This window comes from Ovis canadensis, chromosome 2, assembly GCF_042477335.2.
Source record: "Ovis canadensis isolate MfBH-ARS-UI-01 breed Bighorn chromosome 2, ARS-UI_OviCan_v2, whole genome shotgun sequence".
NCBI lineage: Eukaryota > Metazoa > Chordata > Mammalia > Artiodactyla > Bovidae > Ovis > Ovis canadensis.
The window spans coordinates 46,062,847-46,207,025 of record NC_091246.1 but is presented as its reverse complement, the minus strand read 5'-3'; the positions used below and the strand labels follow the sequence as shown (position 1 = coordinate 46,207,025).

Below are 144,179 nucleotides of genomic sequence, written 5' to 3'. Positions count from 1 at the left end.
GTCTAAGATCCCACACGCCTCGGGGCAACTAAGCCCACCAGTCACAACTACTGAGCATGCTCTAGCACTCGCCACAACTAGAGAAAGCCCTTGTGCCCCAACAAAAAGCCCACAATGAAGACCCAGTGCAGCCAAAATAAAAACAAAGAAAAGAAAGTCCTGTGGGCAGGAGTCAGGAGACCCGTGTTTCTGTTCCGACTCTGCCACCCACTAGTTAAATGACATGAGCATTACACTGAACCTCACAATGTCTCCACCTACAAAGTGGAGTGAATAATACCCATCTTGTTCATAGAGGATCAAATGAGAGTTCTATATGCTGCAAGGTGCCGCATAAATTTAAGATGATACTATTATTATTAGTGACCACTAGAAGTTTTCCCTTACATACCCTACACTAAATTTTCATCTCTCCCAAGACCAGAGGAGAACTTTGTGTGGTATAATGTTGTCTCAGACCCACAAGGAGGTAAGTGGTTGCCAGAATGCACCCTTTCTCCCTCCCCAAGACTGAACGCACTGTGTGGATCAAGATGCTTCAGCACAGATGGCCAGAAACGGGACCCTCTGGTTGTCTGGACACAACTTGACACATATTATAATGTTATTGGTCTGACAGACCCAGTTTCCAGCCAGGAGGCTTGCCAGCCGATTTCTGGTCCTGTGGCCCTCCGGAGCAAGGCCAATTCAACCACAGACCTCACTCTCCAGGAACCGCTGGACCTTGAGGCAGGAATGGCAGCATCTGGACCATACCTAAGCTCTGAAGTAACAGCCTTGTTGGATCAATCAAAGAAGATACTGCTTGCTGTTGGCTTGGACTTTTTCTAGATTCGGGCTTACAGAACAGTGTACAGAGTCTGGCTGATACAATTTTTATCATGTCCTTTTTCACCTAAAAGGATTTGTCTGTAGCTTCATGAAATTCCTTTACCAAGGCTCTCAGGGGAGGAATGGTCATATACTCGAGGAGCATTTGGCCCAGCTATATGAATTGTGAAATGATTTTCAGAGAACTATCCAGTAATATCTGGTCTGGGTAGAAAGTGAATATCTGTTGTTATTGCTGGGTTTTTTCCATTGTTTCTTTATAGTGGAAAAGGGAGTCTTACAAAACCAGACCTATTCCCTATTCTCTCTCCAGTTCACTTGCAATGTGGATACAGGAGAAGGCATAGGAATACCATTGTGTCTTTGTGCTTCCTAATAGACAGGAGAAAATAGATTTTTACCAGTGAGTGCTTTGATTTTGTGACCCCATGGTAATCCCTCTTATTCAGTATAACTCATCAGGATGGCATGTCTCCAACACCTTGAGATGTTCACTCGTGGTGCCTCTGGGCTGGAGGATTCTTCCTGGCACTGCTCCTGAGGCTCTAGTATTTCCTTAGTCCAAATAAGACAAAGATTTTTAAACAGTCCCTTGAGCATCTGCACACTTCACTAGATTGTGCAAGCTTCTAACTCTGAGCCAGGAATCGCCAGTGGCAACCTGACAAGAGAAACGCCTGGTTCAGGCTCCAGATCTCTCCAGTTCAGGGCAGTCCTGCAGCCTCCTCACCTCCCTGCCTCCCACCTGCTGCCCCTGCCATCAGTCCTACAGAGCTGGGACAAAGTATTCTTCCTGGATCTGCATTTGCATTGGGCCTCTTTCCCTACTACCAGGAAGTATGAAAGGCAGCTCCCCCGACACAGTCTTTGAGATTTCTCATAACACAGGCCAAGTGGGTCTCTCTTTCTTAGCTCCCACTTCTGCTCAGCATGAAATGAACTTCCAGTCCCCCTGTCACGTGTTACTTTGCTCAAGGTGCTGGTTTATGAGCTTCTCTGCACAGATGGACATTAGTTCTTTCTTGGGAGTGCCAAAGGGATCTCTCCAGTCTTTGAACTGCTTTAGGAATTTCTGTATTTTTCATTTTAATCAATTAATCTCCCACAATTGCGACTTTCAATAATGTTATGGACTGAATGTTTTGTGTCCCTCCAAAATTCAGATGTTGGAGATTTAACTCTGTGTGATGGTATGTGCAGATGGAACCTTGGGGAAATAATTAAGGTTTGATGGGTTCATGAAGGCAGGTGCCCTGGTCTGATAAGATATAAGAGAAGATACCAGAGCATTCTCTCTTTCTCTCTCTCTCCCTGCAAACAGACAGGCACCAAGGAAAGGCCATGTGAGAACAAGGAGATATAGCAAGAGATAGCAAGCCAACCATCAAAACCCAACCATGCTGGCACCCTGATCTCAGACTTCCAGCCTCTAGAACCATGAGAAAATAAACACCTGCTATTTAAGCCACCTGGTTTATAGTATTTTGTTATGGCAACTTGAGTTGACTAAGACAGATCATATTTCAAGTCTTTTGCTGGATAATTTTTTTCTCTTATGTTACTTTCTACCTTCCCAACAGGATAGCTCACTGTCCTGGAGATTAAGATCTTAAACAACTCAGCCTCCCCAAGGGATTTGACATTCAAAATATGAATGAGTCTCATTTAAAATCAACTTCACTTTTCAGGCCACTTGAAGAAAGATTTATCTACATTTACAGAAGTATACCTTTTGAAAATATTTGAAAAGGTCCCATTTTTAATAATTTTATTTATGTATTTTTGGCTGTGTTGGGTCTTCACTGCTGCATGGGCTTTCCTACAGTTTTGGGGAGCGGGGTCTAGTCTCTAGTTGTGGTACCAGGACTTCTCACTGTGGTGGCTTCTCTTGTTGCAGAGCACAGGCTCATGGGTGATGGGATTACAAACCTAGAAAGCATATTAAAAAGTGGAGACATCACTTTGCCAATAAGGGTCCATCTAGCATCCCACTCCAGTACTCTTGCCTGGAAAATCCCATGGACGGAGGAGCCTGGTAGGCTGCAGTCCATGGGGTCGTGAAGAGTCAGACACGACTGAGCGACTTCACTTTCACTTTTCACTTTCCTGCATTGGAGAAGGAAATGGCAACCCACTCCAGCGTTCTTGTCTGGAGAATCCCAGGGACGGCAGAGCCTGGTGGGCTGCCATCTATGGGGTCGCACAGAGTCGGACAAAACTGAAGCGACTTAGCAGCAGCAGCAGCAGTCAAATCTATGGTTTTTCCAGTAGTCATGTATGAATGTGAGAGTTGGACCATAAAGAAGGCTGAGCGCCAAAGAATTCATGTTTTCAAACTGTGGTGCTAGAGAAGACTCTTGAGAGTCCCTTGGACTTCAAAGAGGTCAAACCAATCAATCCTAAAGGAAATCAACCCTGAATATTTATTGGAAGGACTGATGCTGAAGTTGAAACTCCAATACTTTGGCCACCTGATGCAAAGAACCAACTCACTGGAAAAGACCCTGATGCTAGGAAAGAATGAGGGCAGGAGGAGAAGGGGACGACAGAGGATGAGATGGTTGGATGACATCACTGACTCAATGGACATGAGTTTGAGCAAACTCTGGGTGATAGTGAAAGACAGGGAAGTCTGACATGCTGCCACCCATGGGATCGCAAATAGTCAGACTCGACTGAGCTAGAGAACAATAGCAACAACAAAATATGCATTTCATAAAATACAAAATATGCATTTTATAAAATAAGGTCTCTCCCCCAATCAGTCCACATTTTGCGAAGGCTTTATCTTTCCTTAGTACACTCACTATTATATGGGAAAGGAGAAAAAGCCAGAAAATGTTTCTGAGAACTGATTTCTCAGTCCTCCCATACATCTGAGATGGGCTTCTGGTCTTTCTCTGAAATATGTCCTGATTAGTTCTAAGAAGAACAAGAAGGAGGGACAAGCTTCGGGGACCTCACTCCACCTCCGCCTAGAAATTCAGCAGCTGATGAAGGGAAGTGTGTGAACGTGTTAGATAAGTGATGTGTTCAGTGAGGCTGCTGTATCCTCATTGGGAAACAGGATCACAGTTCATTTCCTGCCCTCAGGTGGACGTTAGTTTGTTTGATATTATTCACAGAAAGTGTATTATTAACATGCAGTTTATTACCCCGGAGGACCTTAGCTGTGTTGGAGTGCTCGTTTATTCTTCCAGGTCCCTTGCAGTGGCTGCCCTCTGGTGATTCTGTCTCTTGTTTCATTCTCTCCGACTAGTGCTCTCTCCTTCCCCTCAAGTAACTGGCCCCAAAGACTGAGCTCAGAAGCATTTGATGGTCCCTTATGTGCCGACAATAGATACGATTGTATTTCAGGGCAGTACAGAAAGCCCTCCACAATCTCTCCACTTTCTAAACTTTTCAGCTCTTTCTCTCTCTCCTATTACCATTTCTCATACATGATATTTATAATTTCTCCCCCTACTCCCACCACCCACCCCACCTGCCGTGGGTCTGAACATGCTTTGGTGCCTCCTATCTTTGCTCATATATGCAGATGACACTACCCTTATGGCAGAACATGAAGAAGAACTAAAGAGCCTCTTGATGAAAGTGAAAGATGAGAGTTTAAAAGTTGGCATCCCATCACTTCATGGCAAATAGATGGGGAAATAGTGGAAACAGTGGCTGACTTTATTTTGGGGGGGGACTCCAAAATCACTGCAGATGATGACTGCAGCCATGAAATTAAAAGACACTTACTCCTTGGAAGAAAAGTTATGACCAACCTAGAGAGCATATTTAAAAGCAGAGATATTACTTTGCCAACAAATGTCCATCTAGTCAAAGCTATGGTTTTTCTAGTAGTCACGTATGGATGTGAGAGTTGGTCTATAAAGAAAGCTGAGCACTGAAGAATTGATGCTTTTGAAGTGTGGTGTTGGAGAAGACTCTTGAGAGTCCCTTGGACTACAAGGAGATCCAACCAGTTCATCCTAAAGGAAATCAGTCCTGAATATTCATTGGAAGGACTGATGTTGAAGCTGAAACTCCAATACTATGTCCTCCTGATGTGAAGTGCTGATTCATTTGAAAAGACCCTGATGCTGGGAAAGATTGAGGGCAGGAGAAGAAGGAGATGACAGAGGAAGAGATGGTTGGATGGCATCACCAACTCAATAGACATAAGTCTGGGTAACCTCCGGGAGTTAGTGATGGACAGGGAGGCCTGGCATGCTGCAGTTCATGGGGTCGCAAAGAGTCAGACACAACTGAGCAACTGAGCTGAACTGAACCTTTGCTCAAGCTGCTCCTTGTCCATAAGTCCTCCCTTCCTTCCCAACCTGGCCAGGGCTGTGCTATGGCAAGCATATTGGAACTGAGGCAAAAGGAAAACTACCTGCCCCCATGTATACTTATCAAAATATGCTCTCGTATTTGGAATCACATGTAAAGTTAACAAAAAGTCTCCCAGTATTAAAAAAAAAAAAGTGACTATCTATAAATGTTGATAGGGACTTCCCTGGTGGTCTAGAGGTTAACACTCCATGCTTTCAATTCAGGAGACAGGCTTGATCCCTAGTTGAGGAACTAAGATTCCGCATGCCTCACAGCCCTGCCAAAAGATTAAAAAATCATAATAATAATTCTTTTTAAACTGTGTGCTGCTCCATCTATTCTCAGCTTGCTGTCAACCCTCAGAAGCTCTCCTGATAGGAGACTAGGAATGGAGAGGTGATTAAAAACAACTGTTCAGGGCTTCCCTGGTGGTTCAGTGGTAAAGAGCACTCCTGCCAATTCAGGAGACAAGGTTGGATCCTTGATCTAGGAAGATCCCACATACTGCAGAGCAGCTAAGCCCCTGCACTACAACTGCTGATCCCGTGGTCTAGATCTCAGGAGCCACGACTACTGAGTCCACGTGCTGCAACTGCTGAAGCCTGGGTGCCCTGGAGCCCGTGCTCAACGAGAGAAGCCTTGGCAATGAGAAGCCTGCCTACCTCAAGTAGAGTGTAGCCCCCACTCGCTGTGACTAGAGAGAAGGCTACACAGCAACAAAGACCCAGCACAGCCAAAAATAAATAAACAAGCTTAAAAACAAAAGAAAACTGTTCCCATTCTACAAGAATGCAGGGTCACAAACATCGTGTCTTTATTAAAATTCTATGTTCTGTTCATCGTATGTTTTTGTAAGTTAATTTTTAAAGCTATTTTGTTAAAATATTAATATTTATATCAATATGATTGATATTAGTGTATGAACATAAATGTATCCATATTAATCATATTCATATAAACATCATTTATTGTATTAATATTAATGTCTTGATTATGGGGTGTTTTTTTAGCACTTCTTTACATTTTGCACCTTAGTCAAAAGCCTCACTTTCCTCACCCTCACCTCCACCTTAAATCTGGCAAAACAGGGAGTTGAGGATCCTGTTGAGATGCTATTTCCTCTAAGCCTCAGGGTTTCCCTGGTAGCTCAGTCTGCAAAGAATCTGCCTGCAATGCAGGAGACCTGGGTTTAATCCCTATGTTGGGAAGATCCCCTAAGGAAGAAAATAGCAACCCACTCCAGTATTCTTGCCTGGAGAATCCCATGGACGGAGAAGCCTGGTGGGCTACAGTGCATGGGGTCACAAGAGTTGGACACAACTTAGCGCCTAAACCACCCAACCACCACTAAGCCTAAGTAGGTATATCCCTCCATGTCTCCACCATCCACGGCATGCTGTTTGGTCCCAGATCTTGGTCTCAGCTACTCTGTTCTTTACCGGGTTAGTGATGAGTGGGTCTTCCTCTCTTACCAGTGAAGGGCTCTTGGGGAACAAGGAAGGTTCACACCTCTTTTCTCTCCATGCTCCTTACTTGCTCAGCGCAGTGCTCTGCATCCACGAGTGTGCCATAAGGTATCGATTCAGTAGGTCTTGGCTTGACTGGATAACAATTCCAAGCCCCTGCCTTTGAATCTCAGTTGTTATTTGTTGTAAAATAGAAGTCCTTCTATTGCAGCTCAGGAAGATTTGGTTCCTGAAGACCTGAGGATACTAGATATAAAGTAACCCCACTATATGGAGGCTGGAGTGGAGATGGATAGCACTGAAATGCCTCACGGTGGCCTCCTGATCTTCTTCTTCAGTGTCTCTTTCAAATGAACCTCTTTGTATCTCCCTGTTAAATCAGCAAGGACTTCCCCTACAATGTGGGCTGCCAAAATTCCTTACTCTGGGGACTTCCCTGGTGGTTCAGTGGCTAAGACTCTATGCTCCCAATGCAGGGGGGCCCAGATTTGATTCCTGCTCAGTTCAGGTCAGTTCAGTCACTCAGTCGTGTCTGACTCTTTGCGACTCCATGAATTGCAGCACACCAGGCCTCCCTGTCCATCACCATCTCCCGGAAATCACTCAAACTCCTGTTCATAGACTCAGTGATGCCATCTAGCCATCTCATCCTCCGTCATCCCCTTCACCTCCTGTCCCCAATCCCTCCCAGTATCAGAGTCTTTTCCAATGAGTCAACTCTTCGCATGAGGTGGCCAAAGTATTGGAGCTTCAGCTTTAGCATCAGTCTTTCCAAAGAATACCTAGGACTGATCGCCTTTAGAATGGACTGGTTGGATCTCCTTGCAGTCCAAGAGACTCTCAAGAGTCTTCTCCAACACCACAGTTCAAAAGCATCAGTTCTTCGGTGCTCAGCTTTCTTCACAGTCCAACTTTCACATCCATACATGACTATTGGAAAAACCATAGCCTTGACTAGATGGACCTTTGTTGGCAATGTCTCTGCTTTTGAATATGCCATCTAGGTTGGTCATAACTTTCCTTCCAAGGAGTAAGCGTCTTTCAATTTCATGGCTGCAGTCACCATCTGCTGTGATTTTGGAGCCCAAAAAAATGAAGTCTGACACTGTTTCCACTGTTTCCCCATCTATTTCCCATGAAGTGATGGGACCAGGTGCCATGATCTTCGTTTTCTGAATGTTGAGCTTTAAGCCAACTTTTTCACTCTCCTCTTTCACTTTCCTCAAGAGGCTTTTAGTTCCTCTTCACTTTCTGCCTTAAGGGTGGTGTCATCTGCATATCTGAGGTTATTGATATTTCTCCTGGCAATCTTGATTCCAGCTTGTGCTTCTTCTAGCCCAGCATTTCTCATGATGTACTCTGAGTATAAGTTAAATAAGCAGGGTGACAATATACAGCCTTGACATACTCCTTTTCCTATTTGGAACCAGTCTGTTGTTCCATGTCCAGTTCTAACTGTTGCTTCCTGACCTGCATACAGGTTTCTCAAAAGGCAGGTCAGGTGGTCTGGTATTCCCATCTCTTGAAGAATTTTCCACAATTTATTGTGATCCATAGTCAAAGGCTTTGGCATAGTCAATGAAGCAGAAATAGATGTTTTTCTGGAACTCTCTTACTTTTTAGATGGCCCAGTGATTCCTGGTCAAGGAGAAGGAAATGGCAACTCACTTCAGTATTCTTGCCTGGAGAATTCCATGGACAGAGGAACCTGGCAGACTACAGTCCATGGGGTCGCAAGAGTCAGACACAACTTAGTGACTAAACCACCACCACCGCCACCAAGGAATTAGATCCCACATGCTACAACTGGGAGTTCACATGCTGCAAGTAAGACCCAGAACTAATACAGCAATATAAAGCAATTATACTCCAATCATAATAATAATAAAAAAGACCCAGGGGGCTATGCTGGTGACTCAGTGGTAGAGCATCCCCCTGCCAGTGCAGGAGACATCAATTTGATCCCTCACCCAGGAAGATCCCATGTTGCAGAGCAGCTAAGCTCGTGAGCCACAGCTACTGGGCCCACATGTCCTAGAGCCCGTGCTCTGCAGGGAAAGAAACCACTGCAATGACAATCCTGCACCCTGCAACTACTACTCTCTAAGTAGCCCATGCACAGTAACAAAGACACAGCATTAACAAAAAAATCCTTACTCTCCTTGATATAGGACCAGGCATGGGGTTCAATGCTTCAGATATTTCTCATACTGACACTTATGCCTGACTCTTCTCTTTCTGGGCACTACCTCTCATGTGGGTTGGCCCACTGTCTTCACAAACCACTGGGGGAATAAAGAAGTTTTCATCTTTCTTGCTGAGGCTTATTGAGCTTCTGCTTGGAATTCACTCTGCTACAGAACAGGCTCTGGAATGGAGAACATAGGGATCCCAAGACTCAACTATTCCTTGGGCCTACTGGCATTTTTCCTTTGGTAATTTGAAGACATATCTCCATGCATTTAATGGCATACTTTTACATGCTCAAATGAAGTTGCTATGTATAAGAATTAAAGCAACTCATAACAGTGAAAGCGTATTTCTAAACTAAGAAAATGAATTAGCAGCTGAGATAGTCAAAGCTAAGAAACCTCAGTGATTTCTTTACCTCCTTGAAGGTAAAATATCCTGGACTCTTGGAGGGGAAAGAAAGTGAACGTGGGCCCAGTTCTTCCCAGGGTATGAGGTTTTGTAGGCTACTTCTGAAAAATCTCAATTGGTCAAAGCTACAGAAGAATAAAATTGAGGATGAATTCCCCAAAATCAGTAACACTGGCCTGATTCTCCTGGGAGCCCAAGAAGCCCGCTAGCTGTTTGAGGCTCCTTCTAAACTCTGTGACCTGTTTGGGCCAGACACCCACTACCAACTCTCTGGGCTGTGTGACACAGCTTCCTGGTGGCCTCCAGCCACCAGACACACAGCCCAGTCCACTGAGCAGAGCCTGGAAATGTCTCAAGGGAAACAAACCACAGCCCCATAAACAGATTATAGTAGCTTTTAACTTGAGTTAGCACCATGTTTGTTCTATTCAAACTTCGCAACAGTCAATTCTGCAGACTCCCAGAGAATGTCGCATGGATGCTCTCATTCTCATTCTGGGTTTAAGTGTCTCAGTTGAGCAAGCCCCAGGGGTGGTTTTGCTAGAATAATTCCCTACTGGCCTCTCCAAGCCAGAGACAGGCCCTGCAAAAGTTCTCTCTAGGAAATGATTTTCCCAACATTCTAGAATCCACTTTTCCTGCATTGTGTTAATGGGTGTGGAATGAAAGCGACACAAGGGGACTTCCCTGGTGATCCATTAGTTATGAACCCGCCTCTCAACACAGGGGACACAGGTTCAGTTCCTGGTCTGGGAAGACACCACATGCCACAGAGCAACAAAGCCCGAGGGTCTCAGCTGCTGAAGCCCATACGCCCAGAGCCTGTGCTCCAAAACTAGAGAAGCCACCACAGTGAGAACCCTGCACCCTGCAACAGAGAGTGGCCTCTGCTCGCTGCAGCTAAAAAGCAAGCCCGAGCAAAATGATGAAGACCCCGTACAGCCAGTAATAAACACACAAGAAAGTGAAGTGAAGTCACTCAGTCATGTCTGATTCTTTGCGACCCCATGGACTGTAGCCTATCACGCTCCTCCTTCCATGGGATTTTCCAGGCAAGAGGAGTACTGGAGTGGGCTGCCATTTCCTTCTCCAGAGGATCTTCCTAACCCAGGATTGAACCCGGGTCTCCCGCACTGTAGGCAGATGCTTTACCATCTGAGCCACCAGGGAAATACATAAATAAATACAATTTAAAAAAAGAATGCCCACTCTAGGTTAGGCACCACTAGGGAGTCCATGTGGCACAATGGAAGATCTGATGTGTCCCAGGCAAGACCCAGTGCAGCCAAATAAATAAATACATAAAAATAAGTAAATAATGGACATGAGCTTGAGTAAGTTCTGGGAGTTGGTGATGGACAGGGAAGCCTGGTGTGCTGTAGTCCATGGGGTTGCAAAGAGTCAGACAAGACTGAGCAACTGAACTGAGCTGAACAACAAAAAAATATGCAACAGAGACCTTATTTTATTTTGTTTATTTTTTTAATTTAAATTTATTTATTTTAATTGGAGGCTACTTACTTTACAATATTGTATTGGTTTTGCCATACATCAACATGAATCTGCCACGGGTGTACACGTGTTCCCCATCCTGAACCCCGCTCCCACCTCCCTTCTCGTACCATCCCTCTGGGTCATCCCAGTGCACCAGCCCCAAGCATCCTGTATCCTGCATCAAACCTGGACTGGTAATTAGTTTCTTATATTATAGAGACCTTATTTTTAAAACAGAAAAAGAAAGAAAGTGACACAGGCATTTGGAATGCTATGAAGTTGTGGCTGCCAGCTTCCAAGGCTGGAAGGTGCTTTAAGGACACGCTGAAACATACAAGCTGATCCACGTGCTCGCCCTGCCCCCCAACACTGTGTGACCTACCGGTTTACCTCTTCCCAAGACCATTTCCGGTGCGACCCCATGTTCATTTCAGCCTCTTAGTAAATGAGCCAAATCCACTCATTCATACTCTCCTTTGTGTCATTTGCTCATCAGATGCTTTTTGAGCACCTTCTATGTCCAAAGCACCGGCCAGGTGCAGTGAGGAACTCGGGGGTGGTCCCCCAAGCACCAGAGAGTCCTGCCAGCTTCACCATCTCCTCCCTATTAGGCTGCAACACAGCCAGCACCATACCCCCTGCTACTGTCCACAATTCCCTGTCTGAATTAAGTTTATCTTTGATAGGAGTTTTAGAGACTTTATCCTTACTAGAAGGGTAAAAGGAGCATTCCTAAAATCAGCAGAGTGCTGTTCTAGGAAAATAAAAGTCCAGGTTAGATAAATGCTGCTGGGTGTCAGGAGCTGTGTGCAGGTAGAGAAATTACCCGGAGGGAAATGTGCTCCTCAGCTGTTCACAGGAGGTCAATACAGGCCCATGTGCTGACTTACCAAGGCGGGCTTTCCTTTTTTTAATGTTTATTTATTTGGCTGTGCCAGGTCTTAGGCATCCCAGGTTGCACTAGTGATAAAGAACTCACCTACCAATGCAGGAGATGTAAGAGACTCAGGTTCGATCTCTGGGTCAGAAGATCCCCTGGAGAAGGGCATGGAAACCCACTCCAGTATTCTTGCCTGAAGAATCCCACAGACAGAGAAGCATGGCAGGCTACAGTCCATGGGGTCACAAAGAGTCGGACACGATTGAAGTGTCTTAGCACGCACGCATGCCAGGTTGCAGCATGTGGGATCTAGTTCCCTGACTGGGGATTGAACTCAGGGCCTCTACACTGGGAGCACAGAGTTCTAGTCACTGGACCACCAGGGACCTCCCAAGAGTGGGCTTCCTAAGAAAGATGGTGGGGCCAGGAATTTTCAAATCAGACACATGCTGTTTGTTCCAAACCTGACTTCCCCAGCTCCTTCTCCTGAGCCTACTGGATGACAGAGTTATTTGACTGTTTTGATTTTTTTTTCTTTTAATTGGAGGATATTTGCTTTATAAAATTGTGTTGGTTTCTGCCACACATCAACATGAATCAGCCAGAAGCATACATATGTCCCCCTTCTCTTGAACCTCCCTGCCACCTCCCACCCCATCCCACCCCTAAAGGTGATCACAGAGCACCAGTGTGAGCTCCCTGCATCATATGGCAAAGCTCTACTGGCTATCTAATTTTACACATGGTAATGTGTATGTTTCAGCGCCGCTCTCTCAATTCATCCCAGTCTCTCCTTCCCCTACTGTGTCCATATGTCTGTGTCTCCACTGCCGCCCTGCAAACAGGTTCATCAGTATCGTCTCTCTAGAGCCCATATATATGCATTAAGATATGATACTTGTCTTTCTCTTTCTTACTTCACTCTTCATAATAGGCTCTAGGTTCATCCACCTCATTAGAACTGAGTCAAATACTCCCTTTTATATTCCTTTTTATGGCTGAGCAATATTCCATTGTGCATACATACTGCAACTTGTTTATCCAGTTATCTGTCAATGGACACAGAGGCTGCTTCCAAGTCTTAGCTATTGTAAATAGTGCTTCAGTGAACATTGGGCTACATGTGTCTTTTTCAAATATGGTTTTCTCAGAGTTTATGCCCAGTAGCGGGATTGCTGGGTCATATGGTGGTCTTATTCTTAGCTTTTCAAGGAATCTCCATACTGTTCTCCATAGTGACTGTACTGATTTGCATTCCCATCAACAGTGCAAGAGAGTTCCCTTTTCTCCACACCCTCTTTATTGGCTGGATTTTTGAGTGCTCAGGCTATCTACCTCTAAACTAGATACCAAGAAAATTTCAGCAGTTAGAAGTCCCACTTCCAGGCTGGGAAGAGCCCAGACAGTGAGGTGTACAGAGAAGATCCACAGGTACATATAAACTTGCAATCAAACACGGGGGCTGCCGGCAACCCCAAGAAGAAGGAAATCTCATTGTCAGGAACACTTTGTTAGGAATAACTGCAAGTGAAAATCTTAGAATTCAGTTGGGACTGCTGAGGCAACACCATGGGTGTTTTTGCATGTATGATACCATTAAACCCCAGCACATGGCCTGAAGGAAGATGTTACCCCTTTTCCTCAGGAGAAAACTGAGGTGCAGGGGACTTCCCTGGTGGTCCAGTGGTTAAGAATCCACCATGCAATGCAGGGGATGTGGGTTCGATCCCTGGTCGGGAAGCTAGGATCCCACATGCCGCAGGGCAGCTAGTCACACACACGGCAACTGCAGAGCCTGTGTGCTGAAAATAAGGTTCGACACAGTCAAATAATTAGAAACAGGAAAACCTACAAACTGAAGAGCAGTTTTAAAAAAAAAAGTTTGCACATTTCTGTCTCCCTACTTATAGCCTTCTCTTCAACACTCCAGCCCTTAAAGAGAGGCATCAAGGTGCTGGTGAGTTTCTTCATCATCCTGTAGCCTGTCCCCATGTCCACTAAATCAAGCCTTCATACGGTCCTGGTGACCCCAACATGTCCCTGTAATGATATCCTCTGGCTCTTCTTCCTGCCTGGCCTTTCCACGGCATCCGATGTACTGACTACCACTTCCTTGAACTGTCTTCTTTCTCAGCTTCAGGCAAACTCCATGTTTTCGGGGCTCACTTATGCTGTTCTATTTCCCCCTCTTTGCCTGTACGACTGACTGGCCTCTAAGGTAAAATCCGCACCGCCCCCTCATCCTGCTCCTCCTTTATTTTCACTCTTGGTCAAAGGCTTCACCATAGAAACCATCTCCCAAATTGAAAACACACGGCCACATTTTTGGACACCTCCTTCTATTCCTCACTAATGGTGTTCATCTTAACAAAGTCCCATAATTCTCCTTTCACTCATCCCATCTCCTCTGTCATCTTTGCTTCTGCCCCCTTTCAGGTCCTTCCCCTTTCTCACGTGTAATGAAGACATTCCGAGCAGGTATTCCTGCTCAGAGGGTCTCCCCACCTCATAGAACCTCCACATGTTTGTCAGAGAGATCTTTTAAAAATGTAAACATGGCCATGTCAGGATATGAATAAAACCCCTTAATAATCCCAGCTGACCATGGATTAATGTCCAAACTCCCTGGTCTGGCCTTTCAGGCTCTTGACAAAGGAACCCCCCTGTGCTTTGCTGGTTGCCTCTAGCCTCTCCCACCGCTCACCTGGCCTTCCAGACCATCAGAAGGACCCGACCCTCCTCAAAAGCCATGTCCCCTTTCTCTGCTGCTCACCTTCCCTTTATGAGAAACACACTCCTCACCCTCTCCCAGGGCCAACTCAAATATCACCTCCCCTGGCCAAGTCTCCCTCTCCAAGGATGGTTGAACTTGGGTGCCTTTCCTGGCCCCATAGCACTTTCATCCTTCCGCTAATAGAGCCCCACTCCAAACTCCACTTTAATATTGAGTTAGTGGGGGGACTTCCCTAACGGTCCAGAGGCTCAGACTCCAAGCTGCCAATGCAGCGGGCCTGGGTTCAATCCCTGGTCAGGGAACTAAATCCCACATGCCGCAAAGAAGAGTGATGATCCCTTGTGCCGCAATAAAGACCCATCAGAGCCAAATAAATAATTTAAAATAATAATAATATTGAGTCAATGGACAGGTAACAGCAAGTTGTACCTAACATTGTTTTTCTAGAACAGTAACCAATTCCTCTTAGGAACTTGAAAGTGAAAGTGTCAGTCACCGACTCAGTCAGGTCCAACTCTGCAACCCCATAGCCCATCAGGCTCCTCCGTCCAGGGAATTCTCCAGACAAGAATACTGGAGTGGGTTTCCATTCCCTTCTCCAGATGATCCTCCCAGCCCAGGGATCAGACCTGGGTCTCCTGCATTACAGGAGGATTCTTTATCTCTGAGCCACCAAGGAAGACTGTTCTTGTTTTTCTAGAACAGTAACCAATACCCCATAGGAGCTTAATAAATAATAATGATGACCAGGAAAATATATCCAGGGGATATTCCCAACCCAGGGATCAAACCAACATCTCCTGTGCCACCTGGGAAGTCATAAATTAGCTTGTTAGCTTATGAATATGGTTGTATAAGTACAGCTGGATCTCCAGTTATATTTATTTTTTATTGAACTATAATTGACTTACAATGATGTGTTAGTTTCAGATGTGTAGCAAAGTGATTCAGTTATACATGTGTTTATCTATCCTTTTTCAGATTCTTTTCCCTTATAGGTCATTACAGAGTATTGAGTAGAGTCCCCTGTGCTATACAGTAAGATCTTGTGGTTTATCTATTTTATGCATAATAGTGTGTATATCTGGAGAGGGAAATGGCAACCCACTCCAGTATTCTTGCCTAGAGAATCCTGTGGACAGAGGAGCCTGGTCAGCTGCTGTCCATAGGGTCGCGCAGAGTCCGACACAACTGAAACGACTTAGCATGCATGCATGCATTGGAGAAGGAAATGGCAACCCACTCCAGTATTCTTGCCTGGAGAATCCCAGGGACAGAGGAGCCTGGTGAGCTGCGGTCTATGGGGTGGCACAGAGTCGGACATGACTGAAGAGACAGCAGCAGCAGCAGCAACAGCAGCAGCAGCAGTGTGTATATGTTAATCCCAAACTCTTAATTTATCCTCCCCCACCTTTTCTCTTTGGTAACCATAAATTTGCTTTCTGTGTCTGTGGGTCTATTTCTCTTTTGTGCATAATTTCATTTGTACGCTAGTCTTATTTAGATGGAAGGGCTAGGTAGGTTTTATTTAGTGGATTGCTGGCTGGCTGTGCAGCCGCTTTGGGCGCTGTCTTTGGATCCCTAGGTCAGGTAAGAAGCAGCAGTGAGCAGACCCCACCCTGGACGTGGGGAGGGGCTATTTCTGGCCTCCAGAAGGCCTCTGCATTCTGACCTGAAAGGGATAAAAGAATGATCAAAATTTCGACTTCACAATTTTCCCTTGAACCTTTTTGTGGAGTAACAGCTTTTTGTGCCTGAAGAAAACTCCCTGCGATGGAAAAAAACGAGGCGCTTCCGAAGAGAGGAGCTGTTTCAATAGTGTAGTTAGAGCGCCACCTAGTGGAACTATATACAAACTGAACAGTCAGTTCAGTCGCTCAGTCGTGTAGCACTCTGGGACCCCACGGACTGCAGCACACCAGGCTTTCCTGTCCATCACCAATTCCCCTAGCCTGCTCAAACTCATGTCCATCGAATCGGTGATACCATCAACCATCTCATCCTCATCCATCTCATCCTTTGTCTTCCTGCCTTCAATCTTTCCCAGCATCAGGGTCTTTTCCAATGAGTCAGTGTTTCATTATCGGGTGGCCAAAGTATTGGAGTTTCAGCTTCAGCATCAGTCCTTCCAATCAACATTCAGGACTGATTTCCTTTAGGATGGACCGGTTGGATTTCCTTGCAGTCCAAGGGACTCTCAAGAGTCTTCTCCAATACCACAGTTCAGAAGCATCAATTCTTTGGCTCTCAGCTTTCTTTATAGTCCAACTCTCACATCCACACATGACTACTGGAAAAACCATAGTTTTGACTAGACAGACCTTTGTTGGCAAAGTAATGTCTCTGCTTTTAAATATGCTATCTAGGTTGGTCATAACTTTTCTTCCAAAGAGCAGGCGTCTTTTAATTTATGGCTGCCGTCACCATCTGCAGTGATTTTGGAACCCAAGAAAATAAAGTCTCCCACTATTTCCATTGTTTCCCCCATCTGTTTGCCATGAAATGGTGGGACCAGATGCCATGATCTTAGTTTTCTGAATGTTGAGTTTTAAGCCAACTTTTTCACTCTCTTCTTTCACTTTCATCAAAAAGCTCTTCAGTTCTTCTTCACTTTCTGCCGTAAGGGTGGTGTCATCTGCATATCTGAGGTTATTGATATTTCTCCTGGCAATCTTGATTCCAGCTTGTGCTTCTTCTAGCCTGGCATATCACATGATGTACTCTGCATAGAAGTTAAATAAGCAGGGTGACAATATACAGCCTTGATCTATTCCTTTCCCGATTTGGAACCAGTCTGCTGTTCCATGTCCAGTTCTAACTGATACTTCTTGACTTGCATACAGATTTCTCAGGAGGCAGGTAAGGTCATTCCCATCTCTTGAAGAATTTTCCACAGTTTGTTGTGATCCATACAATTAAAGGCTTTGACATAGTCAATAAAGCAGAAATAGGTGTTTTTCTGGAACTCTCTTGCTTTCTCGATGATCCAACAATGTTGGCAATTTGATCTCTGGTACCTCTGCCTTTTCTAAATTCAGCCTGAACATCTGGGATTTCATGGTTTTCATACTGTTGAAGCCTGGCTTGGAGAACTTGGAGGATTACTTTGCTAGCATGTGAGATGAGTGCAGTTGTGTGGTAGTTTGAACATTCTTTGGCATTGCCTTTCTTTGGGATGGGAATGAAAACTGACCTTTTCCAGTCCTGTGACCACTGCTGAGTTTTCCAAATTTGCTGGCATATTGAGTGCGGCACTTTCACAGCATCATCTTTTAGGAGTTGAAATAGCTCAACTGGAATTCCATCACCTCCATTAGCTTTGTTCGTAGTGATACTTCCTAAGGCCCACTTGACTTCACATTCCAGGATGTCTGGCTCTAGATGAGTGATCCCACCATCGTGATTATCTGGGTCATGAAGATTTTTTTTGTATAGTTCTTCTGTGTATTCTTGGCACCTCTTAATATCTTCTGAACAAAGAAGCTTAATTCTCTCATTCATTTATTCAACTTTCTCTTCATCAGTTTTTGTATCTGTATTTTTTTCTATTGATGAGTTACAAGGTATGACAAACTTAATGACTTAAAACAGCATAAACATTATGTTATGGTTCTATAGGTTAGAAAGTCAAAATGAGGCTCATTAGGCTAATATCAAGGAGATGAAAGGGCTTCCTTTCTTCTGGAGGCTGGGAAATTTTTCTCAGTTGAAATGGATTGTGGGTAGCATTTCCTTAACTCTTTATCCAGGACTAGAGCCTGCCCTATCACTCTTTATAGACCGTTTTGCCATCTCCTTTCCAGAGAAGAAGGAATGCTGTTTAAAAAGCAGGGGATGCTTAAATGTTCACAGAAAACTGTCATTCCTAGAAGGTATGGGAGCCATTGGAAAAGTAGGTTTTAATTTTTTTAAGTGATGTTTACCCTCAAAATTTTTACCTGGATATTCAATAAGCAAAACAAATGAAAACAGAGCCTCCTTAAATAATGGTACCACTATACTGGTGGCTCAGGCAGTAAAGAATCTGTCGGCAATACGGGAGACCCAGGTTCAATTCCTGGGTTGGGAAGATCCCCTGGAGGAGGAAATGGCAGCCCTCTCCAGTATTCTTGCCTGGAGAATCCCATGGACAGAGGAGCCTAGCAGGCTACGGCCCATGGCATCAATAAAAGAGTCAGACACGACTTAGTGACTAAACAACAACAAAATAATGATCACCCTTGGACTCAACTGACTGAGTGGGGCAAGAGGGAGCCTTCTGGGGTGCCACAATTCCTTTATATCTTGATCTAGGGGTGGCTCCCCATGTGCTAGTGAAAGTCGCTCAGTTGTGTCCAACTCTTTGCGAGCCTATGGACTATACAGTTCATGGAATTCTCCAGACCAGCCCACTGGAGTGGGTAGCCTTTCCCTTCTCCAGGGGATCTTCCCAACCCAGGGACTGAACCCAGGTCTCCCACATTGGAGGTGGATTCTTCACCAGCTGAGCCACAAGGGAAGCCCAAGTATGCTGGAATGGATCTTCCCAACCTAGGAATCGAACTGGGGTCTCCTGCATTCCAGGTGGATTCTTTACCAACTGAGCTATCAGGGGTACCTGCATATGTAAAATGGTTACATAAAAACCCTACTCTGTGGCCCCGGGGCAATACTGCAGAAGTCTTTGTCTTGGAACGTGGTTTGAAGTCCACCAGCTTGTTCTGAAATTAAACTTTGGAGAAGGCATCCTATGCAAGGTACAGAGTGGGTCCACAGTAAGGGCAGATCCAAGCTCTTTGATGTGATTAAGTCTAGAAGGGAGAACACAGCCCAACCCTTCATTCCCTCTTGAGTAAACATCCAAATAAAATATCATATACACACAGAATCATGAATAAAACCTAAATGAATGCACCCATGAATCCGCTATCAAAATCAAGAAATAGAGCATCACACACACACACACACACACACACACACGCACACACGCACACACACACCATGCCCCACCCACTGTTCAGCCACGCCTTCCTTCTAGAATAACCACCGACTTCTAACCCCATAAATCAGCTTTATATAAGTAGACTCTTGCAGAATATATTCGTTTCCATCTGGTTTTTCTTTTCTCTTAATATCATGCTTTGGGATTGATCTATATTGTTGAAGATAACAGTAGTTCATTTATTCCTAATGCTGCATAGTATTTCTTGTGTAAGAATGGTGCTGTTTATTTATCTATTTTTGCTAATGATTTATATCTGGATTGTTTTCAACTTTTCTATTGCCCCTGAAACCTAGAGAAAGTGATGCTTTTGAGAGCATCAGGTAGAAGCATATATATATATAACTGAATCTCTGTGCCGTACACCTGAACCTAACGCAATGCTGTAAATCAACTACACTTCAATTTTAAATGGAGCAGGTAGGACTGGAAGCTGAGTCCAGCATCAGGCTTCCACAGCACCCTCAGGCCAGATGATAGCCACAGCATCAGATGCAACTTACTGACTTAATGTATCCACCTGCGCGTGTATGTACCCAGACCTCCCAGCCAGGCTAAGAGCCCCTGGAGGACCAGATCAATTTCTCTCTGTCACACCAGCTCCCAGCACAGTGCTGAGCACCTGTAGACGCTCACAGGTGTCTCTGTAATGAAGGCCTGTTCCCCACTACTTCCCACAGCAGGCTTAGGACTGAACCCTTTTGCCTTCCAACTTTCTCCTGCCAATTTGCAAAAAAAAAAAAAAAAAAATCAAAAAAAGATAAATTTCTGTTATTATAACGGAAGAGCCTTGGAAGAAGGAGGCCCTGAAGCTGTCTGCAATCCCTTGCATCTCAATGTGACGGTTGATTTACAATGTTGTGTTAATTTCTGCTATATGCAAAGTGAGTTCATTCATACATACACATTTCTTTTTCATATTCTTTTCCCTTATTATCTATCATAGGATACAATGGGATTTTGTTGTTTACCCAAGTGCAAGTGAAGTTGCTCAGTCGTGTCTGACTCTTTGCAACCCCATGGACTAACCTACCAGGCTCCTCCGTCCACGGAATTTTCCAGGCAAAAATACTGGAGTGGGTTGCCATTTCCTTCTCCAGGGGATCTTCCCAACCCAGGGATCAAACCTGGGTCTCCCACATTGCAGGCAGACGCTTTACCATCTGAGCCACAGGGAAGCTGTTTACCTATCCTGTATATAATAGTTTGCCTCTGCTAAAATCCCAAACGCCTGTGGATGGACATTTAGACTGTTTACATTTCTTGGCTATGATAAATAGACTCAGCGTGAGTATTTATCAGAGAGCCCTGCTCCCTACAGACAGCTCGCTGAGACCCTTCCGAGAGGCTCTTGGCTACAGCCTTCGTTCTAATCCAGACCTCATTCTGCTGCATGGCAGCCACTCTGCTGTAGGACATCCCCTCACTGTAAAAATGAGCCATGTCTCTGCCTGGACAGGCAACCTGATCTGGGCAATGTCCATCTCTATCACTTCTGCAACCATCCCCAAAGGGAGTGTTTAAGAGGCTCACATGGAGCCCAGACACCATGTAGGAGAGTGAGTCCCAACCTTGTGTCTTTGGTATTTAAGCAACACAATCTTTTCTTGAAACAAGATTTTAGGTGAACATTTTGGGGAAACACTGACTGTACCTACCCATCTTTATAGATTGCCCTAGAGCTCTGGGAGAGCAGGTAAAAATCTCTACTTTCTTTGACCAAACAAAGAAGTTAACCAAAGTCCAGAGAGTGACCAGTGGACTTTGCTGGTGGCTCAGATGGTAAAGAATCTGCCTGCAATGCAGAAGACCCAGGTTTGATCCCTGGGTCAGAAACATCCTCTGGAGAAGGGAATGGATATCCACTCTAGTATTCTTGCCTGGAGAATTCCATGAACAGAAGATCCTGTTGGGCTACAGTCCATTAGTTTGCAAAGAGGTGGACCCAACTGAGCGACTAACACACACATACATACGTCCATAGAGAACGGCTGCTACTCCTGTGGATGGGACCATAATTCTTCCTCGTGTTGAAGCTTGGGGCACATTCGAGGGCTGGACCAGAGCAATGTGTTATGCCTTGTGTAACAATCCTGAAACGAAAAGATGCACAGAACCTAATTCCAGAGGACGCTGTTAACAGGCTGGCCCATCAGATTCCCTCCAGTGAAGATTAGTGAAATTCTTCTGATTGGAGCTACAGAGAAGTTCAAGACCTTCCACTCACAAGAAGATTGCTCCTCTCTGATTCTGAGGGAGCCAAGAGTTTCCTTGGACGCAGAGCCTCTCCTGAGCTGCGGGCAAGTCGGGGTGCCACCTGCTGGCCAGACTACCGCAGAGCACTCTGGGTTTCCTCCAAACAGCAAAGGAACGGAGGGGATGAGCTCTTTATAGCCCTAAAGATTCAAGCTAAGTCTGGAAATTAATTTCTAACAAATTAGCAGGAAGTTTTTTTCACTCTTGGTTTATTGAAAAGTGCATGGATTACAAAAATATGTCTTGCAGAGTGGGCCACACACAGCCATGGGACGAAAGAGGGGCCATGGGTGGAGTGTTTCCCACGCAGGCCTTCTCTGATGCCCCCTCATGAATCAACCTCAGAAGACACTTCTGGGTACAATATGGTTTGGTGCACCCATTGACGTACTCATAATGTAAAGTCACTGAAGAGCTATAAAATGAAAAGATTTCTTGTTTGTTTTCATGGCCACAACTATTGAGGCCATGACCTGGAGCCCAGGTGGTGCAACTGCAGAAGCTCGTGAGCCCTAGAGCCCGTGCTTTGCAACAAGAGAAGTGAGAAGCCAGGGCGCTGCAACCAGAAAATAGCCCCAGCTTGCCACAGCTAGAGAAAGCCTGCACATAGCAAGGAAGACCCAGAACAGCCAATACTGAGTAAATAAATACATTTTTTAAACAGTGAATTTGTTTTGAAAAAATAAAAATAAAAACACGTGGGTAAAGTGTTTACCTTTTGATCCTATCACTCGGAATTATTCTGCACTGCAGTTCAAGGAAATCTATGTCCAATGCTTTGATCTAATGACTGGAGATGCTACATGGAAAGCAAATGAGGCATCTGGCAATGAAATTATGGATAGAAATGTAGAAACACTATGCCAAGTTTGAGTAGAAATGCAGCATACATCACACCAGCAGTCAAATACTTCCTGTCTCTGACTTTTAAAAGGCATCAATCTTGTTGGGAGATGTACATTCAAGCCTTTCAGAAGCTATACCGATACGCACCTACTAGGAATACGTCTCCTGGGACTTTCCATATCGGTCCAGTGGCTGAGCCCACACTTTCAGCGCTTCCACTGCAGGGGGTGCAGGTTTGATCCCTGGTCGGGGAACCGAGATCCCACATGCTGTGCAGCACAGTCAAAAATAAAATGAAGAAATGGATAGCACCATTAAGAAATAGATGCCTAGAGTCAAACCTTAAAAAAAGGAAACAGATAAATGGTACATTTAAAAAATAAATAAAAGGATACCTTTCCTGAAATCCTCCCAGGAAGGCAACTTCCACGAAACTAGTTCTAACAGGAAGGGTGCGCAAAGGAGAATTTCATTGCAGGGTAAAATTTTTTTCTTTACAGATCAGAAAAACACAACCTAAAGAGAGCAATCGGAGAAGGAAATGGCAACCCACTCCAGTGTTCTTGCCTGGAGAATCCCAGGGACGGCAGAGCCTGGTGGGCTGCCATCTCTGGGGTCGCACAGGGTCGGACACGGCTGAAGCGACTTAGAAGCAGCAGCAGCAAAGAGAGCAATGGATTCTCATTTTCTGTCCCCTATAAAGAACACAAATATCAGTTCTTCCGGACTCTAACATGCTGGCTTCATTTTTCACATGACCACTTTATTTTCCCTGTGAGGCAGCCATGCATTACCCACTTTAAGTAGGGAACAGTCACATGACTTCTTCGATTAGCCCTGGAGCCCACAGGCCGAGTGGTCCTGAGGCGTCAAAGAGAAAAGTTTTCTCCACAGCTACACGTTCCTTTAATGTTTGGGCTACTGAACACACACTCACTGGATAATTTGTCTTCAACGTATCCATGTCTGTTTCTAAAGCTGTTAATTGTGCTTTCTTCTTTTTCTCTTTTTAAATTTTATTTATTTTTTAAACACCAAAAACATTTTGTACTGGGGTATAGCCGATTAACAACGTTGTGCTAGTTTCAGATGATCAGTGAAGGGACTCAGCCGTACATACACATGTATCCATTTGCCCCCAAGCCTCCTCCATGTAGCATCCCCCTGTTGTGTTTCCTTCTTGATGAACATGCTGTCTCCGGCATTGGAGGTGGATTCTTTACCACTAGCACCACCTGGGAAGCTCTACTGTGGGAGTTGGAAAAACAGGCCCAGAGAGGTCGTGTGATTTGTCCCAGGTCACGCAGGTCTGGTCTCCTCAACTGAACTTCACGATATCCGGGGCTGGCTCTTCTCTTTGAACTCTCCTTGACATATTTGTTTGCTGGTTTCTTAATTTGGCTGCAACATGCAGCATGCCAGATTTTAGCTCCCCAAACAGGGATGGAACCCTCACTCCCTACAGTGGAAGCGTCAAGTCTTAACTACTGGACTTCCAGGAAATTCCCTCCTTGCCATCTTTGGTAAAGACACTAACGCTGAACACTAACCATATGACGCATGTGTGTGACTCACAGGCTATCCTTCAGCCCTGCCAGTCTAGACCCTACTCCAACACAAGCATGAAGTGTTTGTGTGGACACAGATCAGGGCACCGTGAGCTGGGTCCTGACTTCAAAACTGCAGACAGAAGGTCCCTGCTGGAAATAGGTCACGTGTGTATGTTCACTGTGCTCCTGGCTTTGTCCAAACACATGCTGATCAGATGGTTCAGGCTGAGCCGGCTTCCTCTCTTCCCAGCTGGACTTATGACTAGCCAAGGAGTTTACAGGGATAGGTTCAGCATTTGAATATGCCAGCTTTCCTCCTTCCTGGTTCTTGCCTCCTAAAACAAGACTCAGATGCTCAGACCCTGGCACTTCTGTTAACCCCAGTCGGTGTTGAAAACTGAAGCGCTGGGCCTTCTCCTCCTCGTTCCCACAGTCATCCCTTCTGTGGGTTAAAATCCAGCCTTGGGCTTCCCTGGTGGCTCTGTGGTAAAGAATCTGCTTGCCAATGCCAGAGACACAAGTTGATCCCTGGTCCGCGAAGATCCTGGTCTCCATGCTGTGGAGCAGCTAAGCCCGTGTGTCACATCTCCTAAGCCTGAGCTCTAGAGCCTGGGGGCCACAGCTATTGAGACCGTGTGCTGCAACTACTGAAGCCCGAGCACCCTAGAGCCTGTGCTCCGCAAGAAGAGAAGCCACTGCAATGAGAAGCCTGCACACCACACTAGAGAGTAGCCCCCAGTCGCCACAACTAGAGAAAAGCCTGGGCAGTAACAAGGGACCAGCGCAGTCATAAATGAATTCATTTAAAAACCCAGCCTCCACAAGCCCCAGCTGAACTCAAGATGTTCTAGAAAGGGGGGAAGTTTTCCAGTCCTTGAGTCCTGAGACATGTCCGTCACCATTTGGGCAGCACTTTGGGGCCCTCAAGGTCTTCCCATGTGTGACCCTACTTGGCCCTGAGGTTCTGGTGCAAGTATTAGTTACACCCCCAGCATCCAGACCAAAAACCCAGACCCTGAAACTTGAAGCCTTTTCTACATTGTCTAGATGGAGCAAGGCTTGGCTGTCCCTTGGCAAAGGGGTGAGCAAGACACTGAGGGCTGAAATCTAGAGACATGAGTGGTGGTGTGATGAGGGAGTTCCAGGGCAAGCAGGTCCTGCTCAGATGCACTGGGCAGATGACAGCAGATCGTGGGGACCAAAACTAAACTTTAGAGCTCATGATGGCCACACCTGGGTGCTGAATCTGAGATGGTAGCTTGTCGGAATTAAAAGTGTTGAGGACACAGCTCAGTGTGGATCCTGTCTTGTCTCATGGGCCTGACCAATAGGTCTAAGGGGTCCTGACCTGATGTCACTACTCTTGCCCTGATGCCTGCAGAGCCGAGCCACGGACATGGGGCCACCCCAGGCAAGGCTGTCAGGGGACAGAGACCACAGGGCAGCCGTATGGGCACGAGTGCCCTCTGGTGAGAGCACTAGGAGACCAGAATCAAAAACGGAGCAGAGCTGGTAAAAGTCACCCAAACAGACAGCATCTCGCGCTGGACTAAAAGTGCAGCATTAAATGCTCTGTGAGGGGAGGAAATGCGGCCAGATGACAGTGAGAGTCCAGCTCCATCTTCTAGACCCCTTCATCCCGTGTGACACAGCCAAGCCCCTCTTTCCCACAGGCTTTGACCTTGGATTTCTTTCTTTGATTTCTGCCTGCAGAAGACAGGTGATAGACCCTGGTTTGTGGCTACCATCTCCTGTCACGACCTCACCACCTTTCCATCCTGGTTGTCCCCTCTTCCCTAAACTGAAGGCCCCTTGCACGCCCTGCAAGGTGACCTGCTCACTCACTTGCCCAAGCCAGCCTGACATGTAAGACATGAGTCTCACACTCAAGGGAGCGGAATTCAACAAGGTGAAGCCATCACCTCCCTTGGGTTCCCAGGGGATTCTGAACAGGCCTTCATTTTGAAGCCCAGGCCTGTTCCCACGTTTGACAATTATTTTAGAAAATGAACACACCAAAACTAATGTTTTGAGGTTTTTAATACCCACGAAGTGTGTCCATCACTCTTAATAAATAATCCCTGACCTTCACATTTTAAAAAAAAACCCTTTGTTTATACTTTAATTCTTTTTTCTTTACTTTTTGTTTTGTATTGGAGTGTAGCCAATTAACAATGTTGTAATAGTTTCAGGTGGACTGAGCTCTACATGTACATGTATCCATTCTCCCCCAAACTCCCCTTCCATCCAGGCTGCCAGGTAACATTGAGCAGAGTTCCCTATGCTACAAAGTAGGTCCTTGCTGGTTATCCGTTTTAAATATTACAGTGTGTACCTGTCCATCTCAGACTTCTAACTATCCCTTCCCTCATCCTCCCCCCGCCCGCCCCCACCAACAACCATAAGTTCCTGTTCTAAGTCTGTGAGTCTGTTTCTGTTTTGTAAATAAGTTCATTTGTATCATTTATTTTTAGATTCCACATATAAGGGATGTCATGTGATGTTTCTGCTTCTCTGTCAGACTTATCTTATTCAGGATGACATTCTCTATGACCCTCCCATTTTTCATGATCTCCTTTGTCCTTGGCATTGAATACCATTTCAAGTCTGATCAACAATGAATTAAATCTTTTAATGGAACACAAATGATGTGAAGCAATGTCATCAACTGTAAGATAACATTACATACCAGATTCAGATGACATCATTGTGTTTCATAAACAAATCTACTTTTTGTTGTTATTTTTGTTCAGTCACTGAGTCGTGTCCGATTCTGTGACCCCATGGACTGCAGCACCTGAGGCTCCTCTGTCCTCCACTGTCTCCTGGAGTTTGCTCAAATTCATGTCCATTGAATCAGTTATGCTATCTAACCAGCTCATCCTCTGCTTCCCTCTTTTCTTTCTGCCTTCAATCTTTCCCAGCATCAGGGTCTTTTCCAATGAGTCGGCTCTTTACATCAGGTGGCCAAAGTATCTACTCAGCGAGCCATTTATTTGAATGCAGATTTTTCTTCAATTTAGTCTTATGCCAAGGAAAGCTCTGCTGGTGACCGGCTCTCCTGGCCCTTTGGGGGAGCTTTGTTCTCCGTTTCTCTGCAGCTTTTTAGTGATCTAAATGTAATGCTTCTATTGTTTCTGAAGAGCAAAGCTGACGCCAAAGCAAATGCAGAACTCGCATCTAATGTGGTGAAACTTCCCAGGGACGTATTCAACCAAACCGCCTTGTCACCCTTTGACTTCTGAGAACTGACCTGATATTGACATGCGCCCCCCACCCCCGCAGCGCCCCCCCACCTGCCCCCACCCCCGTGTCACCAGCTTCCCCCACCAAGTAACTAGCTGATTTCAGCCACTCAACATTTCTTTATGCAGACCTTAAAAAAGACAAAAGTGAAGTCACTCAGTCGTGTCCGACTCTTTGCGACCCCATGGGCAGTAGGCTCCTCCATCCATGGGATTTTCTAGGCAAGAGTACTGGAGTGGGTTGCCATTTCCTTCTCCAGGAAATCTTCCTGACCCAGGGATCGAACCCACGTCTCCTGCATTGTAGACAGACGCTTTACCATCTGAGCCAGCAGGGAAGTCCAAAAAAAGACAAAGGATACACAGAATTCCAGAATGGCAGGATTGGTAAGGATCAATCTTTCTGTTTAACACATGAGGACACCATTCCCACACTGGGGAAATGAGAGCTAGTAAGTAAGCTAGTGGAGGTGATGGAATTCCAGTTGAGCTATTTCAAATCCTGAAAGATGATGCTGTGAAAGTGTTGCACTCAATATGCCAGCAAATTTGGAAAACTCAGCAGTGGTCACAGGACTGGAAAAGGTCTGTTTTCATTCCAATCCCAAAGAAAGGCAATGCCAAAGAATGTTCAAACTACCGCACAGTTGCACTCATTTCACACTCTAGTAAAGTAATGCTCAAAATTCTCCAAGCCAGGCTTCAGCAGTATGTGAAAGGTGAACTTCCAGATGTTCAACCTGGTTTTAGAAAAGGCGGAGGAACCAGAGATCAAATTGCCAACATCCACTGGATCATCGAAAAAGCCAGAGAGTTCCAGAAAAACATCTATTTCTGCTTTATTGACTATGCCAAAGCCTTTGACTGTGTGGATCACAACAAACTGTGGAAAATTCTGAAAGAGATGGGAATACCAGACCACCTGACCTGCCTCTTGAGAAACCTATATGCATGTCAGGAACCAACAGTTAGAACTGGACATGGAACAACAGACTGGTTCCAAATAGGAAAAGGAGTACATCAAGGCTGTATATTGTCACCCTGCTTATTTAACTTCTATGCAGAGTACATCATGAGAAACGCTGGGCTGGAAGAAGCACAAGCTGGAATCAAGATTGGCGGGAGAAATGTCAATAACCTCAGATATGCAGATGACACCACCCTTATGGCAGAAAGTGAAGAGAAACTAAAAAACCTCTTGAGGAAAGTGAAAGAGGAGAGCGAAAAAGTTAGCTTAAAGCTCAACATTCAGAAAACGAAGATCATGGCATCTGGTCCCATCACTTCATGGCAAATAGATGAGGAAACTGTGGAAAGTGTCAGACTTTATTTTGGGGGGCTCCAAAATCACTGCAGATGGTGACTGCAGCCATGAAATTAAAAGACTCTTGCTCCTTGGAAGAAAAGTTGAGACCAACCTAGATAGTATATTCAAAAGCAGAGACATTACTTTGCCAACAAAAGTCCATCTAGTCAAGGCTATGGTTTTTCCTGTGGTCATGTATGGATGTGAGAGTTGGACTGTGAAGAAGGCTGAGCGCCGAAGAATTGATGCTTTTGAACTGTGATGTTGGAGAAGACTCTTGAGAGTCCCTTGGACTGCAAGGAGATCCAACCAGCCCATTCTAAAGGAGATCAGTCCTGGGTGTTCTTTGGAAGGAATGATGCTAAAGCTGAAACTCCAATACTTTGGCCACCTCATGCAAAGAGTTGACTCATTGGAAAAGACTGTGATGCTGGGAGGGATTGGGGACAGGAGGAGAAGGAGATGACAGAAGATGAGATGGCTGGATGGCATCACCGACTCAATGGACATGAGTTTAGGTGAAGTCTGGGAGTTGGTGATGGACAGGGAGGCCTGGCGTCCTGCAATTCATGGGTCGTAAAGAGTTGTACATGACTGAGAGACTGAAATGAACTGAACTGAAGTGCTAGTGTCAGTGAAAGATTGATCTGGCAATCTATGAAAGAAGTGGAACATTTTACTCAAGTCAAATTTCAGTGTTATAACCTGGGAAGAGCATCTCAGAAAACTCTGAGAACTGTTTCAAGTCAAGACACAGTTTATGTTTATATAAGATTTTTTTTAAGACAGAAGGCTGTTAAAGGTACATTAAACAATGTATTCAATATTATTGACAGTTTACATAATCCAGATCTAATCACCATTGTGGTTCATCATGTGACTCTTACAAGATCAAGAAGGAATGTCATCTTTTAAGGAGTTGTCTTAGTGCTGGGCAAAGTTGCTGTTTACGGTTAAGCAGGTATTCATTTCTGTCTGTGGGGGAGGTCTGGTGATACATAATGCAGATACCAAATGCACAGTGTGGGGAGAGGAAGCCAAACAGCAGAGAAGATTTTCTGTTTAAATTTTGCTCATCTTGCCATAAAAAAAGAACTTTTATTTCACATGAGCAACAGGACTCTCCACCCTAAGTTTCAATAAGACTTTCTAAGCTAATGTACTTGGAAAGTTACAAGAGGGTCAAAAATTGTGCAGCATGGAAGGATCCTTGAGGAACCCATAATGTGGCTCAGGGAGGTACCATTCATATAACCAGAATGTGTGCATATGTGCTAAGTCACTTCAATCGTGTCTGACTCTACAACCCTATGGACTACAGCCTGCCAGGCTCCTCTGTCCATAGGATTCTCCAGATAAGAATACTGGAGTGGGTTGCCATGCCCTCCTCCAGGAGATTTTCCCAACCCAGGGATCGAACCAGGGTCTCTTGTGTCTCCTACATTGGCAGGCGGGTCCTTTATCACTAGTGCCACTGGGAAGCCCATAGTCAGAATAGTAAAGATGAACACAAGGCAATGTAGGCAACAATCCAGGTAAGGGATACAGCCATGAGGTCTACGTGACATCGAAGGGAGAAGGAGTCAATTGCATTCGCTGAGGGCTGAGTAGGGGAGCAGAGGCTTTTCTCCACCAACCCCAGATGAATGGCAAGTGTGGCATTAATGTAAGCTCTTTGCTGCTCTTTAGTCACTCAGTCATGTCAGACTCTTTGTGACCCCATGGACTATAGCCCGCCAGGCTCCTCTGTCCATGGGATTCTGCAGGCAAGAATATTGGAGTCAGGTGCATTTTCTTCTCCAGAAAGTAAGCTCTTAAGTTACAGGAATTAGACTGTCAGTGGTCCTCCAAGGGGTCTAACTCCTGCAGTCTCTTGAATCTGGACTCACCCACATGTACACGGCTACATAGGGGCCTTCAAAGACTCGTGTGGGCACCTGGGCTTAAAAAGTGCCAGGCACTTAGTAAAGGCACAGTAAGTGTCAGGTATTTTTGTTTCTGGGCTTCCCTGATGGCTCAGTGGTAAAGCATCACCCTGCCAATGCAGAAGACTTGGGTTTGATCCCTGGGTCGGGAAGAGCCCCTTGGAGAAAGAAATGGCAACCCACTCCAGTGTTCTTGGCTGGAAAAATCCCAAGGACAGAGAAGCCTGGCGGGCGGTAGTCCATGGGGTCGCAAAACAGTCAGACACGACTTAGCAACTAAGCAACAATAGAACTGTTACTTGTAGCTTCCAGTTTTTTTTTTTTTTTAACTCTCTTATAGATTTGGCCAATACTAACCAGATGTTAGGCCATGCTTGTTAGCTGGAGTCAGCCATTAGCAGTCACTTTGAGGTCAGCCATAAACACAAGCCACCAAACATCTTTCTAGGACTGACTCTGGAAGAAAACAGAGCCCAAAGCAAGCAGAATCCTCTCTCACTCACTTTTGCAGCTGGGAGGAGGTCAGGAGCAAGGAAAGTGAAAGGCTTCAGTAAGAAAAAAGAAAAAAAGAAGAAGGTGCAATCTGTTTGTAGAACATGAATTAACCTTAAAATGCATTCTAATATACATTAGGTGCAAATAAATACTGTTTGATTCCACTTATGCAAGGTTACCCGCATATATGCTATGTCGATTCAGTCCTGTCTGACTCTGTGACCCCATGGACCGGAGCTTGCCTGCCAGTCTCTGTCCATGGGATTCTCCAGGCAAGAATACTGGAGTGGTTTGCCATGCCCTTCTCCAGGCAAGGTGCCTAGAATAGTCAAATTCACAGAGTCAGAAAATACATTGGTAGGTGCCAGGGGCTGGAGTGGGGTGGCAATGGAAGTAGGGGAATGGAGTGCAAGTTAGTGTTTAATGGGGACGGAGTTTCAGTTTAGGAAGGTGAAAAATTCGAGAGATAGATGATGATGAGGGTTGCCCAACAGTGTGAATGTACTTAGTGCCGCTGAACTGTTCAGGTGAATATGGTTAAAATAGTATGCTTTGTAGTATGTGACTTTAGTTTCCCAGATGGTTCAGATGGTAAAGAATCTGTAAAGGAAGTTTTAAAAGGAGACCTGGGTTCGATCCCTGGGTCGGGAAGATCCCCTGGAGGAGGAAATGGCAACTCAATCCAGTATTCTTGCCTGGAGAATAGACAGAGGAGCCTGGTGAGCTACAGTCCATGGGGTCCCCTAGAGACAGACTGAGCAACAAACACTTTCACTTTTCACCGCAATTTTAAAAAGAGAGAATGTAAGGTTGTCGATGCTGCTGCTGCTGCTGCTAAGTCACTTCAGTCATGCCCTACTCTATGCAACCCCATAGACGGCAGCCCACCAGGTTCTAACCAATTCAGTGTGGGCGCTGCTGCCCTCTTCTGGAAAGAATAGAGAATTGACCATTACTCTTGATGGGATACGGAGAAGGCAATGGCAACTCACTCCAGTACTCTTGCCTGGAAAATCCCACGGACGGAGGAGTCTGGTGGGCTGCAGTCCATGGGGTTGCTAAGAGTCCGACACGACTGAGCGACTTCACTTTCACTTTTTCACTTTCATGCATTGGAGAAGGAAATGGCAACCCACTCCAGTGTTCTTGCCTGGAGAATCCCAGGGACGGGGGAGCCTGGTGGGCTGCCGTCTATGGGGTCGCACAGAGTCGGACACGACTGAAGCGACTTAGCAGCAGCAGCAGCAGCAGCAGCTTGATGGTATAAGTTGGCCAAAAAGACTAGAAACCTGAAACCTGTTGTTGCACCGTGGAAATCGAGACAGAATTTGGTAGGTGTTTCGAGAGGAAGGAGAAGCAGGGTGGGAGCAAAAATGGTAATGTAGCATATTTCTCAAAATATACAGAAAAGATTCTACAGTCCCTCCAAACTTTAGTAATAATTCACTGTTGTGAAAAAGGGCCCTGTGCTAAATTTTGTTCATGAGTAGAAGATGTTTGTTGAGATGCTAGTTTGTAGAGGAAAGAGCTCAAACTTTGGAGGCAGGCTAACGTGAATTTAAATCTGGACTCTGCTGCTTGTTCTGTGAGAAGGTGAGCTCAAGCTGATTATTTAACCTCTCAACCTCAGTCTTTCCTCTATAAAATGGGGACAGTAACACCTAACCCAGGAAGATAAAGTGAGATGCCATCTTTAAAATGTCCAAAATGTCATAGATTTTCCTTTAAGAAATGTAAGGGACAAGATGGTGGTGTAAAGGATTAGAAGATACAAACTACTATGTATAAAATAGATAATCAATAAGGATATATTGTACAGCACAGGCTTTCTTCGTGGGTCAGATGGTAAAGAATCTGCCTGTAATGCTGGAGATCCAGGTTCAATCCCTGGGTCAGGAAGATCCCCTGGAGAAGGGAATGGCTGCCTACTTCAGTATTCTTGCCTGGAGAATCCCATGGACAGAGAAGCCTGGTGGCTACAGTCCATGGAGTCACAAAGAGTCAGACACAACTGAGCGAATATCACCTTCATGGGGAAATATAGTTATTATTTTGTAATAACCTTAAATGGAGTATAATCTATAAAAATATTGAATCATCATGTTGCATATCTAAAGCTAATTTAACATTGTAAATCAATTATACATGCATCAAGAAGAGGAACAAAAGGAAATTTACTTGAGGAAAACTATAAAATCATCTTGAGAAAAATAAAGAGGACATGGAGAAATATATATGAAGTTCAAAAACAGACAAAAACAACTGAAGGGGATAGAAGTCAGAATAGTATTTATACTTGGGTGCGAGGGGGGAATTGCTTGAAGAAGGAAAGCCTTCTGGGGTGATGGACGTGTTCTATATTTTTATCTGAGTATTAGTTACACAGTCATACATACATTTATCCAGCATAGCAGAGGGTGTAGACAAAAAGGAACCCTCCTACACTATTGGTGGAAATGTAAATTGGTACAGCCACTATGGAGAATAGCATGGAAGTTCCTCAAAAAACTGAAAACAGTAACAATATAACCCTGCAATCACAATCCTGGGCATATATCTGGACTATAATTCAAAAAGATACATGCACTCCAATGTTAATAGCAGCACTGTTTACAATAGGCAAGACATGGAAGCAGCCTCAACAGATGAAAGAATAAAGAAGATGGATTACTTAGCTATAAGAAAAAAAATGAAACAATAAAATTTGCAGCAACATGGGCGAACCTAGAGATTATCACACTAAGTCAGTCAGAAAAAGACAAATATTATATGGTATCACTTACATGTGAAATCTAAAATGTGATACAAATGGACTTATATACAAAACAGAAACAGATTCTATTCAGACACAGAACAGATTTGTGGTTGCCAGGAGGGAGGAGGGGTGAGGAAGGGATGGATTGTGAATTTAGGAGTAGCAGATACAAACTATTATGTATAGAATGAATGGACAACAATGTAGTATTGTATAGTACAGGGAACTATACTCATTACCCTGTAATGAACCATAATGGAAAAGAATATATGCATGTGTGTGTATAAGTTAATCAATTCACTGTACACCGGAAACTAATACATTTAAATCAACTATTATACTTCAAGAACAAATAAATTTTAAAAACAAAGGAAAGGAAAAGTGCTCAGGGCTTCCTTAGTGGTCCAATGGTTAAGAACTCACTTTGCAATGCAGGGGACACCAGTTCAACCCCTGGTCTGGGAAGATCCCACATTCCATGGGGCAATGAAGCCTGTGGATCATGACTACCAAATGAAGCCTGAATGCCCTAGAGCCCACGCTCCACAGCAAGAGAGGCCACTGCGATGACAAGCCTGTGCACTGCAACTAGAGAGCAGCCCCCTGCTCGCCACAACTAGAGAACGCCCATGCACAGCAACAAAGACCCAGAATGACCAAGAATAAACAAATACTTTTAAAAAATATATACTTCTTCCAGGGCTTCCCAGGTGGCTCAGTGGTAGAGAACCTGCATGCCATTGCAGGAGATGCAGTGTCAACCCTTGAGTTGGGAAGATATTCTGGAAAAAGAAATGGCACCCACCCCAGTATTCTTGCCTGGGAAATCCCATGGACAGAGGAGTCTGGAAGGCTACAGTCCATGGGGCTGCAAAAGAGTCAGACATGACTTAACAACTAAACAACAACAAATATTTCTTCCAAGCCCCCAAATACTGATATAAGAAAAAGGAAAAGCTCTCAGAAATAAATAAATAAATGTATCCAGTATACCCTTATTAGTACCTGTAGGGTCAGGCCACTCAAGACAGCTGTTCCCTTGGTGTCTGTGCATTTCCTTCTGGGACCTGTGCTTGCTCCACCTTTATCCAACTCCTGTGACTGAACTTCTACATGGTTATTCCAGACCCCAGCTAGTGATTATTCTAATCAAAGGGGCACTGAAGGGGCCTGCCGCTCTGCTGGGTTCCCTGGTAACAGTGAGCCAACCCAACATCAATTCCCTCTATAACTGATAGTCACCCTCTCCCCCGGTAACAAAGACTGCCACCATGCTCTGCCCACTGCCCACTGCACATGGTAAGCTGTCACTCCAGGATCTTGCCATGGATGTGTAAGATTCCACATCCATTAAAGCCCTGACATCTCTGCTGCTGATTCAGGGCTCTTTCTCTGGTCTAAAAGCTGGGCAAGTGCAACCCAACAGTGCACCTTACTATATATATAGTGAAAAGTTGTTGCTGAACCATGAAAAGATGCCGGAATTCTTGGCCTCCGGAGGAGAAGAATTCAATCCAGGGCCAGAGACGAGACTTGATCGCTCAGAGCCTTTGTGTAATAAAGTGTCATTAAAGTATAAAGGAGGTAGAGAAAGCTTCTGACATAGGTATCAGAAGCGGGTAGAAAGAGTACCCCCTTGCTAGAGTAAGCAGTGGAGCTATATACTCTCCAATTAGTCATTACAATGAATCAAAACAATGTCTGGAGGTTGTAAAGACATCACTAGATCTACTCCCATAATTTACATTTTAAGATAATAGGATTAGCCAGAAGTTTTAATCCAGAGGCTGTCCTCAACAGGATACATTCAGTTCAGTTCAGTTCAGTCGCTCAGTCGTGTCCGACTCTTTGCGACCCCATGAATCGCAGCACTCCAGGCCTCCCTATCCATCACCATCTCCCAGAGTTCACTCAGACTCACGTCTATCGAGTCTGTGATGCCATCCAGCCATCTCATCCTCGGTCGTCCCCTTCTCCTCCTGCCCCCAATCCCTCCCAGCATCAGAGTCTTTTCCAATGAGTCAGCTCTTCACATGAGGTGGCCAAAGTACTGGAGCTTCAGCTTTAGCATCATTCCTTCCAAAGAACACCCAGGGTTGATCTCCTTCAGAATGGACTGGTTGGATCTCCTTGCAGTCCAAGGGACTCTCAAGAGTCTTCTCCAACATCACAGTTCAAAAGCATCAATTCTTCGGCGCTCAGCTTTCTTCACAGTCCAACTCTCACATCCATACGTGACCACTGGAAAAACCATAGCCTTGACTAGACAGACCTTTGTTGGCAAAGTAATGTCTCTGCTTTTCAATATGCTATGTAGGTTGGTCATAACTTTCCTTCCAAGGAGTAAGCGTCTTTTAATTTCATGGCTGCTGTCACCATCTGCAGTGATTTTGGAGCCAAAAAAAAAAAAAGTCTCACACTGTTTCCACTGCTTCCCCATCTATTTCCCATGAAGTGATGGGACCAGATGCCATGATCTTCGTTTTCTGAATGTTGAACTTTAAGCCAACTTTTTCACTCTCCTCTTTCACTTTCCTCAAGAGGCATTTTAGTTCCTCTTCACTTTCTGCCGTAAGCGTGGTGTCATCTGCATATCTGAGGTTATTGATATTTCTCCTGGCAATCTTGATTCCAGCTTGTGCTTCTTCCAGCCCAGCGTTTCTCATGATGTACTCTGCATAGAAGTTAAATAAGCAGGATGACAATATACAGCCTTGACGGACTCCTTTTCCTATTTGGAATCAGTCTGTTGTTCCATGTCCAGTTCTAACTGTTGCTTCCTGACCTGCATACAGATTTCTCAAGAGGCAGGTCAGGTGGTCTGGTATTCCCATCTCTTTCAGAATTTTCCACAGTTTGTTGTGATCCACACAGTCAAAGTCTTTGGCATAGTCAATAAAGCAGAAATAGATGTTTTTCTGGACCTCTCTTGCTTTCTCCATGATCCAGTGGATGTTCGGACACAACTGAGTGACTTCCCTTTCACTTTTCACTTTCATACATTGAAGAAGGAAATGGCAACTCACTCCAGTGTTCTTGTCTGGAGAATCCCAGGGACAGGGGAGCCTGGTGGGCTGCCATCTATGGGGTCGCACAGAGTCAGACATGACTGAAGTGACTTAGCAGCAGCAGCAGCAGCAATTTGTCTCCGATTCCTCTGCCTTTTCTAAAACCAGCTTGAACATCTCGAAGTTCACAGTTCACGTATTGCTGAAGCCTGGCTTGGAGAATTTTGAGCATTGCTTTACTAGCGTGTGAGATGAATGCAATTGTGTGGTAGTTTGAGCATTCTTTGGCATTGCCTTTCTTTGGGATTGGAATGAAAACTGAAAACTGACCTTTTCCAGTCCTGTGGCCACTGCTGAGTTTTCCAAATTTGCTGGCATATTGAGTGCAGCACTTTCACAGCATCATCTTTCAGGATTTGAAACAGCTCAACTGGAATTCCATCACCTCCACTAGCTTTGTTCAGAGTGATGCTTTCTAAGGCCCACTTGACTTCACATTCCAGGATGTCTGCTCTAGGTGAGTGATCACACAATCGTGATTATCTTGGTTGTGAAGCTCTTTTTTGTACAGTTCTTCTGTGTATTCTTGCCACCTCTTCTTAATATATTCTGCTCTGAAAGGTCCATACCATTTCCGTCCTTTATCGAGCCCATCTTGGCATGAAATGTTCCCTTGGTATCTCTAATTTTTTTGAAGAGATCTCTAGTCTTTCCCATTCTGTTCTTTTCCTCTATTTCTTTGCATTGATCGCTGAAGAAGGCTTTCTTATCTCTTCTTGTGGTTCTCTGGAACTCTGCATTCAGATGCTTATATCTTTCCTTTTCTCCTTTGCTGTTCACTTCTCTTCTTTTCACAGCTATTTGTAAGGCCTCCCCAGACAGCCATTTTGCTTTTTTGCATTTCTTTTCCATGGGAATGGTCTTGATCCCTGTCTCCTGCACAATGTCACAAACCTCCGTTCATAGTTCATCAGGCACTCTATCTATCAGATCTAGGCCCTTAAATCTATTTCTCACTTTCACTGTATAATCATAAGGGATTTTATTTAAGTCATACCTGAATGGTCTAGTGGTTTTCCTTACTTTCTTCAATTTAAGTCTGAATTTGGCAATAAGGAGTTCATGATCTGAGCCATAGTCAGCTCCCGGTCTTGTTTTTGATGACTGTATAGAGCGTCTCCATCTTTGGCTGCAAAGAATATAATCAATCTGATTTCGGTGTTGACCATCTGGTGATGTCCATGTGTAGAGTCTTCTCTTCTGTTGTTGGAAGAGGGTGTTTGCTATGACCAGTGCGTTCTCTTGGCAAAACTCTATTAGCCTTTGCCCTGCTTCATTCCGTATTCCAAGGCCAAATTTGCCTGTTACTCCGGGTGTTTATTGACTTCCTACTTTTGCATTCCAGTCCCCTATAATGAAAAGGACATCTTTTTTGGGTGTTAGTTCTAAAAGGTCTTGTAGGTCTTCATAGAGCTGTTCAACTTCAGCTTCTTCAGTGTTACTGGATGGAGCATAGACTTGGATAACTGTGATATTGAATGGTTTGCCTTGGAAATGAACAGAGATCATTCTGTCATTTTTGAGATTGCATCCAAGTACTGCATTTTGGACTCTTTTGTTGACCATGATGGCTACTCCATTTTTTCCAAGGGATTCCTGCCCTCAGTAGTAGATGTAATGGTCATCTGAGTTAAATTCACCCATTTCAGTCCATTTTAGTTCACTGATTCCTAGAGTGTCAACGTTCACTCTTGCCATGAAGATATACCCCACGTCCAAGGTAAGAGATAGTGATCTAAGTGCTTTTAACTCTACCCCACCCCACCCCTCATCCATGGCCCTCCAGACATGACTGGGCAACTGAAAAACAACAACATCCCAGTCTTCCTAAGGGCTCATTAAATGGCCTGTGTCAGTACTGGAACCAATGGGAAGAGACGATGAGGAATTTCTGCTGATACGGTGTAAGGAGACAGAGCAACAGCAGACTGGCCTATGAATCACCCAGGTGAAGGGAAAGCCTGTGAAGCATGCAGGAAAGTGATTTCTGTAAGAAACTCCTTGGCTCATGATGGCCAGGATTGGAGGCCAAGATAGACCAAGAGGCCAGAGTAGAGCTGGGTATGTGAAATTGGCTGCTACCACAAGTTCTGGGGGCTTCCCAGGCACTAGTGGTAAAGAACCCACTGGCCAATGCAAGAGACATGAGATGCAGGTTCTATCCTTGGGTCAGGAGAGTCCCCTGGAGAAAGGCATGGCAACCTACTCCAGTATTCTTGCCTGGAGATTTCCATGGAGAAGGGCATGGCAACCCACTCTAGTATTCTTGCCTGGTCAGGAGGATCCCATGGAGAAGGGCATGGCAACCCACTCCAGTATTCTTGCCTGGAGATTCCCATGGACAGAGGAGCCTGGCAGGCTACAGTCCAGGGGGTCACGAAGAGTCAGAGACCACTGAAGCGACTAAGCACACAAGCACAACTTCTGGAAAGTGCTCAGGATCAGGGGTCAACAGAGTCATTCACCCACAGCCTTCTGTCAACTATAGATTGGCACTTAGCCAGAGCATTGCCAACGACTGAACAACAAAGGCATCTGCCATCTGCCTCTATGGAGACTGAACCCCATGCTGCTACAGCTGTTGACCTTCAACAACCCCTGAGGGAGTTCAGGGTGGAGTGAGGCACCCTGTGCTCCAAGGAATCTGGTGGGACAGGTCTTTAGATAGTTGGATATTTTTAGGAACAGATTTTGTGATCTCCATCCTTACATCTCCTCATATCTACAAAAGCACTAAATCCCTTCATGGTGATATCAGATCCTCATGACTAACAAAAAAACAAAAAACAAAACCTTTTGTAAAATGAGTACTTCATGGTATCGAACTCCCCCTTCACCAAAACCTTATATATTGGCCTTCCCCAACTGCCGCTTTGGAGCAGTCTCTCAGAGCTATCTGAGATGCTGCCTCCCGGGCTGCAGTCCTCATTTTGCCCCAAATAAAACTTCACTCAAAACTCTCAAGTTGTACATCTTTTTTTAGTCAACACTCGCATGCCAAAAACAAGTTCTACTGTGGTCCTGCCCCAGCTAATTGCTAACAAGAACAATCAGGCCAATTACAAAAAAAGGCTTAACTTCAGACTACTCCAGCAAATGTGAAAAATAAGTGCACGCACAGACCAAACTCTCTTCCAAACTTGTCTCAACTCTGGCTCTTTTCAATGTGTTTATAAGCAAACTGAAACTATGAGCAATTTTTTCCTCTTTCTTTAAATGAGCTAGAAAAATTTTAATTTTCATAAGCTTCTATAACTACCCTATGAAAGGATTCAAAAGAAAGATTTGGGGAAAGTAGATGAAACTACATGAAATAGTAGGAAATTTTTGGAAATCATTGGGATGAAAATGTTGGATAAATAAATATAGGTGGCAAACAGGCACATGAAAAGATACTCAGCATCACTGATCATCAGAGAAATGCAAATCAAAATCATAATAAGATATCATCTCACACCTGTCATAATGGCTAATACTAAAAACACCACAATGTTGGCGAAGATGTGGAGAAAAGGGATTCCTTTTACACTGTTGGTGAGTATGTAAATTGATGCAGCCACCATGGAAAACAGTATAGAAGTTCCTCAAAAAACCTAAAAATAAAGCTACTATTGATATAGTAATTTCACTCCTGGTTATATATCTAAAGAAAATGAAAACCCTAATTGGAAAAGATAAATGCACCTCAATGTTCATAGCAGCATTATTTACCATAGTGAAGATATGAAAGTAATTTAAGTGTCCATCAATAGATGAATGCACAAAGAAGACATAGCATAAATACATGGTGGAATACTATTCAGCCATAAAAAATGAAATTGTACCATTTGTAATGACATGGATAGACCTGGAAGGTATTACACTTAATGAAATTAGTTATACAGGATAGATAAATACTGTGTGGTATCACTTAATACAGGAAATCTAAAAAATAAAACACAGTAATAAATATAACAAAAAAGAGACAGATTCACAGATACAGAGAACGAACTGGTGGTAACCAGTGGGGAGAGGGAAGAAGGGAGGGGCAATATAGGCGTAAGTGATTAAGCAGTACCAACTACTATGTATAAAATAAACAGGCAACAAGAATATATCATATAGCACAGGGAATTTAGCCAATATTTTATAATAACTGTAACTGGAGTATAATCTATAAAAATATTGAATCAGTATGATGTACATTTAAAGCTAATATAATATTGTATATCTACTATACCTCAGGTTTTAAAATCTCAATTAATGTTGACAGAGACCACCTTACCCAAGTGATCATGGTTAAAATTGCCAATAATATGAGATATTATGTATTCCTTGATGTGATGCATTGGGAAGAGTTGATCATCTCTGTAGTGCATGTCTCAAAAATGCAAAACCTCAATCTAATCATGAGAAGACATCAGAAAAACACAGATTAAAGGATATGATGCTAGTGACAAAGGACCCACCTGTCAATGCGGGAGACATCATAAGAGACATAGGTTCAGTCTCTGGGTTGGGAAGATCCCTCAGAGGAGGGCATGGTAACCCACTCCAGTATTCCTGCCTAGAGAATCCCATGGACAGAGGAGCCTGGCAGGCTACAGTTCAAGGACTTCATGATTGATAAAGTGTATTCCTATTTCATGTATTATTATCTCATTTAATCTTCATCACACACAATAATTGTATTGCTATTATTTTCACTTTACAAATAAGGACTTTTCTCTTGTCACATTGCTTCTATGCAGTGGAGCTCTGCCACCAGCTTTGCTGCCCTGTCTCCAGATCCCCGACACTCCACTCTTCCATGGTTGATCTCGGGTGAGCACCAGACCACCTGCACACTGTCACGTCACTCTATTATACTGCACCTGGACACACAGAGCTTCTTGCTTTCCTGCGAGGATTTGCTCAGCAATCAGTTGTGGCATCCGCCCTGTCTGGCTGGCCCTTCAACACCCAGGACCATGCAGTTCTCCCTTTAAGAATAACTGTCAGGGGACTTCCTGGAGGTCTGGTGGTTAAGACTCCAATTCCGGTGCAGGCGGCACAGATTTAATCCCTGGTTGAGGAGCTAAAGATCCAGTATTTCACTTGGCACAGCCCAAAATAAATAAAATAAAACTTAATAATTAAAAAAAAGAATAGTTGTCAGTCACTGACCTGGACCAAGAGTCTGAGTAGCCAAAACAAGCAAGATTCTACCCAACAACCTCAATCTTCTCCCTTGTGACTTCGGGAGACTGTGTATTGACTCAGTTTGAAGGATAAATGCAAACAGACCTTGATCAGGCCACTTGCCTCTGCTTACCCTATGCTCTTCACCCTTCAAAGAAGAACAAAGAAGAAAGGGGGAAAGGGGAGGAAGAACAGGTGGGTGAGGAGGATGGGGAGGAAAAAAAGAGGAGGAGGAGGAGGAGGGAACAAATTCTATTTCCCATAATCTCCTGAATACAGGAACTGAAGCCTCAAGTCACATTTGTATTTCTGAGTTGCTGCTGGAGCGATGGATGGACTGAGTCTCTGACTCAGGCCCTTCACACGGGCCCCACTTTTGGCACTCACTGCAGATGGCCCCCAAAATAAGCCCGTAGTGAGATGGAACCACAGAAAGCCAGATTTGCAGGGTGAGGGCATGCTAGAGCCCAGAGGTGTGAAATGACCCATCCCAGGACACATAGCTGGCTAGTGGCCAAGCAGGACTAGGATCAGGTCTGTTTACTCTTGATCTGATCTTCCTTCTATCACCTTATGACCTCAGCATTCCTCTCTCAAGACCCTCACAGCAAGGGAGGAGGCTGCTGTGTGCCAAAGCCACTTGTTTCAATGCTCCCTTTTTCCAGAGAAAGTTGTGCTCCTCTCAACAACATTGCACAAGTGAACTCAGCTTGACTAATTGGTGTGACACAGCGACCCTGGTGCATCACCCATAAAGCTCAGGCTACAGGTGAAGGACAAACAGGTATTGGAGATGACAGAGACAGATTCCGGCCACCAGGAATGCTGTATGTTGAAAGGACTATGTTGCCCTTTCTTCAGGTCAGCCTCAGAGAACTGACTTACACGAGTATTATAGGGTTGCCTCCAGAAACACTTAAATTTTCCTAGAAAATGTATTGTTTTCAGTTTGGGCTATATCTTGGAGTTATGATTCTCCATAAAGTAAAACAACCCAGTGGGGATAACATTCTCCAGTATTAACTCTTGCCTTAAGCTCTGTAGTGTTTTTTGTGTGTGTGTTAATAATTTTTATTTATTTTATTTATGTAGTTATTTTTGGCTGCTCTGGGTCTTTGTGGCTGTGAAGGGGCTGCTCTCCAGTTGTGGTGCGTGGGCTTTTCGTTGCAGTGTTTTCTCTTGTTTCCGAGCACGGGCTCTAGGCTCGGGGGCTCAGTCACTTTGGCACTTGGGCCTAGTTGCTTCTCAGTATGTGGGATCTTCCTGGACCGGGAACTGAACGGGTGTCCTCTGCATTGCAAGCCAAACTCTTAACCACTGGACCGCCCGAGAAGCCCTCCATAGTGTATTTGAAATGGCCCCTTGTAGAAGTGTTCTGAGACGCAATGGCCACCCAGACGGGGTCTCTCTTAAAATTTTTAGCTATTTTACTGACTACCCTTTGGGTTTGGTCCCTCCCTACAAGAATTTTCCTGTCTGTCTTCACACCACTCTCCCTGCCACTCATTTATCCTCGCATGTGCCTCTTCTGTATTTTCTCCCACTTCACAGTTACTGCCTTAATTTGTGGAGCTCTGGCTTCCACTCAGTTTTTGTACTTTGGAAATAAAATATCGCCTGACTTGTTTCCAACACTCTGAGAAACCCAGTATTTTTCTGGCCTGTTGGTGATTGGATAGCATCACTGATTCAATGGACATGAATGTAAGCAAACTCTGGGAGATAGTGAAGGACAGGGAAGCCTGGCTTGCTACAGTCCATGGGATTGCAAAGAGTCAGACATGACTTAGTGACTAGACAACAAATTGAGCACAATAGTTTGAGTTCCACTGTCTCCTTTGTTGCATCTAATTGGTAGTTTGAGCTTCTCACCCTATAAATATGTTTATAGTCTCTGCCTCTTCAGCTCCTCCTTTTCATAAGACTCTTCAACCTGGCCATGGTAGAGGCCATCTAAACTTTATGCTACTTTTACACACATACACACACACACACACACACACACACACACAGACACACACACAAACACCCAAAACTAAAAACCAAACAAAAAGAAGCTTCTTATTGCTTATTTTTGCTAGGTTGGTATTTTCATTTTTAAAAGAATTTAATGTCACCTGTGAATGTGAAAGTTTACCATGAATTCTTTTCCTAATATCATTTGTAAAAGCATGAATAAAGACTAATTAATTTTCTATTTTTATAAGATTCTCTTTCTTTAAATAATCTACCATATATAGGCTATATTTTTACCTATTTCTGATCTATAATTGTTTTAAAAAATGTGTCCTGACTTATTTTGTAGTGTTTGGCGTTGACTGTTTTCAACATTATTTGAAAGCCTGACTAAATTGCATCCATTGTTTTTCCTTAAATGTGTTTTAAATTGCTAAATGTTAACTGGCAAGTTAAAGATGGATTACTCCTTTAAAAACTCTTCTTATTTCTTTTTTTTTTCTTCTTATTTATTTATTTTTCTTCCTTTTTCTTTAATGCGTGAACAATTTCTGTAACAAGCCTGTCCTTTATTATAAATTGTCCTCCTTGTGGATGTGAGAATCAGCAGCGTATTATTGTCATGCTTCCCTGGTGGCTCAGATGATAAAGAATCTGCTTGCAAAGCAGGAGACCTGAGTTTGACCCCTGGGTCTGGAACATCCCCTGGAGGAGGGCATGGCAACCCACTTCAGTATTCTTGGCTGGAGAATCCCACGGACGGAGGAGCCTGGTGGGCTACAGTCCATGAGGTCACAGAGTCGGACGCGACTGAAGCGACTTAGCACACATGCCCGCGCACACCGCCATCAGTGCCCCTGATGCCTCCACACCCTACCCTGTTCCACTCTCACCTTGTATAAGAGTCACAGTAGCCACACACTCAGTCTAAATTTGCAGTCTCCGATTGCATATTTTGACAAATTATTTCCTAATCTTATCTTTGAGCTCCTTCAAAATCTGAGATAATATTATCCTGACTAAATGGTGATATAAGTATGATGATATAAGTAGTGTTTTGCAAATCAAGTAAGTCTAGTTAATGCCAAGTCCCTAAAAACACATCCATAAATCACATACCCATTATCCAAGTGGTATGAATTCATTGAGGTTCAGCTAGAGTGTGTTCTGATGATTCAGGGCTTGCACTAAACCCACCAAACTCTTGCAGAGGAGTTCCATCATCAGAGCCAGGCGTCATTCCAGAGTAACGTCTGACCACCCCCAATCTAACATCCAGGAACCCCAAGTCTGTGCCTGTGGGTCTTTCCATTCCTGCCTCTGCCTTCATCTCCACCATTATTCCCCACCCAGAACATGAGCATCCCTGCCTCTTTATTCTGGAATATAGAGTATATACAAACTTGCAGCACTGATATTTTTATTTGGTGTATACCCACTCTGTAGCTTCCCAAGTGGCACTAGTGGCAAAGAGTCTGCCTGCCAATGCAGGAGACAGACACAAGAGATGTGGGTTTGATCCCTGGGTGAGGAGGATCCTGTGGTGGAGAAAAGGCAACCCGCTCTAGTATTCTTGCTTAGGCAATCCCAAGGATCGAGGAGCCTTGCGGGCTTCAGTCCATGGGGTTGCAAAGAGTTGAGCACAATTGAGCAACTGAGCATGCACGCATATATCCAGTTTGCCTGAAGGGATAGGAAGCTACTTGAAGGTAACTGCTGTGTCTCCCATCTCTTTGAAATCTTGTTTTAGCAACTATTTCAAAAAATTTTTTGCTATATGTCAAAATATTTATAGGACCTACTATATTTCCATCCACACTCTCCTATGCTATAAAAGTTTGCCATGTCTGCATTAGGGAATAATTTAGTCATTAGCAAATGTGAACAATGCCTCATTATAACCCTTGTGTTAGGAAACCCACAACTGGAAGGGATTTCAGCACAGCTGCTTTACTTCTTCCCATGAAATTGCATTTTCTCTCCTATTTATTTCTCAGAATCTAAGAAATTTAAGGTAAGGAAGAAAAAGCCCACAGGGGACATCATGAGAATGTCAGTAACTCATGCATAAGAGAAGCAGATTTTTTCCAGTTCCCCTTGGTAATGAGGAATATAGGAGCCCTCCTGTCACTGAAGACAGACTCATTTCAGCAGCTGTAGGTCTGGCCACAGAGAAAACACTCAGCTTAGAAAACAAACACCCAAAGGATGTCCCAAGCTGGCCATGTAGCAGCAGTACAGGGTTGAGGACACTTTAACTCATCTAGGGAAACTCAGGGAAGACCACGTCGAGGAACAGAGAACAGAACTCTATTATAGACTGTTGGGAAGTTGCCAGAGAAAATCAGATAACAGATGAAATGAGGTTTGTCAGCCACCCCGCTGGTTTCAGGGAACACAGTGCTCACTGCCGCCTCCATGAAATGAGTCACTCCTTGCAGAACCCATCACAGCCTTACAGAAGCCGAGGAAGAAACAGCACTCTGTCCTCCCACCACAGGTGGACCAGCTGAGGCATCAAAGCTTAGAGAGAGAGCTGTGAGTGACACAGGAGAGGAGAGAACCTGGGGGCAGCACCCATGGGAGGGGAGGAAAGGAGACACCAGGGGAGATAGAAGTGAAGCTTATTGAACAGTCCGTCATGATCTAGGTCCAGGAACAAAGTGGTCACTGAAGTCTGAGCTTCACATGACGAGGTCCAGGGGCTGGTTTCTGCAGCTACTCCTCACAGCCAGGCTCCTCATCGCTGTCCTCTCCCAGAGGAAACTGCCTTGTGTGCTTCTTGGCTGCATACATCCGGGTCTCCATGGGGCAGTCCTGGCTCAGAACTGCCTGCAGCAAGAAGCAGGAAGAGAAATCACTGCCCGTCTCTCACCAGCTTCCCCTTCCCCCTCCCAAACTAGCTCGTCCAAGTCTAGGGCTGCTCAGAAAAGACTCAAGGAACCAGAAAAGGACCCTCGTTCTGCTTCATATACGTGCACAGTCCACCCAAAGCACCAGGTGGAGTCATGCTGGTTAGGACAATCATGTGATAAGCTTTTCATTGAATCCTAATAGCAGTAGCACAGGCTATAGCTGGGAGCCAGCTGAAATGGGCATCGCCCCTCATCGGACTTTCCTGTCTTTTTCTGTTCCTTTAAGCAGCCTCCACATCCACACCCTTGGGCTTACCAGGTGGCATTAGTGATAAAGAACCCGCCTGCCAATGCAGGAGATGTAAGAGACACGGGTTCAATCCTTGGGTCAGGAAGATCCCCTGGAGGAGGGGATGGCAACACACTCCAGTATTCTTGCCTGGAGAATCCCATGGACAGAGGAGCCTGGCAGGCTACAGACCATGGGTTGCAAAGATTCAGACATGACTGAAGTGACTTAGCATGCAGCACACACATCTGCCCCCAACCCACCCAGACCCTCAAGGTGCTCCTGTTGCAGTAAGAAGAAAGCGTCTATTAACTAAAATAATCTGTTGTGGTTCTCTCCCCTGGGCTATTGGTACTTTAGGAAAAGACCTGGTAGGGATAATGATGGATGTGAGTGAATGAATGAATGCATGAATGTGCCCAGTGGGATTCTGTCCATGCTGCGGGCGTGATTTGGCAATTCACACTTTGCTATAAGCACCGCAAGTACATGATGCCTTTGATGGTCCTTGACCCCAACGCATTACAAGCCTCCATTTTCCTTCTGTACTTAGGACCCTTTCTAACTGACCAGTGTAAGAGAGAGAGTGGTTGTGTAGAGAAGGAAGAAGGAAGGAAGGGGACAAAGGAAAGAGAGAGATGAAAGGGGAATCAGAAAACATGACGGAGCCGAGAGCCTACCAAAGAGGGAGGAAATAGGAGCACGAGATAGGGATTTCCCAGGTGGCCCAGTGTTAAGACTCAGTGCTTCCAAAGCTGGGGGCCTGGGTTTAATCCCTGGTCATGGAACTGGATTCCACATGCCACAACTAAGGTCCCGCATGCCACAACTAAGACCTAGCACAGTAAATAAATAAATAAAAACAGATATATAAAAAAAGAAGCACAGAATTCAAAGGAACGAGAGAGACATGAAAGAAACAAAGTATTTCTTCAGCAGTAGTTAGAGCCCCTTACGAGCTTCTCCTCCTTGGCAGGGGGGCTCCTCAAGTAGTAGCAGAGGGGAGCGTAGAGGATGTTCGTGACCCCAATGATGACCATGAGCCAGGGGAAGCCAATGGCCCGCACGATGGCACCCCCGGTGGACGGACCTGTAAGGAATAAAGCAAATCTGCAAGCATCTATTGATTCTTAACCGCTTGAAGGACACCATGCTAGGGGCCAAAGGTGACCCAGAGGATGCCCCAGGGCCAAATATCTCAGAACCCTAGGAAGACCAGCCTCCTGGCTCCACTTCCAGCAGGTAAACAGTCCATAAAGGGAGATTTGGGTTACCAGGTCCTGGTGTTCCCCTGTCTCTCTGCCAACATACCTATTGCAAAGCCCATGCAAAAAGCCACATCAGCGATGGCATAGACACTGCCATAGACCGGGGCATGGCGCAGGTCCACCAAGTGTCCCATGATGGGCATCATAGAGGAATCCACCATGCCTGTGGTCACAGCAAGCAGGGCACGGCCGTCAGTCCTACACACAGCCCCCTCCCTGTCTGTAACATCCCCTTCCTCCCCTCCCGCTTTACTCCACTGTCTCTGCCTGCTGTCTCTCCTCCCTCTTCACTGACACCCATTCCCACCAGGAGTCATGAACCTGTCTCTCGACACCCCTGCCGGCTGCTCTCCTATCCCCCCTGCCTTTCCATGTACCCCCTCTGATCTGACCCTAAGCCAACATTCAGGGGCTTCCGGTCTCCTTTAAGAGTACTTCTTACCTATGGAAATGCCAAGCCCTGCATTGGGACCAACGAGACCAAAAATATCATGAGCCAGAGGAACCTGCAGGAGGAAAGGAGGAAGAATTATCAGGAATCCGGTGGGGGCAGGGGCTGGCGTGTCAGGTAGGACAGCACAAAAACAAAGGGTTTCCCTATGAAACGCATTTATCAACCAGGTACTATGTGTCGCATGTGTTATATCTTGATTCTTACACCTCTGATGAAAAAGAATCTTTATCTCCATTTACAGCGATGAAATCTAAACTGGTGTCATTTGGGTTCCCACCGAGTTTCAGAACATAAGCAGTGAGATCAAGTGTGAACCTCAGGTTTGACTCTCAAGTCACTGCAGTGAATGGCCCATGGACTCTCCCTCCCTTTCCTCTACCCCCTCCACCCAGACACACACTTCTGTCCTCATTATACCTAGAGTGGAGTTTCCTCTCTTTTCAATCCACAGGTGGTGGTGGTATTCTTTTATATCTTTTTTTAAACTGGTGTATACTTGCTTTAAAATGTTATGTTCGATTCTGCCGTACAATGAACTGAATCAGCCAAAAGCATGCATACATCCTCTCTCTCTTGCACCTCCCCACCATCCCACCCCTCTAGATCATCACAGAGCACAGAGCTGAGTTCCCTGTGCTATGCAGGAGCTTCTCACTAGCGAGCTGTCTTACACACAGTAGTGTGTATATGTCAATGCCAATCTCCTAATTCATCCCACCTTCCCCTCCCCCCATCCCCAGCCCTGTCTGCGTCTGCGTCTCTGGACCTAGAGTCTGTCATACAGAGTGAAGTAAGCCAGAAAGAGAAAAACAAATACTATATATTAATGCATATATGTGGAATCTAGAAAAATGGTACAGATGAATCTATTTGCAAGGCAGGAGTAGAGACGCATACAGAGATTTTAGTAAAACCCTGACTTGAAGCCAGTGGAGCAAGAAGACAAACAAAGAGTCGTCAACAACCAATTACCCACAAGCTAGAGGGGCAGGTGGCGTGGTTTGTGTTGCTGCTTCAGCGGCTTGTGACATTCACTCTCTTACCCTTCCGATCCCCAACGGAAGCCTTGTTTTCCTCTATTGCTGGGTCCTACCTCCCTCCCTGGGCATTTGTCTCCCACACCTGCTACACTAGCATACTCACCCCTGAGAGGTTTTACATACCATTTAGATGTCACTAGCTAAAAACAGGGTCTTGGGAATAAATTAAAATTTTTTTAATGATTTCTTTTAAAATTTTATTTATCGATTGATGTGCTGGGTCTCTGCTGCCACGTGCGCTTTTTTTTTTCTCTAATTACAGTGAGCGGTGGCTATTCTTCATTGCAGTGTGTGGGCTTCTCACTGTGGAGGTTTCTCTCGTTGTGGAGCACAGGCTCTAAGCGTGCAGGCATCAATAGCTGCGGCACATGGGCTTAGCTGCTCCACAGCATATGGGATCTTCCCAGACCAGGGATCGAACCCACGTCTCCTGCATTGGCAGGAGGATTCTTTATCACTGAGCCACGAGCGAAGCCCATGGGGATATTTCTACTTTAGTACTAGTACTGGTTAAGATTCACAGTGGGCTCCCTGTGAGCCAGACACCACTGCAGTTTTGGTCTGGGTAATCCTTCGAGATGGCAGCAGAATCCCCTCTACACAGATGTGGATGCTGAGCCAAGGGAGGTGATGTAGTGGACTCAGAGTCACACAAGCAACAAATGGCCGAGCTGGGACTGGACCCTGCCCCCCGATCAGGACTCTCTGCCTTTCTTGAGCACTGTACTCAGGGCTTTGCAGCCATCTCATTCCCCCTCAAGCCTAGGAGGCAAGGGTGCTTCTGATCTCCATGCTGGAGAGGAGAAAATGTAGGTTTAGAGGGCTTGGAGGGGACTCCTGAAAATAGAAAAGCCCTTCTTTTTTTCTTCCTCTACCAAACACTCTGGTGTTAGAAATGGAAGCACAGATAATGCAGGTTCCTCTAGTGGCTTCTGGGATCCTGTCACTGTGAGGTATGTAAGCAAAGGCATAAAATGCACCCTTCTACAGACCCCAAAAATAGATGCCAACGTGTATTCCTTCATGTGCACGCACCCTAAGTCACTTCAGTCATGTCCGACTCTGCGTGACCCTGTGGACTGTAGCCCACCAGGCTCCTCCATCCATGAGATCCTACAGGCAAGAATACTGGAATGGGTTTCCACTTCCTCCTCCAGAAGATCTTCCTGACCCAGGGATCAAACTCCCATCTCTCTCATCTCCTGCATTGGTAGGCAGGTTCTTTACCACTAGCGCCCCCTGAGAAGCCCATTGCTTCATGTGGCCATCCATAAAGGCTCAGATTTCTGTCTTCAGCTGCCCCCACTGCCCTCTCCCTCTCCTTACCCACCTCCTTTCAGTGGGATGGCGTAGCATCTCCCCTAGGGGTAAATTCCTACCTAAATTCCACAGAAACAGTCTTTCTGACAGTCCTTGCCAAGTTAATCCTCTGCTCATTTCAAAGGAAAGTTGTCTTTAAGTGTCTGACACTCTCCCCACCCTTTGACTCTCCCCCAAAGACCTTATTATACTTACACAAAGTAAGCTGGTACCTACTACCAACATCCCAATCAGGGAGCATAGCCACCTAAAAAAAAAGAAAAAAAAACAGCATTTTTCAGACAGTGCTAAGGGTTGAGATTCCTTCCAGTTGCTACCCATCACCAACTCACTGGCCAGTCCTACTGTCCCTAATTGCAGGAACCCTTTGGGATGCGAGAAGATAAACACATCTCTACAGGACCAGTTTATACTCAGGTCAGCCCTTCCCCAGCCCCTTATTCACCCCTCTTCCCTTCCCTGGCTCCACACCTCTTCCCAGAGTAGAAGCAGACAAGGAGCAATGGGGCATGGTCCTCCTTCCCTTAGAAGAGGAATCAGTTGACTCAGAAGGTCCTTTCCCCTTGGGAATAATGCTCTAACTTAATGTTGCTGTTGCTTAACTCAGCCTATACCTCTCATCAATACATATTCTATCTGGTCTTCAGGGTCCATCTCAAAAACCACAAAACATACCAAACTTCCTTCCTTCTCTGATTTCCTATGGAAATGGCTTTTTAAATTACTTTTCAAATCTTTACATCACACTCCAAAGGTAAAATTAAACCTGTTCTCACTGTAGTTGGAGGAAAGAAATTCAGACTTATACCTCTTAGCCCCCAACCCTTTTTACACTTGGTGGCCTCTGGAGAGTTCCCTGGGGCTCCATGGATAACAGTTTGACAACAACGGCCTCTGGGTACTGTTTTCTCCATACCTGTTCTCTGTGAAGTTTATTTTACCTCTTCAACTGGACAATAACATCTGGAAAGTAAAGGTTGCCCCTCATATATTCACCGCATCTTCCATAACAACAAGCTCAGAACCAATCCTTTCTCTATACTGCCCTCACCAGCTATCCATTCCCACCCTTAGAACAAGCATCTGCCAGTACTTGTTCTAAATTTTCAACCTCAGACAAGCTATCATCCATCATCCCAGGTGCAGGGAACACCTCAGAAGACTCTCCCATCTGAATTTTCCCAGATCCCCAGGCTACATACCGACCCATCTTGTTGGCCAGCACGCCAAAGAGGCTGGTGCCAATGAGGTAGGACACACTGGCAGGCAAGAAGGCTAGACCTGCAGAAAGACACAGGTCCTCACCTTAGGCTACTCTGAAACACCCTGGGTCTTACAAGACAGTGTAGTTTCCCCATTACCTTCAAGGATCCCAAACCACTGTTTTGTGGGTTAGAGATCCTTGTGCAAACCCAGAGCAGATGACATAGGGCTCCCACGCCTCTGCTGTCCTCAAGGGCAGGGCTTTGTTTAGATTTTCTTGGGCTCCAAAATCACTGCAGACAGTGACTTCATCCAGGAAATTAAAAGACACTTGCTCCTTGGAAGAAACACTATGACAAACTTCGGGTATTCAAAAGCACAGACATCACTTTGCTGACGAAGGTCCATATAGTCAAAGCTAAGGTTTTTTCAGTAGTCATGTACAGATGTGAGAGCTGGACCATAAGGAAGGCTGAGCATTGAAGAATTGATGCTATCAAATTGTGGTACTGGAGAAGACTCTTGAGAGTCCCTTGGACTGTAGGGAGATCAAACCAATCAATCCTAAAGGGAATCAAACCCCTGAATATTCATTGGAAGTACTGATGCTGAATTTCCAATGCTTTGGCCACCTAATGTGAAGAACTGACTCATTGGAAAAAGCCCTGATACTGGGAAAGAATGAGGGCAGGAGGAGAAGGGGATGACAGAGGATGAGACAGTTGGATGGCACCACCAACTCAATGGAGATGAGTTTGAGTAAACTCTGGGAAACAGTGAAGGACAGGGAAGACTGGCATGCTGCAGTCCATAGGGTCGCAGAGTCAAACCAACCTAGTGACTAAACAAACACATTTAACGTCACGTCCCCCTCCAGCTCCCCTCTTAGACTTCCTGATGAAAGACTTTGCTGAGCCATTCTCATGTATAAAATACCCGTGATTATCAGCATAAGAGCATGAGCTTTAGAGAAAGACATACAGTACATACTTCCTGGGAAGTAAAATTTCTACCTTATTATTTACCTGCTCTTCTATTGCTCTGACAGTGCCTTTTATTTTTGGCCGCACCACACAGCTTGCAGAAACTTAGTTCCCCAACCAGGGACTGAACCCATGCCCTCTGCAGTGGAAGCATGGAGTTCTGGTCCAGCACTGGACTGCCAGGGAATTCCCTCTGATGGTGACTTTGAATAAGTTACTAAACCTTTCTGATCTTTGGTTTCTACATCTAGTAAACACAAAGCTGTGATTCTATCACACCAGATTACATGAAGAAGCAAATTAAATATTAATAAATGTATGTAAAAGAATATTGTAAACTGAAGCCCTTGTCCCATAGTTTTTTGTGAAAACAGAGTCAAGCACACTGGATCATGGGCTTTGCTGCTGGGAAGACTGTAGCTTAACCACTCTGTGACCATGGGAAATTTACCCTCTCTGAGTCTTATTTTTTCTTTCATTTTTTCAGTATTTTTAATGAGATTTTACTATGTAACAGGTATTCCAGGAACCAGGATTAGAAGAGTGAATAAAATAGACAAAATCCTAGCCTCCATGGAGCTTACATTCCAAGGGAGGGAGATAGACAATAAACAAGTAAATAAATAAATGAAAAAAGATGACTTCGACAGTGAAGAAAGTTTAAAGTGGTGATAAGGAAGAGTGACCAGGAATAAGGGATAACTTAGATTCAGGGGGTTAGGGAAGACTCCTTTGAGGAGGTAGTATTTAAACTGAGAACTGAATAACCGAAACAGGTTTTTTTAGCAAGAAAATACCTAATGCAAATCAGAAGGCTTATTGAATGGACAAGTCTAGAGTTCTGAAGAGAGATCCTAAAGAAAAACAAAAGGGTTCAACTAATTGGCTTATGAATTTGTTTTCTTTTTAATTTTTTAATACCTATTTATTTCTCTGTGCTGGGTCTTAGTTTCGTCATGGGAAATCTCCGCTGCAGTGTGCACTGCCTTTAGCTGCAGCTTGTGGGATCTAGTTCCCTGTGTCTGTGTATGTGTACTCAGTTGTGTTGGACTCTTTGCAACCCCATGGACCATAGCCCTTCAGGGTCCTCTATCCGTGGAATTTTCCAGGCAAGAATACTAGTGAAAGTGAAGTCGCTCAGTCGTGTCCGACTATTTGCAACCCCATGGACTGTAGCCTACCAGGCTCCTCCATCCATGAGATTTTCCAGGCAAGAGTACTGGAGTGGGTTGCCATTTCTTTCTCCAGGGGATCTTCCCAACCCAGAGATCGAACCCTGGTCTCCCACATTGCAGGCAGACGCTTTAACCTCTGAGCTACCAGGGAAGCCCTAAGAATCCTAGAGTGGGTTGCTATTTCCTTCTACAGGGGATCTACCCAACCCAGGAATCTAACCCGAGTCTCTTATATCTCCTGCACTGGCAGGCAAATTCTTTACCACTAGCGCCACCTGGGAAGCCACCTGACCAGGGATCAAACCTGGGCCGCCTGCATTGGCGGGGTGGAGCCTCAGCCACTGGACCACCAAGGAAGTCCCTACCAATTCAACTCTTAAAGCCAGGGGAATGGCTGGGGTGACCCATGAAAGATCAGAGAGAGAACACGCATCTATGGTCTGAGCGTTCAGGGACTCCTTCCTTTAAAGGTTAACAAAAGATGAGGTGATTGCAAAGGTGATAGTAGCCAGTTAAATAGATGAGAGAAGATGGGATCCAGACGGGAAAGGAAAAGAAAAGGAAAGAAAATAAAAAAGAAGTTTGGCCCCTGAAGGAGTTGGAACATTTCAACCATACAGAGAAGGCCCTAGATGTGCACACAGGTCCAAGTACATCTAGTGACGAGAACATGCAAGGTCCCTTTTTGTTGCTTCTATTTCCTCAGTGAATGACTAGGAGTTGAAAATGATGAGGCGAAGGGATGAGAATGTGGAGGAGGTTTGAATGGGATAGTGTAAGCCAGTCCTTTCAGAAAGTAGGAAGAATGAAGCTAGGGACTTAAAAGAAAGATTATTTTAAATGTGATAGTGTGAGAGTCCACTTTAGATTCATGGCCTTTTTTTTTTTTTTTTTTGCTTGTCCTTTTTAAAATTTTTTTCATTTCTTTTTTTTTTTTAATTTTAGATTTATGGCCATCAATACAAGGTGAGACCAATAGCCAAGTATGTGTTTTCTATAGCCCCATTTCACTGCTCAGGTGCAGGCAAGGAGTGGGCAACCAGATAGACTTAACGAGACTTAAGGCTTCTCATGTGACAATCTCAGAGGAAGAGCAGATGGGGCAAAGGCATTAACAATGCTTTCAAAGGAGTGACATTAATGATGGATGCAGATTCATCATATGAACTCCAAACTGAGTAAAGAAAGAAGGGCAGGGACTTCTCTGGTGATCTGGAGATTAAGACTCTATGTTTCTGATGCCGAGGATATGAGTTCAATCCCTAGCTGGAGAACTAAGATCCCACATGCCTCACAACCAATAAAGAAAGAAATGAACACACGAGTAGTGATGTAAACAGAGAAAGAACTGAATAGACTGCTGATCTCACTGTAGCCAAAATGTGTTAATATAAGGATATTAGAAGACCTAACACCCTGGTGGTATTGGAAAAGTCTCTTGAGAGTCCCTTGGACTGCAAGGAGATCCAACCAGTCCATCCTAAACAAAATCAGTCCTAAATGTTCATTGGAAGGACTGGTGTTGAAGCTGAAACTCCAATACTTTGGCCACCTGATGCAAAGAGCTGATTCATCTGAAAAGACCCTGATGCTGGGAAAGATTGAAGGCAGGAGGAGAAGGAGATGACAGGATGAGATGGTTGGATGGCATCACCGACTCAATGGACATGAGTTTGAGTAAACTCCTGGAGTTGGTGATGGACAGGGAGGCCTGGTGTGCTGTAGTCCATGGTGTCACAAAGAGTCGGACACGACTGAGCAACTGGACTGATACTGATTAGAAGACCTGAGCAGGGAATACAGACAGTGATAACCTGGACTTGACATTTCAGAGATGTTTCAATTAATGTTGATTTCAAGGTCCATATTACAGAAACATTTGATCGGTTATGGTGGAGAGAAGATCATTGCAAGAAAGTAGATTAAGGAATAGGCTGAGATGTTGGTAGAGTTATCCACCTGGATACTAAAGTCATCAATAGTGGTGACAGGAGTAAAGGTGAAAAGAATATGAACCAGGTGTTGGTGGATTTAATGAAAGAGAAGGGATACCTCAGGGATCAATAGATAATTGCAATGAAGAGGGGTGGGTTGGTACAATCTGATGACATGATCTTCAATGGAATTAGGGTCTTTTTTTCTTCAAGGCTGTACCAGGCAGCATGAACCATTGGGATCTTGGTTCCCTGACCAGGGATCTATCTAACCTCTGCCCTATGGCTTTAGAAGCACAAAGTCTTAACTATTGGACCACCAGGGAAGTCCCTGGGAATCAGGGTTGAAGGAAAATGAGGAAGAAATGACTTAGAAGCAGCAAAAGAAAGCCAAGTCTGAAGGAATGTGTGTGTGTGTGTGTGTGTGTGTGTGTGCACGTGTGCACGTGCTTAGTCACTCAGTCTTGTCTGATGATTTGTGACCCCATGGACTGTAACCCACCAGTCTCCTCTGTCCATGGGATTCTCCAGGCAAGAATACTGGAGAGGGTTTGCCATTCCCTTCTTCAGGGGATCTTCCTGGGTTTCCTGCTTTTCAGGTGGATTCTTTACCATCTAAACCACCAGGGAAGCCCCAGAACTTCCATCAATGGGAGTGTGGGAAAATGGTGTTCTCAGAAAACATTTAGGTCTTAGGGCAAGAAGATGAAAGAAGTGTTCAGAGAAGAGGCTGAGAGCATAGGTATCAGGGAGTGCTCAACAGGAGGATTCCTATGTGCTGTTTCTCATAAGTCCTCTGTTCCTTATCAGTGGAACAGCAAGCTGCTCCCAGGACTGAGGTCATTATGTGAGACAGGCTTGAATCTCCTTCAGTAAACATTCTCTTTACAACAAAAGTGCTTAGTCTCGATCCTCTTTCTTGAGATATGGATGGTCTCCTGGCCTGGTGACCATTATTAATCCCTCGTTCCCTTGCTAACGGTTGCTGATCTTTATCATTGTGGAAAGAAATTTCTTGTACAACAGCCTATATGTACTCACAGAAAGATCATTAAAGCACCTTTGCTCCCTCAGAGCTTGGGTCCCCGTGTCTTTCTTTCTTTCTTTCTCTCTCTCTCTCCCCCTCCCTCCAGCTCTCTTTCACTTTCTTATCGTCGACTCCGACCACCAGTTCCCGGTCCATTAAAGGACCCCAACAAGTGGCCCCCAGAACAGGGACTCTGGTATATCTGGCATTTCTGACAGAGTGACTCAAGAGACCTATTGATGTCGGTAAGTACTAAGTCACGGGTCAAATGGCTGGAAAGCCCCATTATTTCTCTACTTTACTTCACCATTTGTTTACAGCTCAGGGACTTTTGGTTTCGTGCCAATGAATAGAGGCTTGCTTTCAAACAATGGTTGAGTGTAACCCTTGGCTCCCTTATAAAGGTAGTTTTGATTTAGAAATTTGGCACTCGGTCAAAGAAAATGTTGAATGAGCTGCCAGGCAAGGATAAAATATTCCAATTGATTTCTGGCCCCTATGGGCTCTCATTAAAGCTGTAATTCTGCCATTTCAAGGTAAATTCTAGCCCTCCCAATATTCAACAACAGACAGAACACTTATTACATGAATATAAATTAAATGATAAAACTTTACAAAATGCCCAATTAAAACAACATAAAATATTTCAAAATTTTCCTACAAGCCCTGCCCCAGCTGCTCCAAGTGCTCCTTCTCTGCCAGCAGGCACAAATCCAAAAGTCTCTCCTTTGCTAGAACCTAATGATTCCAACAATGACTCTCTTGAGACACTTTTGACACCAAAACCAGCAATACTTTTTTAGATAATAATGATAAGTCCTTATCACAGACTCATATTTGCAAAAAAAATTAGCACTTACTCTCTCTCCTCCACAACAGAGGCTCTCTGAATTACTGGCTTTGCAATCACAAGTTTCTGACACTGATGGTTTCTCCATCTTTCCAGTTTGAAGAAATCCTGAGGCTCAAGGGCACATAATACCTCAATATGATGGTATTAATCTTTTTTACACGCAACAAATGAAAAAGGCTGTAACTATGTATGGCCCACATTTGCCTTTTACTAAAGAGCTTCTAAATGTTGTGGCATCTTCTATTGGAAACTTTATTCCCTATGATTGGTGAACTTTAATAAAAGCTCACCTTAAACCAGGAGAATATCTTCAATGGACAATGTGGTTTACGACATAGCCAGAGATCATGCTAACAAGAATGCTCGAGCTGGCACTCCCCAAAACCAAATTACTTTTGAAATGTTAACTGATGCCAGACAAGTTGATACCATAGAAGCTCAAATACAATGCCCTCCCTTATTGCATGAATAATTAAAAACAGTGGTCCTTGAAGCCTGGGATTGAATTACTCCTCAAGAAGAGCCTATAGGTAGCTACACTAAAATATTACAAGGACCTAATGAAAATTATGCTGATTTTTTAACTAGATTAGAAATTGTTATTTCCCATACTGTAATTGGAGAAGAAACCAAAAAAAAAAAAACAGCTAGAGAAATTACTTGCTTATGAGAATGCAAATCAGGAATGTCAAAAAGCTATCGCTCCAATTCGTGAGACTGGGACAATTATTGATTATTTGAAGGCTTGTGGCAATCTTGGATCAGAAACTCAAAAGATGCAAATGCTAGCTGAGACAATGGCTGCTGCCTTTATAAAGGGAAATAAAGGATGCTTTACATGTGGAGATAAAAACCATTTAAAAGGGGACTGTCCTAAGACGGCTAATAAAAAACTTCCAAGAATCTGCCCTCGCTGCCATAGAGGAATGCATTGGGCCAAAGATTGTAAATCTAAATTTGATATTGAAAGAAAACCTATTCCAGGAAACTCCAAGCAGGGGAACCCCCAGGTCCCCTTCAAAAAAAACCAGGGGCAAATTCTATCTTTTCCTTTAAGCCCTCAAGATCTGACGGTACTGCCATTGATATACCAGCCTTAAGTGATTTTTTTCCTTTACCCTGAAGCAGTCCCTTCTAAAATACCTACCGGACTTTTTGGACCCCTGCTCCCGCAAACCTTCGGTCTTTTACTTGGCCAATCTAGTTTGACTTCTAAAGGAATTACTGTTCATCCTGGAATAATTGATTCAAATTATAAAGGAGAGATTCAAATTATGATGTCATCTCAGATTCTATGACAATTCAAAAAGGGAGACAAAATTGCTCAATTACTTCTTTTACCTTACATTTCTATTAACTCCTCTAATAATATACGGACAAGCAGATTTGGCAGTACAGATCAAAAACAATCCTTATGGACATCATTGGTATCTGAATATGCCCAACCAAATATAAATATCAAAGTTAATGATAAAAAATTTTCTGGTCTCCTCGACACCGGATCTAATATTAATATTACTATAATTTCCAAACACTTATGGCCCAAATTCTGGCCTATACAAAAAAATCTCTTGCCAAATTGCAGGAATTCTCAAACCAAAGTACAAGAAATTTATCAAAATGTTCAAATCTACCCATATGAAGGACCAAAAGGCCAGCCTGCAACATTAAGACCTTATGTGATAGATGCACCCCTTAATCTAATAAGAAGGGACTTATACAATGGCAAATTCAGATATACATTCCACATTTTTCCTAAGGGCCACTGCTCATTTAACAAACAAAGCAATTATTAAAATAACTTGGAAAAATGATGAGCCTATTTGGACAGAGCAATGGCCCCTTATGAAAGAAAAATTACAGGCTGCTAAAGAACTTAGAGGCACACAATTAGAATTAAAACATATTGAGGAATCTTGCTCTCCTTGGAACTCTCCTATTTTTGTTATAAAAAAGAAATGGCATCTCTTAACAGACCTTATAAAAGTTAATGCATCTATAAAACTTATGGGTGCTTACAACCAGGGATCCCATCACCTACTACTATTCCTCAAAACTGTCACACTATTATTACTGATTTACAAGATTGCTTTCTTAATATACCTTTTTTAATATACCTTTACACCCTTTAGACTGAGAGAGATTCACTTTCTCTTTCCCTTTCCCTAATCACATAGGGCCTCATAAAAGATTTCAATAGACTGTGTTATCTCAAGCTATGCTTAACAGTCCTAAGTAAGTAAGTGAGTAAGTGAAGTCGCTTAGTCGTGTCCGACTCTTTGCGACCCCGTGCACGGTAGCCCACCAGGCTCCTCCGTCCATGAAATTCTCCAGGCAAGAATACTGGAGTAGGTTGCCATTTACTATTTGTCAAAATTTTGCAGCCAAGACTTTACTTCCAATGTGACAGCAATTGCCTCATGCATATATCGTTAATAATATACTATAACTACAAAAAGGAGAAATGATATTTTTGACACTGAATGGCCATGATATTTTTTATAATCCAGAAAAAACTGATTAAAATAAAATCTTTTTGGAAACTGCAAAACCGGTTCTTCTTACACGTGCAGTTAGGAAAAGGTTAACTTGTTAAAATACTTTTTTTGGAGCTCCAATTCTGCCTGGGAAACAAAAACAGGCCTAAGAAAAAACCTAAAGTTAACTCTTATTATGTCCTTGGGATACACAGCCCACTCTGTCTGGGACTCCAGCCGTAAACAAATCGGTGGAACTCAGGAAAAAAAAAAATATATATATATATATATCAAAAAGATATTTTAAATTTCAAGCAGAAAACTATGTCTGCCTGTCTATCTAAAATTATGTATGTCTCAATGTATGTCCTTGTTTTTGGATCATATGAAGTTAATGAGCTCTATTTAAATTCAAGTTCACATAAACTGAAAAAATATTCAGTATTAAATATAATGTGTATTTAAATATAAATATAATTTAAATATAATTATTTGCCAATCTAATTAAGACATGTCTTAAGTCATCAACATTGTATAATACTTTTATTATGCCTAGGTTTAAGGTAAAACTAAATTTGTCAACAAAAAAGTAACTATATTTATATAAACATATAAATGAGATGAAAACTTTTAGATAAACTCTATTAAAAACAATCATATTTTTAAAAGTCTATCTAAAATAATCTCTTAGGATTGGGGTAACTTAAATTTCTAGAATTGTACTAAACTAAATGATAAAAGTTTATTAAATAGCTAGGTCATTTCCAAATAAAGTAAGATTTTGAAACATTAATTACTGAACACTAACTTCCTCTTACAAAAAGTTTTTCTTACAGGAAAACTAAAGAGATTTTAGACTATTAATAAATATATATATAAATATATATTATATAGAAAAAATATATAATATAATATATAATAAATATATTCACCAATCTATAAAATGCTAATATACAAGACACTTCATAGTGGCTAAAGAAAAGTAAGATATATGCTTTTAATAAAAAGATATAAGAAGTGGCAAATAAAATGATGAATACAAAAATATAAAAAAGGTTTATGACATTGTAACATGTATACTATCATGTAAGAATCAAATCGCCAGTCTATGTCCGATGCAGGATACAGCATGCTTGGGGCTGGTGCACGGTGATGACCCAGAGAGATGTTATGGGGAGGGAGGTGGGAGGGGGGTTCATGTTTGGGAACGCATGTACACCCGTGGTGGATTCATGTCAATGTATGGCAAAACCAATACAGTATTGTAAAGTAAAGTAAAGTAAAAATAAAAAATAAAATAAAATGAAAGGTTTATGACAAATGAAAGAGAATCTTATGTCAAATGGATGTAACTCATTGCCCTGAACTTTCTTCCTCTTCCTTCTTACTTGTCTCAATTGATACAAATTCTTCTTTTATATGGGCCACACCTCTCCAAGGTGAAACTACATGACATGTTATAACCCATCTGTTACCTTACTTTGCAATAATGAGAACACCTAATTCTATAAAAACAGACAATGACCCTGCCTATATTTCTAAGCAGTTCAAGCAATTTTTACATTCATTCTCTATTAAACAGATTACAGACATTCCTTATACAAGACATAGTTAAACAAACACATTACACACAGAAACTACAACTAAAAAATTAAATAAGCGGGAATACACAGGAACACTTTTATCTTCCTTATCCAGAGCAGACTTTACTAGATTCCAACGTAATATATTCTTTAAGCCTATAACTATTGTTAATATAGCTTTATTTGCTTTAAATTTTTTTAAACTTACTGCAAGGAGATATTTTGACAAAAGCAGAAAAACATTTCAAGACATTGAAGGACACCTCCCTTCCTCTGCCCATTTGGTATCAAGATGGGTTAACTAGTCCATGGAAATCTAGGAAACTAATCTTACAGGGAAAGGGGTATGCTTCTATTTCTCCAGATGGATCCAACGATCTCACATGGCTTCCTCTTCAGAAGATTTGACCTAAGTGGGCCCCCAACATTCAAACTAGAGACGAAACAACAAAAACCCCAGGAGGAAGAAATTCCAGTATAAGCCATGGCAGCTTTAAAAATTTCCAAAAAACTTGACATCATCGACCTTATGAACTCCCTACTTGGAGACAGATAAAAACCCTTACTAACCAGGTTGAAAATCTGATTTCTCAGTTAGGGAATGCCTTGGAATCCTGAAGATATTTTTGTTGCTATGCTTGCTTTGCTTGCTTTTGCTTCCCCCACTCAGGCTGACTTGATTGATCACACTTATTGGGCTTATATACCAAACCCCCCCTTTTTTGTTGTTGTTTTTTTAATTTAAATTTATTTATTTTAATTGGAGGCGAATTACTTTACAATATTGTATTGGTTTTGCCATACATCAACACGAATCCACCACGGGTGCACACGTGCTCCCCATCCTGAACCCCCCTCCCACCTCCCTCCCTGTACCATCCCTCTGGGTCATCCCAGTACACCAGCCCCAAGCATCCTGTATCCTGCATCAAAACTGGACATGTACCCCAAACCCCCCTTTTTATTGTAGGTTATAGAATGGATATAGGACCCATTGTATCCACTAATGACTCAACACTTATGCCCCCTCCATGGAGCTTGGAGGGGCCCACCCATCCTGAGAAAGAAGGAAGGCTAATTAATTAACATTTCTCTAGGCTATGAAATCCTTCCTTTATGCATGGGCCCAACAAAATTTTGTATTAATGTTAGCCGACAAACATGGGCTTTCGTCTTGCCCCCAAAAAAGGAACTTCTACACATTGTTTGGACTGTTTACTGTCCTGTCCTTTTATAAAAACCATGTCAATACTACCAAAACTCTAGGAAAAGGGCAAAAGTTAAAATGTAAGGGGTTTACTTATAAAGACTTTAGATATACTTCTGTTTATTGAGATAAATGTCAAGCTAAATCAGGGAAATTAATGTTTATGGCCAATTATACCATTGTTGTTTGGGGACCCCATGGTATGTGGGTATCTAGCTGCTCAGATGATATTGACAGCACTATGTGTGACTATGCTACTCAAGTAGCATAGAAGATTACCAACAGTTCAATGAAACACTTCCATGAAAAGGACTCCTTGGCTGGCTTGATGGTGAAATACCACCTTCTCGCCCTCAAATCATCCTTGATAAACAGATTGGGCCTAAACAATGGGACATCTGGAAACTTGCTGCAAGCACCAAAGAACTTGGGACTTAGACTGGACATTTCACAGGTACCAATCATAGTCACAGTAATTATTTCTTTCCCTATAATCAATCATATTTCATACAAGCCTGTGTTCTACTTGCTTTTGTTGTAGCTACAGGAAATTTACAATTCAAGAAGACTTTACGTTCTGTAACTTGTATAAATTGCAAATTATATACTTGTCTTAACTCTTCTGTTTCCTTAAGAATTGAAACCCTTTTGATTCTTCAATCTTGACATAGTCTGTGGTTACCAATAAATCTCCAGTGGCCCTGGGAAGAAGGTCCCATGGCTGGACTTGCTTCTTGGTTACTTACTAAATTGCTTCAGCGATCTAAACAATTCATTGGATGGCTGATTCTTGGCATTTTGGGATTAATAGCTATTTGCACCACTGCTGCCATCACTGGTGTTGTTTTACAAACCTCAATTCAAACACATAATTTTATCCAAAACTGGACTAAAGATGCTCATACTATGTGGGCCACTCAGGCTCAGATAGATGAGGATATTCAAGATGAAATACAGGAATTAAAAACAGCCATCAAATGAGTTGGAGATCAATTAACAGATGTACAAAAACAGGTGATGATAAAATGTGATTGGAATTCTACTCAATTTTCTGTTACTCCTGTTCGATTCAATAATAGCGCCTACAACTGGGAACAAATCAAATTTCATTTACAAAACATACATGATAACGTCTCTCTGAATGTACAATTATTACAAAAAGAAATCTTTGAAACCTTTTCTAATAATCTGCCCTCTTCCACTAATTTGGAAACTTTAGCTGAACAACTAGCTGATCAACTATCTGGGCTAGATGCACGTGGATGGTTTCAAAGCATTACTCAGAGCATTTGGGTCTGGAACTGTAATTTTGGTGATTGTCTTGACAACTATATTTGTCATCTACTGTTGCCTTCATGCAAAAATTGTTAAAACTAAACAATGGTCAGATTGTTTGGTCAGAACCCTTTTTACAAATATTATAAATAAGGAGGAATTATCAGGGAGTGTAAACAGGAGGATTCCTACGTGCTATTTCTCATAAGTCCTCTGTTCCTTATCAGTGGAACAGCAAGCTGCTCCCAGGACTGAGGTCATTATGTGAGACAGGCTTGAATCTCCTTCAGTAAACATTCTCTTTATGACAAAAGTGCTTAGTCTCGATCCTCTTTCTTGAGATATGGATGGTCTCCTAGCCTGGTGACCATTATTAATCCCTTGTTCCCTTGGTAACGGTTGCTGTACATTTGGTTTTCTGATCTTTATCATTGTGGAAAGAAATTTCTTGTACAACAGCCTATATATACTCACAGAAAGATCATTAAAGCACCTTTGCTCCCTCAGAGCTTGGGTCCCCGTGTCTGTCTTTCTTTCTCTCTCTCTCCCCACCCCCCTCCAGCTCTCTCTTTCACTTTCTTATCGTTGACTCCAGAACACCAGGTTCCAGTCCATTACAGGACCCCAACAAATAGGGACACTTGCCTATGGCAGAGACTTCCACAGGGCTCAGGATTTAGGAGGGCAGTCGAGAATTGGTTCAGATTAAGAAATCTCTGAAATGTGAGAATAATAATTCCTACCAGACAGGCTAGCAACCAGGCATAAGTGACCATTAACATAAAACAATCATTTGGCAAGGCCCCTGGAACAGAGTAAGTGCCCCCCTGAGTATCATCCTTAACTAGCATCACCATAAGCAGTGGGTAGCACACTCGAGACTTGAACCCAGACCTTCTCCCTCTCATGGCAGGTGCTTCTACCACCCACACCAGTAGTAGCAGCACAGACGGCTCTAGCATAAAGAGCTGCATGGAGTCGGCAGCATGAGTTTCCTTCAGTCTTACTAGCTTCCCTCTGTCTCTCTGTATGGAGAGGAAACAGTGCTAATAGAAACTGACATGATGATTGCAAATAAACCAAAAGTCAATAATTCACCAGTTACTGGCTGATGTCTTGTTTGCTTTTAATATCCTCTTCTATGGACTGGAGGCGAAACACACTTTAATATATTTGTCTAGTCTATCTGTGCAGGTGGGCAATCTGTTTCAAACTGCAACCATGAAACCATGTATTTATGTTTCATTGCTTAAAAAAAAAATTAATGGTATAGCTACTAAATTGTTTGAGGCTTCCCAGGTAGCTCAGTGGTAAAGAACCTGCCTGCCAATCCAGTAAATTTGAGCTTGATCCCTGGATCAGGGAGATCCCTTGGAGAAGGAAACAGCAGCCCACTCCAGTATTCTTGCCTTGGAAACCCCATAGACAGAGAAGCCTGGCGGGTTACAGTCAGGGGTCACAAAAGAGTCAGACGTGATTTAGCAGCTAAACAACAACCACTCAATTGTTTCATATCTGGAAATGGGCACTAGCAGGAAGACCACAGACCTGCTAGATCCATCTGCCTGACATCATTTCAAGTGATGCGGGATTTCCTGAATGAGATTTTTCTCAACCAACGTGGTTTGTTCTTTAGGATCTGAGCGTAACTTGCAATTCAGTAGCATTTTGTGCAAATGAGGTGCTCCATACTGTATCTCTACAGATATATTTCACAGTGTATCTTCAAGGGTTGGGGATTACACATAGCTGTGACTGCTAAAGTGATTTCAACAAAAACAATGATGAAAACAGAAATGGGTTTTATTTCCTGAGTATATACTCTATCCCAAGCGCCATGCTAATGCCTTTAGAACATGTGTGTGTGCGCGCTAAGTTGTGTCTGACTCTTTGCAGCCCCATGAACTGTAGCCTTCCAGGTTCCTCTGTCTATGAGATTTTCAAGGCAAGAATACTGGTGTGGGTTGCTGTTTCCTACTCCAGGGTGTCTTCCAGACCCAGGGATCGACAAATCTCTTGTGTCTCCTGCATTGGCAGGCAGATTCTTTACCACCAGCGCCACCTGGGAAGCCCTTAGAATACATAAGTCTATTTAACCCTGAAAACAACCAGAAAAGTGCCTCCATTTTTACAAATAAAAAAGAAAAAGTGGAGTTTGAAGATATTAAGTAACTTATTCAAGGACACACCCAGTAAGTGGTCGAGTCAGGATTTCAACGCAGGTGGGCATATTTCCAAAGCCTGAGCTTTTTCCTCCACTGGGTGAGAGTAGTGGGCACATAGCGGGCCACTGGGAGAGTGTTCAGCCACAGGCTACGAATTGTTCCTCCCAACAATTTGGAGAGGGGTCTGCATGGAGAGCAGTCTTTTTCTGTGTGGTCACTGACGCCATATCAGCATCATCGGAAAACTTACCAGGAATGCAACTTGTTTCTACTGAATTGTTGGAAGGGAACTGCAATCTGAATTTTAATACACTCTCCCGGTGAGAACCTCTGTATTTAGACTTACAGATGCAGAGGGCACTGAAGAAAGTTGTAAGGGATGGTGGAGGACAAGACCTCCTCAGTCTTTCACTCACTCTCCTGAGCACTTTCTACTGCAGCCTTGCCTGCACAAGGCACTGTCTGACATCAAGCCTGTGCACTTCACTGGGTCTCACCAGCCTCTCTCTCTGTTTTTCTGTATCCTGACTGGAAACAGTTCACCCTAACAGAAACTGTCAGGGTGATTACAAATAAACCCAAAGTCAGCAATTCACCAGTTACTGACTGATGGCTAGTTTGCTTTTAATATTCCTGTGGGGTGAAGAAGGGTCGGGGAGGGCCCATTCTGAGCTGTGGTTGGTGGCCCGTTTGCCCAAGAGCCCCAGCGTCTGGAGTGTTGGTGCAGGAGATGTTTATTTGCATTGAGCACTGATTCAATTAACTGTCATGGTCAAAGGCAGCTGCAGCTTGGAAAAATCCAGTTTGGCACTAGGAGTGCAGCTGGGAGCCTTGCTTAGCATGGTCCCCTAAAAAATTAGATTTAGTGCTTGTCATTGCACATTAAGCTATATCAGGTCCTTATCAGTTCCCCTTCTGGCCACATAAGCTCTCCTCCCAGCCGTGACTGAGCAATTAGCACATAACCTTCTCTGTTGCCTTTCCTTAGGCTTCCTGGAAAGATCCAGGGCCTCCTCCCTCAGATGAGTCATGAAGACATCTGTCCGTGGAGCAGAGGAAGCTGGAGGGCCCCCTCACAGTAGATTGTCCTCCATTAGCACCTTTCTGGAGGTCAAAAAAAAAAAAAAAGCAAAAGGGTAATCTGGGGGACAGTGAGTGGGAAAGATGAAACTGTAAGATTGATCAAAAAGTCCATTTGGGTTTTTCCATAACACAGAAAAACCCAAACTAACTTTTTGGCAAGCTCAATATCAATGATGGTGATGGTGGTACTTGCTAATATTCTACAGGTAAAAAGCATTTTCACAGATTATGTCACTTATTCTTCAGTTGTTCATTCGCTAAGTCATGTCTAACTCTTTGTGGCCCCGTGGACTGCAGCATGCCAAGCCTCCTTGTCCCTTACTATCTCCTGGAGTGTGCCCAAGTTCTTGTCCACCGAGTCAGTGATGCCATCCAACCATCACATCCTCTGCCGCCCTCTTGTTTTGCCATCAGTCTTTCCCAGTATCAGGGTCAGATTTACCCCCTGAACTCTTAGTATTCTGATAGCCATTTTAGTGATAGGAAAGTGAAGCTCAGAAAGCTGATGTGATTTGTACAAGTTTGCATAGCAAATTAACGGAGCTGAAAGGAAAGGCCAAAGTCATTTGACGAGCAGTCATTCATCCACACAGCTAGGTGAGTTGCCCCTCCATCACCCCTGTCAAGCCCTCCCACTCTGTACTGGGGACTGCTTCTTGAAGGAACTGCCTACCCAATCAGGCTAGATTCACAGATACAGACAGGAGAGGTAATTTGATGAAGGAAGAATGCTGTCCCTCTATGACTCTCAAGATCTGGCCCTGATGATGCTTACCAATGACCTCAAAAAGGGTCCCTGGCCCATACCTCTGCCAAAGTTCATGTTGCGGACCAAGGTCACTTACCTAACTGCCACTCAGGAGCACACATGGTCTGCAGCATCCAGATAGGCAGTGTGGGCTCCAGCATGGCTACCCCCATGTTGGCAAAGCAGATGGAGCCTGGGGAGACAGTCCAGTGAGCCCCTGAGGCAGTCCTGAAGCTCAGATCCTTCCTCCCAAAGGGAGGCAAGGTCAGCTTACCTGCAGCCACCAGCATATAAGGGTCTCTGAGAAGCGTGAGGAGTGGAGTCCCCTTGGCACTCTGAGAACACGGACAAAAAAAACACTTCATCTATACAGTGTATATGCCTCTCCTGTTTCACAGAATGGGAGAGCATGCAGGCAGGACCTTAGAGACCACCTACATCAGCTCCCTTACTGCAGAGATCAGCCACCCACAGGTCACAGATGGAGAAGTGATGTACCAGTGTCACAGAGTGAGCTGGTGGCAACCACATGGCCCCTGTGTGAAAGGCAGTCACAAAGGGTGGGACAACATAATCCAGACATAAGTCCTGCCTTCAGATGACCACCAACCAGGTCAGAATGGGTTGTCAGCAAGGCTGCCACTGGACAACAGGTGTCTGGATGCCTAGCCCCTCCACTTGACCACCACAGCACTGACATTTATCCAGGGAGACCCACAGGCAGATCACTGAGCTCCAGAGGTGAGCCCAGAGGTGACAGCTCACAGAGCTGCTCAGGCCTTCTGAACGCTTAGTTCTAACAATGTGGAGCCATACTGGACTGGCATTGCCAAAGAAGCCTGGACATACAGATTAAAATGTCAGCCTGAATTTCCAATTACAACACGGCCTGTCCTTCAGAAAACTCCATTCCAGCTATATTTAGTCATCTACCTTCCTTCCAAGCATACCAGCAAGCCCTTGGTCATCATGGTTACCTTTCCCTAAACTCCCTTCCTCCTTTTTCCAGTAGGTCCAAACCTCAGGCATTCATCAAAGTCAAGCTTAAATGGCCCCTTCTTATCCACAGTGTTCCCTAACTCAGTAGCTGGAACTTTTCTCTCTTAAACTTCCTAAGCACTATGTCATAATCCGTGGTCGGGGATTTACCACTTTCTATCTTGATTTAGTAGTTTATTTACTTCAGTGTTCATCGCAGCACTATTTACAATGGCCAGGACATGGAATCAACCTACATGTCCATCAGCAGAGGAATGGATAAAGAAGATGTGGTGCATATATACACAGTGGAATATTACTCAGCCGTAAAAAGGAATGAGAAGATGCCGTTTGCGGCAATACGGATGGACCTAGAGATTGTCAGACTAAGTGAAGTCAGAAAGAGAAAGACAAATACCATATGATACCACTCACATGTAGAATCTAAAAAGGGGTGCAAATGAAGCTATCTACAAAACGGAAATGCAGTTGCCGATGCAGAAAACAAACTTATGGTTACCCGGGTATAAGGGGTGGGGGAGAAATAAACTAGGAGGTTGAGATCACCACATATATAAAATAGACAACTAATAAGGACCTACTGTATACCACAGGAAAGTCTACTCAGTATTCTCTAATGACCTATATGGGAAAAGAATCTAAAAAAGAGTGGACATATGTATATGTATAACTGATTCACTTTACTGTACACCTGAAACTAACACAACATTGTACATCAATTACACACCAATAAAAGTTTTTTAATAGCTTAATGGTTGACTTGATAAATAGGTTTAATAGTTTTGATGCGATAACCCTCTCTGCATACACAGAGGGATGGATTATGATATTCAGAGATACTACAACTAAAAAGATCATGCCCTCTCCCATATATAATTCAAAGGAAAGAGGCAGATCTAAATCATAAAATGTACCTAAAGATGTTCAATAAAACTTTTGACTCAACAATCTTACTTTTTGAAATTTACTCTAAAGATTACTTCCAATTTTAGGAAAATGCATATATACAAGATTATCAGCAATACATGAACCGTGAACTTCCAGATGTTCAAGCTGGTTTTAGAAAAGGCAGAGGAACGAGAGATCAAATTGTCGACATACCCTGGATCATTGAAAAAGCAAGAGAGTTCCAGAAAAACATCTATTTCTGCTTCATTGACTATGCCAAAGCTTTTGACTGTGTGGATCACAATAAACTGTGGAAAATTCTGAAAGAGATGGGAATACCAGACCATATGACCTGCCTCTTGAGATACCTGTACACAGGTCAGGAGACAACAGTTAGAACTGAAAGTGGAAAAACAGACTGGTTCCAAATAGGAAAAGGAGTACATCAAGGCTGTATATTGTCACCTTGCTTATTTAACTTATATGCAGAGTACATCATGAGAAACGCTGGACTGGAAGAAGCACAAGCTTGAATCAAGATTGTTGGGAGAAATCTCAATAACCTCAGATATGCAGATGACACCACCCTTATGGCAGAAAATGAAGAGGAACTAAAAAGCCTCTTGATGAAAGTGAAAGAGGAGAGTTAAAAATTTGGCTTAAAGCTCAACATTCAGAAAACGAAAATCATGGCATCTGGTCCCATCACTTCATGGCAAACAGATGGGGAAACAGTGGAAACAGTGTCAGACTTTATTTTTTTTGGCTCCAAAATCACTGCAGATGGTGATTGAAGCCATGAAATTAAAAGACACTTACTCCTTGGTAGGAAAGTTATGACCAACCTAGATAGTACATTAAAAAGCAGAGATATTACTTTGCCAATAAAGGTCCGTCTAGTCAAGGCTTTGGTTTTTCCAGTGGTCATGTATGGATGTGAGAGTTGGACTGTGAAGAAAGCTGAGCGCCGAAGAATTGATGCTTCTGAACTGTGGTGTTGGAGAAGACTCTTGAGAGTCCCTTGGACTTCAAGGAGATCCAACCAGTCCATTCTGAAGGAGACCAGTCCTGGCTGTTCTTTGGAAGGACTGATGCTAAAGCTGAAACTCCAGTACTTTGGTCACCTCATGCGAAGAGTTGACTCATTGGAAAAGACCTTGATGCTGGGAGGGATTGGGAGCAGGAGGAGAATGGGATGACAGAGGATGAGATGGCTGGATGGCACCACCGACTCGATGTGTACCAGTTTAGGTGAACTCTGGGAGTTGGCGATGGACAGGGAGGCCTGGCGTGCTGCGATTCATGGGGTCGCAAAGAGTTGGACATGACTGAGCAACTAAACTGAACTGACAAGATTATTAGGCTTCCCTTATAGGTTAGTTGGTAAAAAATCTGCCTGCAGGAGATCCCAGTTTGATTCCTGGGTTGGAAAATCTGCTGGAGAAGGGATAGGTTATCCACTCCAGTATTCTTGGCTTCCCTTGTGGCTTAGCTGGTAAAGAATCTGCCTCCAGTGTGGGAGACATGCGTTCAATCCCTGGGTTGGGAAGATCCTGGAGGAGGATCCTGGAGGAGGGAAAGGCTACCCACTCCGGTATTCTAGCCTAGAGAATTCCATGTACTGTATAGTCCGACAAAGAGTCGGACACGACTGAACGACTTTCACTTTCACAAGATTATTAATTGCAGCACTATTCCTATTTGCAAAATACTGGAAATTACTGAAATGCTCAAACATAGATGATAGCATAAAACATGGAATGCATACAATGGTATGCCAGCCAGAAAAGGAACCACTTTTTTAAAATATGCAAAATGTTACCATCCGAAAATCAAAATTATTCCATAAAGTACTAAAAGGCAATCATTTCCCTAGTCGTACTTTCGATACCACAAGGGTGGGGATTTCATACCAAGGAATTCTCCAGTTCTCTGGACCAACTGAATGTCCTGACAATTCAATTCAATTCTGACACTAATTACTTGCCTGCAATTCAGGAAACCCAGGTTCGAACCATGGGTCCAGAAGATCCCTGGAGAAAGGAATGGAAACCCATTCCAGTATTCCTGCCTGGGGAATTCCATGGATAGAGGACTCTCACAGTCTACAGTCTAGGGTGTTGCAAACAGTTGGACATGACTGAGCAACTAACACTTTCACGGTGTAGACCCCACAGACTGAATCCCACTTCAGACACCAATCACAAGTAGCGCACCCAAAGGATACCAACAGTACTGTCTGACTTGGCTACAAAATCAAGATCTTTGGATCAAACTTTCCCATATTGTCTGTACTTTCTTACTTCTCTTCATGGTCTGATATGAATTTCTCAGAGCCATCTCTGTCTTGGAGTCAGATAAAGACCAACTCTGATATTTAACTGCTACAGAATGACAGTCTGTAAGGCTGCTCTGGGAGAAAATGTTGTTTGGATGGCCCCCAAGGTCTTCTTTACCCCTGAGACATTAAGATGTTATAACTATGAATACTCAGGTCCCAATGTCATTGTCATCCTGGTTCTGAATTACTATATATGACTCAGTAGTAGTAGTAGTCATCATCGTCATTGTCGTCGTGAAAGGTTTCTCTGACTCTTTATAAGGCCCTTCCTCCATCTCGGTCCAATATCAAGCCAGACTTCCCCCCCTCCCCGACACGATCCTAAATACGACCCTCTTGGGAATCCAGGACACTTCTAGCTTTCTCCAGCTCCACTCCCCTTTCTCCTCGTGGCTTAATAGGGATGGTCCAGGCAAGCCTGGATCACTGCACTCGGCCATTCTCTCTCTGTCGGCAATGGAGCTTGGTGTTCACTCACCTCAGGAGAGACTTTAGAAGGCTGTAGGATGCAGAGTTGGAGTGCTAAGAAAGGGAGAGAGAGAGAACTAGTTCAGTGTGTCCACTTACTAGTTGGAAGATCCAATGATGGTCACTTTGTCAGTACTCTGCTGCATACAGATCTAATTCCCTGAGCTGCCTCCCTCTTTCTTACAATGGGGCAGCCCCCGATCCACCCAGACATGTCTACCCAGACACCACAGCATAATCCATTTCCAACCTGACTGGGACTCTCACCTGTGCGGTGCCTCTTATGGTGACTCACCTCCATCCAGAAGAGCCAGGAAGGCCAAGATGAGGAAGGGTACAGTCTTCCCCAAAAACACATACGTCACACTTCCAAAGGGAGCTCCTACTGAAAAGGAAAACAGCCATGGATTCCAGAGGTGAGGAGCAGTCCCCCCATTCATGTTCATCCAGTGAGCACTTCATGAGGGCCTACAAGGGGCTGAGCATTGCAGGAGAGCATAAGCCTCTGAGGATTCAGAGATGAAGAAAGCCTGCTTTCAAGGGGTTCAGTTTCTAGTGGAAGAAATGTGTGAGTAGGCATGGGGGGTGGGGGTGTGACCCAAATAATTAGAACATGATGAAAAGTAAAGGTTCCATGTAAAGAAATTAAACTCCAATAAAAATAATAATAATTAAAATTTTTTTTAAAGGGAAAAGAAAAGTAAAGTTTCCATCTTCAAAGTGCCAAGTAATCAGTTGCTTCAGTCATGTCCAACTCTGTGATGCTATGGACTGTAGCCCAACAGGCTCCTCTGTCCATGGGATTCTTCAGGCAAGAACAATATAATAGATTGTATTTCCCTCTTCAGGGGATCTTCCCAACCCAGGGATCAAATCCACATCTCCTCCATTGGCAGGTGGGTTGTTTACCACTAGCACCACCCGGGAAGCCCATGTAATCACAGTAGAGTGAGTTCAAGTGGCCATAGGGGCTTTGTTAAGTAGTTAATACAGGCGGACATAAAACATGTGTGAAGAACACAGAGGTGTCAGAAAAAAGAAGAGTAGATCAAGATAGAAGAAACTCCCTGTCACTAGAATAGAAGTATTTGGGAGACCAGGAGAGTGGGAACTTCTGGTGGCTCAGCAGTAAAGAATCCACCTGCCAGTGCAGGAGATGTGGGTTAAATACTTGGGTCAGGAAGATTCCCCTGGAGAAGGAAATGCAACCCACTCCAGTATACTTGCCTGGAGAATCCCATGGACAGAGGAGCGTTGTGGGCTACAGTCCACGGGGTCACAAAGCGTCAGACACAACTTAGCAACTAAACAACAACAACCCTGTTACTAAAATAGGAGTGTTTGGGAGACAGGAGAGTGGGGAAGGTTGAGACTGAATACTCAAGGGCTCCATATATGCAAATAAAGCATGTATTTGGTCTTGTAGGCAAGAGAAACACCAGTGCTTTTCTGGTGGGGGAGGACCACAATATCTGGGCATAGGAAGCTTCTTCCGGAGGCACCTTGAAGGAAGGAGGCAACACACAGATCAGGCAGGCAGCTGATGCCATGTTCTAAGAGAGATGTGAAGAGGAACTGGCCTTGAGCAAGGAGGATATAGTGGACTTGTTCATTTGGGAGTGAAAGGTGATAAAGGAGACAGGGAGGCACCCAAGTTTTAGCTTGGGTATTTGGGGAACTGGATACTAAAACAGAGTAGAACTTTGGTTCCCTGTCCTCACCATGGGGGTAAAGAGTAGGGCCAGGAGAGAGATGCTTGGTGTCTTCTTCTCAATTAGCTTGCAAACCCTCAGAGGGCAGGAACCACATCTGAGACTTCTGAGCTATACGCCCTTTGTGCTAGCATTGTACTTGGCATGTACATAATGCCCTAGGAAAGACTGAGGGCAAGAAAAGGGGTGACAGAGGATGAGATGATTGGATGGTATCAATGACTCAATGGACATGAGTTTGAGTAAACTCAGGGAGATAGCAAAGGACAGGGAAGCCTGGAGTGCTGCAGTCCAAGGGGTCACAGAGTTGGACACAACTTGGAGACTGAGCAACAACACAGGGTATATAATAGGTACTCAGTAAAAGTGTGTGTCTTGTTGGACTAATTGAGTAAACTAGATTTCGAATGAACCTCAAAGAAAGTACAACCTCAGGATTTGGAGCTTGGGATTCGAGCCTAGAAAATCTGAGTTCGTATTCGGGCTCTGGCACTTCTTGGCCATGTGACCTTGGATGGCTATGAACCTTTTTAATCCTCATCTGTGTAATGGGGACAATCATTCCTCCTTCACACTGTGGTGGTGAGGATTTTAAAAAGATTCAGTATATATTTAGCACAAAATCTGGAAGACAGCATGGTCCCCAGTTGAAAGCACTGGCCATGTATGGAAGCGGAGATGAGGCAGCAGCTGCTAACATGTGAAGATTCACTTCCTTGAGTAGACTAGGTGTCTGGACCATCCCCAGCCCCTTATAGGCTATTCAGCTTCTTAAAGGGAAGGAGATTCTGCTTTCCCTGGGCAGAATTTCAGAAGGAGTCAAAACACGGTTGGACAGAGAAGGAAGGAAAATACTATTTTCCAAGACCTTAGAAATACCTGCCTCCTGGAGATATCTCCCAGGTGCCACTCACCCAGCACTCCCAAGGCCAGGCCCCCCAAGGCAATTCCCATGGCCCGCCCTCTCTCGTGGTCATCAGTGTAGACACAGGCCAGCATCCCAAGTCCTGAAAGGAGAAAGGCAGGCAGAATTAGCACACTGTCTCTGCCACGTTCACTGAGTCCTTGGTCTTGGCCCGATTATATCTCCAGGAGTCATCTTAACTAGAGTTTCAATTGGAAGGGTTTTACAGAACCTAACTCATAGTATTTTATACATACTGTCCCCAAGGGTCCCCCAAATGCCCACATGACTCACCTCTTCTGCTCAGAATATTATTGGAAGTGCAAAAGTCTCTGAATGCAGAATACCATTATCTAATGATCCTGTATTTCATATCACTTTATCATTTCCTGGTACATTTCCCTGAATCCATGGATAGGGAGTAGGTCAAGGGAATGAAAACCCATGGACACAGAACACTGCTCTGTTCGATGAAGGTGCCCATGGAAAAGCATGAAAGCACCTGGGAGAGAGTATGGGCTGGGCTCTTACTTCCACTTACTTACATGTACAATGGCATAAAACCTCTACTTCATAGGATTACATGAAGTCACGTATTTGATAATACTTTGCAAACTGGGATGTTGTTACCAATAGTATCAATATTACTGTTTCTATAAAACATTAAGAGGGGGACAGAGAAAAGACCACAAAATGGCATTAAATTAAAACCTTGCCGACTGTACCTTTTGCCTTGGGCTTGGTCTGACCTGAGCTAACTCCACCTAAATATTACCAGAGAAACTTACATCAGTCTTAGGGATTTAGAGGCCCTGCCAGCAACTCTATAATTATCTTGTTTTTGAATCACATTTTCTGCATTTTCTGATGATAGTTTCCTTAATTTCTTCATATAAATTTTACAGGGTCTGAAGGTATTAATAGCAAGAGATTGGTAAGAAATGTGTGTGTGTTTAAGATGTCAGCATTACCTGCAACAGATGAAAATGAAGATCCAATGCCTTGAAGAGTTCGGGCCACAAAAAGCAGAGTATAGGTACCAGAAAAGGCAAACACTGGACAAAGAGAACAGCAAGAATTCCTCAGTTAGCAAATGGTCTGACCACCAGTAGATGGGCTCATGATATTATAGACATGAGCCATTATGCTCATGTTTTAATAAAGAGGGATCACTGCTCCCTGTTTTCAGAGCTGCTTTTCTAATCCCTCCCTTAATTAGGATTGCATTATAATTGACATGAAGACTGAGAAACAAAAGAAGCATAAATTGATGCACCACATGGTGGACCGAAGGCTGGGTGCCCACATTTCCTGCTTAAAGCCCAACATCCTGCCCACTGGAGTCAGGGCTGAACATGTAACTCAATGCCCTGGACTGAGAACTAGTCCCTAGACCCTACTTTTGGATTCTCCGTATGCCACAACCTGATTTGATCTTTGCCATAGCTGGGTCCTATTGGGTCATCTGGAGTGGGAGACAAAAGCTATGTGTACTTGAAGGTCCATGGGTATTGGGTAGAAAAGAATATCTTGTGATTCAATTGGATCCTTCCTCTCATATTGGAAAATCTTTTCGCCAAGTCAGATCAGTGAGTATTCATTAAGTAATACTGAGCATGCAGCTGTGCTGGACTCTGCAGCAATGTGAAACAAAGAGACCACCCAGTTCATGCCCTTAAAGAGATGCAGTCTACTGAGACTAACAAGCACGCATGAAACTGAGGGCCAAACAGGAGTATGTTATCAGAGACTAAATTACAGAGTGTTGGAGGTAAGGTTGATGAGTCCAGACATGTCTCATCCCAGATTCTAAGACAACACCGCAGAAAGGGAGAAGACTTGCTCCCAAAGTGTCTGCATCAGCAACGTTGAACCCCTTTGCCCATTCATTACAATGGCTCTGCTTATTATCTTCCCCCAGTACTTCCCCCACATGATCACACTGTCTCCCAAACATGCAAATGATTGGCCTCTCCCTGCCACGCTTCCAATGATCTCTCCCAGGCTTTCTGATTTCAATCTGTTCAAGGTCTGCTACCCCTGTGTCCTCTGAGAATAGTTAGACCAACTCATCCCTGTTTGCCCAGGACCTTCATGATTTGATTTTATTTTTATTTATTTATTTTATTGGTGTATAGTTGCTGCCTTACAATGTTGTGCTAGTTTCTGTCGTACAATGAAGTCAATAGGATATATATATACACACACGTATATTTCTTCCTTCTTGGACCTCCTTTGCACCCACCCATTCCACCCATCTAGGTCAAGAGACATGTGAAAAGATGATCAACATCACTAATTATTAAAGAAATGAAGATCAAAACTTCAATGAGGTATCACCTCACACCACACATCACACACACAATGACCATCATCAAAAAATCTACAAACAATAAAGGCTGGAGAGGGAGTGAAGAAAAGGGAATCCTCTTGCACTGTAGGTGGGGATGTAAATTGATGCAGCCACTGTGGAGATCAGTATGGAGATTCTTTAAAAAACCGAAAATAAAACTACAAATCTTATTTTATGTTTTTGGCCACACCTCACAATATGTGGGACCTTAGTTCCCCAACCAGGGAATTGAACCTGTGCCCCTTGCAGTGGCAGCATGGATTCCTAACCACTGGACCACCAGGGAAGCCTCTAGGACCTTTGAGGTTTTAAAATCAAAAGTCTCACATCCTGGGAAGCCCCTCAATCCCAGGCAAACTGGAGGGTTGGTCCCCCCTGTTTAGGAACACCAAAGTAATTTTGCACCCCTAACACAGGCCACCATGTAACTCCTAATTACATTAAGTTTGTTTTCCAGCTAGGGGGCCCTTAGGGAGAGTGATGGGCATCAGCAACCTCATTTAGTATTTAAAAACCCTGACGGGAACTTCCCTGGTGACACAGTGGATAAGAATCTGACTGCCAATGCAGGGAACATGGGTTCAGTCCCTAGTCCAGGAAAATTCCACTTGCTGGGGCACAACTAAGCCGGAATGCCACAACTATTGAGCCTGTGCTTTAGAGCCCTGGAGCCAAAACTACTGAGCCTGCACGTCTAGAGCCTGTGCTCCACAGCAGGAGAAGCCACAGCAATAAGAAGCCTGAGCACTGCAATGAAGAATAGCCCCCTCACTGCAGCAGGAGAAAAGCCAGCGCAGCAACCAAGACCCAATCCAGCCAAAAATAAAATAAATAAATACTTGAAAAAAAAAAGAAGACAAAACCCTGAAGGAATGCTACATAGGATCCCCTAAACACCAAATGTTTGCTAGAGTTAGGCCAACTCAGCATAGCAACACTGGTTATGGCATCGAAATAATAATTATTATTTAATACACACAGTTTGGTAGATAAGAAAGCTTTCAAAACATGAGTTCTTGGCAGAGAATCAGGCTAAAAAAGTATGGGATCCACTAGCACACTGCATTATCTCATTTTGCAGCGTGTTTGTCCTGTTGTCCCGGCAACCATCAAGTGCCCAGGGAAGCCCCTGGGGTCCAGTGGTGAAGAATCACTTGCCAATGCAGGGGGCATGGATAGCATACCTGGTCCAGAAAGATCCCACATGCTGGGGGGCAGCTAAGCCTATGCACCACAACTACTGAAGCCTGTACACCTAGAGCCTGTGCTCTGCAACAAGAGAAGCCACCGCAATGATGAGACTGAGAGAAGAGCCCCCACCTACCACAACCAGAAAAAGCCCGTGCACAGCAATGAAGACCCAGCACAGCCAAAAGTAAAGCAAATAAATGAATAAATCTTTTCTAATGGAGTTTATTCAAAAAAAAAAAAAAAAGAATCTGCCTTCCAATGAAGGGGACATGGATTCAATCCTTGGTTAGAGAACTAAGATCCCACATGCCACGAGGCAACTAAACTCACGTGTGGCAATGACTGAACCCATGCTCTGCACCTAGAGAGCCCGTGTGCTGCAAACTACAGAGCCCATGCACGCCGGAGCTCGGGCACCACAGCTAGAGAGAAGCCATGCAACACAGTGAAAGATTCCGCTTGCCACAATGAAGACTCAACCTTGCCAAAATAAACAAGAACTCTTGGAGTTCTTAGAACTCCAAGATGTGTAGAACCACATCTTTTCATTCTTTACATTCCCTCAGTGACTTTTCACCATCAAGGCATCATACATATGCACCATAGATATGAATTATATCTATCTCATTTGATGAAACAGAGCACCTTATTACTTTTTAATTTACTGCTTAGCATAGGTTGGGGCTTCCCTGATAGCTCAGTTGGTAAAAAATCCACTTGCAATGCAGGAAACTCCAGTTCAATTTTGGGGTCAGGAAGATCTGCTGGAGAAGGAATAGGCTACCCACTTCAGTATTCTTGGGCTTCCCTTGTGACTCGGCTGGTAAAGAATCTGCCTGCAATGTGGGAAACCTCAGTTCAATCCCTGGGTTGGGGAGATCCCCTGGAGAAGGGAAAGGCTACCCACTCCAGTATTCTGGCCTGGAGAATTCCACAGACTGTATAGTCCATGGGGTTGCAAAGAGTCGGATACGACTGAGCAACTTTCACTTTCATCACTTTCAGCCTAGGTTGAGCTCCTAGAAGTTCAATAAAGATTTCTTAACATTCTCAGATAAAACTTCACACACGGAGCTCCTGCACTTTGTCCCTTCTAGCCCTGACTGAAACAAGTTCCTGTTAAGCACTGGTAGAAAGGAGTCAAGTTCTCTGCTGGAATGGATGGAACCTTCAGGAGGAACAATAGGAAAAATAGAAAAGTAATAGAAAGGTAATAAGAAAAATAACAGAGAGGGACTTCCCTGGTGGTCCAGTGGTTAAGAATTCCCCTGTCAACGCAGGAGACAGGAGTTCCATCCCTGAGCCAGGAGGATCCTACATGCCTCAGGGCAGCTAAGCCCCTGCACCAAAACTACTGAGCCCATGAACTCTAGAGGCTGTGCCCTGAAACAAGAGAAGCCACCACAATGAGAAGCCCTCGCACTGCACCTAGAGAGTGCCCCCACTCACCGTAACTAGAGAAACCCCACACACATCACCAAAGGCCCAGCACAGCCACAGATAAGTAAATAAACAAATAATTAGGAAAAGAGAAACAAGAGGGAGAATGGGTGTGCTACTTGGAGGAGAGGTAGCAGAGGCATCAAGCTGCCTTCCCTTTATTAACCTCTCCCCACCCCCTCACCCTCGCCCCATTTTCATTCTTTCTTATTTTTTCAGGGTCAATTTCCAGGTATATTTTACTTCATTTAATATTCTCATTTTATCTCCATTTTATTGGGAACATTTATCTGATGCTGGGTAGACTATTTGTCTGTCTCTTTCTTGTTTCCTTAGCAAATTTATTCTCTAAATCTATAACCTTTCATGGCCTTCCTTGAAGGAAGTAAACTTTTTCGAATTTGCCAGTTGCTATTGACCAATTTGGAGAGGGCAATGGCAACCCACTCCAGTACTCTTGCCTGGAAAATCCCAGGGACAGAGGAGCCTAGTGGGCTGCCATCTATGGAGCTGCACAGAGTCAGACATGACTGCAGCGACTTAGCAGCAGCAGCAGCAGCATTGACCAATTTAGATTTTTTGTTAGTTGCCCTTTACCCTTGTAAATCAAAATACTATGATCTATTCTCAAAGATGAGAGGTTTGTACTAAACTCATTCAAGGGATTACTCACACACACACACACACACACACACAAACACATATACAGATACACACACACACACACAACATTATACATATTAAAACAGCCTTCACAGTTATCCCCAGCTGAATGAAGTGAACTATCTGTTCTTTTACAGTGAAATATACAAATGCCGGGCTTGCCAGTTGGCTCAGTGGTAAAGAATCCACCGGCCAGTGGAAGGAGGTACAGAAGATTCAGGTTTGATCCCTGGGTCAGGAAGATCCCCTAGAGGAGGAAATGGCAACCCACTCCAGTATTCTTGCTGGGATAATCCCAAGGGGTCACAAAGAGTCAGGTACAACTGAGCAACTGAGCACATAGTTGCTGCCACATAGACTAAGTTGTCTCTCCTGCTCTGGTCCCCATAACAAAACTGTAAAGCATTTAAATCAGTGTCATAGGCCACTTAGTCAAATGACTAATTAGCTAACTTGACTCTGCTATCTTCCCTATAATGCATGTGATAAAATCAAAGTTAATCAATGAAGGGAAGAATAGCAGGAACAAATTACTTACTAACTGTGGAGATAAACATGATAACAAAGCCAGCAAACATGGGGATGTGATATCCGATCCTAAAAGGGAATTAAAAAAACAAAAAGATACAAGTCCAATAGCCATCCATATACTTGCACTATATTGCTTCATGCAATTGGGAACAGAAATGTGGTTATTTGAGTGTTTCTGAATGCAGGTATAGAGATGGAATATTACACATGAATACATACAAATAAACAGGCAAATTTACCTGTCAGCCAGGACCCAAATCCTCTTTTCCAGAAAAGATAACCTAAGCAGAGTACAAATCTTTTTGAAACATCAGAATAATCCCAAACCATGAAGTACTAAGAGGCCAGCACTCTAGACTGCAATCAGCTTGTCCTATTTCCACCCTTTCCCCATTTAAACCATGTTCCAGGGCACTGAAATAACACCAATAGAATACTTCTGTTCACTGGTTCTCTTCTTGCTACTCAACAGTCATGATGTTACAAAGAAAACCTGAAACCCATGGTATTACACCAATATTGCATTGTCCTTCCCAAACAGCTGACTGCCTGGGATGCAGACAACTAATCACCTTTATCCCTTCTAACCACCTTTATGATATCTTAGCCCATCCTCCTATTTCTGAGTCTCTGAGTTCCCTATATGGCACTGCGCCCATCAAGATACCTGTTGGTAAGAGGTCCCACGAAGGGGTTGACCAGAAGTTGCATCAGAGCCTTGGAAGCAAATAGAACCCCGACCCATATGTTCTCTTCCTTCAGGAATTCTGTGGCTTGAAAGCAGTTGTTTCCATGCGCTACATCAGCTTCAGTGACTGGAGGGGAGACGGTACCAGAAATGCCACTTGTCCTTGCTGTGCCACTGGGCACACTTTCTTGAATAGCCACGGTGTTGTTTTCAAAGAAGGAGAAGATGGTGGAAAAAGCGGGAGTGAGGGCAGGCTGGGAAGTTGTGGTGGAGTCGAGGTATCGAGAACCGTTGATGTCTTTGAACTCTTTGGCATAGAGGTAGGTGGGCACAATGGGCACTGAAAGTGAAGTACAAGTCATGAGGGCTAAGGCCAGATTGTCTTTTGACTGTTAGTCAATCCAGGGACATTACCACGCAATCCAGATTTACATTCATGGAGATGTCTAAGTGATATGATCTGAAGCCTACCCAAAGGCTGTGCCGGGACTTCGCTGGTGGTCCAGTGGTTAAGGACCCACCTTTCAGCTGAGGACACGGGTTCGATCCCTGGCCCGGGAACTTAGGTCCCACATGTTGTGGGGCAACTAAACATGTGTGCCACGACTACTGAGGTCCTAGAGCCTGTGCCCAGCAACAAGAGAACCCACCACAGTGAGAAGTTCATGTACTGCAACTATAGAGTAGCCCCTACAACTAGAGAAAGCCCGGGTGCATCAGCGAAGAACCTGTGAGCCGCAAAAAGAACCCAGCACAGCCAAAAAAAAAAAAGGACTGTGCCTGCCCAAATTATCCTATTAGCTCAAGTGCCTGAATTCCAACCATCATACAACTGGTCCTCATTATTCACGGATTCCATATTGGCTCATTCATTCACTGGCTAACATTTATTTGTAATCACCAAAATCAACGCTCACAGAGCCAGCATGGTTTTTCTTAGACACACATGCAGAAAACACTGAGTCATCAGATGTTCGGTTTTGCACCTGAGGCTGAACAAGGCAGACTCTGCCTTCTTGTTTCACTCTCACACAGATATGCAGAGCATGAGGTGGGGCGGAGCAGTGCAAGGCAAGAATGTGCAGCTCTGGGGCCAGTTGTGCAGAGCTTGAATCCACTTGCCACCTGTTAGTGGAGCCGCCTCAGGCAAGTAAGTCACTTAACACTTCTGAAGCTCACTATCTCTTCTGTTAAAATATATATATATATATATATACATATATATATATATATATATAATCTACCAGGACAGATAACGTTTTTTTTTAAATTTAAGATTATAATCTATTGGGGTATGCATGTATATGTGTGTATTTTCCCAAGGAGCAATTATTTGTCATTAAAATATTAATTGACTAAATGCATGCATGCATGAGTGTACACCAAGTCAGTTCTGTTGTGCCCAACTCTATGGACTATATAGCCCACCAGACTCCTCCATCCATAGGATTCTCCAGGCAAGAACACTGGAGGGGGTTGCCATGCCCTCCTTCAGGGGTTCTTCTCAACCCAGGGGATTGAACCCGAGTCTCCTATGGCTCCTGCACTGCAGGCAACCAACTAAATATTAATTGACTAAATCCAGTGCTCAGGGACTTTCCTGGTGGTCCAGTGGCTAAGACTCTATGCTTTCACTGCAGGGTCATGGGTTCGACCCCTGGTCAGGAAACTAAGACCCGGCATGCCCCAAGTGAGGCCATAAATAAATGTGAATATAGATAAATAAACCCAATGTTCACAGAAACTTTATAGAGCATAATTACCACACATAAGAACTGACTGTACTGGATTTACAATTTGTCTCAAGAAGATTCTTGTTTGGAAGCATATATTTTACCCAAGGGAATTCCCAGGTGGTGCTAGTGGTAAAGAACCGCCTGCCAATGCAGGAGACATAATGAGACATGGCTTCAATCCCTGAGTGGGGAAGATCCCCTGGAAGAGGGAATGGCAACCCACTCTAGTATTCTCGCCTGGAAAATATCAAGGACAGAGGAGCGCAGTGGGTTACAGTCCAGAAGGTCTCAAAGAGTCAGACTCAACTGAAGCGACACAGCATGCATGCATGCATTTTATCCGGGGGAAATATGTTGGCACCCATTTATATACCAGCATAACTAAATGTAAAAATTAATATACTACCAACTTAAAAAGAAGAACTGGGAGGGAATGAGCCACAGGAAAGTAAGATTTGAATAAGGAATTGGAAATCCACATAGAATATGTTGGGCTTCCCTGGTAGCTCAGCTGGTAAAGAATCCACCTGCAATTCTGCAGTGCAGGAGACTCGGCTTTGATTCCTGAATCAGGAAGATTCCCTGGAGGAAGGCATGGCAACTCACTCCAGTATTCTTGCCTGGAGAATCCCCATGGACTGTGGAGCCTGGCAGACTACAGTCCAAGGGGTAGCAAAGAATCAGACATGACTGAGCAACTAAGCACAGCACAGAGTGTGTTATTTTGACAGAACAGACAAAAGTAGCACAGTGAGAAAATACTCACTATCCCAGAGGCCTTTGGAATAATTAGCACCCTGGAAAGGAGTAGGGGGAGGAAGAAAAGGATTTCCAGTTCTGGCCCCAGGTCAGCCTCTTTGATTCGGTCAGATGCTGTCTGAACCTCCTTCTCTTTGAACTTCTGGGGTCTTTCAGCAAAGGTTGGTAAGTTTCAGACTCCATTTCCTGCTGTTTCCTCCAATCCCTAGCAATCTTGGTGTCTTCAAGCACAAAAGGAAAAAGCCTCCAGTCCATTCACTGCAGAGTTCTAACAGGGCACATGCTGCCCCCTGGGGCACAGAGCAAATTAACCCCCAGCACCAAGACCCCCAAACGTACCCACCACAGTGAGCAGTATGTTGTCCAGGAGCAGAGCAACAAACACCACCAGCAGCACCAGCTTCTGGGATTCTCTCCCCTTCTTCAGTAACCGCTGAGGAGCATCCAAGACTGTCCTGAGCATGCTGAGGGCTGGGCCAGGGCAACTTCACCAGGTTCTCAGGGAGGATCCTGTTACAGTTACAAGTCTTTGCTGAAAAAAGGGAGAAATTCTCTGCAGAAAATTGAAACTCATGATTAAAATGAGAAGCACAAAGAGTTCAAGTGATAGGATGGTATTTGTTTTGTTTTTTTCATTAAAAAAAATATTTTCTTGAAGTATAGTTGATTTACAATGTTGGGTTAATTTCTGCTGTACAGCAAGGTGATTCAGTTATACCTATGTCTATATTCTTTTTCATATTCTTTTTCATTATGGTTTATCACAGGATACTGAATATAGTTCCCTGGCCTTGTTTATCCATCCTATATATAATAGTCTGCATCGGCTAATCCAAAACTCCCAAAGATCAGACGGTATTTGAACTTTTCCATGCTCGCATCTCTGTTCTCTTCTTATCCATCTCCATAACCCATTCCCAGAATGCCTTCCAAGAAAGCACTGCTTATCAGCTTTTTATATCTGGAACTTTACCCTGCACATGAAGCAGGCTTTATAGAGTATCATGGAGTTCTATGTTTCTCAAACATCAGACATTTGCCCACCACCTTGGTAGTTTATGGCATATCTGAGGACTACTTGTATTGTTATTTACTTAATCTTTTCCTCTATAGCCACTTTTAAAAGCTGAAACACTATTGTTTAAAAACATAAATTTATGTGCCATGTCAAAAAAATAATATTCTACGTCTATGTACCACCTCAAAGTAGCCCATGTGCCGCAGTGTTATTAAAACTTTTGCTGCCAGCGAGAAACACTGACTTCGACCAGCCTTTTCATCTCACAGATGAGAAATCTGAGATTCAAGAAGCTAAGAGGTGTGTCTCAGGTCACACAATTAGTAACAAACTAGAACAAAATCCCAAGTTTTTTTTTAACTTGCAGGAAAGTACCCCACCACCTTTCCTTGTTCTGTGATACTAGAAACACACCTATTTTTTTGTTTAAGCTTACAAATGCCGCTTAGAAATGTGTGCTACTCTGTGTAAGTAAAATCCTAGCTTTGATGATTCATTTTCTACTTAGGACTTCACCTCTTTAGTCAGCAAGAAGTCACAGTACTTTGCTAAACTTCAGGTAATAACAGCTGCTGGGAAGAATTCCATTTTCTTTTGTGTTGTTTCTGTTGTAGCATCAACAATTCCAATTTTATAATGTTTGAAACAGATTACTGTTAAGAAACATATCAGGCTCAAAAAATTGTGTTCCTCTTAATTTGAAACCTGTCTTAAGAAAATAATCAGAAACAGTCAAATATTTTCAAGTAAAAATTAAATGTTTAAAATAAATAATCCTATTTATGTTAGTGAAGAAATGATACATTTTGATGGTAGAATATAAATAGTTCTCAAAAATAATGTTTTCAAATAATTTTCATGATTTAGAAAATATCATTGATATGTTAAGAAAAAAATGATATTAGACTGTATTTATGACCTGATCTCAATTACATAAAAAATATAGATGCACCATTTTAAAAGAATAGAAAGATACACACACAATCACACGAAAGTTATTATAATCAATGACAAATTATCTTCTTTTTGAGTTATTCTATAACTTAATTATTCTACAATTAACTAATTCCATAATATAAGAAATAAATGATTTTAAATGATGATCATTGGGGTTCAGTAGTCAACTTCACATGCTGGAAATATCCAAGCAGTGAGCTGCTCTGTTCTAGGGCAAGGGCTGGAGGGAAAATACCATCCACACTAGAGATCCAAGTGACTGAGGAGTCCCCATGGAACCAAATTTTCAGATCAGAAACTAAGAAATAAGCAGAAAATGCCTGCAAATCATTTAAGAACCTTCATTTCTCTGAATATAAGGAAAAGCTATTTCTAAATACAAATTGACTTACAATATACAAGAAATGCATACATAAGAAAATAAGAAAAAACTAAAAGAAAAACAATGGAAAACTCAAAGATGTAAAATGGAATAAAATAAGTACTCTGAGAGCAGACCAAAAATATATAAATGATCAAAACCAAACGGAACAACAAACCAAACAAAACCAGGAATTTGTCAACAAATCAGCAGTAAATTTTAAAGTCATAATTCTCTATTCAGAGATACAAATTATAAAGAAGGATTAAATGTGGCCAGAGAGAGAAACATCTTACCTTAGAATTCACCTGGTATGAGATACTCAGTGAGGTATTGCCAGCTGTTAACAGTTCAGCAGGGACTTTTCTCATAAAGTGTGCCTGCTGGTGGGTTTATTGCCACAGGTTATCTGAGGAGGCCATGTGTGCCCTTTGTCCACAAAGATTTAATTGGAACCTTAACTCCCTGCGTCACAGGGAGGAAAGCACCACTGAAGAGCACAAAAAGCGGGGAGAAATTATCCTAAACAAAGATGCACTAGGCTACACTGTTTTCCATCCATGCTTATCTATCATCAAACCCATTAACTTTTGTCTGGTCTGAATACAAATTGGAAGACACAGCGGAACCAGGGTACAGATCCTGTCCCTTGTTACTTAGTCAAAGAGCTTCACACATCCGGTTGCTTTCTGGAAATAAGCAAATATTAGAACACCCACAGGACCAATAAAAAAAAAAAAAAGAAAACACCAAAAAAATGCTGCTATTCTCAAGTTTAAAAATCCAACTCCCATGGTCTCTTTGGAGGCATGGATTGTGCAGTTCCATCTTTATATCCCAATGCTAGCTCAATGCCTAGCACATAGCAACCTCCAGTAAATATTTCTTGTGTTGATGACTGGATGGATGGGTTACATGAGAGAGTATGGCTCATTATGGAAGCTTGGAGTGGCCCTATAGGTCTATACTTTCGCAACATTGAAGAGTCATCATTAGGGCAAAGAACATGCATGCTAAGTCACTTCAGTCATGTCCTACTCTATTTGACCCCACAGATTGTAGCCCGCCACACTCCTCTGTCCATGGGATTTTCTAGGAAAGATTACTAGAATGGATTGCCATTTCCTACTCCAGGGGATCTTCCTGACCCAGGGATCTAACTCTTGTGACTCTTGCTTTAACAGGCAGGTTCTTTACCATTAGCACCACCTGGGAAGCCCATGCAAAGAACATAAATAATTTATAAAAGAGCAAATACAACTTTTGAGCAGAGTAGTAGCAGAGCTTTCCTAATTATGCAAGTTGTAGCCCCTCCTAATTGTCTTAATTAACTGGGGAACTTTCGACTTAGGGCTTAAAAAAAGAGAGAGAGATTTAAAGAAAAACTAGAAAAAGAAATAGGAAGGAAGCAACAGAAACAGCAAGAGGGGAGTATATGAGTTTGCTGTTGCTGATGTAACAAATTACCACACACTTAATGGCTTATAACAACACAAACATATTATCTTAGAGTTCTGGAGGTCAGAATTCCAATATAGGCCTTACTGGGCTAAAACTCAAGGAGTTGGCAAGATTACAATTATATATTTTCAGTTAACTGTAGCCATACTAATACTACAGACTAGCCAAGTTTGGAGTGTTCTCATAAATGCTCATCATTGTTAATAACAGAGCATTGTCTATCAAACAGAGGTGAGTTCTTATCTTCCTCCTGTTTAAATTTCTAAAGTTAGGGGGGAAAAAGCTGGTGTGAGTATATGCTCAATCACGTCCAACTCTTTGAGACCCCACAGACTATAGCCTGCCAGACTCCTCTATCCATGGAATTTTCCAGGCAAGAATGCTGGAATGGGTTGCCATTTCCTACTCCAGGGGATCTTCCCAATCCAGGGATCAAACCCTTGACTCCTGCATTGGCAGGAGGATTTTTTTTACCACTGAGCCACATGGAAGGTTCATTATGAATATAGGGAAATACAAATTCAAGTACACTATCAGTGTGCAAATAGATACAGTTCTTTTAATAAGCAATTTGGCTTTCTATCTCTTGTCTTTTTTCATTTTCTGCTTTGGAATAATTTTTTAAATGGACGTATAGTTAATTTACAATGTTATGTTAGTTCCAAGTTTTGAATGACTCAGTTATATATTAATATGTATATATAAATTTTTTCAGACTCTTTTCCATTATAGGTTATTATTGAGTACAGTTCCCTGTGCCATACAATTGGTCCTTACTATTTACCTATTTTATATACAGTAGTATGTATATATTAATCTCAAACTCCTAATTTATCTCCCCCATCTCTTGTCTTTCAAATCATAAAATATCCATGTCTTTTAAGCTAGTAATTGTACTTTTTAAGAATCTATTCTAAGAAAATAAGCTAAAATGTAGGGGAAATATCACAGGTACAAAATTTTTATCAGCAGTGAGGGAAAAATTAGAAACATCTCAATGTCCAACTGTAGAAAAAGATTTAAGTGTATGAATTTTAAGGACTGACATGTTGATGCTAAAACAAGGAAAAAAGGTTTATTATGAAGGCTATATGTCAACCTGGAAAAAATATATATGTTTATACCTAAATATTACATTGGGAGGTAAGAAAGTAGAATATAAAACTTCATGTAAATTCACAGTAGTATTGTGCACAATTGTCGAAAGGGAAAAGCAAACCAAGCATTCACTGATGAACGAACAGATGAACAAAATGTGATATTTGCATACAGTGGAATATTATTCAGCCTTAAATATGAAGGACATTCTGACACATGCCACATGGATAAACCTTCAGGATCTTAGGCTAAGTTTAATAAGCCAGTCACAAGAAGACAAATGCTGTTTGATTCCACTTATTTGAGCTAACTAGAGTAGTGAAATTTATAGAATCAGAAAGTAAAAAGGTTTCAGGGATCTGGAGGGAGGAGGAAGTAAGTTTTTGCTTTGCAAGCTGCAAAACTTCCAGAGATTGGTTGGTTGCACAACAATATGAATATACTTAAAATGCTACTGAACTGTCGCTTTAAAATGGCTAAGATTGTGAATTTTACCATAATCAATTTTAAATTTTACATACATTGCAATTTTTATCTATAAAAATTTCATATGCATAAGACAAATGCATGATGCGTGCTCAGTTGCTTCAGTCGTGTGCAACCCCATAGCCTGTAGCCCACCAGGATCCTCTGTTCATGGGATTCTCCAGGCAATACTGGAGTCGGTTGCCATGCCCTTCTCCAACATAAGACAAATACACCTAAGTTATTAGTGGTTATGCTAAATGGCATAACAGTCCCATCATCTAAATGCTAAATGGAGTCTGGTCCCATCACTTCATGGCAAATAGATGGGGAAACAGTGGAAACAGTGACAGACTTTATTTTTAAGGGCTCAAAAATCACTGCAGATGGTGATTGTAACCATGAAATTAAAAGACACTTGCTCCTTGGAAGAAAAGTTATGACCAACCTAAACAGCATATTAAAAACCAGAGACATTACTTTACCTACAAAGGTCTGTCTAGTCAAAGCTATGGGTTTTCCAGTAGTCAAGTATGGATGTGAGAGTTGGACTATAAAGAAAGCTGAGAACTGAAGAACTGATGCTTTTAAATTGTGCTGTTGGAGAAGACTCTTGAGAGTCCCTTGGACTGAAGAAGATCCAACCAGTCCATCCTAAAGGAAATCAGTCTTGAATATTCATTGGAAGGACTGATGCTGAAGCTGAACCCCTAATACTTTGGCCACCTGATGGGAAGAACTGACTCATTGGAAAAGACCTTGATGCTGGGAAAGATTGAAGGCAGGAGGAGAAGGGGTCGACAGAGGATGAGATGGTTGGATGGCATCACTGACTCAAAGGACAGGAGTCTGAGTAAGCTCCAGGAATTAGTGATGGACAGGGAAGCCTGGCGTGTTGCAGTCCGTAGGGTCACAAAGCATTGGACACGACTGAGCGACTGAACTGAACTAACTGATGCTAAATGGCAAAAACTATAGATTTTTTGTTTACTAACATTTAAAAATAAAAAGTCACCAGTAAAAGTAAGAACTCAGTCTGTGTGTCATTAGACTTGTAGATGCTGAGTCCCCAGGACTAATCCATTTCCAGCCAGAGCAACCTGTTGAGAATAATCTAGAACTGAAATAGAACTTAGAGGCTCTTTGACAGTGGTTCTGTTATCACTCCAGTTAAAGTGGCTGGAACACAGCATCATCAGACAGACAGCTTTTCTCTCCAGGCCAAAGAACACATATAACCCAACTGCACTTACATTTGGCTGTGGTCAGTGTGGCCTGCCAGAGTAGATGGTCCTGTGACTGCGACACAGAGGGTGTTTTTGTTTCTCATTGCTTCCTCTTTCTCTTGCTGTTCAGATATTTAACAATCAGTCCCAACTTCCTCTTATATCAAGTATAGTTCAGCGTTCCAGCCTCAGACTGGAGAGGTTTGGTTCTTGTCAGAGGCTTCTGAAAAGGCAGCCAGGGGACTGTTGCATTAATGGCTGTGATCTACATGGCATTGTGTGTGCATGCTCAGTCACTCAGTCACGTCCAGCTCTTTTTGACTGCACCAGTAGGCCATCAGGCTCCTCTGTCCATGCAATTTTCCAGGCAAGCATACTGGAGTAGGTTGTCATTTTTTTCCTCCTGGGGATCATCCCGATTCAGGGATCAAACCTGTGTCTCCTGCTTCTCCTGCATTGACAGGCAGATTCTTTACCACTACGCCACTTGTGGGCCCTGCAAATGGGATCCGTGTCCCCAAACATAGGAATGTCTTTGTCTTGTAAACTTGGGGAAGAGCCTGTTTCAGATAAATGGAAAAGTGATGTTTAAAAAACCAAACTCAAAATAAGCTGGAACCTCATTGAATGTATTATAGCAATAAATAAGTAGACTGAGGATAGGGACATTCAACCACCTCCCCACGTGCCTACTAGCATCCTTTCTCCCTCAGTGCTCTTAAGGCGAAAGCCTTGCCTATGAAGGCAGCAGACTCTGAGAAACTAGCTCCCTTATCCCTGCAGCCAGGTCCCTTCAGACTCAGTCTGGATCTCCTTTGGCCAGTGCCACCAAGGGGAGCCTGCAGCTGTCCTATTACAGTGCAGAACGTGGTAGGAGAATGCCCTGGTAGGACTTGTCCATGGGGGGTGCTTCTGCCTGTTGCTTCTCATCTGCTTGTTGCTGTTGCCCAGTCACTAAGTCGTGTCTGACTCTATGCGACCCCATGCTTCTTTGTCCGTCACCATCTTCCGGAGGTTGCTCAGACTCATGTCCCTTGAGTCGGTGATGCCATCCGACCATCTCATCCTCTGTCACCCCCTTCTTCTCCTGCCCTCAATCTTTCCCAGCATTGGGGTATTTTCCAATGAGTTGGTTATCTCATTCTTTTTCCTTTGATTCTTCAATACAGTCCTAAGCCCCATGTCTATACGCTTGGCTATCTGGAACTCTCTACCTACTATCAACACCCCTTCACCTTCTCTTCTCTGGTCAGGGCCCTCCTTTCTAATTCTTTACTGCCTCTCGTTATGTCATTTCAAAGTCCTCCCTTAACTTGGCATCTTCCCCTGATGACCAGGGGGTACCACTTCTTCCTAATTTGACTCAAGCCTGCTCTTCTCAGGACACACAGCCCCCGCTACCCCTTACCAGTCAGTGTTCCCACCTCCTTTCTTTTAATATCCATTGTATCTATGCAGGAGTTGGTTAAGAACAAAACTGGCCAATATAGGGAGGGGGAAGGATTATTATGGGATCATATGAAATTATCTGTGTGCAACTTGTAAAAATTGTAAGAAAGAAAGAAAGCGAAGTGCTAAGTTGTGTACAACTCTTTGCAACCCTATGGACTGCAGCGTGCACCAGGCTTCTCCGTCCATGGGATTGTTTAGGCAAGAATACTGGAGTGGGTTGTCATTTGCTCCTCCAGGGGATCTTCCTGACCCAGAGATTGAACCTGGGTCTCCTGTATTGCAGGTAGACACTTTACCCTCAGAGCCATCAGGGAAACTATCCCCAAAATTGTAAAGCACTATAGAATTTTAATTATTTTATTTTCTTGGGCTCCAAAATCACCGCAGACAGTGATTGCAGCCATGAGATTAAAAGACACTTGCTCCTTGGGAAAAAAGCTATGACAAAACTAGACAGCGTATTAAAAAGCAGACATCACTTCGATGACAAAGGTTGGGATAGTCAAAGCTATGGTTTTTCCAGTGGTCATGTACAGATGTGAAGTTGAACCCTAAAGAAGGCTGAGAGCTATAGAATTGATGCTTTTGAATTTCAGTGCTGGAGAAGACTCTTGGGAGTCCCTTGGACAGCAAGGGGATCAAGCCAGTGAATCCTAAAGGAAATCAACCCTGAATATTCGTTGGAAGGACTAATGCTGAAATTGAAGCTCCAATACTTTGGCCACCTGATGTAAAGAGCTGACTCATTAGAAAAGACCCTGTTGCTGGGAAAGATTGAAGGCAGGAGGAGAAGGGGATGACAGAGGATGAGATGGTTGGATGATATCACTGACTTGATGGACATGAGTTTGAGCAAACTCTGGAAGCTTGTGAAGGACAGAAAATCCTGGCATGCTGCATTCCACGGGATTGTAAAGAGTTGGACATGACTTAGCTACTGAACAACAACAATAGAATTTAAATAATTTGGGACTTCACTGGTGGCCCAGTGGTAAAGAGTCCACTTTACAATATAGAGGAAGTAGGTTCAATCTGATGAGGAAACTAAGACCCCACATGCTCTAAGCTTGCACGCCACAGCTAGAGAGCCTGTGCACCACAACTACGGATCGCGTGTGCTCTAGAAACTGTGCACGACAACAAGAGAAGCCCATGGAGCACTCAATATGCCAGCAAGTCTGGAAAACTCAGCAGTGGCCACAGAACTGGAAAAGGTCCATTTTCATCCCAATCCCAAAGAAAGGCAGTGCCAAAGAATGCTCAAACTACCGCACAATTGCACTCATCTCACACGCTAGTAAAGTAATGCTCAAAATTCTCCAAGCCAGGCTTCAGCAATACGTGAACCGTGAACTTCCTGATGTTCAAACTGGTTTTAGAAAAGGCAGAGGAACCAGAAATCAAATTGCCAACATCTGCTGGATCATGGAAAAAGCAAGAGAGTTCCAGAAAAACATCATTTCTGCTTTATTGACTATGCCAAAGCCTTTGACTGTATGGATCACAATAAACTGTGGAAAATTCTGTAAGAGATGGGAATACCAGACCACCTGACCTGCCTCTTGAGAAACCTATATGCAGGTCAGGAAGCAACAGTTAGAACTGGACATGGAACAACAGACTGGTTCCAAACAGGAAAAGGAGTACATCAAGGCTGTATATTGTCACCCTGCTTATTTACCTTCTATGCAGAGTACATCATGAGAAACGCTGGGCTGGAAGAAACACAAGCTGGAATCAAGATTGCCAGGAGAAATATCAATAACCTCAGATATGCAGATGACACCACCCTTATGGCAGAAAGTGAAGAGGAACTAAAAAGCCTCTTGATGAAAGTGAAAGAGGAGAGCGAAAAAGTTGGCTTAAAGCTCAACATTCAGAAAACGAAGATCATGGCATCTGGTCCCATCACTTCATGGCAAATAGATGGGGAAACAGTGGAAACAGTGTCAGACTTTATTTTGGGGGGGCTCCAAAATCACTGCAGATGGTGATTGCAGCCATGAAATTAAAAGACGCTTACTCCTTGGAAGAAAAGTTATGAGCAACCTAGATAGCATGTTGAAAAGCAGAGACATTACTTTGCCAACAAAGATCTGTCTAGTCAAGGCTATGGTTTTTCCTGTGGTCATGTATGGATGTGAGAGTTGGACTGTGAAGAAGGCTGAGCGCCGAAGAATTGATCCTTTTGAACTGTGGTGTTGGCGAAGTCTCTTGAGACCCTTGGACTGCAAGGAGATCCAACCAATCCATTCTAAAGGAGATCAGTCCTGGGTGTTCATTGGAAGGACTGATGCTAAAGCTGAAACTCCAGTACTTTGGCCACCTCATGCGAAGAGTTGACTCATTGGAAAAGACTCTGATGCTGGGAGGGGTTGGGGGCAGGAGGAGAAGGGGACGACAGAGGATGAGATGGCTGGATGGCATCACCAACTCGATGGACATGAGTTTGAGTGAACTCCGGGAGTTAGTGATGGACAGAGAGGCCTGGCATGCAGCGATTCATGGGGTCGCAAGAGTTGGACACAACTGAGTGACTGAACTGAACTGAAAGGATGCAGTGAAGAACGCAAAGGCCACAGTAAAGACCCAGCAGAACCAAAATTTTTAAAAAAAGTTTTAATATTTCTTCCAATAAATAAAAATAAAATGTAAAAAACCTCCAAACAAAACAAACAAACAAAAAAGAATAAGGCTGACCAAAAGCCAGATGCAGAGATATAACACTTGCGACATTTTTCCTTGAATTAAGTTGTCTGTTTCTAGACTATAAGCTACTTAAGCACAGTTTCTTTTCTTTTTAATCTTAGTCAACTTTGTATTCCACACAGCACCTGACATCTTGCCCGGTAGAGATGCTGTGTAACTATTTATTACTATTGTCCATGATGTCTATGAACATTCTTGCCTCATAAGACTGGCTGGGATATTGGAAGCCCCAAAGGAGATTTGTTGTTTCCCAGAGCCTCATTGCTTAAGAATGAGAAGAAGGAAATTCAACCGTCCATTCAGAATTCAGCTACCAAATGTACCCATCCTTGAGAATGTGAGCAGAATTCCACAACCAGGACTAAGGGTTTTTAAATCCACCACTAACCCTTAGAATCAGAGCCTCAGTCATGGCCCCTTATTAACTTTATTTAAAAAAATTTTTGTTTAACCTCACTGCGAGGTACATGGAATCTTAGTTCCCCAATCAGAAATCGAACCCATAACCCCTGCTTTGGAAGCACAGAGTCTTAACCACTGGACCACCAGGGAAGTCCCTTCTTATTAACTTTAATTCGTAGACCAGAGTTGGAAGAGCTACCAACCTACAAACCATTGATCAGAGGGCCTGCGGAGATATCCAAGACTTCAGTGTGGATATGAAAGGCCTATTGTAATTTCTCATAGGAACAAAAGCCATGCTTTCTATAAATATCTTTCTACAAATACCAGGAAACAGAGAAGAAGCACCTAGATTAGCAGAGTTTGGGTCTTACTTCTGCCATTTATTTGCTGTGAGACTTTGGAGAAACTATCTAATTTTTCTGTGCCTCAGAGAGTTTTTGCTAACTTTGCTAATTTATAGTGCTTTGTTAATTTATTGAGTTCCTGTGAAGATTCAGTGAGTAAATTAACAGCAAGCACTTAGAAGAACAGCCGGCACATGGAAGGTACATATTAGATCCTATGCACTTATCAGAAAAATAACATTGACTCTGCCTTGACTTAATTCCTCTATTTTGGGGGGGAATTTCCAAACTCTTAAGTTCCCTAAAATCAATTCCTCTTCAAAATGCACTACCCACCATGAACTGCTTCAGAGCTATTACATCTTGCTAACCATGAGAATTTATGCAACCTTACTCAACAATCACATGGGACATGCAATATTGCTCCCTAATTCAAAGTTAACCCCAGATTCTGTCTAACCAAAAAGATCTGCCTTCCTGTGGAGACTAATTTGACCTCAGTAAGCCCTAGATGACCTTTCTTTTGCCACTTAGGCAGTCCAGCAAGTCATCCCATGCTCTCTTACGTGTTCTCTCTGTCAAATCGTATGTGTTAATCTTGTCTCTACAATTTAGCCTTTAGCTCCTTAGAAACAGGGCTTCCCTTGTGGCTCAGCTGGTAAAGAATCTGCTTGCAATGCAGAAGACCTGGGTTCAATCCCTGGGTTGGGAAGATCCCCTGGAGAAGGGAAAGGCTACCCACTCCAGTATTCTGGTCTGGAGAATTCCATGGACTGTATAGTCCTTGGGATCACAAAGAGTTGGACATGACTGAGCGACTTTCACTTCGCTTCACTTCCTTAGAAGCATTCTTTATAGCTAGGTTTGTTATTGTTTAATCGCCAAGTCGTGTCTGACTGTGATTCGGTGGACTGTTATGTAGCCTGCCAGGCTCCTCTGTCCATGAGATTTCCCAAGCAAGAATAGTGGAGTGAGTTGCCATTTCCTCCTCCAAGGGAGCTTCCCAACCCAGAGATTGAACCCAGGTCTCCTGTACTGGCAGGCAGATTCTTTACCACTGAGCCACCAGGAAAGCCCCATAGTAAGGTTACCTTCACTTTAAAGATGGGACACAGTGTGCAGCAAAAACTAATGTAACTTTGTGAAGCAATTACACTTCAGTTTAAAAAAAGATGTGATACAGGGTCAGAGAATCTGTCTGCCTGATGTTACAGAGCTTAGCCCAGTGTTCTCTAGTTCCTCGGAGGCTTTCCAGTGTCTAGCATGATCCTGAGTGCGCTATCAGTGCTCACTCAATATGCATGCATGCGTGCTCAGTCACTTCAGTTGTGTCAAACTCTATGCAACCCTATGGACTGTAGCCCAACAGGCTCCTCTGTTCATGAAATTTTCCAGGCAAGAATCCTGGGGTGGGTTGCCATGCCCTCCTCCAGGGGATCTTCCCAACCCAGGGATTGAACCTGAATCTCCTACATCTCCAGCATTGCAGGCAGGTTCTTTATGCACTGAGACACCTGGGAAGCCTCATTCGATATGCATTGCTTGCTAAAAAACGTCATTCAAGCTCTCAGCCTTAACGCCATCTTTGGAGAAACCTCTGTGATGGGAGAGCCTCGTGGAGGAAGAAGCGAGTGTGCAGGCTGAAACACAAAAGAAGATGAGCAGAGGTCCAAGTGAACTTGTGCACCCAAGGAAGCAACAGAAACAAGGGAAGCCAGAGGCCAGGGACACTGGTACTCATTGTTGGACTGCATGCCTACCATCTAGAACTTGTCCCAGTGGATCTGGAATATCTATGGCCATTCTGATTACCCCAACCACCTTTGAGAGACCCACCTTGCTCATATCAAAGTGGTCCCTTTTGGTCCTTTGCCCTGGACCTGTGATATTATACACTAGTTTTCTTCTCAGTTGTGGCTGAATGTAAACTGTGTCCAATAAATCATCTCTTGTGCTGTCTTAGCTAAAGAAAAAACAATTTCACTCAAGCTTTCACTGCACCTCCCATCATATTATAAGTAAGCCGGGAAATAAGGCCTTTTTCTGGCAACGGTCAGACTCTGACGTTGAGACAGTATGTGCACATTGCCATGACAACTGATGGAAAAGTGGAAATGATCCAAATTAGAATGAACCCCTAGAATTTTTCCTGAGAATCCCCGATGTTCCAAGTCTAGCTTGTCCCCAGGTCATCTTTGCAAGCAAAAAAGGGGCTTCAGACAGACACCAGGTCAGAGCTTGGTCTGGAATCCTCATTTCAGATCCTCAGGAGCACCCACCTGTCTTAGAAATAATTTGGTCTTCCAAAGTTCCCCTACATGGAGATAAGAGCAGCTCATCTAGAATTAGCCTGCATCAGAGGGAATCTTCCAGATTTATCCAAAAGCATAATAAGGGACAGACGCAGAACTGGGCAGCTATGGATGTTATAGAGCCAAAAAAAAAAAAAAAAAAAAAAGCATGGTCTAAAGTCTAGGAAGGTTAGGACTTCCCTGGTAGTCTAGTGGTTAACAGTCTGCCTGCCAATGCAGGGTACATGAGTTAAATTCCTGGTCCCACAAGATCCCACATACTGTAGAGTGACTAAGCCTATGTGCCACAATTATTGAGCCCTTGTGCTGCAACTATTTAAGCCCATGCACCCTAGAGCCGGTGCTCCAAAACAAGAGAAGGCACTGCCATGAAAAGCCTGAGCACCACAATGAAGAGTAGCCTCCGCTCTTTGAAACTAGAGGAAGCCTGCACACATCAACAAAGACCCAGCGCAACAATAAATAAATAATAAAAAATTAAAAATAAAATCTGGGAAAGTTAGATTGTCTTCCTAGCCTGGATACTACCTTGCTTCTGGAACTTGGGAAATCACCTTACTTCCCTGAACTTCAGTTTCCTCATTTGTAAATTGGAGAGATTAGGTCTAGTTGATCCCCAAGCAGGAGATGCAAGAGATATGGGTTTGATCCCTGGGTCAGGAAGATCCCCTGCAGTAGGAAATGGCACCCACTCCAATATTCTTGCCTGGAAAATTCCATGAGCAGAGGAGACTGGTGGGCTATAGTCCATGGGGCCGCAAAGAATTGGACATGATTGAACAACTAAACACATATACACACAAGGTCTACAGTTTTAACAATCAAACTAGTCTCAAAGGTAAAACAACGAGCTCCCATCAAATGTTGAGTCTATGTTTTCCTTCACCACTTTCTTTGTCCCAAATTCCTTCCAGATTTCTGCAATACAGAACTTTTAATTTGCCTGATTACATGCTTATTTTACCATGTGTTGAAACTGCTGCCTATTAAAATGAAAACCATAATATTCTAAACAGGTGTATCTTAATATTCCTAACTATTTCTGACTAAAAAGTATAATGTAAGATTATATCAATAAAATGACAATTATAAAGAATGCAAATATCCCATAACTCCAAGATAGTCACTGTTAACATCTATATCTATATCTATTATATATCTTTCCAATATTTTCTCAAAGGGTGCATGTACATCTATAGATAATAGATATTTTACTGTGTATGACATTTCCTATAGAATTTCTACTTAACACTGTATTGTGAAGAATTTTCCCGTATTTAAGATATTTTTCTGTCTGTCCAAGAGTCTGAATAATATTTCATTGAATAGATGTATCCGCATTTACAGAAATGATTCATTTTGTTTGAAACATTTGGGGTGAGAAACAGCTGTCTTTGATCTAGCAACAAAAGGAAGTCTTTGACACAGGGCACCTAGAGTTTCAAGGTCACTTTTTCCCATGACCATATCATGATAAGGCCAACATCTTATTGCATAAACATTGGTGCAATATGTTTAAACACTGCTCACTCTTAAGTAGTCATGTTCTTATCATAGGGGGCCCTCTGTTGTCTCCATCCTTTCCACAACACAACAGTGACCCCAGTGACAATGAAAGTAACATGAAGTAGAACCAGAGATCTGTTTTCAGAAGGCCAAAGTACAGTTTCAAGCTTATAAAGCTCTCTCTGCATCTGATATTCAGAATTAGAAAATACCCAACACAGAAAGAAAACACACACACACACACACACACACACACACACACACATATATATATAATATATAACTATCTATCAGTTCAGTTCAGCCGCTCAGTCATGTCCAACTCTTTGCGACCCCATAGACTGCAGCACACCAGGCCTCCCTGTCCATCAACAACTCCTGGAGCCAACTCAAACTCATGTCCGTCACGTCAGTGATGCCACCCAACCATCTCATCCTCCGTCGTCCCCTTCTCCTCCCACCTTCAATCTTTCCCAACATCAGGGTCTTTTCAAATGAGTCAGTTCTTCCCATCAGGTGGCCAAAGTACTGGAGCTTTAGCTTCAACATCAGTCCTTCCTGTGAATATTCAGGACTGATTTCCTTTAGGATGGACTGGTTGGATCTCCTTGCAGTCCAAGGGACTCTCAAGAGTCTTCTCCAACACCACAGTTCAAAAGCATCAGTTCTTCAGTGCTCAGCTTTCTTTATAGTCCAACTCTCACATTCATACATAACTACTGGAAAACCAGTAGCTTTGACTAGACAGACTTTTGTTGGCAAAGTAATGTCTCTGCTTTTTAACATGCTATCTAGGTTGGTCATAACTTTTCTTCCAAGGAGTAAGCGTCTTTTAATTTCATGGCTGCAATCACCATCTGCAGTGATTTTGGAGCCCCCCAAAATAAAGTCTGTCACTGTTTCCACTGTTTCCTCATCCATTTGCCATGAATATATATATATAAATATATAAATATATGTAGATATATATTAATTAGCTTCTTCTCCCATCTCAGACTGAAAATTTCATATTGATGATCTTACTCTTGTTTATGCCTTGTTACATGGAAATGTATAGACCTAGTGATTTGATTTGCTGTGATTTGTCTCTATAATGTTTTCCTTGACCTGGATTTTCCAGCAAAGAGAGACACACATTATATGGGAAAAATTAGGTCACTGGCATGAGCTTTTCTTCCCCTGCCCTTCTATTTATATAATTTTCTTCCTTTAATTGTTTGTGAAAAAGAGTAAGTTATATTTACTTTTACAGTAAATTTACATTTCTGTTTGCAATGTTGATTTCTGGAAGTGTTCTTTTAAATCCTTGAAGACAACGACATGAAATCTTCCCAACTGATATAAGGAGACTCAGAGACAAAAGGAATTGAGGACTGATCCAGGGTCATACTGTTCACAGGGGGACAGTCAGCACTGAGACAGGAGCTGGTGACTCTGAGTCCCATGTTCCAACCACATTCCCTGCTGCTGAGATCCACTGGTCTTGCCTTCCTTGGGGTAAAATAAGGATAGGATTTCAACAAACAACAAGAGGATAGTAACCAGCATACAGTCTCACAGGGTGAGTGTTCCTTAGGAAAAACCCTTCATTTAGAAGTATAATGTTAGTGGAGAACTGTTCATCCTTAGGAAAGGAGAAACTTACTAACTCCAGGAGTTGGTGATGGACAGGGAGGCCTGGTATGCTGCGATTTATGGCATCGCAAAGAATCGGACACGACTGAGCGACTGAACTGAACTGAACTGAACTAGATATTTTGGAGAAGGAAATGGCAACCCACTGCAGTATTCTCACCAAGGGTAATCCCATGGACAGAGAAGCCTGGTGGGCTACAGTCCAAAGAGTCGCAAAGAGTCGGACATGACTGAAGCAATGTAGCATGCACACACTAGATATTGATTACGTTTATGTGCAAGTTACCTTACACTAGGTACCACAGATAACTACTACAGATAATGCCTACAGATATCTAGGTACTACAGACAGAATACACAGGATATTTATAAGATGTGTGTGTGCGTGTGTGCATGAGTGAGTGTGTGTGTGCTAAACCACTTCAGTTGTGTCTGACCCTTTGCAACCCTATGGATTATAATCCACCAGGCTCCTCTGTGCATGGGATTCTGCAGGCAAGAATACTGGAGTTGGTAGCCATGCCCTCCTGCAAGGGATCTTCCCGACCTAGGGACTGAATCCACATCTCTTAAGTCTCCTGCATTGGCAAGCAGGTTCTTTATCACTAGTGCCACCTGGAAGCCCAATTATAAGATATAGTCTCTGCTTAATACAAACTAGTCAGGGAGATGGGCCATTTATCAAGTTGTGAGAAAAGAGCGTGAGACACGGGAATTAATATGCACATGATTGATCAAACTATACAATAATAATGCTACTTAAAACATATTTAGCACTTGCTATTTGCCAAACACTTTGCAGTAATCTCTTTTAAGGCTTACAACAAGTTTATGAAGATGGTAGCATTGTGATCTTCAGTTTGCAAATGAGACCTAGAGGCAATAAATAAGCAAATGAATTTTTGCTCAAGATCACAGAACTAAGGAAACTAGGACTTCAACTAAGCTGTCTGGGTCAGAACCTGTTAAACATAATACTGGATTCCACCCCCTCCCCAGGTGATGCTCTGTGTGTGAGTGTATGTGACTTTGAACATTTAACATTTATTTTAGTGTGCCGGGTCGCAGCCGCTCGTGCTTAAGAGGAGCTACCCAAGTCCGAAGTCAGGGGCGGTAGCTGAGAGGAGCTACCCCATGTCTGAGGCCAGGGGCGGCCGGGAGAAACCACCTCGCACCCAAAGCCAGGGGCGGCGGCAGGGAGGAGCAACCCGAGGAGCGGTGGCTGTGACAGGGCAGGAGGGCCTAGAGGAGCTATCCCACGTTGAAGGTCAGGAAGGGCGGCGGTGAGGAGATACCCCCTTCCAAGGTAAGGAGCAGCAGCTGTGCTTTGCTGGAGCAGCTGTGAAGAGAAACCCCATACCCAAGGTAAAAGAAACCCAAGTAAGATGGTAGGTGTTCCAAGAGGGCATCAGAGGGCAGACACACTGAAACCATACTCACAGAAAACTAGTCATTCTAATCACACTAGGACCACAGCCTTGTCTAACTCAATGAAACCAAGACATGCCCTCAGGGCAACCCAAGACGGGCGGGTCATGGTGGAGAGGTCTGACAGAATGTGGTCCACTGGAGAAGGGAATGGCAAACCACTTCAGTATTCTTGCCTTGAGAACCCCATGAACCGTATGAAAAGGCAAAATGATAGGATACTGAAAGAGGAACTCCCCAGGTCAGCAGGTGCCCAATATGCTACTGAAGATCAGTGGAGAAATAACTCCAGAAAGAATGAAGGGATGGAGCCAAAGCAAAAATAATACCCAGCTGTGGATGTGACTGGTGACAGAAGCAAGGTCCGATGCTGTAAAGAGCAATATTGCATAGGAACCTGGAATGTCAGGTCCATGAATCAAGGCAAATTAGAAGTGGTCAAACAAGAGATGGCAAGAGTGAACGTCGACATTCTAGGAATCAGCGAACTAAAATGGACTGGAATGGGTGAATTTAACTCAGATGACCATTACATCTACTACTGTGGGCAGGAATCCCTCAGAAGAAATGGAGTAGCCATCATGGTCAACAAAAGAGTCCGAAATGCCGTAATTGGATGCAATCTCAAAAACTACAGAGTGAGCTCTGTTCGTCTCCAAGGCAAACCATTCAATATCACAGTTATCCAAGTCTATGCCCCAACCAGTAATGCTAAAGAAGCTGAAGTTGAACGGTTCTATGAAGACCTACAACCTTTTAGAGCTAACATCCCCCAAAGATGTCCTTTTCATTATAGGGGACTGGAATGCAAAAGTAGGAAGTCAAGAAACACCTGGAGTAACAGGCCAAATTTGGTCTTGGAATACGGAATGAAGCAGGGCAAACACTAACAGAGTTTTGCAAAGAAAGTGCACTGGTCATAGCAAACACCCTCTTCCAACAACACAAGAGAAGACTCTACACATGGACATCACCAGATGGTCAACACCAAAATCAGATTGATTATATTCTTTGCAGCCAAAGATGGAGAAGCTCTATACAGTCATCAAAAACAAAACCAGGAGCTGACTGTGGCTCAGATCATGAACTCTTTATTACCAAATTCAGACTCAAATTGAAGAAAGTAGGGAAAACCACTAGACCATTCAGGTATGCCTAAATCAGATCCCTTATGATTATACAGTGGAAGTGAGAAATAGATTTAAGGGCCTAGATCGAATAGATAGAGTGCCTGATGAACTATGGAATGAGGTTTGTAACATTGTACAGGAGACAGGGATCAAAACCATCCCCATGGAAAAGAAATGCAAAAAACCAAAATGGCTGTCTGGGGAGGCCTTACAAATAGCTGTGAAAACAAGAGAGGCGAAAGGCAAAGGAGAAAAGGAAAGATATAAACATCTGAATGCAGAGTTCCAGAGAATAGCAAGAAGAGATAAGAAAGCCTTCGTCAGCGATCAATGCAAAGAAATAGAGGAAAACAATGGAATGGGAAAGACTAGAGATCTCTTCAAGAAAATTAGAGATATCAAGGGAACATTTCATGCAAAGATGGGCTCGATAAAGGACAGAAATGGTATGGACCTAACAGAAGCAGAAGATATTAAGAAGAGGTGGCAAGAATACACGGAAGAACTGTACAAAAAAGATCTTCATGACCCAGATAATCATGATGGTGTGAGCACTAACATAGAATCAGACGCTCGATAAAGGACAGAAATGGTATGGACCTAACAGAAGCAGAAGATATTAAGAAGAGGTGGCAAGAATACACGGAAGAACTGTACAAAAAAGATCTTCATGACCCAGATAATCATGATGGTGTGAGCACTAACATAGAATCAGACATCCTGGAATGTGAAGTCAAGTGGGCATTAGAAAGCATGACTATGAACAAAGCTAGTGGAGGTGATGGAATTCCAGTTAAGCTGTTTCAAATCCTGAAAGATGATGCTGTAAAACTGCTGCACTCAATATGCCAGCAAATTTGGAAAACTCAGCAGTGGTCACAGGACAGGAAAAGGTCAGTTTTCATTCCAATTCCAAAGAAAGGCAATGCCAAAGAATGCTCAAACTACTGCACAATTGCACTCATCTCACATGCTAGTAAAGTAATGCTCAAAATTCTCCAAGCCAGGCTTCAGCAATAATTGAACCGTGAACTTCCTGATGTTCAAACTGGTTTTAGAACAGGCAGAGGAACCAGAGATCAAATTGCCAACATCTGCTGCATCATGGAAAAAGTAAGAGAGTTCCAGAAAAACATCTGTTTCTGCTTTATTGACTGTGCGAAAGCCTTTGACTGTGTGGATCACAGTAAACTGTGGAAAATTCTGTAAGAGATGGGAATACCAGATCACCTGACCTGCCTTTTGAGAAACCTATATGCAGGTCAGGAAGCAACAGTTAGAACTGGACATGGAAGAACAGACTGGTTCCAAATAGGAAAAGGAGTACGTCAAGGTTGTATATTGTCACCCTGCTTATCTACCTCCTATGCAGAGTACATCATGAGAAACGCTGGGCTGGAAGAAACACAAGCTGAAATCAAGATTGCCGGGAGAAATATCAATAACCTCAGATATGCAGATGACACCACCCTTATGGCAGAAAGTGAAGAGGAACTAAAAAGCCTCTTGATGAAAGTGAAAGAGGAAAGTGAAAAAGTTGGCTTAAAGCTCAACATTCAGAAAATGAAGATTATCGCATCTGGTCCCATCACTTCATGGCAAATAGATGGGGAAACACTGGAAACAGTGTCAGAGTTTATTTTTCTGCGCTCCAAAATCACTGCAGATGGTGACTGCAGCCATGAAATTAAAAGACGCTTACTCCTTGGAAGAAAAGTTATGAGCAATCTAGATAGCATATTGAAAAGCAGAGACATTACTTTGCTGACTGAGGTCCGTCTAGTCAAGGCTATGGTTTTTCCTGTGGTCATGTATGGATGTGAGAGTTGGACTGTGAAGAAGGCTGAGCACCAAAGAACTGATGCTTTTGAACTGTGGTGTTGGAGAAGACTCTTGAGAGTTCCTTGGACTGCAAGGAGATCCAACCAGTCCATTCTGAAGGAGATCAACCCTGGGATTTCTCTGGAAGGAATGATGCTAAAGCTCAAACTCCAGTACACTGGCCACCTCATGTGAAGAGTTGACTCATTGGAAAAGACTCTGATGCTGGGAGGGATTGGGGGCAGGAGGGGAAGGGGACGACCGAGGATGAGATGGCTGGATGGCATCACTGACTCAATGAACGTGAGTCTGTGTGAACTCCGGGAGCTGGTGATGGACAGGGAGGCCTGGCGTGCTGCGATTCATGGGGTCGCAAAGAGTCGGACACAACTGAGCGACTTAACTGAACTGAACTTAGAACAGAAAAATAGACCTCTGCAGTTACCAATTAGTTATATAACTGCACTATGTCGTCTCACTTTTAGCAGTGTACAAAAGTGTTTTACACTGTTGCAATTGGCCAACACCTGCGTTTCAGTTCAGTTCAGTCGCTCAGGCCTCCCTGAGTCAGTGATGCCATTCAGCCATCTCATCCTCGGTCGTCCCCTTCTTCTCCTGCCTCCAATCCCTCCCAGCATCAGACTCTTTTCCAATGAGTGAACTCTTCGCATGAGGTGGCCAAAGTACTGGAGTTTCAGCTTTAGCATCATTCCTTCCAGAGAAATCCCAGGGTTGATCTCCTTCAGAATGGACTGGTTGGATCTCCTTGCAGTCCAAGGGACTCTCAAGAATCTTCTCCAACACCACAGTTCAAAAGCATCAATTCTTCGGCGCTCAGCCTTCTTCACAGTCCAACTCTCACATCCATACATGACTACTGGAAAAACCATAGCCTTGACTAGACAGACCTCAGTTGGCAAAGTAATGTCTCTGCTTTTGAATATACTGTCTAGGTTGCTCATAACTTTTCTTCCAAGGAGTAAGCGTCTTTTAGTTTCATGGCTGCAGTCACCATCTGCAGTGATTTTAGAGCCAAAAAAAAAAAAAAAAAAAGTCTGACACTGTTTCCAGTGTTTCCCCATCTATTTGCCATGAAGTGATGGGACCAGATGCGATAATCTTCATTTTCTGAATGTTGAGCTTTAAGCCAACTTTTTCACTTTCCTCTTTCACTTTCATCAAGAGGCTTTTTAGCTCCTCTTCACTTTTTGCCATAAGGGTGGTGTCATCTGCATATCTGAGGTTATTGGTATTTCTCCCGGCAATCTTGATTCCAGCGTGTGTTTCTTCTAGTCCAGCGTTTCTCATGATGTACTCTGCATAGGAGGTAGATAAGCAGGGTGACAATATACAGCCTTGACGTACTCCTTTTCCTATTTGGAACCAGTCTATTGTTCCCATGTCCAGTTCTAACTTGCTTCCTGACCTGCATACAGATTTCTCAAGAGGCAGGTCAGGTGGTCTGGTATTCCCATCTCTTACAGAATTTTCCACAGTTTACTGTGATCCACACAGTCAAAGGCTTTGGCATAGTCAATAAAGCAGAAATGATGTTTTCTGGAACTCTCTTGCTTTTTCCATGATCCAGTGGATGTTGGCAATTTGATCTCTGGTTCCTCTGCCTGTTCTAAAACCAGTTTGAACATCAGGAAGTTCACGGTTCACGTATTGCTGAAGCCTGGCTTGGAGAATTTTGAGCATTACTTTACTAGCATGTGAGATGAGCGCAATTGTGCAGTAGTTTGAGCATTCTTTGGCATTGCCTTTCTTTGGAATTGGAATGAAAACGGACCTTTTCCTGTCCTGTGGCCACTGCTGAGTTTTCCTAATTTGTTGGCATATTGTGTGTTTAGCTCACTATTATTTTATATAAATAGTTCCATATACTTAAATTCCACTAGCTTATACATTATATGCATGCCACTAAATATAGAATCCTTGTCTAGATCACTATTGCTATTTAGGTTAGTGCTTCATTTTCTCTATGAGTATTGATTTTGGCATAACAATCTATAAACATATTCCTTTGGTTGATAATCCCATTACGGAGATTGCTAAAACAAATGATTGGATCAAACATTTGAACATATGAACAGTTTTATGATCCCCAACCCTTACCAGGTTGCTCTCCAGAAGAACTGGCTAATTTACAAAGTCAGGAGTGATGTGTTGGTGCCCTTCTTCCTCCCTAATCCTGCCAGTGCTTAAAAAAGAATCACTGGGTTAGTTTTGCTAATTTAACAAACACGGTAGAACCTCATGATATTCCAGGTTGAGTTTCTTCATTATTAAGAAAGCTAGGATTTTCCTCATGATTTCCTATCTATATTTTTCTATGTGTACAATATTTGTTTCACTTTCTCTTTCTTATATGTTAAGGAAATACTTTAAAAAATGAGGAACAGTGTTCAAATATTAACACTCTAATAACTGGGAAATTCTCATATTCAATTCACTTGACTAAGATTTTTTAATTACTTGTACTATACACATACCATCATAAGACTCTAAGAAATTGCAAAAAAAACTAATAATAATTGTAATTGTTTAAAAGTTGGATATGGGACTTCCCTGGTTGTCCAGTAGGGAAGACTCCATGCTCCCAATGCAAGTTTGATCCATGGTCAGGGAACTAGATCCCATATGCCACAACTAAAGACCCAGTGCAGCCAAATAAATAAATAAATACTTATTTTTTAATTTTATTTAAAATCATTTATTTTATTTTAAAATAAATTTTAAAAGTTGGAGATGGTGCCAAGTAATACCAGATATCTGATACTACCATTCAGAAATACGATGCTATAAATGGAAATACCACTTTTTCAATTAATGACACTTAGCTATTTTGTTTTCTTTAAGAGTTTCAGGCTTCTTTGAGATTCTGACAAAGGGTCCTTCTGATCTATGGGTCATCTCCATGAAAGATACCCATATGCATACACTTTGCACAAGGTCTCACAGATTTCCATGGGTTCCCAGTTAACGATTCCTGTTTCAGCAGTATTATTTGTATCATTTTTTTTTTCCTTCAGAATGTTTCTCCTAACTACCCTCTTCACTATATCCCATTGCTGATCCCCCTGGTTTGTATCTGGGGTTACAGAGAAGAATAGCAGTGGACACTAACCCTAATGCTGTCATGACAGCGATGAGTTCTGTAACGGAGGTTAGGCCAGTGTGCAGTGGAGGTGTGCTGAAGGAGAGCCATCAGTCTAGTTTGACTCACCACTGCTCACCCCAGACAATTTCAATAGCTTCCTAACTGGTCTTGATTTCTCCTTTGCCTTTTGCCCCAATTCACTTTTTGCTTACTAGAACAAAATGTCCTCTTAAAGCCTAACCAGACCACATCATCCCTTTGTAAAACTCTCTAATCACACGAAGAATAAAATTCAAACCTTTATCCATAGCTTCCAAAGCTCTACTTCATCTGGCCCAGTCCTCTCTCTTATTACTCTCTGTTAAGTTGAATCCATCCTAGCACCACCTCCCTTTCACCTAAGGACTTTTGCACTTCTTTCCCTACCTGAATCACACATCTCCTGGAGCTTCCATGACTTTCTTTCTCTCTTCATTTAGATCTCAGGTGGCTGAGAGGTGTATTCCCTGAACACACTGTCTAAAATCTTCTCTCAGGACTTCCCTGGTGGTCCAGTAGTCAAGACTGCACATTTTCAATGCAGGGCCTGCAGGTTGGACCCCTAATCAAGGAACTAGATCCCACATGCAGCAACTAAGACCTGGAACAGCCAAATAAAGAAAGAAATATTTTTAAAAACTAAAATAAAATCTCCTCTCCACCCTGATCATTCTTTTACTGTTCACTCTGTTTCATAATTTTTCATCACACTTGTCATCACCGGGCACTTTATTAATATGTGGTTTGGTTTCTGATTTTTCCATTCATAAATGCCATGAGTACAGGGACTTTGTTTAGGTACTGGTGTAACCGTATGTAACAGTGTCTGCCCAGTACACATAATAAGTTTTTCCAATATTTATTAAATAAATGTTGGGATTCATACTTTGTTTATGCACTATAGATCATACTATTTTCTGTTTACAGAGTAAAAAGTTAAAGATAACTTTTTAAAAGTTAAAAATCTTCAACTACTATAAAAGGATAAAAGGTATAATGATAGCAGTCTAGTATTCATATCTTAAATGTACCTATTGTGAAAAATTAACATGAGAAGACCAGATTTGTAATTTTTATAAAAAATAAACTGTCTATAAAAAGGAATGTATTTCAGTTCTAATGAGATGGATGAACCTAAAGCCTATTATACAGAGTGAAGTAAGTCAGAAAAAGAAAGATAAATATCATATATTAATGCATATATATGGAATCTATAAAGATGGTACTGACTGTTCTATATGCAGAGGAGCAAAGGAGACACAGATATAAAGAACAGACTTTGGACACAGTGGGGGAAGGAGAGGGTGGGATGATTTGAGAGAATAGCATTGAAACATATACATTACCAAATGCAAAGCAGATAGCCAGTGGGAGCTTGATGTATGACACAGGGAAACCAAAGCCTGTGCACTGTTACCACCAAAAGGGGTGTGGTAGGGAGGGAGACGGGAGGGGGGTTCAAGAGGGAGGAGACACATGTGTGCCTATGGCTGATTCATGTTGATGTATGGCAAAAGCCATCACAATATTGCAAAGTAAGTATCCTTTAATTAAAAACAAATAAATAATAAAGCTGTCATGCACTGTATTTGAAAAAATTCAGTGTAAACACATATTAAAGGGTTGAAACTACATAGAAAGTTTATGTAATTAAAAGTAGAATTCTCTCCTATTTATATTCAAATATCTGTGTGTGCACCAAGTTGCTTTAGTCCTGTCCAACTCTTTGTGACTCTATGGACTGTTGCCCGCCAGTCTCCTCTGTCCAAGGGATTCTCTAGGCAAGAATACTGGAATGGGTTGCCATAACCTCCTCCAGGTGATCTTCCTGACCCAGTAATGCAACCCACATCTCTTACATCTCCTGCACTGGCAGGTGGGTTCTTTACCACTATTGCCACCCAGGAAGCCTTCACACACACACACGTGCACACACACACGTGCGCACACACGCACACACACACACACACATATATACTTAAAATGTATACAAATTAACCTACATACCACCTTTCAATTTCTTTAAAAAATGCTGAATTTATCTTGGAGGATTTCTAAGGTTTCAACACTTAAGGCTACACTAAGGACTTCCCTGATGGTCCAGTGTCTAAGACTCCATGTCCCCAATGCAGGGGTCCTGGATTGGATCCCTGGTCAAGGAACTAGATCTCCCATGCTACAACTAAGAGTCTGCATGTCTCTAAGAGCTCATATGCCACAACTAAATATTCCACATGCTGCAACTAAAGATCCCACATGCTGAAACTAAGACCCTGGGGCTGCCGAATGAATGAATAAATAAATAAATATTAAAGCAAAAAAAGGCTACACTAATTCTTCTAAGGCTGAGGAATACTTTTGACTAAACAGGTCATAACTTATGAATGGGAATTTAATTTAGATTAATTCTAAAATTTTGCTATTTCTAAAATGGTTCAGTAGATATCTCTGTATGCATGCTCAGTCATTCAGTCATGTCTGACTCTTTGCGACCTCATGGACTGTAGGCCACCAGGCTCCTCTGTCCATGAGATTCTCCAGGCAAGAATACTAGAGTGGGTTGCCATTTCCTTCTCCAGTCTCTGTATAGATACATGTAATAAATATAGATTAATAAGGATCATACATATTATACAATATATGATGTTTAATATATCATTGAAAACATTTGTCATATATTATTTAATTTTACTGAGGATAAATAAAGTTCCTGGAAATAAAATATTTGAATTTGATACCATCAAATTGCTCTTCTAGATATCAATTATCCTTTAAGAAATAAAATGTGAAAATTCTTGTTTTCTTATACTCTTGACAACTTTGGACATTAATTAAAAATTACAGTCAGTTCCATGAATTAAAACAAAATTGTGCCTCATATTGTTTTGCCTTTTTTAAAAAAATTATAAGACATACTAAATGATGCTCTATCTGATCCAAAATTATGGAGTACTTGCTTCAGTGATTTGGTTCAAAAAGGTTATGAGTATTTATGCCAAAAGGAAAACAGACTTTAAATAACTTAAGTAATGATCACTTCATTTGTAATATAACACCATCACATTCAGTTCAACTCCTACAATTTCCATCTATGTAAAAAAGTCTATTATTATGCGTTAAGCATCTATCTTTCCATTATACTACAATGGTCTTCTAAATGTCAAATACAAGGGGTACTAGTACTACTTTTATAATTTGCCTCTATTATTTGCCTCTTTAATTTTTGCCATTAATAGTACAATAACCCCTCAAAATTTCCTCTTCTTTTTTGCTTCTAGGACATGTGCTCTGGGTTGTCTCTAACTCCAATATCATTCCAGGTTTGATTACAGCATACTCTTCCTTGGTACATCCCCTCATCTTAGGGATCTCTTAAAAGTTGGTCTTTAGCATCTTCACAATACACACACATCTGCCTTACCTCTTATATTTTCATATTACCAGCATGGTGATAAGTTATTAATTTTGAGCTCAGTTCAGCCCAGATATCTTCTCCGGGGATATTCACCTATTTAGTCAAATAGAAATCTCATTCTGAACATTCCACAAGAAGCTTAAAACTGAACAGATCCCCAGACAATTAGCTTTCTCTTTTCTTTCTCCATCATCAGCAATGTTTCTCACTTCCTTCTCTCTGTCCCACCCAGTAAATAGCACCACAACCAATCACTCAGGCAGCAAGCCTTCACAGATACCTTCCGCAACCAACTACTCATACCAGCATTAGTGCTATTGTTACCAAATCCAAGCTTGCTCTGCTCGCCCATCTTGATAGGCCAATGAATCCAAGAGATGAAATGTTGAGACAAGGAAGAGACTTTAACTGGGAAGCTGGCAGACCAAGAAGATAGCAGGCTAGCACCTCAAAATAACCATCTTATTGGGGTCTTTTATAGATCAGAGAGAAAGAAGCAATGAGTTACTAAAGTCAAAAGGCAGAATAGAGAGGGAGATGCAGTGGTGAAGTAAAGCGAAAGATCTTCAGTCTTGCAAAACATCTCCAAGGGAATGGCCAGCCTTTGGAAGGGGGTGTGTTAATCTCTTCTATTCACAGGTGGGCAGGGACAAACTCGGCAAGTTGAACTAAAGGCACTTTAGCTTACAGTCAAGCAGAGGGGCAGGGTCCTCCAGGCAAGCCACTGAATGTGATTATAATAATAAAAGCAAATCAAAGAAAGTTTCCCACATGAAGTCAGAATTGGCTTCCTCCCTCCAACACTATCCTTTAAATATCCTTTCCAAATACATGACAGCTTGTCTTTCACACTCTGAAACAGTCCAGTATGCCTTTTGAATGGTCAAATGAGCGAATACATTGGAAAGGAAGATAATAAAGAGAAAGAAATGATGGCACATAGTGCCCTATGTTAATATTCAATGGAATAGGTTTTATATTGGTTTTCAAAGTGTTTCTTTTTTTAACTTGAGGTCTCTTCATTCAGCGTTATGAAATGCCTATTGACTTTTTCTTGTACGAAGTTGCCTTTCTTCCTTCTCCCTCTTTTCTTCTCTTTCTCCATTAAATCTTGCCTTTCTTTGGGTCCCTCTCCCTGTCGGGGAACCCTCCTCCCAGCACGCTGGTCAGCTCCTCTCCCAACTTGCTGGTTTAGCCCCGCCCACGCGGAGCTCAAGTCACGAGGCCGCGGGCGGGGCGCAGCCAAGGGGGCGGGGGCTCCACAGCGCGCATGGGCGGAGCGGGGAGCGGGCCGCCCCAGCTATATCTGCGCCTGCGCGGTGCCGCTGCGGGGCCAGTCGGGACGGAGGAGACAAGATGGCGCTGCGGGCGATGCGGGGGATCGTGAACGGAGCCGCGCCTGAGCTACCAGTACCCACCAGCGGGCCCCTGGCGGGGTCTCGAGAGCAGGCGCTGGCAGTTAGCCGGAACTACCTCTCCCAGCCTCGTCTCAGTAAGTATCAGAGAGCAAGACGAATCCTGTCTTTGCTCTTAGCCCCTTGCTCCCACTCACCTGCTTAACCAGAGGGGTGGGTGGGGTGGGGAGGGTTGTTTTTCGGCCTCGCGCCCCTCTACCCCGACCTCCGCGTCTCTCTCTAGAAGGAGATTTTCAGTGTCTCTTAATTTCCGTGCCAGCGGTGAACTCAGGGGAAGAGCACCATCGGAACTTTTTCCTGGGTTGGTGGGCTCCGGTCTGTTGCCCTACCCTGTGCAGCTTCCCGAGGCTGGAGCCTGCTCAGGCGCTTGCTTCCTGTCCTGGAGGCAAGGCCGCTCCTTGCAGCTCTTATCCTGATCTTCTGCTGGCCTCATTTGGATCTGCAAGGGTCGAGGGAACACCCCTCCCCATCCCTCTGCCTCGGGTGTGGACTTCAGGGCAGGTTTTGAGCTCCTGCCGAGGGAGACGGTGTAGTGTCATCGCTGACGTGGTCAGGCTTTTCTCGGATGGAGGTCAGGCCCGCAGCCAGAGGGAGATGTTGTTCGGTGGAGAGGCAGCCCCGCAGGACACCTAGATACCAGCGAAAGCCAGACCTGAAAAGTACCCCGCAGGTCATCCCAGTGTAAGCCTCTCATTTTACAGTGAGAAGCCTAAGGTTCTGAGAGAGACAGGGCATGCCAGGCTTTAGATGCCTAATTACTGACAAAGCAGGAAAATTCAGATGTCTTTATTCCTGCTGGACCTTTTTCATACCATTAACTTGAGTGCAAGGTTGTCTTAGGGAAGACAAGCAGTTTTGCCTGTATATGTCGAATATATGCAAAACATATGCAGAGGCATGTTTAAAATGTTGTTATTCTGAAAAAATCCTGATAACCAGGCTTAAATGGACTGCTCAGCAATTCCAAATAAATGGTTCTTGATTACTAAACAGTGAGATTGTGTATCATCGGACCTTCTTTAGGCATTGGGGATGAGCCCTAAAAGTAGACCCTTTACAGTTTAGGAAAGCACCTGATGTTTCCCAACACTGCTTAATGGCTAGAGTGCCTATTTGTGGGTGGCTCTTCGGTTAAAAAGAATTTCAGATGAAGGGTTTCAGTCTGGCGGCTCTCCTCCTGACTAATCCCATCCTGATCAGTCACTGGGTCATGTGACAGCACTGCAGTGTGAAGGAGGAGGAAAGACTTGATCATAGGTTTGCTGAGATGTGCTCTTTTTTCCTTGTTTGAGATACAGTTGATCTATAACATTGTGTTTCAGGTGTACAGCAAAATGATTCAGTTATATGTATGTGTATATGTGTGTGTTTCCCTTTTTAGATTCTTTCCCATTATAATGTTAAATTAAATTATAATTATAAAGGTTATTACAAGATATTGAGTATAGTTCCCTGTGCTGTGCAGTATGTCCTATTGGCTACTGGTGTATCAATTGTAATTACAAACTTCTAATTTTTCCCGCCCCCCCCCCATATGCTGTTTATAATGGGAATTATTTGCATTAGAGAATGCCTTTTGGGAGTTTGTGTGAGCTGAAGTAAATATTTCAAGAAATTGACAGAAGTTGCATTCGTAAGAATACATTTGTGCCTAACAATTACAGATACTCTCACTAATTGCATTTGTATGCATTGATGTTCTTTGGGTAGAACAGATAAGACATTAGTGGTACTTCTAGGGAAAGATTAGAAGAAGCAATAATCATTTTTCCATATAATTATTCACTCAATCTCAATTCAGAGTTATCAACTGAAACGAAGTTGAAAGAGTACTCCATGAGTAAGGTTGTGACCTCTTAAGGGAGGTATGATTTCTGGACATTCTGTGTGTGCTTAGCGTGGCTGAAGAACTTCAGGAGATGAGATGCCCCCGATAAGATACAAGATTGCAACAGAGTGCTTAAAACTGAAACTTTGTGGTTCAGGAATTCTTTTTGTATCCTCAGTGCCTAGTCCTGTGCCTTCTGTTGTGTAATTGTTGTGTAGCTTGCATTTAAGCTCCTTATTCTGATCGTTTAGTGTTTGAATCCTTAATGTGGATGGAACCCGAGTAGGGAGTTGGGGTACTTGGTTGGAGTTTTCCTTCTGTGTCTGGATTATTCTAAAAAGCACAAATGATACCATACTTATGCTAACAGCAAACAGCATTTGAATGTCATTTTTTTCTTATATTGCTACATTCTTGGTTCTGGTTAACACTTTAATCACTTCTGAATAAATATTGATTAACCTTGTCACTTTTCTAATTAAAGATGTTACCATCCTTAGTGAAAAGTTATAGTTAATGTGTGTTGTTTGAATAAAGGAATGGAATATTGGCAGTTCCACTGTACAATAGGATGCTGATTTTGAAAAATTGGGGGATTATGGGGCTGTTAACAAGGTCTGGAAAAAGATCTGCAGACTTGAAATAATCTTGAGCACATTGGTTGAATTTCTAGTCACAAGGAAAGAAAGCTTGATTTTCTTTTACACTTTGAGCAAGATTCAGTAATACACTTAGAGCTTTTGGATGTTAAACATTTTGAATTAATCTCCTGTGTAGAGCTTTTGGATGTTAAACATTTTGAATTAATCTCCTGTTTCTTGAGATCCTAGGTCCTCCTCTCTTGCAGTTCTTATGTCATAAAGTAAACCTAACCTCAGTGAAAAGTCCAATAAAGGAATCATTGGCCTGCCCTTTTTCTAGACCCTCTCTCTCCTTGCCCCCTGCAAGGTGTGGGTCCCTACTTTTCTTGCACAATAGATGATGATTGTTCTGGTTTTGTTTTGCTAATAAGGTAGAGGCTGAAGGACTAGATCCATATTGTGCAATGGTTGTTGAATTTTCTCTTTGAAAGTTTCACAATCATTAAGTAGTGTTAGATCTGTTGAACAGTCTTGTATCCTGTAGGAGGAAGAGGATGTCATCTGACCAAGTACGTGCTTCTTAAAACCTTTGTAGATTTGGGGTTTAAAGTGTTGTTGTCTAAATATTTATCACCTCCCTAAATATTCAGGATCAAAGATGTAACCATATCTGCTTTGTTGTCAAAAGTTCTAATCATTTCATGCAGACCAAAGTTCTTGTTTGTTTGGAATTTTCAAGAGAAGAGTGGTCATTATTATTGTCAAACACAGGCATATTTATGTAATTTGTGAATGGATTTTGATATTTTGAAGAATAGCTTAATGTCTTTGGCAGCTTTACTCTAAACAGTTGTCTTTGGTTTGGGCTGTTAATAGTAATGGTGAGGTGTGCGTGCGTGCTTAGTCGCTTCAGTTTTGTCTGACTCTTTGCGACCCTATGGAGTGTAGCCCAACCAGGCTTCTCTGTCCATTGGGATTCTCCAGGCAAGAATACTGGAGTGAGTTGCCGTGCTCTCCTCCAGGGAATCTTCCTGACCCAGGAATCGAACCTACATCTCTTACATTTTCTGCATTGGCAGGTGCGTTCTTTACCACTCGTGCCACCTGAGAAACCCAGTAATGATGAGGAAAGCTGGGCAAATGCTGTTGAGAGATAAAAGGTGGTGTTTGATGTTGTTTTCTCTGCTTGTCTTCCACCCTCCCCCAACCCCACCATTTTATTATTATGGAAAGGTGCTATAGTTTGTATATAAACTGTCTTCTCCCTGTTTGTAGTCCAATGCTATAAACTGTCTTATCTCAATATTTTTAAATTACACTGGAGACTAAGGGTTAACAAACTTAGAATTAGGAGAAGGGGGACACAAACAAACAAAAGTAATTTTAGCCCTCTCTCTTTGATTTAGTAACAGGTTTCTCAGAGATGTAGTTCAAGTGTGGAATATGTATGTCAGCCTTGCCTGCCTCCCAGTGTGTGTGTGAGCTGAAACAAGGTAACCTATCTGAAGATGCTCTGCTAAGGGTGAAGCAGTTTGTCTTGGTAATGTGTTTTGTTTAGTTTGGATTGTGCCATGTGTTAGTTTCTTTTGTATCCAACTTTAATTTAAATCAAGCATGTTGCTTAAACTCTGCTTTTTATCTGAAGTGGTCTCCTGGTGCTTACCAGTGAGAGCAAATTGCTGAAGCATCTCCATCAGTTTCTCCCTTTTCTGTTTCAACATTTCTAATGCTTGCACTCCATTGGAGAAAGATTATTTTTCAGTAATGATAGAGTGTCCCAGATCACAGAAAAGGACCAGTTCAGTTTTAGAATTTGAGCTGTAGCACAGAGTTAAAGAAAAAGTGACTGGAGGTGGACTGTGTAAGTTCAGATCCTTAGGGAAGTTACTTAATTTTGGGGGGTGGGGGGGGACTTGGAATAATATTCATTAACTCATAGACCTGTTATGGAGATTAAAAAAGAATTCCTGGCAAGTACTCATTAAATATTATCGGCGGTTTTGGTATTAATCAATTTGAATGGTTCTTGGCTTTTTTGAAGGCTACGTACATTGTTTTAAATTCGGAGACTGTGATGAAGTAGAATCTTGTCTTCTATAGTAGCAATCAACTTGATTCACTATTTCCAGGAAAAGCAATCATTAGTGTATTTTTTTTTTCATGGTCATACTTTTGTCTTGTGACTGGCAAAACTTCATAGTTTTGAATGAGCTTGAATTTAAACATGAGATTCTAAAGGATCATTGTTGACGAGGTTAAAAATTCAAAGAAATTGCAAATCTTTTCCAGAAAGTAAAGAGAATTTAAGAACCTGAAGCGTTTAAGTTGCCTATAAATTTCAAAACTGAATTCCTTTCACTGGCCCACTCTCTCCTCCTGTTCCCAACTGTTACGGTTTTTGAAAAAGTCAGTGTTTTAAAAGCCAGGTGCTAAGAAAATCTGTTTCTAATGTAGTTCACTTTGCATATCCACATAGCAGTTTTAGAAAATCATTGAAAATTAATATTTGGAATTTTAAAATGAGAACAATGAGGAAAAAAATCTAAAAAGAGTAAATGTGTGTTTGTGTGTATAACTGATTCACTTTGCAGTACATCTGAAACTAACACAACATTGTAAATCAACTATATGCCAATAAATTTTTTTTCAAAATTATATACGAAAGTATTCTTAAAAAATGAGAAAAATTAGGGAATTCCCTGATGGTCCAGTGGTTAGGACTCTGCACTTTTAACTCCCTGGCCTGGGTTAAGTCCCCGATCAGGGAACTACTGTCCCTCAAACCAGATGACACTGCCAAAAATAAAATAAGAACAAGGAAGAAATTGTTTCAGGGGTAGGAATTATTTTTAAGAGTATTAGGTTGTTTTAAAACAGTAGGGAGGATGAATCAGTAGTATGTTAACTGTCTTTCAGGTTGGCGGCAGTCAGTTATAATGTGTAATATTCTCTACCTGGCAAAGCATAAATGTGATGTACAGGCAAAGCATAAATTAAAAAAGAACTTATGAAAACATAATGCAATGATCCTAGGATATGCGCTTTTGCATTTTTATTCTTGTATTAAGTTATTTGCTGGCTATTGTTGGCCTCTAGTTCAGTGAGTTGGGAGGATTATCATAAAAGTAGTAGAAAATATAACAATTGAGATCTTTCTAATAATCTTGAATTGCTTGCTTGCTTAGGTGTGCAATCATATCCTACCTACTCTTTGTGACCCCATGAATTGTATGTAGCCCACCAGCCTCCTCTGTCCATGGGATTTCCCAGGCAAGAATACTGGAGTGGAATGCTGTTTCTTCCTCCAGGGGATCTTTCTGACCCAAGGATCAAACCCACACCTCCTATGTGTCTTACATTGCAGGTGTATTCTTGACCACTTGAGCCATTAGGGAAAACCTTGGAGGCATGATTAACTTGTTTACATGGACATCCATTCAGGTTGTGACTTCCTTTTTATCTAAAGTTGAAGAAAAAGGAAAAATAGAGTACTTTTAGGGACCTCTGTTCGGAGAAGGCACTGGCACCCAGTCCAGGACTCTTGCCTGGAAAATCCCATGGATGGAGGAGTCTGGTAGGCTGCAGTCCATGGGGTTGCTAAGAGTCGGACATGACTGAGCGACTTCACTTTCACTTTTCACTTTCATGCATTGGAGAAGGAAATGGCAACCCACTCCAATGTTCTTGCCTGGAGAATCCCAGGGACCGGGGAGCCTGGTGGGCTGCCGTCTGTGGGGTCACACAGAGTAGGACACAACTGAAGTGACTTAGCAGCAGCAGCAGCAGCAGGGACCTCTGTTGATCATTACAGTTATAAATGTATTCAAGCAAATATTTGGTGTCAGGAGTTAAATGTCCTCAGAATGAAAAACAGGTGTCTTGATAGTGCTTGCTCGCTCTCTCTCCGGAGCACTTGCTTCCTGGCTAAAGAAATTGTGGTTTTAAATTCTGAAGCTCCTTGAGTGATCAGACTGCTTGTTTAAATGGTTTCCTTATTCTTGGGCATCTACATTCATGCAGAAATTTCTGTCTAAGACCCCATAAGAAATCATGCAAGTGAAAATTTCCCAACTGATTGACAGCTTTTTATAAATTATTTATTTCATTTGTTTATTCAGCTTTTCTGATTGTAAAATTTAGTTAATTCTGACATTGTTGGATTTGCTCTCCTGAGTTCTGATTTACACGATTACTGTTAATTACACTTGGCAGGTATGGAGCTGTGTTGTGGTTCACCGATGGCTACACCTTTTCTAAAATGAGGGATTTGGGTAGCTTGATTCTATGCATAATTTGCAGTAGAAAGTATAAGCTTCTACAATGACAGTAACATTTGACTTTTTTTTTTTTATAGGATACTTGTATGTTCTCTGGCCTTTTATCCCCCTGCATAAGCTCTTTTTTTGCAGTTTTTATGGTACCGTTTAATGATGGCTTTTTATCTTAACAGACTACTTTTTCTCGGATTTCTTCCATGAGTTTTGTCACTTTTGCTTAAAAAGGGTTCCCTTCCCCTTCTCTGTCTACTTTGCTAAGTGCCACCTTTTCTACGAAGCCATTTCTCTTCTAAATAAGAACAGCTGCACTGTCTTCCCCATGCTCCACAGATCCTCTGAACACCTCTGTTAGAACCCTTAACTCCCCTCCTCCTCATAAAATTGTGGACTCTTAGGAACTCTGTCTCTTGGCCTTTGTTTTCCTAGCCTAGGTCCTTGAAGCAGTGTGATTTATAGTAAGAATTCAACATGGTTTGGGTTGAATGAAGGGGAATTATGAAAAGTCGTACAGATAGGGGCATAGTTCATGAATTCAGTGAAAAGTTTCCTACTGTTTGAGTGCTCCATATGATAATGGATGTGGCAAAGTAGAGGGCTTTTGGTGATGCCAGAGAAGCGATGGGGGCTGTTGTCGCGTTTGACTGGCACTGACTGTTTCTGTTTCTTTGCAGCATACAAGACAGTGTCAGGAGTTAATGGCCCTCTAGTGATCTTAGATCACGTTAAGGTAATACCGCTGTCCTTATCATCGAACCATTTATGCAGTTAAACGTGTAGTGCTGAAAACTCCAATGTTTTGTAATTAAAAATTACAAATTTTAAGCCTGCCTTGGTCTGAATGTCATTGCTACATAGGAGATAAGAATTTTAGAGCAGAAGTCAGAAGATAGGATTCTAGTATTGGATCTATTGTGGATTCTGTTTGTGGTCTTGAGTCCCTTATCTGCAAAATTTTTAATTTTAAAAAATTAATTTTTAATAAAATTAAAATTATTTTAATTAAAATTAAATTTTAATGAATTAAAAATTTTTAATTTAAAAATTTAATTCTTCCTCCTAGGTTTATTAGGGAAATAATTGTAATGTTTGTAAGTATGTTTTATGACTTGTAGAATATTAGATATACAGTATCTTATGGCTCTTGTCATAGACTACCATGTATTATAACTCCTTGTTACATATTTGTTTTATCTTCTCTACTAAATTTTAAGGTCTTTAAGTGAATAAACAATAAACTTTATCTTTGAGGACCTGACACTAGTGTTCAATTAATGAATAAACGACCGGTTATCTCAACAGCGGCTAAAACCATAAAGTGAAGAATAGCTTTTACCTATTCAGTTTGTTGAAAGACTCTTTTGTTACCTTTTTTTTTAGCTACACCTATATAATAAGAATTATCTTAGAAAAAGAGGCACGTAATATAGTTTATAATTGAGTACCTTGGGTGAAGCCTCCTGAGTTCTGTGATTAAAATACCTTCAGAGGAGATAATTTGTGTAATATGCTCAGTAATTCTGCTTTGGTTGTTGTTGAGAGTGGATTGGGGGAAAGGTACACATTTATTAGTTTGTTGAGAGAAGTAATGATGAAAGTACGTTTGGCATGTGGCCCTTCTAGATGCAGAAAGTAATCAAAAGACATTTCCTAAAAGAGTGCAAAGTGCATTATCTGTTCAGCTTTATTTAAGTTAATATTTTTATGCGTGACAGGGTACCTATACAAATCAGATTGAGCACATAGCTTGCTCCTGGCCGTGGCTTCATGCTAGTGTGCAGTTTGATTCAGAGCTTCAGTATGTAGCACTGAAGTTGTACAACATACATGCAGATGTCCATTAATGTTTTGTGAAAGGATGGAGCATACACTTTGCTTTTTTGAGAAAGTATTGAAAACATGATTTGTTTCTTTATCCTTTATTCTTTTTTACATACTTCTTATTAGATAAAATTGGGGGCTTATATTTTAAAAATATGAAGCATATTAGTAATATACTTTCAAACAGTTTAAAAATATTCAAGTTTCAACTATATTAAATGTTGAACTCAGCACCAAAAATATACAATACAAATATGTAAATGTCTAATTGCTAAGGGCTGTGAAGGATAAGTACAAGATACTGTGAGAGTCAGTAACGGGAAGGACTTCGAAAACATCTTGGAGGAAGTAATTTTAAGAAAGCTGAGAAAGTTTTATTGAATGTTTGGGGTATAACGCCAACTGAGAAAAAACTGGTAAATAAAGCTTATATAGTTGTAAGAATATATATGCCATAATGCATATATATAGGATCAAGGAATAGATAATTTTATACAAATTGTATCAGAATAGATGATGATGGAGACTTCTATGTTTAACTCACTTTCTGAAGGTAGCACATCTTTCAAACCAGACAAAAGATAGTATCAGAAAAGAAACAGTGTAGCTATTCTCACTCACAGGTACAGATTCCAAAATGTGAGCATAAATGTATGCTCACATTGGATATTAGCAAGAGCATATTTTAAAAAGTCAACAGAATTATGACAAAGTAGAATTTATCCTAGTAATACAAAGATGATTTGATATTAGAAAATGTCAGTATAATTCAGGTCATTCATAGATTAAGCTAGAGAAAGCTTATGCTCTTTTCAGTAAATACCAAAAATATATCTGATAAAATTACTTGCTGCTTAAAAAAAAAAAAAAGAAGAAGAAGAAAAAGAAGGTGGTTTTAGAAATAAGGGATAGAACAAACTTTCAAAACCTCTCAAATGCTATCCACTATAACCTACCACAAACAGCATCCTTAAGGGGAGACTCTGGGAACATTCCCATTTAAGTCAGGAACAAGATGAGGGGGCCCGTTGTCCCCACCACTCTCCATCTTTGTTTATCCTTTTGCTTGAACCCTGATCAGTGTTGTGGGAAAAAGAAATTAGGGGCTATAGGGATTAAAAAGGAAAAGGCACAACTATCATCATTTCTTGGTACTGTGATTAAACAGAAAACACAAGTCATTCAGTGGATGGACTATTAGAAACAGTGGTGTTAAACAGTGTTGCTGGATACAGAAGGTCAGTCTGTAGAAACCAGTAGTGTTTTGTATGCCAGGAGTAACTACTGGAATAACTAGTAACTTTCTACAGAAAACTTTGTTGAGAAACATAAAAGTCAACTTCAAATAAGAGGAGACTCCACACCCATGAATGAAAAGACTTAGAATTCTCCCCAGGTGACAAAATCAGTTAGAAGCAGATCATAAAGATTTGGTGCAAGAGTGGGCAGGCATTTCAGTGGAACAAAACTAAGATTCCTAAAACCAGCTCTTCTCACACCTGAGAATTTGACTTGATAAATGATAAAGGCTACATTACAAGTCAGTGGGGGCTATTTTGTGTTACTCAGTAAATAAGAATTGGGGCGTTTGGCTTCCTGTATAGAAAAAAGAAAAATGAGAAAAATACAATTACTTACCAGAAATAAATCCAAATGGATTAAAGACCTAAACATGAAAAACCTATCAGAAGACAATATAGAAGACCATTTTTCTTTGTGATTTTAGATTGGAAGGTTTACCTACAAAAAAGAGGCAAATCGTAAAGGAAAATAAGTCATTTTATTGTAAAAACTTCTTTCAATTAAGATTACCATAAATAAAATTTAAAAAACAGACTGGGAGCAGATTCTTGGAAAAGGATTAATATTCAGAATCTATGAGACTTATCTAAAAGTAAATTAGAATAAGCAGATTCAGTTGAAAAGTGAGGAAAATATGTTAATAAGCCAGTTACAGGAAGTGAAGTCAGAATTGTCAATGAACATGAAAAGATGCTTAGTAGAATCAGAAAAATGCAAATTGAAAGATACTATTCTTTATTTTATCAAAATGGTAACAATTAAAGTTTGATAATATAAGATTGGCAAAGATGTAGGGAAAAGACACTTTTCTGTGCTACTAGGAAATTGTAAAGATTACTCCTTTGCAGAGTAATTTCACAGAAAAATGGACACAACCTGTAACCTGCCACTAGGTAACTAAATACCTTAGGGAAACTTAGGCCCACTTGCATGAGGCCCATATGTGAGACTGTCCATTGAAGTATGTTTGTACTAGAATAAATTTGGAACAACCTTGAACACCAGTGGTAGAAGAACAGCTGGGTGAAATGTCACATCACTTGATTTCATCTTAAATATTATCATGACAGACCCAAAATATTCAGGCAAGTGGGAAAAAGATGATATGTTTAGTATGTTCCCATTTAGGTAAAAGAAACATTAATGGTATATTTTTGGAAATATGCAATTTAAAATATTAAAATGGACTAGAGGAATGCACTTCTGGTTAGGAGAAGTGTATATTGAGGGGGGTATATTAGCATTGTTTATAGTGAGTAATTACTTTATTGTTTGGTTGCATTGTATTCCTGTTCTCTGACAGCACGAGGTGATTAGTGTTTAAACAGCCCAGAAGCAAGCATCATTGCTGAGTAGAGGGAATATAGTTATTTGTTAGTTTTATCATCTTTCTATAGTCTGAAAACTTAAAAATATACATGGAAGAAAAAAAATAATTAACTGCTGTGTTCCCACAGAATCAAGATTCTTCTTTCTGTACCTTTCGCTATGTTTGTCAGAATGTGTGCCAACAATGAGCGTTTTAAGGACTGAAACTACCTGAGGATATTTTAGCCTCTTGATATACACCTGCATGTATAGGGGACGTGTAGGGATTGCACACGCGTGTGTGCTGTGGCAGAGCCTGTAGAGCATTTGGCCTTCTAAAATGTCGGTTTATTGAGCCTTTGTTTTCTTCCTATTTAGTTTCCCAGATATGCTGAGATTGTGCACTTAACACTACCTGATGGGACGAAGAGGAGTGGGCAAGTTCTAGAAGTTAGTGGTTCCAAAGCTGTGGTTCAGGTAAGCATTACTTTAAAAATCTGGCCAGTTGAACATTTTTCTAATCACAAAAAGGCATAAAAAATACCATTTCTTATGATTTGTAGTGGTTTTTAGTTATTCTTATGTTTTCTCGTGATTATCGCATAAGTATACAGATCTTTCTTGACTTACTTGTGGGATGACAGCTTGATAAACCCATCAGTAAGTTGAAAATACCATTTAAGTTGAAAATGCATTTAGTACATCACAGCTTAGCTTAACTTCCATTGAAGATGCTCAGAACACTTAGATTAGCACGGAGTTGCACAAGACCGTCTAATGCAAAGGCTATTTTACAATAAAATGGTACATATCGAATGTATTTCTACCATATGACCCCTCTGTTTTTTTTAGAGATTGATTACTGACTGTGAGGGAAGAAAATGAATTTTCCTTGTTTCTTGCCAAATGTCTGCCACCTATGTGCATTCTAGCCCAAGAGCTCCACTGGTATAATGGCTTTTTTTTTTTAATTGGTAAAATGAAGCAGATAATCACATAGAAGGAAAGAGACAAAAAAAACAGAATTCACAGCTTGTGGGTTGAAACCAAAACAAGATCTGAGTCTTTGCCTTTAAATTGTCTCTGATAAGTCTAGTTTTTAATGTTACTGGCTATAGAAAGTAGCAGTTTTCTCGAATAACATATTGCCCTAAAAAGTAGTATGGATGGCATCACTGACTCAATGGACATGAGTTTGAGCAAGCTCTAGGAGATGGCGAAGGACAGGGAAGCATGGCGTGCTGCAGTCCACGGGATTGCAGAGTCAGACGCAGCTAAGCAACTAAACAACAACTAAAAAGTAATCTAGAGCAGAGGTCAGCAGAATTTTTGTAAGGGGCCAAATAGTAGATTTTCTTAGGCTTTGTGAGGTTTTATCTAGGGTTTCCTCTGTTGCAAGGTCTTTACACTTTCTTTCCCTTCTTTTTTTTTTTTTTAAGAAAAACCACCCTTTAAAATTGTAAAAAAAAAAAACACCCAAAAAACACATTCTTAGCTTGCTTGATAGGTTTGGCCTGCAGGCATGACCCTGGTTAAGAGGTGGAAGTTTGGTTCATCACCCACCATGAACACTTGTTAGTGATATTAAAAGTAGTATATACATTTATGTATTTTACTTTATAAGGGCCATTTAAGAGGCAAATAAATTTTAAGCACTTATGATCATATTTCTTTTACTCTTCTGTTTGCTTTTCTTTCTTGATAGGTATTTGAAGGGACTTCAGGTATAGATGCCAAGAAAACGTCCTGTGAGTTTACGGGAGATATTCTCCGAACGCCAGTGTCTGAGGATATGCTTGGTAAACAGATATTATTATTCATTCTGAGCAGAGATGTGTTTCCTTTTTAACATATTTCCATGTAGGTTTTTTTTTAATGAATGTTTAAAAACATGGTTTAAAAAGTGAATATTTGAGTCATTGTACTCTCTACTGTCTTGTCATTGTTTAACAGGTCGGGTATTCAATGGATCAGGAAAACCCATTGACAGAGGTCCTGTTGTCCTGGCTGAAGACTTCCTTGACATCATGGGTAGGGACATAAAATGGATTTTGTGTTTAGAGGAGATAGCATCTGTCTTATACCTTTGTCAGAGAAAGGATGATTTTTATGATACTTAAGTAGATAACCAACATGCTTCATATTTAATTAGTTATTTTGTTACTTAGTAATTTTATTTTTCCCAGAGTTTATCTTAATTTTTTATGTCAAATACTGCAAGATATTGTAAAATATTACTAGGATATATCTGAAATATAAGTAGTAGAGCCATAATGGCTTTGAAATTAGGGTTTCTCTCTTGCTACACTGTATAATTTATGAATCTACAAAAGATTAATGGAAAAAAGTTTCAGATTTCAAAAATAACTCATTTTTTAAGAGTAGAAAGAAATGCTTTATATGACTGTAGTCTTTATATATAGATGTATTAAAATATTCTCTTTTGGAAATGCATTAGGCCAGCCAATCAACCCTCAATGTCGAATCTATCCAGAGGAGATGATTCAGACTGGCATTTCGGCCATAGATGGCATGAACAGTATTGCTCGGGGACAGAAGATTCCTATCTTCTCTGCTGCTGGCTTACCGCACAATGAGGTGAGAACTAGAATCTGTTTGATCTGAAATTTAAGAAGACAGGATCTCCAAATGTTTTACTGTTAGTGAGAAGCCAAATAAAGGATTTTCAAGGTAAATACCCAATGTTACTGTTTATATAATCCAGTTCCATTGACTCTCTTATCCATGTATATCTGACTTCTTCCTTACTCTTAGGAATCTTTGCAAAAATCACAGAATAATTTTGTTAGGGAAAGACCTTTAAGACATCCCAATTTCATTTATGATTTAATTCCCAAAAGTTTAGGTTAAAGGCTATTTTGTTATAGAAAATATTATTTTAGATTTCAACTCAGTCCTTTTATACTCTCCATCAGATTGCAGCTCAAATCTGTCGCCAAGCTGGTTTGGTAAAAAAATCCAAAGATGTAGTGGACTACAGTGAGGAAAATTTTGCGATTGTATTTGCTGCTATGGGTGTAAGTATAATCTTTTCCTGTTTCAGAATGAAATGTAAAATTGCTTATGTTCTTAAAACAGTGTAGAGAAATACACATGTATCATTCAATTTATTGCTAGGTAGAGAAGTTTCAACTTGGTATTTTGGGCAAACCATGGATTAGTATTTAGCAGTTGACTGGAATATAAGAATAATTCTTTTTGTGCCCAAAGCTGACTGTTTACTCTCCTGGCTTTTGTGAATGTTTTGGGAGTAGCTGAAGCTTTAAAAGAAGGAGCAGTACATATCTATAGCTTGACCTTCATTAGAAATAAATGCTGGGGGGCCGGCGGGGGGAGGGGGAGAAATACTAAGAATCTTGCGTCTCTGAGTACTGATGAAGTCATTGCTATTTAGGTAAACATGGAAACAGCCCGGTTCTTCAAATCTGACTTTGAGGAAAATGGCTCAATGGACAACGTCTGCCTGTTTTTGAACTTGGCTAATGACCCAACGTAAGTAAATGAATATGCTGTTTCTCTCTGTTTACACAGGCTTCTGGTCAAAAATGTTATCTTAGACTAGGGAGATAAAACATTATAATGAAAGCTTCATGGGCCTAGGAGTAAGATAACCATATATGTAAATTCCAGCTCTGGTTTTTACATGTTACTTGGTTTTGGGCAAGTCATTTAAGCTCTGAAGTTCAATGTCTTCTTTCATAAAATGTGATAAATAATACTTGTCTCACAGAGTTGGGGATATTAAATGAGATAATAAGCTACTTAGCACATGGCCTATACTCAGTAAATGACCTTTTCCTTTTACCTGTAAAATCTGGCCCCTGTTGTTTCCTCCTTTCTCCTTCTTGCTCGCTTCCTTTCTTGCTAAATTTTGAGAACTATGTAGTTCTGAGAAATTATGGGGCATTTATAACATAATCAACTTAGCTGTGTAGCACTGAGTAAATACATAAAAGAACTCTGCCTTACTTAAGAATTTTAAAGTAGTAATTGCTTCACCTTCCTCAGTATGTGTGAAACTTTAAAAGGGAGATGGTACTGTTATTTCCGGAATCATTTTATCTTGCTTTTGGCCTTTTGTCTGCGTGACATAGTACCTAATGTTTCCTTTCAGTATTGAGCGAATCATCACTCCTCGATTGGCTCTAACCACAGCCGAGTTCCTGGCCTATCAGTGTGAGAAACATGTATTGGTTATCCTAACAGACATGAGTTCTTACGCTGAAGCACTTCGAGAGGTAATTTTTCTCTTAACTACAGTAGGTTATCTTGTTAGGGTTATCTTGTTGCTCTGCAAGTTTTCATTTTTTTTAATCATTTTAAAAAATTCATTATTCATATATTAGTGTAACACCTTAATCAAGAAAGAAAATATTATTTTTGTCAGCCTAGTTGAAATGATTGAAAATGAGATTTAAATTATTAGCCTATTTATCATACTGTCACTATCTCCATTGATTAAGACTGGGTTCTCAGGACTTTTCCTGGTGGTCCAATGGTTAAGAATCCACCTTCTAGTGCAGGGGTTGTGTGTTTGAAACAGGTGAGAGAACTAGGTTCCCATGTGCCACGGAGCAGCTACGCCCATGTGCTGCAACTAAGATGTAACACACCAATGAATGAATGATAAAGTGAATATTAGAAAAAGGTCGGATTCTTAAAGAGAGTAAATCATGCAAGCTGTTCAGTCAGCTCCTCTACCAGGAAGTTCTGTCTCTGTCCAGACAGTCCGTTTTTAGCCCTTTTCAAGAATTTCATTTTCAGTGATGTAAATTTTTATTTATTTACATAAATAAAGACTATACTTTGGTGGAACCCTCTTCAGAACTTTTTTCCCTTCAGAAAACTCAGTATTTAGAAACAATATAAGATTCTAGCATCCAGAAGTGTGGGGTGTGTTCTGATGCAAGTTAGGAAATTTTGAGTAAGTTGCTCTTTTAAGTATGTAAAAAAGAGAAAAAGACTTCTGAAGAGACTTGCTATATAAATATCTAGCTTCTTAAAATTCCTTAAGATCTGTCACCATATCTCACTTCACTTTGGTGCTTTTCCATTGAAGGACTTTTTTTCTCCCATCCATCCATCTATACTCACATAAAAGGCAGTAAAAATAAGTATCAGTGAAAATTTTTAAGAAAGACAACTTAAAAGCCCTTTTAAAAAAATTATTAGATTCAACAGACAGCTATTCTGTTAAATAGCCACTTAAGTTTTCTATATGTTTATCTTGCGTTCTACATGATCTCCTTTGATGTTCAGTTGCTAAGTTATGCATGACTGTGACCCCATGGACTGCAGCATGCCACATTGATAAAAACTGGTCTGCAGGCCACAGTTTGAGTAGCTCTGATGGAGCATGCTCTTGGAGGTGCCAAAGTAGCACTTAGAAGTTGGGCTTCATGCTTTAGGGTTGTAGATTAATATGTGTACATAATATTCTAGTGTGCATGTCTCTGAGAGAAAGACCTTGTATTACTGTTCTTGTGCAGTGATCTAGGGAAATTATCTGGTCCTTGATTCCAGTTGTAAATTGGGGTTAATATTAACTTCCTCATTAGAGTTCTTGTGAGGATTAAATGATGTATGTAAAGTATATCTGGAGAAGGAAATGGCAACTCACTCCATTCTTGCCTGGGAGATCCCATGGACAGAGGAGCCTGGCAGGCTACAGTCCATGGGTTTGCAGAATCAGACGCAACTAAGCACACACGCATAAAATGCATCAAGTGATTTATGTATATATATTTATTTTTTCCCTTTTGATATTTTCAGAGTTTATATAAATCTGCAGGATACATAACATGAAATAAATCTTGTGAACTGAGAATGTTCTCTTGGTTTTAAAATGGACTTCCTTTGATTTATAAAATTGCAAGCTAGATTTTCTTCTGGCAGGCTATTCAAAGATTCTTGTTATGGCAATAATGATTTTAACAAAAAGCTTCTAGTCTCCAGTTGTCAATATTTCTGTTGTAGAATAGTCTGAAATTTTGTTGCTAGATTTTTCTTAATGAGACAATACTTAAAATGAACAAGATGATATTTCTGACTTTGTAATTTGGCCTGTTCAAACAAATGTGTTCTAACCAAGCGTTAGTTCTCATATTCTGGTATGTGATACTATTCTCCTTGACTCACTGTCAGGTTTCAGCAGCCAGGGAAGAGGTTCCTGGTCGACGAGGTTTCCCAGGTTACATGTATACAGATTTAGCCACAATATATGAACGCGCTGGTCGAGTGGAAGGTCGAAATGGCTCTATTACTCAAATTCCTATTCTCACCATGCCTAACGATGGTAAGTTTTGCGTCTTTGGATTATAGCAGGCCTGATCATTGTAAGGGCTTTAATTTCAAGAGAGAAGATCATCTATTGTTTTGAGAGTATTAGAAGTTGAGTTTACCTAATGATTTGTTTCTGATAAAATTTTTTCATTTCAAAACTACCTATAATTATTATTCTTTAGTAGAAAAAAATTTATTGTAATTTTAATTTTTATTAAGTAGCTAGTATTTAGTGTCTGCTTTTTGCAGTCCACTGGTCCAGATGTAAGGAAATTTTTTAAAACGTATGAGCTCTTCTTATTGTAAGCTACTCATTCTACTTGGATATTTTCTTTATGTATGTGGACCAGTAATTTAAGGTAGCTTAAGTGCCAGATAAAGAGCACAAGTAGTAAATGCCACAAGACTGGAGGTGGAACGATTGGCAAAGGCTTGTTAAAGATGACCTGGTTCTACCATGTGTGTGAGTGCACAGTGCGGTGCCTGCCTGGCTGTCTGCCCAGGAGCTCCTGGGTGAGACTTTCAGCATTCCCCTTTCGTTAGTGTCTTTTTGTCTTTATCTCAGTTTTTTTTAATACTTTTACAGAATATTTTCAGAAACAGTAATAACTATAACTGAGCACTATTTCAAGTGTGTTGTAAATACTGACTCATTTGATCTTCATGGTGACTTTGAGGTGTCTGCTCTGCTGTGAGGCACGGGGAGGTAAAGTGTCCCAAATAGGAAGAGGTGGCTTTAGAACCCAGGCAGTCTGAGTACTACCTCAGACGTGACAGTGATTTGTTCCAAGGAAGTAGCTACAAGATTACTCTCCGTAGTTGAACAGACCAGGGACACCTTGCTCTGTAGGGCCTGTTTGGTGCTGCCTGTAGTGTTGCTTTACTTGTTTAGCCTCTTTGTATTTCCCATGTTGAAATGTTGGGTACCCATCTGGGATAATTGATGGAAGAATGCTGTCTCAGTATACATCAAATGGTCAAATCCCTGCAAGCGAACTTTTTGTTTAAATGGAACGTTGTTTACACTTGGGGGAGAGGCAGCGCATCTAGGAGAAATAGTGCTTTTTTATGAATGTAGCTAATTTAACTTGTGTCAACACATATCTGACTGTGCTGCAGCCGAGTAAGTTAAACTGGCCATTGTAACCTCTAACCATTTTGGCTGTTTAAATTCTAAACTTTATTAAAATCAGATAAAGTTTTTAAATAAAGTGTTTCAGTCACAGTAGCCACATTTGACCAGTGGCTGCCATATTGCACAGCACAAATAAAGAATTTTTCCATCATCACAGAAAATTATTTTATATAGCACTGTTTTAAGTAGTACAGATCGACTTCCTGTGGTTTTGTTTATATGAGATGGACAGTAACTAACATCAGATGTCTTCCTCTGGTAGATATTACTCACCCAATCCCTGACTTGACTGGATATATTACAGAGGGGCAGATCTATGTGGACAGACAGCTACACAACAGACAGGTATTGAGCACTTGTGCAGTGCTATAAGCTTACACATCTATTCTTCAATTATTCTGTAGTGTCTCTGACTTTGCTCTTAGGAATTATTTATTTAGATAATACCAACTTGAATTGTTTTTAATATGACTATGAAACTGTCATTTCTATAATACTAAAATCCTAGTTTGGAAAAGACTGCCAGAATTAAGAATTAAATTTCTACTTTCCTTATTATGCCTTAAAGTAGAGTCCATTGTCTTAACTCTTTTGGGGTCTTTATTCCAAAATGGTATGGTGCACCAATTTTGTTACTAATATAAAAATAGATTTTTCAGATTATTTTCCTTTTTATTGTTATTTTTAATTGAGGTATAATTGACATAACATTTCATTAGTCACAGGTGTACAGTGTAATGGTTTGATATTTGTATTTGTCGCAAAATGATCACCACAATAAGCCCAGTTAACATCTGTCACCTTACATGGTTAAAGTTTTTTTTTCTTATGATAATTTTGGCGATCCAGTCTTCTAGCTACCTTTAAATGTGCAACACAGCGTTACTAGCTTACACAGCCACCGTGCCGACCGTTCCTTCCTGTGACTTAACTGACTTCACCACTTACCCTTTCATCCCCCTCACCCATTTTTCCCACCCCCACCCCTTGCCTCAGGCAGCCACCAGTCTGTTCTCTGTGAGCTCAACAATTTGTTTTTTAAGATCTCATGGATGTGAGATTATACATATTCTCCTTTTTTATACATTATGCATATTTCTCTTTTATCTTTTTCTCTCTGACTTATTTCACTTAGCATAGTGCCCTCAAGGTCCATCCATGTTGTCACAAGCAGCAAGATATCATTCTTTTCTATGCTGAGTAATCAAAAATGGAATCTTTTAATTATTCTTTAATAGGTGCCAGCATCTAATAATCAGCTTTTCGATGAAATTGTTAAATCTTTTTATGTGTAATTTTATGAGAGTTCAGAACCATTTTGGATTTGATATTGCAGACAGATTTTGAAAATTCAGTTTTTTTTAATCTTGTACTGTTTTGTAGATTTTACTTTTTGGATTTGATTTATCAAAAGAAGTCTTAAGCTTTAAAAAATTTCTTCCTTATCAGGAAAAGATATTAAGACTCATCTAGGAAGCAAATGCAGCAGCTTTATCCAATTTAAATAATAATAATGAGCTTCACAATCCTTTACTAACAGTAAAGCTTGAATTTTGTACTTAAATATTTTTTCTCCCTTCACATTTTACCCAAGATTTACCCACCCATTAATGTGCTGCCCTCCTTGTCGCGGTTGATGAAGTCTGCTATTGGAGAAGGCATGACGAGAAAGGATCACGCCGATGTGTCTAACCAGCTGGTACGTGTGCTCTCCAGAATGAATGCTTTCTTCGTTCATTCCTTCTGCTTTCTTAACACCTCTTGTCTTTTTCCCACATCACTTTTCTTCTCCCCCATCAAAGCAGGAGTGTAATATAGAATAGTGGAATATCAGTGGATTCATTAGATCCTAGTAATTTTCTCATAAGGGTAAATAAATGCTCGTGACAAAGATAAAAAATCACATGCTTTGGAGAAGGAAATTTTGGCAAACCACTCCAGTGTTGTTGCCTGGGAAATCCTATGGACAGAGGAACCTAGCAGGCTACAGCCCAAAGGGTCACAGAGAGTCGGACATGACCGAGTGACTAAGCTCATAGCTACTTAGGTCTTAGAAGCTGGCCCTTTGGTGTGGCTCACTGCTCCCATCTGGCGTTGGGCCCAGGGTCTCTCCCTGAGTTGCCAGTTGTCAGCAAAGAGGGGATCTTTCCCCTCTCCACTCAGTTCGTCCACCTGACAGCTGTGTAACACAGGACTCATGTGTCTTGAGTGAGATAGTGCCTCCCACCTGCTCCTCAGATCCTTGATCCCTCCCACCCCATCCCCTCTCCAGTCTCAGATGCAAATAAAGTTTAAAGACAAGAAAAAAAAGAACCACATGCTTGAGACCTGCCTCCCATAGTGTATGAATTAGTTTTTAAATTGAAAAATCAAGGCCTAAAGCCTTTAAGTTTTTATTAGTAATCTTAATAGTAATTATACAGTATTTCTGAAAGCATATTCTACCTTATTTTTGTTTAACATAGTAGGCAATCACCAGAACACTAAGGGGTACATATATATATATTCTGTGAAATCTTGATTTCTATAGCTCTGAGATTGTATAGCAAGCATAATTAAAGGAAAATGCATTTGACCTTAAAATCGGTATGATAAACCTACTAATATCACAAGTATTTTTTGAATAGAATTTAGAGATGGATTTCTCCCATAATGTAAGTTATATGAAAATGCTCTACAAAATGTAAGCTCATTGATATGTTGAGAGAGCATTTTTTTGTACATTGTTAGTAATGCTGGTGTATTGTGTCCCTGAAGACTCCTTTCTGAGTAGACTACTGTATAATAAAGTCTGACTTGCGTATGAACTTTGGGAGTCACGTTTGGAAGTGGCATGAAATCCTGGGAAGGCAGCTGCAGCAGTGCGCTTCTGTAGCCCAGATCACTGTTGCGTCCGTGGAACCTGTCTCTGCTTCTGTCTGCAGTATGCGTGCTATGCTATTGGTAAGGATGTGCAAGCCATGAAAGCTGTCGTTGGAGAGGAGGCCCTTACCTCAGACGACCTTCTTTACCTGGAATTTCTGCAGAAGTTTGAGAGGAACTTTATTGCTCAGGGTAAGATGGCCGTTTTCCCATGAACATAAACAGCATCCTAGGTAGTTCTGAGGACTTCTTTCCTAGTCTGAGAGAAATTACATTCGTCTCCATGCAGTTTTCCTTCTGATCGGAGAAGAGGTTCTCTCAGCCTCTGCCTTCAACTTCTTGATCCGGTTATTGGCTCCTGTCTTACTCTTTCCCTTCTTAAAACCAGCCTTCTGCTCTGCTGCCTCCCTTGTTGCTGCTGCTTCTTAACCTCTTTGCAGTGCTCTCCTCTGGTTTTGGGGCTTTCAGACTTTTCCAATCCATCTGTCTTCATCTTCCTGATTGCCTGTCTTCTTGCTTCTTAATTGTTAGTGTTTCCAAAGGCTTAATTACCTCTTCCTTCTGTGCTTTTCCCCTACGCTGACTGACTTCCTATTATGAGCCTTTAGCCTCTTTCTGAAGCTCTAATGCCACGTCTCTAACTGGGATAACTTTGTTTATGCCACTATCTTCGCAGACTTCGCATAGTGAGAAGCAGAGGATTTTCCCAACTGACCACCTGCCTAGCAATTAATTCCCTGTCTACCTCTCACATGACCATTGTGCCATTAGCGCAGGCTCAGGAATTAGGGATTCTTAACCTTTTTCATTTATTTTCCATCATTAAATATTGGCTAATTTGCATTGTTCTCCTTTAAAACATCCTGTTCTGTTTTTTTGTTGTTGTTCCTAATATAACTTAGGCCAGTATTTCTCAAAATTGAACACAGCTTTGAATCTACTGGGGATCTTGTTGACATGCAGATCTGATTCAGTAGATCTGGGTGGGGCCAGAGAGTCTGCTTTGACATGTTTCTGGGTAATGTTGAAGCTACACTGATCTCTGTCCACTCTGAGTCGGAAGACCTAGTCTAGTCCTTCTCGCATCGTCCGTGTCTGGTGTCTTCACCAGTTTCCCCAGCTCTCTATACCACTGCTGAGTAAATTTACTGTTAACTATATTGATTGTCCTTCTGTTAGAAAGTCTGTAGTGGTTTTAATCACATAGCATATGTAATGTAGGGCTTTTGAGCGGTTTTGTTTGGTCTCTCCCCTGCCACTCCTACTAACGCTGATGAACGCTATTTTTTACCTCACTGGTACTTAAAAAAGATGTGTTTATTTTGGAATAATGCTTCAGCTATGCACATAGGATTTGTGCAGTTTTCAGTTTACTTGATACAGTTTTTATTAACATTGAAAATCCCCCATATATGATTGCTGGGTTTTCTTAAAAAAAATATATATATATATATATATATGTAGAACCTTACTATAAAGGATAACAATTATTCTGGTAGAAAAAAGGATCAAGAACTCTTAACTCCTTAGCCAAAATATGAGATTCATTTGCAGGATAAGGATGACTCTGCTATTAAAAATAATAATGGCAATAACGACTTTGAAACCCACTGCCCTATTCAGGAGCTTAATTGGCGTTCAAAGCTTTTTATGTGTCTGTACTAGACTCTTTCAGGTTGGCCTCTTTTTTCTGGGGAACAGTTTTCTCATTACTCCCTGGATAATACCCGACTCTAGTTTCCGTTATTCCGTGGAATGTATTTAGAGCCCACCCAGTTATCAGAAAAAGGCATGTCTCTCCCTGTGGCTTTCTCCCTTTTCACTTATTCTTATGTCTAAACCCTCATTTCTACATTCAGTCACATCCAGTCAAGGGGGACCTAGCTATTTGTGTCTCTTTTTTATACATCACGCTCCCAGTGCTAGGCCAATAACAGAGTAAATTTTGAATAACTCTGGTAAGTTGACAGTAGTTGGCCTTTTACTCATCTGATCTCAATTTTTTGTAAGGTCCTTATGAAAACCGCACTGTGTATGAGACTTTGGACATTGGCTGGCAACTGCTCCGAATCTTCCCCAAAGAAATGCTGAAGAGGATCCCTCAGAGCACCCTGAGCGAATTCTACCCTCGAGACTCTGCGAAGCATTAGCTGCCGCTTCATCGCTGGCTCGATGCTCTTGTGAAGTACTGGCTCTGTTTTCTTTATTCCTTTTGCACTCCCCATCCCCACCTTTGTGTTGGAGTTTACTGTGTTACCCTGTCATTAAAAACGAAGACTAGGGAGCTTACTGTGCCAGTGTTGCAATGTTTTAAACTGCTAACAGACTTTAAAATGTCCCCTGTTTAGAAAGACCTGGATCCTTCCAACGCTTTCTTTAAAGCAGCTGAGAGTTGGAGGTGGAGTTTTTCGTCGACGTGTGTATTTGTACATAGTGGTGTACCTGACTGCCTAGTGTCCTCATTATTGGGGTCTCTTAGCCCTTGCCTCTCCACCCTGGCAATAGTATCACTATCTGAAGTTACAGTGCTTTGGTCTCCGAGCTAGGGACAAGAGAGGGGTCTGAAAGACACTTCTCAGAGCCAAGAGGCTTTCCTGAGCGCTGGTTTTAGATTTTGGTATGCCTCGGGGTCTGTGCCGCTGCTCTCAGCAGATGGTTCTTACTGCCCGCCTGCTCTTCCCTAATAGATAGATTAGAAAAGGAGTTTCGTTTTCCTCTTCGGTATGGATTATCTTCAGCCCCCGTGTCTTACTGCTCTTCCTCCCTATGAGTAACACAGAATCATGCCACTTTTGCCCTGCTGGCATCGCTCTGAGCAGCAGGATGCCCTGTCCTCATGATCCTTACTGGGTTTCCATGCAGAAGAATCATCATTACAATAATTAATAGAACTGTTGCTTGGAAAGAGTTGGGGTACAATTTTTTTAAAGTAAAAAAAAAAATCCTTTCTACATTTGGACATGCCAACAGTGGTTTTAATTTTGTAGAATGTTGACCAGATACTAAAAAGGCAAGTGGGGAAGAGAAAGCACTTCTGTTTATGGATTTTTTAATTTAATGTATGGATATTTTAAACTCTGTTAGATAGTAGCCTTTGGGAAATCCCCTATTCGGTCCTGCTTTTTGACCTCTTTGCCTTTTCAGGGTAATCTTGTGGCACAAGTGACAGCATTAAAAGCTTTAGCCTTTTAATTCCTCCTCCTTCCTGCTGCGAGCCCTGAGCTGTCTTCTATGCACTTCTGACATGTCTACTGTTGGGTCTCTTTGTGTTCTTTGTTCCTTGGGTGCAATAGCAGCTTCTCCGTGCATTCCATCTTTCTTTCAAGTTGTGTAAAGTTCTTCACTTTTTTCTCTGAAGGTGTAGGGGGTGGGGGTGGGGGAGGTCAGCATGATTATATTTTAATGTAGAAAATGTGACCTGGATATAAAATGAAAATAAATATTAAATTAAATGAAAGTTACCTGCAGTGACTCTGTATCTTCTCATCAAAAAGGTAGTAGCAACGAGCAAGTATATAATAATAATGCACCTCTTTGATTCACAGTTTTGAGCATCGTAACCAATGTAGTGAACCAGGTCCTGTTACAGGGGAACCATGTTTTGTATACCCGTCTGAGTTGTAGGTTGCCCTTTCAAGCTCTTTTCTGTAATACCTCTTCCGCTGTATTATAGTTTGATTCAGGGTCGGGAGCCTAAGGTTATTGTAGCATTGTTTGTTGCAAACATTCTCCAGGTTTTGAGAGCTTGTCTGCCACGAATGAAAGAGGATAATAAATAGAAAGTGAAAGACGTACTGAAGCAAGCTGAAACTTATTTCCAATAAAATCTGAAACAGATGTCCAGTATATAAAGAAAGCATAGTGGTTAAAGCACAAGAATGTGGCATCATGGTAGCCTCCCACTTCTTTCCCCTCCTCAACTCAAAGCAGCATTCAGATGTGGAGGAAAGGCTCGGTCATGGCAAGAATAGGGAGACCTGGGTTCTGAGTCTGGTGCTGCCTAAGCATGTGACCTTGCTAAGTCACTTAGCAGATCTGTGTTCCTTTTAGGGATATTATATGGACTTGAGGTTCTGTATGTGAAACACAAAAGCAGTGCCAGGTCCACGCCAGGCACTCTTATAGTAGGCCGCTTTCAATGACAGACTTTATTAAGGCAGGCTTAGCTGCTCTTAAATGAGACTTGGGATCAGGTAGTTAAGTAGCGCTCTTGTTAGTTTGTTATCTTTTAGTGAAAACATTTTCTTAGTGTACCTCTTTGTGCCAGTGATAAGACTTAATTAAAAGAGCAGCTAAAGTCATGCTTTAATGTGGACTCTCGCTACAAGCGAATTTTTTAAAGAGAAAAAGTTTTCTCTGCAGGTGGCTTCGAGTATTTGGGAGGCCTCTTCAGAGTTCGGGCTAAGTCGTTAAGCATTCGCTGCTTGCGCCTGACTGCCACTTCAGTCTGTAAGGCTTCATGTAAGTGGAGACATGTTTTCTGGCTGATAAATGCCTCACTGAGACGTTTTATTCTCAGCAGCTGTGGACGGTGTCCCATGTCTGGGGTGAACAAAGCATTGTCTGCTTTTGAAATTTTCTCTTATACCAGTAATGGAAAGTTAGCTTAGTCCAGTACTAGGGAACAACAGAAAATAGTTTCCTAGACCTAACTAAAAATTCAGTTTAAAGATGACAAGAAAAACTCAGCAAGGCAATTCTTGAAGGACAGAGAACTTAAGTACAAAGAAATGGGTTTTGGGGACTTCCCTACTGGCTAAGACTCCATGCTTCCAATGAGGGGGGGTCAGGGTTTGATCCCTGGTCAGGGAACTAGATCCCACATGCTGCAGCAGATCCAATACAGTCAAATAAACAAAGATATATAATTTAAAAAAAAAATTTTTTTATGAAAATCATATTCCTTACTCAGCGACCAAATGTAGTTTTATTCCAAACTTTGTCCAGTCTGGAGTTGAACAGCACTAAAGCAAATGATGTGGGGTCCTAGCCTGCATTCGCCCTGCAGTAGCAACAGGGAACTGATGTTGAGAAACAGAAATCTCGCCAGTGACTCATCAGTCACAGAGCTTTGTATCTTCGGCAAGAATGGCAAAACCTGCCCAGAAAATGTGGTAAATACTTTTAGGCAGCTGGGCGACTTGGGCATTGTTGATCCCCCTCCTGATCAGTCTGCTGCTGCTCCCTGTTGAGGAAGGAACAGCCTCTGCCTGTGGCTGCCCTCGAGGCTAAAGACAGATGACCGTTGTTCAGTGGCTCAGTCGTGTCTGACTCTTTGCCACCCCATGGACTGCAGCACACCGGGCTTCCCTGCCTTTCACCATCTCCCCAAGTCTGTTCATACTCATCCATTGAGTCAGTGATGCCATCCAACCATCTCATCCTCTGTCACCCCCTTCTCCTGCCCTCAATCTTTCCCAGCATCAGGGTCTTCCAGTGAGTCAGCTGTTCCCATCAGGTGGTCAAAGTTTTAGAGCTTCAGCTTCAGCATCCATCCTTCCAATGAATATTCAAGGTTAATTTCCTTTAGGATTGACTGGTTGTCTGGGCTAGGTCAGTCCCCTGGCAGACCTAACCTTGAGTGAACACACGGCAGTTTGCTGTGATGAGTAGCAAGAAGTAGTACACATATGACAGACCACTTGTATCCAAACTCTAGAGCATTTTATACATTTAATAAATTTGTGACTTGTTCAGTGTCCTGCAAGAACAGCAGAACATGAGCTAGAACCAGGATTTCTCCTCCTGCCCTCAATCTTTCCCAGGATTGGGGTCTTTTCAAATGAGTCAGTTCTTCACATCAGGTGGCCAAAGTATTGGAGTTTCAGCTTCAACATCAGTCCTTCCAATGACTGTTCAAGACTGATTTCCTTTAGGATGGACTGGTTGGATCTTCTTGCAGTCCATGGGACTCTCAAGAGTCTTCTCCAACACCACAGTTCAAGAGCATCGGTTCTTCGGTTCTCAGCTTTCTTTATAGTCCAACTCTCACATCCATAAATGACTACTGGAAAAATCGTAGCTTTGACTAGACAGACCTTTGTTGGCAAAGTAATGTCTCTACTTTTTAACATGCTGTCTAGGTTGGTCCTAACTTTTCAAGCAGTTGTACTCTCCATTCCCTCTAGAGGGCAGCAGCTCCTGAACAGTCAAGTACATGCAGACACTCCTTGAGGCAGAAGGGCAGTCAGGGTTCACTGAATCACGTAGTATTTTTTTGGAGCCGCATGTTAGCCTGGGTGCCATAATGGAACACATTCTAATAAAAATAAACCAAAACAAACCAAAACTTGTACAAAGAGGCTTACATTGTAGAATCAGATCTAGAAGTATCGTAAGGGTTTTCTTCTCCAACCCTCCTGATAACTAAAAGTCCTTTTAAGCCTCTGCAGTGATAAGACCCAGCTTCTGGTGAGTCTGGAACTATCTCAGGAGGCAGTCCATTTGAGGGATGAACCTCTCTCATGGTTGAAATCTTCCTGCATCAAGGTAAAACTTGTCTCTCTCTAAGCCTTCCCAGATGGCACTAGTGATAAAGAACCCACCTGCCAATGCAGGTAGATGTAAGAGATGTGAGTATGATCCCTTGGTTGGGAAGATCCCCTGAGGAGAGCACGGCAACCCACTCCAGAATTCTTGCCTGGAGAATCCTATGGACAGAGGAGCCTGGCAGGCTGCAGTCCGTGGGGTTGCAAAGAGGCGGACACGACTGAAGCTGCATAGCACATATGCATCAGGCCACATAGCGGTGTCCTTGACCTTCCCAGGGCTCTTCCATGTGAAAACACACCACCGCTCTCAGCATAGTTGATATTTCTAGATCCCTCAACCATCTTTCACTTCATGGGTGATAGGATTACAAACCTAGAAAACATTAACAAGCAGAGACATCACTTTGCCTACATAGGTCTGTATAGTCAAAGCTGTGGTTTTTCCAGTAGTCATGTATGGAGGTGAGAGTTGGACCATAAAGAAGGCTGAGCAGGGAAGAACCAATGCTTTCAAACTGGTGTTGGAGAAGACTCATGAGAGTTCCTTGGATAGCAAGGAGATCAAACCAGTCAATCCTAAAGGAAACTCAGCCCTGAATATTCATTGGAAGGACTGATGCTGAAGCTGAGACTCCAACATTTTGGCCACCTGATTCGAAGAGCTGACTCACTGGAAAAGACCCTGATGCTGGAAAAGATTGAAGGTGGGAGGGGAGGAGGATGACCGAGGATGGAATGATTGAATGACATCATCGATTCAATGGACATGAGTTTGAGCAAGCTTCAGGAGATGGTGAAGGACAGGGAAGCCTGGTGCGCTGCAGTCCATGGGATCACAGAGACATAACTGAGCAACTGAACAACAACAATGAGGATTATTTATCCCTTCAGTAGCTGACCCAGATCTAATATAGAAAAGGAAATTTGTACTTCAGTTTTAGCTTTATGTTGCAGCTTTATGTCTGTAGATGGTCTCCAAAATGTAGAGGCTTAACCCATGGAAGTCAAGTTCTCTCCTAAGCGAGGAGTTGTAGTTGATCTTCAGGACCAGTTCTCACTGAGGCTAAGGTTCCTGAAAACCTCAGTATGCTCAAAGCTAAAACATTTTAATCTCGGGTTTTATTATACTTTCCTCCATGATCTGCCACTCAGCAGCAATCCCAAACAAAGGATGTTTCTTTAACAGTTTACTTAATAAATACATTACTCACTGTACAGATAAGACTCAAGTACAGATAAGTACAAAGATATAAGAATCCTGTAAACCTATCACTCAGAAAAACTATGAACATTTTGTGCTACGGAATCCCTTAACAGTCATGCCTTTGGCAACTGTGGCTTATCCCCACCCATCTTTCTAAGCCAAGTGAAGTGAAGTCGCTCAGTCGTGTCCGGCTCTTTGCAACCCCATGGGCTGTAGCCTACCAGGCTCCTCTGTCCATGGGATTTTCCAGGCAATAGTCCTGGAGTGGCTTGCCATTTCCTTCTCCAGG

General features: G+C 42.3%; 2 protein-coding genes across 9 annotated transcripts; one reads left to right on the top strand and one right to left on the bottom strand.

Moving 5' to 3' along the window:
* Positions 1-45,272: 45,272 nt before the first annotated feature.
* Positions 45,273-115,272, bottom strand: SLC18A1 (solute carrier family 18 member A1). Of its 8 annotated transcripts, XM_069574056.1 has the most exons (18): positions 92,095-92,178; positions 88,114-88,307; positions 87,016-87,204; positions 85,821-85,991; positions 82,966-83,326; positions 82,306-82,364; positions 77,092-77,175; positions 76,131-76,223; positions 73,800-73,889; positions 73,515-73,558; positions 69,083-69,143; positions 68,906-69,001; positions 52,298-52,376; positions 51,291-51,342; positions 48,724-48,787; positions 48,325-48,444; positions 47,970-48,103; positions 45,273-46,701 (listed from the first exon to the last, which is right to left on the bottom strand). In XM_069574056.1, exons 4-18 carry the CDS (start codon positions 85,942-85,944, stop codon positions 46,588-46,590), a joined length of 1,575 nt encoding a protein of 524 aa, XP_069430157.1. In that variant the 5' UTR covers positions 85,945-85,991; positions 87,016-87,204; positions 88,114-88,307; positions 92,095-92,178; the 3' UTR covers positions 45,273-46,587. The 8 variants fall into 8 exon arrangements, with proteins under 8 accessions (XP_069430157.1, XP_069430154.1, XP_069430158.1 ...); XM_069574053.1 differs by lacking the exons at positions 87,016-87,204; positions 88,114-88,307 and adding an exon at positions 114,919-115,270 and having other exon boundaries at positions 85,821-86,013; positions 92,095-92,627; XM_069574057.1 differs by lacking the exon at positions 87,016-87,204 and having other exon boundaries at positions 85,821-86,013; positions 88,114-88,200; positions 92,095-92,177.
* ATP6V1B2 (ATPase H+ transporting V1 subunit B2) lies at positions 114,600-139,656 on the top strand. The gene is made up of 14 exons (XM_069574060.1): positions 114,600-114,858; positions 122,139-122,194; positions 126,274-126,372; positions 127,601-127,694; positions 127,849-127,926; positions 128,354-128,493; positions 128,832-128,933; positions 129,311-129,408; positions 130,031-130,154; positions 132,061-132,211; positions 133,596-133,678; positions 134,928-135,032; positions 136,258-136,387; positions 138,206-139,656. Exons 1-14 carry the CDS (start codon positions 114,723-114,725, stop codon positions 138,343-138,345), a joined length of 1,536 nt encoding a protein of 511 aa, XP_069430161.1. The 5' UTR covers positions 114,600-114,722; the 3' UTR covers positions 138,346-139,656.
* The last annotated feature ends 4,523 nt before the right edge of the window (positions 139,657-144,179 follow it).

Bases quoted from the DNA above. Each gene is read 5' to 3' on its own strand.
- SLC18A1 (XM_069574053.1), bottom strand. From the start codon at position 85,944: ATGCTCAGGACAGTCTTGGATGCTCCTCAGCGGTTACTGAAGAAGGGG. The intron at 76,224-77,091 runs GTAATGCTGACA...TTCTCCTTTCAG, and splicing joins TTCATTTTCATCTGTTGCAG to GACTTGGGATGCTGGCCTGT. The intron at 46,702-47,969 runs GTAAGGGGCTCT...TTCTTGCTGCAG, and splicing joins CTGCCAAGGAGGAGAAGCTC to GCAGTTCTGAGCCAGGACTG.
- ATP6V1B2 (XM_069574060.1), top strand. From the start codon at position 114,723: ATGGCGCTGCGGGCGATGCGGGGGATCGTGAACGGAGCCGCGCCTGAG. The intron at 114,859-122,138 runs GTAAGTATCAGA...GTTTCTTTGCAG, and splicing joins CCTCTCCCAGCCTCGTCTCA to CATACAAGACAGTGTCAGGA. The intron at 127,695-127,848 runs GTAAACAGATAT...ATTGTTTAACAG, and splicing joins AGTGTCTGAGGATATGCTTG to GTCGGGTATTCAATGGATCA.